This window comes from Carassius carassius, chromosome 1 (genome assembly GCF_963082965.1).
Source record: "Carassius carassius chromosome 1, fCarCar2.1, whole genome shotgun sequence".
NCBI classification, from domain to species: domain Eukaryota; kingdom Metazoa; phylum Chordata; class Actinopteri; order Cypriniformes; family Cyprinidae; genus Carassius; species Carassius carassius.
Genome location: NC_081755.1, coordinates 3,959,350 through 4,103,528, shown reverse-complemented (window position 1 = coordinate 4,103,528; position 144,179 = coordinate 3,959,350). Strand labels below are relative to the sequence as shown.

Below are 144,179 nucleotides of genomic sequence, written 5' to 3'. Positions count from 1 at the left end.
ATAAATGTTGATATATTCTACTTATATTTATGAGTTTTAACGCATATTTCTCACCGTTCACCTCTTTACTAAAGCCACTCGCTGCCGGTGAGCCCGGGTGCGAGGGCCCGTTCATCGCTGCTTGCAGCTTTAATTATTATTATTATTATTATTATTATTCTCTAAGATGAATCGCATTTTTGAGAGCCTAAACATGCTCGAAAAGGCATGAAACTTTGCACACACCTCAGAACTGGCGAAAATTTACGTCTGATATGGGTTTCAGAAGTGGGTGTGGTAAAATGGCTCGACAGCGCCACCTATACACGTTCAACGGTGTGTGCCTCGAGCTACGTTTCACGTACATGTATGAAAATCGGTACACACATGTAACTCTCCAATACCTACAAAAAAGTCTCTTAGAGCAAAATTCTAAACCCAACAGGAAGTCAGTTAATTTTAATATTATGAGCAAATTTTGTGTCATTTTTGCCATTTCCATGAGTTGTATTTTAACGAACTCCTCCTAGAAACTTATTCAGATCAACACCAAATTTGGTATGCCTAATCTAAAGGCCTTTGCGATGTTAAATTGCGAAGATTTTGAGTTTTCGTTAAAGGGCGTGTCCGTGGCGGCCTGGCGAATTTCGATGATTCGCCATGAAAAATGAAGTTGCTATAACTCAGACATACAATGTCCAATGTGCCCAAAACTTCACATGTTTAATAAGACTCCTGACTTGAACATATTTACATGCCCATATTCAGTTATAGTCATAGCGCCACCTATAGGCAACAGGAAGTGACATATTTTACACTTCGACAGACTACTCCTAGAAATTTTATGACATCAATGTCTTTTTTGTGGTCAGTCTAATCTAAAGGCCTGTGCGATGTTAAATTGTGAAGATCTTGAGTTTTCGTTAAAAGGCGTGTCCATGGCGCCATGACTAAGTTCGATGTCTCGCCAAGGGAATAAAATATGTTATAACTCAGGCATAAAATGTCCGATCTTCCCCAAACTTCACATGTGTGATAAGAGTCCTGGCCTGAGCACATCTGTAGGCCAATATTCCATCGGGTGTGGCAAAATGGCTCGATAGCGCCACCTATACACTTTCAACATAGCGTGCCTCGAGCTCCGTTTCAAGTACATGTACAAAAATCGGTACACACATGTAACACACCAATACCTACAAAAAAGTCTCTTGGTACGAAATCCGAAAACAAACAATGTTATTTTTGTGGTCAGTCTAATCTAAAGACCTGTGTGATGTTTAGTTGTGAAGATCTTGAGTTTTCGTTAAAAGGCGTGTCCATGGCGCCGTGACGAAGTTCAATGTGTCGCCATGGGAATAAAAGATGTTATAACTCAGGCATAAAATGTCCGATCTTGCCCAAACGTCACATGTGTGATAAGGGTCCTGGCCTGAACAGATCTGAAGGCCAATATTCCATTGAGTGTGGCAAAATGGCTCGATAGCGCCACCTATACACTTTCAACTGAGTGCATATACACTTTCAACGGAGTGCGCCTCAAGCTATGTTTCACGTACATGTACAAAAATCGGTACACACATGTAACACACCAATATCTACGAAAAAGTCTCTTGGTACGAAATCCGAATCCAAACAGGAAGTCAGTTATTTAGAATGTTCTCTGCAAAATTGGTGTTGTTTTTGGCATTTTCAGGGGTTGTACTTTAACAAACTCCTCCTAGAGATTTATTCAGATCAACATCAAACTTGGTCAGTTAAATCTAAAGGCCTTTGCGAAGTTAAATTGGGAAGATCTTGAGGTTTCGTTAAAGGGAGTATCCATGGCGGCCTGACAAATTTCGATGTTTCGCCATGAAAAAGGAAGTTGCTGTAACTCAGACATACAATGTCCAATCTGCCCCAAACTTCACATATTAGATAAGACTTCTGCCCTTAACAGATCTACATGCCCATATTCAGTTATAGTCATAGCGCCACCTGCTGGCAACAGGAAGTGACATGTTTTACGCTGCAACAAACTACTCCTATAAATCTTTTGACATTAATGTATTTTTTTGTGGTCAGTCTAATCTAAAGGCCTGTGCAATGTTAAATTGTGGAGATCTGGAGTTTTTGTTAAAGGGCGTGTCCATAGCGCCATGTCAAAATTTGATGTCTCGCCACAGCATGAGAAGTTGTTGTAATTCATGCATAAAATGTTCGATCTTCCCCAAACTTCACATGTTCGATAAGAGTCCGGCCCTGAACACATCTGAAGGCCAATATTCCATTATAATGATAGCGCCACCTGCTGGCAACAGGAAGATTGGCACATATATGGAATAAACTTTGATAAATTCCACTTATATTCATGAGTTTAAACGCATATTTCTCACCGTTCACCTATTTACTAATGCCACTCACTGGCGGTGAGCCCGGGTGCGAGGGCCCGTTCATCGCTGCTTGCAGCTTTAATTTGTTTTTGTTTTTTGTTATGGCCTCTGCATAGTTTCTGTATTATTTTATAATTACAAATGATACAACCAAACTGTCAAATCTATGAAAAAAACAACAACAACAACTCGTATTTAAGTATTGGAATGCATTGCACAAAGCAGGCTACTGGAAATAAACTTACAATGGAAAAATATACATTAAGGAGCATAAGACACGTTTTAATCTCAATATAGGAACTCAATATTTCTTGTACCAATAAATTCCATGATGTAATAAGTCGTATGTTTGACACCAACATACTGTTAGTTAATTAAATATCATTCAGCCTTTAAGTGCGTGTCACTACATTATGCATCGACACCCACTACAGAAGGCGTGACACACACCGCAGCAACTGACACAGGACGCAGTCCATTGGCATGTGTCACAGGTTTTAGTGACACATGCCACTGTCCTCTGGCACATGCCACAGAAAACCAGACATGCCACTGAGCATAGTGACACATGCCACCGCACACTGACACATGCCACTGAAAACGGAAGTGTCACTGAGCATAGTGGCATGTGCCAATGGCATCTGTGCGTCAGAAGTCATATCACATAATGTTAAAACTGCTGCTGGATATTCGTTCACTTTAAGTATAATTGTAGTATTGTATATAAACATAGTGATAAACTATTTGAGTACTCAAAGTTTGCTACTGTTATAGCACTTTATATTGTTATACTTAAAAGTATACTTTTATATACTAGAAACTGGGCCAATTTAGTCCCAGGAGTATTGAAACAGTACACTTACAAGTATACTACTAGAACACTGATATTTGAATATTTGCTATATAAAGTTTACTTAAGTATACTTAATAAAATAAACTTAAAGTATACTACTTTTTGGTAAGGGTTGACCAGCAACTTGACCGACTTGGAGTAACCAGGAACACAAAACGAACCAGCACTGTACAGGTCACAGAGAGAGAATAAACAGGGAACCAAACCAGGCAGGAAATGAGGAAGGACAGTTAGGGCTAATTAACTGATAATCAGTTAACAAGAGGGGAGGGGTTAGACAATCGATGCAAGAGTGCATGGCACATGAGAAAAAAACAAAGCCATGTGCTCACACAAAACAAAAGCACAAGCACATGGCAAGCAAAACATACCACCAGCCAACTGATGAGTGAAGTGACATTCAGCCAAGTATGGTGACCCACTCAGAATTCGTGCTCTGCATTTAACCTATCCGAAGTGCACACACACAGAGCAGTGAACACACACACACACTGTGAACACACACCCGGAGCAGTGGGCAGCCATTAATGCTGCGGCGCCCGGGGAGCAGTTGGGGGTTCGATGCCTTGCTCAAGGACACCTAAGTCATGATATTGAAGGTGGAGAGAGAACTGTACATGCACTCCCCCCACTTACAATTCCTGCCGGCCCGAGACTCGAACCCACAACCTTTCGATTGCGAGTCCAAGTCGCTAACTGTTAGGCCATGACTTCCCATGAGATCTCATAAGCTACATATTCACACAAAACATAACATGAAAGCACACAGCCTGTGAAAACACAAGCTGTGTGCTACATAGCCCAAGACAAAACATAACATGAAAGCAAAAAATTAAAACACAGGGACAAAGAGGGGAGGGAGGGGAGCCAAGCCAGGGCAACAGCCGAACACTCTGCAGGGTCTGGAGTGGACGACCATGGAGGGATGGGAGGGATGAGCCAGGGAGGCTCAGGTGGATTAGAAACCAGGATGGAGCTGGAGGAACAGACCAGAGGGGCTCTGGGGTTACTGACTGTGACGACCCATGTGTTGTGTGCATCATCCCTGGGTTGAATTGTGGTGCTGCTCCACCTTCCAGCTTATTACGCTCTGATGGGTTCATCGAGGACACCTGCTGTTGGTTCCCTGTCTTGCCTTTTAAAAAGCAGTATGACAACTGGCCAGGGGCTGGCTGCATTTTGGACTTTGTTTCATTTGGTTTTTGTTTTATATGATGCATCCAACATTACTATATACCATTACTCTCTCATGAATTTACTTAACTTTATACCACTGATTCCTGACTGCTTCATGCTAGACAGTTTCTTTATTTTTAATTTTATTTTGTTAATATTTGTTATTCAAACTTTCTTGTGTGCGCGCATTTTTGTTATGTCCTTTTCGAGCCATGGGGCATAACAATGGCCAAGGCAAAAGACAGACTGGAACAGGCTCATGAGGATCCCAACTTGCAGCAAAGACTTGTGGCTTATGGACCAGTGAGTTCTGGAACAGACTCTTTCAGGACTGAAGGGGGCTCTGGAGATTCATGGACAATATTCAACTTTGAGGTAGGCCCTGGAGATGCAGAAAACTGACTCATGGGCAGAAATGGTCTTGAAAGTGACCCAGGTAGACAGGATAAACATGAAGCAGAATACAAAGATGTCTTTCGTGGTAGTGACAGTGGGAGTTGAAAAAAAAGGGTTTCTGGGTTCACAGGGATTAGGATCTTTCCCATCCTGTCCGGTGACATTTGGAATGACGAGACAGGGCAATGAGCCTGGGCGGAGACGGAAGAGCAAGGAGCCAGGGCAGATCCACACAGGTATACAGACTGGTGTGGACTCAGGAGTGGGCTCTGGGGCTGGTGCGGACTCTAGACAGGGTTCTAGAGCCAGAGTGGTAGTAGCGGAGTGAACACTCCTCTTCCCCTGCTTCTGAGAATGAGGTAGTGGGGAGCTGTCCACCTTGATAGATGCTGCAAAGCACTCCACCACCTCATGGAGTGCTGCAGTTTCAACATTAGCGGGCATGTCTGAAAAAAACACTGCTTCTAGAAAAGTTTTCGGACTGACTACAGCAGATTTCTTAAACCTAGGAATGGCTGGAATTGTCTCCACCAACTCAGCATCGAGTACAGTGGTCCGGGCGGCCCTCTTCCTTCTCATCCTCTGATTTACAATTGGCTTCAGAAGATCTAGACTCGGGCTTGAAGAGGGAGGGTGGGCAGAGCGGTCGCTGCAGATAGGCTGAAGAGACAAAGACAGAAAAGTGTGCATGCTATGGAGAAGGCCCTGCTCATCTTGTAGAAATTCCATCTCCTTGAGGTGGCATGCATAAATCAACAATTTTCCCTAAGTCCAGGAATCTAGATCACCCAGCTCCTCCCAATTGATAGGATCATCCAGTCCAGCTGGGAAAAAAGATATAAGGGATGACTCATGAAATCCACATTTCTGAAATGCCTCAAGAAGACTTTGACCATAAATTCCAAAAGGACGACCATTCTGGTGGCACTGCTGCAGTCTCTGAACCAGGAGTAGGGTCTGAGAAAAACAAAACCTGCTGGTTTTGGAAAACAAAAGACCTGTGATAGGGCATAAACGTCTCAGGTTAACTCTTTGGAGTCTAAGGGTATTTTTGGGGTCTGGAGAAGTTTTGTCATGCCCTGACACGTGCTTTTTTCAGTTTCTTATAAATATCTAAATGGGTAAAGTCTAATCTCACTGTAATTAGCACAAGCTGGGCTGTCATAATATGTGGAATGCATGTATGTACATGATTGTGTTTTTGAGAAAAAAAATATTATGCATGGTTAGTGAAAAACTAAAAATGTTAAAACACTTGAATAAGGCAAAGAATACACATAAAGAACAATGGTTCCCGGGAATTTTGAGAACTGGAGCTTGTAGCCTAGAATTTTCCTTTCTAAATTATGTGAAAATCATCTTGTTTACTCACTCACAGAAAACAATATATTGATTTAAATTTTCTAAGACACTTTTTGTTGGTAAAAGTCATATGCGAGTAGGCGTCAACTACCATGAATATCATTGTGATTTACACCTGAGAAGACAAAGGCCTGCATAATGAGCTGCATAATGAGCCTCTCGGTCATCTGTGCCACTGTGAGTGAGGATTTACAAGAAAGAATGTGAGGACAAAATAAAAGTATATAATTTTATGTTTGTAGTTTATTAAGAATATATTTAATTATCCAACAACATAATTTAATATCCACTTGGGGGAGCAGTTAAACAGTTTATTAGAAACAATCAAAGCTGACTTTCAAACAAATTCTTTGGCATCCTTACTCCAGTCACACAATCCTTCAGAAATCCTTTTAACAATCTTATTTTCTACAAAAAAAAAAACATTTATTGTTATTATTATTATCATTATTATTAATGTTGAAAAGAGCTGAGAATATTTTTCTTGGTTTTTAGGGGGAATAAATTGAAAGAAAAGCAAAAAATGTTTTTACATTTTTTACAGTTATCTATTTTTTACATTTATATCATTTACATCAAGCTTTTCAATGGTATAGTATTGTATATTGTTATTGAAACTTCATAATGTTTCACTTGATTATACATTTAGTCAGGAATTATAGTTTGGAAAAAGTATTTGGAAAAAGCCTAACTAGTAAAGTTTTTACAAGTTATGTGAAAACTAGTACAAGTATATAAATAAATAAAAAGAGACTTACTCATGTTTATGATCTCTGCTGAATAAAGTGCTTCATTCTTTTTTTTCTGAGGAAATCCATTTCTCAAATCCTCAACCACATCAAATCTTTTTGGGGTGATTTATGTCTTATTCCTCTCATCGCGAAGCAAACAGTAAAATAAAAGAACTTGAACAATCTGGCTGCTTTTTCTTCTTTTATGGGCGTATTCAAGCCGCGCGCTTCAGTTTGAATTTGAACAGTGTGTTCAGCCCGGGGGCGTGGTCACATTAGATATAATGAAGGGAGACAAGAAAAACAGACATCGCGTTGTTTTCATATGGATTACTTTATCACAGAATATCTTTTCGGCGGCACTTGTTTAGTTTAAAAATAGACATGTCAAGCTTTCTATAGATATCTCTCTCATGTATTTTCGTTGAGTATTCACGGAGTTACAGTTCATTTAAATGACGTGTTTGTAAATGAAGATAAGCGCAGACAAAGGCTGCAGACAGCACACCTTGTTTGTTATCTTTATTTTATAAGTGCACAAAGTTTTGTTGTTAGTATGTCTGTATCCAAAAAAAAGTAGACCCTTTACAGATTCGATTGATGTTTTGCTCTTATTTGTACGATTAAAACTAAAAGTGTAATTTAAGTTCTTTTCGGGGTTATCAGGAGATAATGACTCAAAACGCGTATCCGCATTAATCGACTCGAAAGGGTTAAAAATGTAACCATGGTTCCCTGAGTAGGGAATGAGACCTATGGGGAACACCTCGTCTTGACCCGTGTCTGAAGCATACATTGAAAAAACACCAACTTGTTAGCGGGCTACAGCCTCTGACGTCACAACCAGCATGACTATAAACAGGCACTGGGAGAACACGTCATTCACTTCTTCGTCAGAAGCTTTGTGTCTGAAGCATGGCAGGAAGCTAGAGGACGCAGTGTCTAGTTCCCTACTCAGGGAACCATGGTTACATTCGTAACCTGAGACGTTCCCTTAAAAGTTGAACATCGAACTATGGGGAAAAGTATACCCACACCACCATGCTGAGGGGAGTGCTGGCCAGAATCATGGTGAAGAACCAACTCTACCATTTCCACGGGAGTTGCCCCTGGGATGTTTAGACGGCTGTCTGTGACGTTAACCTTTATGGCCAAAGGCCTAAGCTACATACCCAACTTAATTGTTAGGGCCTCGGCCCGGGGTAGAGCTGAATGCTTGGAATCAGGAAAGATTCTTTTAAAGGGATACGGCTAAGAACCTAGCATTTCTACCAAGTCTTGCCTGTCACACAGGGGCTACCGCTAGCTTACGCATAAGCTTGCTGAAAAAGCTGTCTCGACAGTTCTCTAGTAGCAACACCCTGTTTAGATAGGTATCCGAGGATACATAGGTGGAGTGGCGCCCAAGATGAACGGGGCTTTTACCAAAGGGCACGAAGCAACCGCGCATCTCAAAACAGTATGTTTGTGAGTCATCAACTCGATCTATGGAAACAATACTGGAGCGCTCTGTGGAAAAAATAGAGAACTCAGTCTCATATGAGAGGAGAACACCGAGCTCAGAGTAGTGCGCTCATAGGCGACCCTTCTTGGAAAAAGGGGAGCGCTGCTAAACTACCACGTGAATCACCCAAATAGCCCCTCATGTTGAGGTAAGCGATGCTTTAAGTGTATAAACAAATACACACTGGCTGAGTGGAGCCCAAGGAACCAAGGTCTAATCATCTCAAGAAAAGGGAATGAGGCGGAGCGCGTAACTCTTACCGTACAGGATTTCAGAAAGAGTCTTGCGTGCACACTTACCACTTACATGGATTTTAGAAAGTGTGCAAAGTGTTCACGTGCACACGGACCATCATGTGGTTTTGTGAAAGTAAACAAAGCTTAGCGTGTGTCCCTTAAGGTTCCTAAGCATCGCAGAGGCGCTGAATCGCAAGGGAGAGGCAAGCTCAAATTTTACAAACCTCGGGGCGAGGGGAGCATCACCTGAGGCAGCATATACAAAAAGACTTCTGTAACTGCCACCTCCACTTCCCGCTAGATGTGACAGCACCACTAAGCAGCCTGGAGACCCTTAAGGGTGACCTGGCCAGACATTCATGAAATTCCCTGCAGTGCTGTGCCAGGGCTGATGATCAAGGAAGGCTCCCGAAGACACCTGTGATCTCAGCCGCCTAATACCGGTACATGAAGCCGGATGGCTGGTGCTGACGAGTGTATACTGAACACTGTAATTGAGCACTGCAAAGGAAACTCACAGTTTATTAGTAGACACATAACCACCAGCAATTTAATACACAAGTATGTACAAAGAGGGTTACATACGTCTTCCTGAACCTCTCGATCACCATCTCAACAGAAATACCAAAATGTTCAGAAGGTGAAACCTGATTATCGAGAAGAAAGCCTTTTCCTTCTTCCCGATGTCTGCCAGGTTCATCCACAGATGTCTCGCCGATGCCACCATGGCCAACATAGTCCTGCCCATGGCAAAGGCAGCCTGCTTGGTAGCGTGGTGCGGCACAGCTCAGCTACCTGATCAGAAAAAAGATGGATTTACATTTATTCATTTAGCTGACGCTTTTATCCAAAGCAACTTACAATTGCTATATATGTCAGAGGTCGCACACCTCTGGAGCAACTAGGGGTTAAGTGTCTTGCTCAGGGACACACTGGCGGTTCACAGTAGATTCGAACCCAGGTCTCCCACACCACAGGCATGCGTCTTATCCACTGCGCTAACACCACCCCTGCGAGAAGAAAATTGCCTCTTTCATTTCTTTTTGATATCTGTATGGAGGTCATGCAGTAATGGAAGGCTCACCTGAGCTGGAGGGCTATGTTCAGAAAGATAATGCTCATCTAGTTTTTTTTTTTTTTTGCCTCAGCGTCACCTTGTTAGCGCACTTTCATGGCAAGTCCAACTTTGCTGTGGCGCCATCCATAACCTCCAACAGCTCTACATACGCAGGGCAGGAGAATTGAGAAGGCTCAGCCTCAGCTTCTTCACCATCCTCAAATATCTCCTGCTTTTTCTGGGTAAAAACCCAGCAGAGCACTAACTTCAGTATCAGTGTTAAAGATAAAACAACATCCTCCCGATGCTCTCTCTCGTCCGCCGCCATTACTTGCGCGAAAGGGAAAATCCCTCTTCTAACCATTCAGACAGATCCACCTGTATTCTCACAAGCTCATTCTACTCCGTGCCTCAGCAGCGGAGGGTCCTGAACTGCGGGAAGCACATGGCTGCCTTTTTTCCTTTTTTTTTTCCAGAAGAGAGACGAATGAGAGCGAAGCTTTTATCATTGAAAAAACGTTCACAATGCACTCAGATTGCCTCCTCAAAGACATCGCGTGCGTGCTTTTCACCCAAACAAATGACGCAAAGATTGCGTGTGTCATCGGGTGTCAAATAACACCCACATAGATGCACACATTGTCTAAGCGCTTGTTAGTAGTCACCATGATAAACAGAGAAAGATCGCTCTTACCAGTTCTTTCAGATGCACGCTTCTAACAGAAAGGTCAGTGAAGAAGAAGAAGAGAATGACGTGTTCTCCCGGTGCCTGTTTATAATTGCGCCGGCAGTGACCTCAGAGGCTGTAGCCATTTTTTCAAATGTATGCTTCAGACACGGGTCACGATGAGGTGTTCCCCATAGCGCCCCCTAGAAGACGCAGTTGGGTGAACTCCTCCACGGTGCCTGGTGGTGGCACTGGACGGCCCTTGGTGGATGGCGACGGCTCCTCCGGTTTTAGGCAGCCGGCAAGTCCCCCGTTCCCTGCTCCTCCCCATCATGGTGGATGGCAGCAGGCTCAGGCTCACTGGTGAACGGCGCCCACTCCTCCGCTCCCTCACGGACGGCAACCGCCCCTCCACATCGTAACATAAATATTTTTAATGACAAAGCTTTTTCATTGTACAGAGAGCAAATAACATTTAAGTTAAAAACTTCCATTACTACTGTATCACTGAAGCTGTTTACACTGTGAGATAAATATCTCAGTAAAATCATAGGCATATCTGTACTTTGTTGTATCTGATGATAAAATTTGACAAAGAGCAGAATTTAGTCAGTGAAAACAATAGAAAGGATCCTTAAAATCTGCTCTCTTACCAGAACCAATACATCTATGTACAGCTTAATGCTTCATGTATGATGCTCAATGCTGCAACAAGAATGTATGATATTTAATAAATGTCTAAGCAAACATTATTTTGGTTAAATTAAAATAAAGCTAGAAATGCTCAACAGCTTTATTTTCATGAAGAAATACTGAGCAAAATCATGTCCAAGAAAATAACTAAATAAATAAATACATTTAATTATAATAATTAAATGTATATAAAATAATTTAAATATACTAAATAAAAAATGAAAGTAAAAGCACAAGAAAGTAAAAACAGGAGACGCATTGTTTTTTTTTTATCCATAGTCAGTTGGATGGATATTTGAATATCTTTAGGTTATCAGTGAGTTTCTATGTCTGTTTTGCATGTTACCTTTTAATGGTGTGTTTGCCCTTAGGCTGAGATTGTATGCATGAACTGTGTGTCACTGTTGTTTAAAAACAGAGAAAATATTTCCAGAATGTAAGTTTCAAATGCTGTGATGAGTTTTACCTGATGAATATAAATGTTAAAACCTCTTGTTTTAAATCTATTGTTAATATATATATTCTGTTGTTAACCATAGTAAAGTTGACAAAATTTGTCTGGAAGTCAATATTTGTCCACTTCAAGCACTAGCATACATACCAAGAAGTGCTAGGTTCAAAGAAACCCAATGGCTGGAGTTATTTTGCAACCAATGGCTGGGTCGAATGGTCAGTTTCAACCTTGGCTTATTTTGAAATAATGGATTGATTTATGCTAGTTCGTTTTTATAGAAATAGATGATTTTTTATTTTTATACATCATACATGGGTTAGTATTTCTATATGTTCTCAAATATTTTGTAAAATACACTACACAGCCACTGTGTTTACACAATACTTATTTTATTTTGGATGAATACATTTCCAGATACAACATATTTTATTCCGTTTTTATTCCTGTATACAACATTTAAACCTGTTTAACTATTACTTTACAATAGGATTCCATTTATTTACAATTGTTTCTTTATTAGGTATCATTAACTAACATTGTAAACAACTAGCTTTTTTATTAATTGCTAATTCATATTTTCAATTAGAAATCAAAGAAGTTTAGCTCATTGTAACAAAGGCATGTATTTAAGTGAAAAGATCATTGAAACTAATATTGTTTTTTCAATAACACTCCATCCCCACCAAAGAAACACTCTTAAAAATAAAGGTGCTTTACGATGCCAAGAATCTTTTTGGTCTATGTTGTTTCACAAAAGGTTCTTTGCGGCGAAAGAAGGTTTTTCAGATTATCAAAAGGTAAGAAAAAGATGTTTCTTTAAAGAACCTTTGACTTAATGGTTAAAAAATGGATCTTCTACGGGATAGCTCTGAAGAGCCTTTTAAGCACCTTTATTTTTAAGAGTGTAGGGAATACCTGGATCACTCAGCAAAGTATTTATGACTTCTGCAGAACATAAAAAGATTCTTTAAAGAATAATGAGGCCCAGACAACACTGAACCCATGGCTTTCATTTTATGGACAAACTCACTTTAAGATTTGGTAGCATGGTTGGTTATAATTCCTTAAACCTCCCTTTATAATTAATGGGCATGTAAATGATGTAAGCTAAAGTTTCATTTTCTAGTAATGTCTACATTAACCTTTCATTTTCTCATAAAGACCCTCCCCTTTCTATAGCTATAAAGTAAGCACTGAAACAGGTGTCACTTAATTCGCCTCCTGATTGAAGATGGATCTGCAAATCTCAGTTTTTCTTCTGTTCATTCTGTTCGCTGCAGGTACAAAGACCAATAGTGTTTGTAATGTTATTGAGTATGAATACAGATCACTAACATCTCTCTCTCTCTGTGTTTTAATACTAAAGGACAATCTTTCAGCTGCTATGAGTGCTCAGGTCTGACGGGTTCTTGTGCAAATCAAAATGTAAAAACATGTCCCAGTGGATCTTCTAAATGTATGAGTTTAACAACAGCAGCAAATGCCGGTAAGTCTAATATGATGGATTGAAAATCACTGATAACTGATGAAGATGTTGGTGTTTTTTACTGGTGCTGCTTCACTGGAAATGTAACTTCTCATAGAACTGCTGATTTCCGCACAGAATTATTTATCATTGTGACTACCGAATATTCTATTTACATTTCTGCTACTTAATTTGTTTCTCTCAGTTTTCTATGCACAATATAATTTGTGTTAAAATTGAATCAATTGAGAGATTCAAATTAGAAAATGCTACATTTTGAGGTTTATGAATATATTTTCTGTCAAAATATGTTGAACTTGTCTTTCCTTAATCATTCACGTTTAAGGTGACGTAGGTGCTAAAGTGAAGCTTAAAGGCTGTGCTGCTGACTGTGCAAATGGATCTATGAACATGGGCATTGCAAAGACATCTTTGGTGTGCTGTAACACAGACCAGTGTAACATCCAAGACGCTCCAGGTACCATGCTTTACTGACCATAAAATAAATAAATCTTTAAGGTCAACACTCATTTTACTTCAAAAGGAGATCAGGAAATACAAATTAAACAATACAGAGTGCAGCTTTTCAGGTGTGAATGAATTGATTGGAGTTGCTAACAGAGTGTTATTTCATTACATGTTATTTTTGTACATAAGATGGAGTCGATGCATGTTTTTGTCCTGTAGATCCCTCTAGTGTCCCCAATGGAAAGACTTGTTACTCTTGTGATGAGAAGAGCTGCTCAAACATATTGAACTGTTCAGGAAGTGAAGACCGCTGCTTTAAAGCAACAAGTGAGAAAGGCATTATCTTTATCTCTCTGATGTTTGAGATCACATACAGATCACATTTACCAGTTTCCAACTTAGACTGACCTCTCTTTTCTTTCTTTTCATCAGCGAGTGTCGGTGGCCAGTCAATCGTTGTAAAAGGCTGTGTCTCTAAATCTATCTGTGATGCCGAAACATCAGTTAGAGATGTTCAAGGCTTCTCATGTTGTGAGGGGAACCTGTGTAACGGTGCTCAGAGCGTCTCTCAGAGCTTCATGTTCTTCTGCTGTTCTCTGCTCTCCTTCATCCTGCTGCACTGAATCCAGCAGATCTTCACATCCTACAATCAGACACTGCACCGAATATAGAGCTTGTGTTTTCTCTGCACTATGCATCTTTGGTGTTTTCCATGATCCTATGTATTCTATATATATATATTTTTTTTTTTTTTTGCTGTGAAATTCTGATGTGACATTTTAATTAATTAAAACACTATAATTAATACAGCTTGTAATGCTGTAAATCATTACTACAAATTTTTATTTTTTGTTTTGATTCTGAAAATAAAATAAATGATCATTACGTTCAGAATAAGCATGTTTGATAATTATTTTAAGGCCTCAAAATAATACTGCACGTTTATTCAAAGCATTAGAATACATGACTGTGAAAAAACAGCATAATATTTAAAATATTTTTATGAACCAATTATTATTAATTAAGTTGCTTAAAGAACTATAAACAAAACAGTGTCATGTTTGCATGCATTGTTAAATAAAAAGGAGGGAAAACCAGTCACACAGGATAATTTTTTTCATTTAAAAACATGAGATGCAGTGAGATGGGGAACAAAAACCCAACATAAAGTCTTGGGATATTTTTAGAAAATTAAAATAAATGCATTAATTTTACATGTCTTTCTAAACATGCGGCTCTCTTGTGCGAGACGCGAGTCCAACGGTGTCCCTCTAGAAAATGCGAAATATGTGTTCTGTGTGAACGGCTTGGTTTCAGTTTTGATGTAAACAAGATCTTCTCCACATTGATGTTTCTTTTTTTTTTGAAGTGGCTTCAACTGGATAGGCTAACATAACCTTATAATGCAATGCCACATACATCGCCATCGCATCTCGTGCGCCACTGATAAAGATCAAGTATACTTGGCCGTCCGCACACTGTCTGCATTATGTCCTTTTCGCCATCCGCGTGCGGGCATTTTTTGAGACTGCACGGACGGTGCATGTACACGAGGTGTAAGATGAGACAGCAGATACTGCGTGTCAAGCTCGTCTGCCTTTGAAAGTTGTGTAGACACGGCTGTGCGCGAGCGAGATGGAATGGAACACGGACTGTGAAGTACCGGGGCTCATAAGGCAGCTTCCTTAATGCACACCTAAAATTCGAATGCAACGTTTTTGCATTCAAATGTGGATTTTTATTTTAAATTCGCTGAATATTCGAAATTCGTTTTTTTTTTTTGTTGACAGCCCTAGAATCGCCTATGCGATTTTTTTGTTGTTGTTGACATTTCTAATCGTAAACACAGCCATGTTGAAGCCTGCAGTAAATGTTTTGCATTATGGCAGTCCACTCTGCTTATTGTTTTTCGAAAATGTTGCACTCCTGTTTGTCATTGTGCACGTAACTTCACGCCAATAAATCATCAGAAATATTGGTCTTTACATTCCTCCTGCCTGTTGTCCGTGGATTTATCTATATTTGGTGTTATTTGCCGTATTAAACTTATTTAGACATGCAAAATCGATTTTACAATCGATTCAATGAACACTCGTCACTCAAATCAAAAGGGATTTTTTTCACAAAAGTGACAACCCAAGAAAGCGAAGTGAACGGTCTCTCATTTGTAGGTTGCATTGATACGTAGCGGTGGATGCAAGTAAAAAAGTATAACAGTACCTCATTTTTTTTCTTCTCACCTGAAATTCATGCAATAAACATGTTTTTGACAAAGATTTAAATTTGTTTGTGGTCTATATAGCCTGCATCAAAATGAGGTTTGCAATGATGCGCCCGAAGGCACGGGTTGAAGACACAGTCAGTGACGTCACGATATGCTAATTTGTTTAAATTCATACCTACATCACCATCACCAAAATGTTCCTTTTTTTTTACATTGAAACTTAAAAAAAAAAAAAAATAGACATACCGACCCTTTTTTTTTTTTTATTACTGTTACTGCAAACCAAAATATTTTTAAGGCTGGCCTGGATTATTGTCTTTCATACTTATTACACACTTCCATGTATCTTCTGACACAATGACTACCATTTATATTGACATTCTATGTTGTTCTCTTTTACACGGACAAATAAATTGACTCCCTTATTTAGTTGTGATCCAGAAAGAGATTGTAACAATTGGTCAGTCAATTATCAACAAAAGACGTGTTTTGAGGGGGGAAAAAGCGCTTTCTGCCATCTCTGTGAACTGGAGGGGGTCACAAAAGAAAAAACTGAAACGGTTTGATACAAGTTCAATTCGTATCACTGGTGTAGCTAAATCTGTTTTATTGCTCATAAAGACTGCATCTTCATAGTGGCCATCAAACTACTTCAGTCTGTGTGCATTGAATTTATTTAATACACAAGATTCACAATTTGAGTTGAATTATTCTGAATTGTGGGTAATGAGGTGTTTATATTGAATATGTGTTTTCTATTGTCTTCTCACTAGCGGATGAGTGTAGGAACAGGTGGACGTCTCTTAGAGACACCTATAGAAGAGACAGAAGGAAGGAGTCAGAGAGGAAGAGGAGTGGAGCAGGGGCGAGCAGTGTCCGGCCATGGCGCTACAGTGGGTTCATGGGCTTCCTCAACTCCTTCCTAGAAGACAAAATAACTGCCAGTAATATGGTAGGTGGGGTTTGGGAAGCCCTGACCCCAAAGAAGAGAGAAGATGCCGAGGGCGGACACAGTCAGTCAGCCAGTGCCGGCCCGAAGGGTTGTGGGGCCCTAGGCGAGATAAAAAAAATTGTGCCCACTGGTGTAAAAACAGTGAGAAAGAGAGCACAAAAAATACAATTTCAATATTTAAGTGTATACATTTTTATTAACTGTAACAAACTCAACATGTAATACATGTGTAAAAATATTAAATCAGATTTAAATTTAAAATTTAAAACGTTTGCAAGTACTGCAAAGTATTGTAAAATATTGTAAATGAGAGTGCAAGTGTGTTTGAGAAACACAAATAATGTAAATTATAAAAATAAAGGATACATAAACAAAATAAAATAAAATGCAAATAAATTCTATATTTAAAAAAAATATATATAAGGGATTAGATTTAACATGAAACAGAATCTCACGTTATATGAACTATTTTTTAACATGTTAATTGTGCTTCCATTTCCGGTAAATAAAACTTTTAGCACTTTATAACTGAGAAATGTTGCTTTGGCTGTTCAAAGGTTCAAGGGTACAGATTGCTTAGATCTTTACTTTGCGTGACTTCTTGGCTGCAAAATCATCAATCACCTCATCATATGACACAGTCTCGCATATTTCATGGTTGATACTCAGAACAGCAAGTCCTGATAAGCGCTCCTGGGCCATTGTGGATCTCAGAAATGTTTTGATTAATTTGAGCTTTGAAAAGCTTCTTTCTGCACTGGCTATAGTAACAGGCAAGGTCAAAGCAATTCGAAGAGCCGTCCGGAGATTGGGGTAGATTTCTGTCAAATCCTGAGAGTGAATAAATGAGAGGAGGCTTAGAAGGGTCATACTTGTTGACTGCAGTTGTGGCAAGTTTGTCAACTCAAGAGCAAGTTCCCTGCCGCTGATGTCAGCATCTTTGTTTGTTGCTAGAGCTTTACTAAGTGTCTCACACTGAGCTCCCAATTCACAGAGTGTCAGATTCTTGAAGTTGAGGAGCACACTGAACTTGTCTCTCACTTCACTGAGACTGACAAACCTTTCTTCAACAGAAGACTTGACAGCATCTACAACTGCGTAGAAGAATGTCACTTCTAGCTTCTTTAATGCATCCATGAAAGGTTCATCATGAGCCTCATAAATGAACTGTTTTTTTGTGCTCCTGGCCTTTTCTGCTTTAGTGTGGCTTCCACATTCATGGTATCACAGATGTCTTTGGCTGTTGCTTGAGCTGTTGCAAAACCATTGACTCTGTAGTCAGTGAGGGACCTCTGTATCTTATTTAGCAGATCAACAGCTACGTCTAGCTGCATATCAGGTGACTGCATAAGCTTGCTTGATGGACATGATGGACAGAGGAAAGAATGTCGTACCACACGACAGAGCAAATGGAAAAGCGAAATGAGACCACTTCCTCTGCCAATGACTGAGCTTTTGTTCTAACGTTTCCATCAGTGGCCTTGTCCCTCACTCCCAAGAGAGCTTCCCTTACCTCTGAGGCTTGATAGCGTAAAGCTTCCACACTTTTAATTCTGCTTTGCCATCTTGTTTCTGTCCAGCCCTTTACACTGATCTCAACATGCTTTTTAAGTACTGTCCACCTTTGAGGAGCTGCTGAGAAAAGGCAGTAGATTTTTTGGAGGTATCCAAAATAATTCACTGCATCTGAAGATGCTTTGGCTGCATCCGCCAGAACTAAATTTAGTGCATGTGCACCACATGGTACAAAAAAAGCCCGTGGATTCTTATTCAGCAGCCTTGCCTGGACACCCTTATGCTTGCCTTTCATATTGGCGCCATTGTCATAAGCTTGACCTCTGCAGTCATCGAACTGAAGCTTGTGTTCTTCCAGCTTTTCAAGAATCAGCTTTGACAAGCTTTCACCAGTGGTTGCTTCGGCTACAAGAAACCCAATGAAATGTTCCTTGAACTCCGGAATGTCACTGAGACTGATTGTTCGTATGATGACAGACAATTGCTCTTGATGGCTAACATCAGGAGTGCAATCCGGTATGATTGAGAAGTATTTGGCAGCTTTAATGTCTGTCTCTATTTTTTCTATTACTTTGCCACTCATTGCTGCAATTAGTTCATTCTGAATGGTCTTCCCCAAGTAATGTGGTTGTTTGCCAGCAGCACATTGTGCCCTTGCAATATGTTGCTGCATCACAGGATCAAACTTTGCTAAGAGTTCTACCTCTTTTAAAAAGTGACCATTGTTTGGCTGATACAGTGTGTCACTTGTTCCTCTAAAGGCCAGGTTTCTGCGTGAAAGGGACTGGATTATGGCCACTAAGCGTGTAAGGACCTCCCTCCAGCGCCTCTTCTCAAACTCCAGAAGAGACATTTCCTCCATGTCTATTGTTTCCCCCTTCTTGAGGCGCATCTCTAGCTCCTTCCATGCTGCCAGATGTTTAATGTGTTCAGGAGAATTCTCGTGGATATTCAAGTAAGATGGTGCATTTTTCCAGTCATTTAATCCTCTTCTGATTAAATTGTACTCTTTAACAGAAAACAATTTACAACAAAAGCAGAAGAGATTATTGCTTTTAGATGTTATATTGTAGATGTTATATATATATACGATATTATCGGCCGATATAAGCTAATTGCATTTAAATCGGCATCGGCATTTATAACGGCCGACGAAACATGAGAAACAGAGTCTCATGCTTCACTCATGTTATGAGTGTTGCATAGTGTGCTCACCAGAGGGAGCTCTGCAGCTCCAGAGTTAACAACAGCGCCAGAAGTCCACTACAGAAGAAAGCGATCAACTGTTTTGACGGTGAGTCTGTCGTTCGTCATGTGAAATGATTGTAGATTTAGTTCATACCCTGTATATAAAAACTGTGTGGTAGTTCTAGCTAACGGTCCTATCATTATCACTTCTAAATATTCTGTAACATCACTTACAGCCGCTAATGCATTGCTATATTAGATTAGCCACAAAGCTAATACCATGTTTATCAGTGGAAGAGCGTGAACGTTAATAGGAGGTCAAACTATAACGTTAACGTTTAACTTATTCTTATTCTATTGCGGTGTGTTTCCCACATAATGACCGCGTAATTGGGCCTTTCACACAGGACGCGGTATGCACGGCGCTTGCCGCTGGGCTCAGCGTTGCCCTTCAGATACAACGCGATTTGCGCTGCGCTATGGCATAGGCGGAGTTTTAAAAACGTTTAGCGGGAGCTATTTCATAGTCTGTTCCTCCTCCTTTCGGTCAGCAGCAAACATGTATCTGTCCCGTTGTAAGAAGCGAGCGATAGCGCTAGTTCTGCTGATGAGAATTAAGAGAGAAGCAAGGAAGAAGAGGCTACCCTCAGGTCCAGAGAACAGTTTGGTGAATTCAGGCTGGTTACGTTACTCTAACGCTAATATAGCTTCCTTTTTAGCAGGCCCCTTAAATGCTTGCTATTAACTTGTTTGAAGGAGGTTCTTCTCAAAATTGACAGCGGTGTGTTCATGACACTAACGTTAACCATTCAACTTCGAATTGATTCCGTAATCTTCCGGTAATAGTAGGCAAGACGATGTTTTGATTCAGACTGCACAAAGAGAAGAGGAGAAGATATACGGGTCTGTTGTGAATGTGTCTGTGAGAGCAAATATAGTGTAGTTACAGTAGCTGCGTCAGAAATGATTAAACCAGAGGGGACATGTAAATAAATGTGAGCTGAACAAGCGCTTTTTTTTTTTTTTTTTACATATTGTTTCAAAGCAGCTTTACAGACATAACAGGAAAATGTTGAAATAATATTGTTAAATATAAGTAGGTAATACCTATTGCTTGACAAATAAAAAAAAATATAAATATTTCTCATTTTTGCCTATGTAGGAGATCCCAGTTTATTATTATTATAATTCTAATGATGACATGAGTAATGATACATGGTGATATTATTAATACACATGCTTATTCTTTCTCTGTCTCTCTTTCTGCCTACAGATGGCTGAAAAAGGTGAATGCTGTAGCAGCAAAGTGTGGGACTACTTCTGCAAATACTTTAACTTTAGTATTATAATTTATTTACAGTAAACACACAGACTGTTAAAACCAGCTTCAACTGGAAGAAAGTAAAAGTGTTAAATGTTTAAAACCAGACTGTTTTTTGATCATTAAAAAAATATATACTTTTGATGTGCAATTGTTTAGTCATTGAGACTGTAATCTAAGGCTTTTTTTTTAACATAGTCCATTCTGGAAAATGGTTTATACAGCCCACATACATAGAACAGGCAGATATTTTGCTATTGAATGTTGTGTAAATGCAGTTTATAGGAAATGGGTCTAATATCCAGATTATTTTTAAAATCAAAATATCGGCTTATAAATCGGCTCTTTTCGAGTTAATATCGGCATCGGCCCCCAAAAATCCATATCGGTCGGGCTCTAATTTCAATGCAGTAATGTATCTACAATGTTGTATAATATAAAATGAATACAACCAGTGTGTTATTATCAGAGTGCAAAAAAATATATATTCTTTACCAGGAGTGCTGTGAATAATTCCAGATGTAGCAGCATCAAATGTCTCTGTAGCTGTAGGTACACTGAGAAATTTCAGCATAGACCCTGGCACATAAATAAAGCCAGAAAACACTAATTTAAAAAATAAAGTATAGAAATATGACATATACAAAAAAAGCATGAATCAAAAGCATTTATTGTAAATGCAAAACATACAAATATGCATACATAACTAGAAATACATAAAGTTTTTTTAAAGACTTTTTTAATCAACAAAACTTTGCATTAGATATTGGACAGTGGGTTAAATTTGAATTTGGAAAGAGGAGGAGACCTTTTTTTAGCATGAATTAGTTGGATGGATAATTAATTGATTATTTAATGAAACATGCTGAATGTGGCCTAATTTTCTCTCACATATCACACAAGTATGTCTGTGATCATGGGCATCATCACATTTATTAAATCAAGTATTAATACTACACTAATAAATAATGTATTATGTTTAGCGAAACATACCTTTACTTTGAGCCTGCTTTTCTCCATCTGCTTTTCTCTTCTTTCTTTTTTCGGCTCCGGAAAGATAGCGTTTGGATGCAATTTAATTTCAAATTAAAATAGCATCAATGTGCATTGCATAAATTAGAAATAAGTCGATCAAAAATAGCAACCAGACTTATGACGTTATGTAACACTTTCTCGATTATATATTCTTGAAGGAATTTACAGAGATATGTGGCTAAGTGGAATATGTGGAATCTGTACTAGGAATACGTTACGACATTCTAGTTCACCCAATAGCCTATTGTGGGAGGTGTTTGTCATGTATGAATTATTCAAAGATATTCTTTTAATAAAATGTGTTTCGTATTTTTCTCACCGTTACTGTGAATTGTATCGTGTTTAATGGGGTCTGTGCATTACTTAAGAGTGTTAGTTGACACATGACCACTCATACGACGTGTTGACGTTAGAAAAAATACAACAACTAAAAATGCGTTACATCATTCGCGGGGCCCCCAAATCAAGGAGGGGCCCCAGGCGACCGCATGTATGGCCTGTTGGACGGGCCGGCAGTGCAGTCAGCTAGTGATGGCAAAATCGAGGCCTCGTGAACCAATGAAACAGTTGAACCAAATGTGCCATATTGTTTCGAGGCTTCGAATCAATCCGACACCCGTCTCAACGGTGACACCTAGTGGTCACTTGCAGGTGTTGATCTGAAACAACCTTGACGAGCCATTAAAAAAATGTGTTGTTTTTTTATTATTATAATGTTCTAATATGTGAAGTTTGTAACCTATAGGCTCCTCACTGTGCATAATGTTATTTTGGTCATGAAAAATGAATATTAATAAAAGAAATCAAGCCACAATGTCTCACTTTTTTAGAGATTTTTATTCAAAAATATTAATTTATCTGCTGTGGAAGGACTTAGCCTACTTCTTTTTTTACAGATAATTTCTCCAGCCTTTGAAAAAATCCTCTCACAAGGGACACTTGTTGCTGGCATACAAAGATATTTTTTTGCAAGGACATACAAATGAGGAAAGATTACTGCTCTCTCTTTCCAGTAAGTTAGTGGATCATGAGTTCTGGGCAAATACGCATCGTTGATGTACTTTTTCACTTCCACTGTGGCATCAGCTGTAGCATTGTGTATCATCTTGGTTTGATGGATGCGAGTATCAAAAAGTTCCCATAAACTGTCCTGTGTTTCTACTGGTGTTGATGTTGATGGTGATGGTGATGATGATGATGGGTGTGATGTTGACATTTCTGGGTCTGAATAAAAATGAAAACAGCAATTAGTAACAAATCCTAAACTGACGGCATATATGAAGGATATATTATATTACATGATTCAGATTACATAACATAACACAGACTGAAACTGCTCACCAGGATTTGTGTTTGAACGCATCAGTGAAGCACACTCCAGTGTGATATGCTTTTCAGCTTCCTGGGCTTTGGCAGCATTTCCAAATGCCACATTTTTGAACCTTGGGTCCAGCAGTTTAGCCAGTGCCAAGGCTCTAAAACTCTCATAACCTCCACATCTGGAGTGCAGACCTTCTTGCAGATGTGAGCCTATGAGCCAAAACAGGAGAAACACATATTTATAATAATGACAATAATATGACAGTTATGGCCAATCACATGGGTAGTATGGTCATTGTGGCCTACCTAATTGAACAGTTGATTCCTGCGTTGCATTTCCTTTTTTCTGTGCAAGCTTGTGCTGCAACATCCTGTACAGTGGTATAAGCTTTGAAGCAGACACTCTCTTTTCCTCTGACATCTCTGTTGTTGCGAGTTTGAATGGTTGCAGTATTGACAATGATTGTTCAATAATGTCATAATCAATACTTGTCAGGGGAGCAGTATCATTATTTAAGTTGGAAAGTGCAGCAGCCACTGGTTCACGTTGGTCATACAAGCGCTGTAGCATGTCAAATGTGCTGTTCCATCTCGTGTCAACCTCCTGTATCAGTTTCAGAGTTGGTCTTCCCATCAAGCTCTGCATCTCCACAAGCTTGTCCTTTGCTTTGCAGCTGGATCTGAACAACCCCACTATCTTTCTGGCCTTCTGGCGTATTTCATTGATGACTGGGGTTTGATCTAGTGCCTTTTTCACAATCAAATTTAAAGTATGAGCAAAACATGGGACATGGCGAAGGTGGAGTAGCTGGGCACTTAGGATCATGTTAGATGCATTGTCAGTCACCATGCACTGAACTTTGGAGGTTATTCCCCACTCAGCCATTAGCAAGGCTTTAGCCTCCATGAGATGCTGGGCTGTGTGGGTTTGGTAAAACCTCCTTACACCCAGTACAACAGTTGCCATTTTTGCCTCTGGTGTTATGTAATGGCAAGTCACACCAAGATATCCATCCATATTAATGGAGGACCACATGTCAGCTGTAAGGCTAACAAATTCGGCCTTTTGTAGGTCCTCCATTGTCTTCTCCTTGGCTTTGTTGTACTTTTCGCTGACCATTATTTTAAGCACCTTCCGGGATGGGAGGACATAGCTTGGATCAAGCTTGTTCACAAATGCCCTGAATCCCTCATCGTCCACGATGGTGAAGGGCTGCAGATCCTTCACCACCAAGTTTATAAGAGCCTCATCCAATTCCCTCTGTCTGACTTTTAAAAGAGAAGACAAAACATACTTTCAGACAAATACATTGGAAAAATACAGCTTCAATTAGTGCACATCTATTAAAAGTATAGCCTACTGGTTCATTATTTGGAAACCTTCCAGTGTTTATAATCAGTGCTTTATATAACTTTATAAACAGTGTCCCAAAAGGTTGTAATTATATTTCAATTATAATTATATCCCAAACAATGCATACCTTGCTTAGATGGCCCAGCAGTGTCAGTAGCAGGCCTAGGTACAGGGGGAATGCCATCCTCTGCACCCTGCAAAATGGCAGGATGAGTGCTCCTCAAATGGCGCATCATGGATGATGTATTGTTGCAGTAGGCTAGCTGCCGATCACAATACACACATCTCACTTTATTTGGGGTTTCTAAATGGAAATGCTCCCACACCACAGATGTACGGCATCTCTTCTGGGGAGCTTCCATTTTATCTATCTATCCAAATCTATCTATCTATATATGAATCGATCTATGTATCTATCTATAATATATGTATTTATATATGTATCTGTAATCTATCTATATATGTATCTATCTATTAATCTAGCTGTCTATATATATTTATATCTATGTATCTATTAATGTGTCACTATATGTATACTCTGTCTGTCTCTAGCCTCTCAGTCAATGTGTTGTGTAAATTTAAATGTAAGTCTAAATTGCCTATAACTAATCAAATCACACTATGTCACTATATCACCAAAAATCCGCTATCTCAAAGTCAAACTCCTCTCACAAAAACCCACGAGGTCAAAATGCGTTTATTTCACTTTTATACAGATGTGCGATTGTGTGGTCTGTTCCCGACCGTTCCAATCAAACGCTGATTCGGCGGACCACACCTGATGAAACAATTAGTGAAACACTTCGAGGCTTCGTTTGGTCATAGTCACGTGACATGGGTGTTTCGAATCACGCTTCGGATCAGTGTTTCGACACATCTGCGCTTCGGGATCTCGCAAAGCTTCGGAACGACTGTTTCGCTTCAGCCATCCTTACCTGTTCCTCCAGTTGGCATTCTCTGGACCTTATTTCTCGCCCGCCTGAGATTCCTGCGCTGGGTTTGAGTTACTGCAGTTTGAGCGATCTGGACCTTATTCCTCGCCCGGATAGGATTCCTGCGCTGGGTTTGAGTTACTGCAGCTTGAGCGATCTGGACCTTATTCCTCGCCCGGATAGGATTCCTGCGCTGGGTTTGAGATTACTGTTGCTTGAGTGGTCTGGACTTGGTTCATCTGGAGTTATGCCATCGTCTTCCTACGTTCTCATTGCTGACTATCTGAGCTACAAATAAACCATTTTTTCCTCGCACTTGGATCTCGTGACTCGATCATTGTGATCATACACAATCAGCAGTGTGAGGCATACCAGCTGAGTGAGAGCCCGAGCCAGTTCAGCATTGGGGTTCAGGCAGGACCTTCAAGCCAGAGCCAGTCCAGCGTTCAGGGACAGACAGGGAACTCACACAGGACAAAGAGAGCACACAGTTTGAGGAGAGGCTGTGAGTAAGAGAGTTAGCACTCCTCAGGAGGACAGTGACAGTTTATTTTTTTAAAAGCCTCCTGGAGGACTTCAGGACCCTGTCATTGAGGACCAGGCATGATTTAAAGTTTCAAATACATAAGCTGGTGTATGATGCAAAATGTCTGGACGCTGGACTCACTGAACACTGGGGAGAGAGTAGCGGGGGGCAGCTGACAAGTCTGTGAGGGGTGTTAGGAAGCTTATTTCCCTCAGTCTTGTCAGCTGCACCTTGTGCTTTCTCCCTCATACAAAGTAAGCCTTCTACACTGAAAAAAATAATAAGTACATTTACTTAATTTTTATTTGGCAAGTTTTTGCACAAGCATTTTTCAAGTAAATTTAACACACTTGGAAATTAAGTAAATCTACTTAACGAAGTTAAGTAAAAATAAAAAAAACGAATAAGTACATGTAACTTGACCTGTTAAATTTTACTGAGTAAGTTTAAATTAAATAATATTACATTAATGCATTTAGCAGACACTTTTATCCAAAGCGACTTACAGTGCATTCAGGTTAACAATTTTCCCCTATCATGTGTTCCCGGGGAATCAAACCCACAACCTTGCGTTTGCTAATGCAATGTTCTGCCACCGAGCAACAAGAACACTTCAAGATCTTGTGAAAAATAAGTGAAAGTTTCACTTACTTTTTTATTTTGAAAAAAGGTATTTGGAAAAGTTTTTACACTAATAAAAAACCCGAGATTCTAGAAATTCTAAATGTAAAATATTTTTTTTCAAAACAGTTTCATCAAATGAGGGTAAATAAGTCTCTCACTTCTGTCCCTTTTAACCAGTTTACAGCAAAGACAGCACGAAGGACCGGATGCACATGAGAAATATTCTGTGTTAATAATTAATAATTATTGTGGGGTTGTTTAATCAGATCTTGAGAGATTTCATGTATTTTATTTCAGTTGATTTCATCTAAGGCTGTGTCTGAAGTCAGTTGTAGTAGTTCTTGTGTTTCTCTTTTCTTCACTGATTCTGTTTGGTAACAGCAGCTGTTCATCACTAATTAACAATCAGCACTTAGTTAATCACTTAATTACTTGAATGCAAAGTTTTAAAACTTACATGGTTTAAATCAAGGCAATCTGTTTACTCAAACGGTTTGAGTTAAGTTACTTGTTGGGTTTTACAGAGCAATTTCTTTTGTCTGTTTTCTTAATTGCAGAATATTTCTCATGTGCATCCGGTCCTTCGTGCTGTCTTTGCTGTAAACTGGTTAAAAGGGACAGAAGTGAGAGACTTATTTACCCTCATTTGATGAAACTGTTTTGACATTTTTTTTTTTAGAAATTTCTAGAATCTCTGTTTCAGGTTTTTTATTAGTGTAAAAACTTTTCCAAAATATTTAAAAGAACAACTGATTTTACTTAATTATATCAGATTTGTAAGTGAAACTTTCACTTATTTTTCACAAGATCTTGAAGTGTTCCTGTTGCTCGGTGGCAGGACATTGCATTAGCAAACGCAAGGTTGTGGGTTTGATTCCCCGGGAACACATGATAGGGGAAAATTGTTAACCTGAATGCACTGTAAGTCGCTTTGGATAAAAGTGTCTGCTAAATGCTTTAATTTAAACTTACTCAGTAAAATGTAACAGGTCAAGTTACATGTACTTATTTGTTTTTTTATTTTTACTTAACTTCGTTAAGTAGATTTACTTAATTTCCAAATGTGTTAAATTTACTTGAAAAATGCTTGTGCAAAAACTTGCCAAATAAAAATTAAGTAAATGTACTTATTATTTTTTTCAGTCTATGAAATATTTTGTTCCATCAGTGTTAGAAAATTTTTAGTATAAAAATATTTGCTCCAACAGTGTTCAAAAATGTTAGGTACGGTATAAAAGTATTTGCTATAACAATGTTCTAAACTGTTCTGCATATAAGTATTTGCTCCAAAAATAAAAATGCAAAAACTTGAATATTGCTGAAGTTTTTTTTTAAAGAATATTTTATTATTTTTAAGTTAATGTCCCAGCAATGAAATATTGTCAACATTCTGGTCACTTAATATACTACAAAATCTTCTTTAGTAGTTCTTAAGAACATCTAAGTGTACTCAACTGTGCTATTATGAGATACCTGGAATGTGAACTAAAATGTGCTTTTTATGGACTCTCTCTTTATTAAAAAATATATTTAGTTAGCACTATGAAAGTTTGTATGAAAGAGTTCCTCTTCAAGTGGCACCTAAACACATTTTCTAAATAAATTTTCAGCACATTTTAGTTCATATTCATGGTGTCTCACAAATAGCATAGTTAAGTACACTTGGATGTTCTTTAAGAGCAACTAAAGATGAATTTGTAGTATATTAAGTACAAAATTAGTGCGTGAAAGTAGAGCACTTTAAGCACATTATGGAAGTGTAATTTATTTTCACCAGGGGAGAATGGGTGTTGCCATAATATACTTATGGAAATCATGCTTTTTTTTTTTTTTTTTACTAATTTGTGGCTCTTAAAAGAGCCGTTAAAAGCAATGGCTTATGCCACAGGTTGCCAGGGGAAAGCTCCCTCTGTGGAGAAATAGGTCATCCATTTCTCCGGGACATGGATAGCCTCCCGTGTGGGGTTGTTGCTGCCCACTCGGGTGACCTCCTGTAGACCAGCAGCTTCTCCGTCTCCAGCTGATGGTATGGATGTCCTGGTGCTGTTTGTGGACCTTCTCAGTGACAACCTGTAATTGAAGATTCTCTGCCTGCTGGAGAGATTGTGTCCTGGGAAAGGCCGCATGAGGTCTCGGCGGAGTGGAAAGGCTTCATCAGCCACAAACACGTGTGGCTGGGGTCCCAAAGGCTCTGCACTTGGCAGCAGAGCATCCTGTGGCAGGCCAAGGGTCCCATCTCGTAGTGCCTTGCCGAAGGTGGAGTTAGCCAGCGCACCGCCATCACTTGTCCTCCCATAGCTCCCACATCAACTACCCGGAAGCAGTACTGGACATCTACTACTGCCAGGAGCACAACCGAGTAAGTCCCCTTGTAGTTGAAGAACAGGGAACCTGAGTTGTCAGGGGCCTTGATCACAACATGTTTTCCATCGATGGACCCAGGACAGTTGGGGAAGTTCCACCGATGGAGGAAGTCAGTTGCGATGCTTCGCCAGTCCTCAGTGGTGTGGACAGGCATGACCTCCTGCACCAAGGCATCCCATATTGGCCTGGCAACCTCTCCAACAATCCCTGCCACGGTGCTCACTCCCACGTGATAGCTGAAAGCTATGGTCCGGAAGGAGTCTCCAGTGACCAAGAATCTGCAAAAACATCAACTAATTACTTAGGCAAAATGAACAAACAAAAAATCTTGGGTGAACAGAAGAACAGTTACTGAAGTACTGTAGCCTACTTGTGTACAAATTTGAGGTACTTGTACTTTGCTTGAGCAATTTTTTCATGCCCTTTCTCTTTTCTACTTCTACTTAACTGCATTTTCAGAGGGAAATATTGTACTTTTTACTTAACTTACTTTTTTTCACCATTAAAAAGCTTCAGCAGTAAAATCATGCTTTTACAATAATTAATTAGTAATAATAATACAATGATATTATGTATAATAGTATCATAGTCCCAGTTCACTTTTAAACCTTTAAATTAATTTTCCTGATTATACTTACATTAATGTTTATACCTGATTATACTTAAATAAAATTTTCAGGGCAGGACTTGTATTGTATATACTCATATCAGAGTATTTTTTACAGTGCGGTATTAGTGCTTTATATACATTAAGTAAAGGATCTTAATACCTCGTCCACAACTGCAAAAAAAATACAGCATTTGCCGATATTACAAACTAATAAATAGCCATGTAACAACCTATATAAATTGCAAAAAAAAAGTAAACTCATAAAGAAAGAAAGAAAGAACTCACCGTAGACAATTTGCGAGGCGCTCAGCTGCGCGCCGATAACTGGTGTCCTGCCTTGCAATTCGCGGCCCCACTTTTGACAGCAGGTTGTCAAACTGGTCCCTATCCAGTCTGAAATATCGCTGGAACCTGCCGTCATCCAGCCGCAGCTCTTGCACCAGCCGGTGATATTCCCCAAGCTGCTGATGGGCTTGGAGAATGTCATGCACCCACACCGATCTCCGACGGCAATGCCACGCCAAACGCAACAACTTGATCCTCCATCGTGATGTGAATTTAATAAGGCGCACAACACTATTTATAGGCAACATTTTCCCGCTAGAACGTTTGACTTTCAGCGGGAATGCAATTCATTTGCTCAAAATAACACCGATTTGACCAACTGCATTAAAGCTACACTTCAACCAGGAGTTTGAAATGTAGGTTGCACTCATATTAATGGTAAAGTTAAATAAACACCAAGGCTAGTAAATGTCTCCTATAATGTTGAAATTAGACTACCATGAACACAAAAGACACAACACAAATGGCTTTTAACTGGTTTATTTCGTTAGCAAACATGTAACTACAATAAAGTTATTTCCGCCAATCAATTTCTTACTGTTACATCTAAGTTTATTTAATAATGTTAACTTTTAAGGTTACCCACCTTGTGGTCAGTCTGCACAAAATCAACAAGCTTGTTTGCTCTGCGGCCCCTTTAAATACAAGATAATCATTCGATCTACGTCTGAGCGTCTGAGCGCTCACGAATCTTTCTGCAGCGTCATGAGCAGAGCGGCAAGAGCGATTTTTGACGCTCTCGACGCCGGCGGTGTGAACGCACAGTTATGCCAACACATTCATTTATGATGTCATTTATGAACAAGATTGCGTGGGTGATTGAATCTGTTGGCGATCTGGAGAAGGCATGCTCAGGCCCTCTGAAGCGCAAAGGGAAAATGTTATTGCAAGCTCATGCTTGACTGAAACGCAAAATATTTTTTTTTGCAAAACTTTCTTATTTTGCATATATATATATATATATATATATATATATATATATATATATATATATATATATATATATATATACAGTACAGACCAAAGATTTGGAAACATTACTATTTTTAATGTTTTTGAAAGAAGTTTCTTCTGCTCATCAAGCCTGCATTTATTTGATCAAAAATACAGAAAAAACAGTAATATTGTGATATATTATTACAACTTAAAATAATAGTTTTCTATTTGAATATAGAAAAAAAATGTATTCCTGTGATGCAAAGCTGAATTTTCAGCATCATTCCTCCAGCCTTCAGTGTCACATGTAACATCAGTCGATCACATGATCATTTAGAAATCATTCTAATATTCTGATTTATTATGAGTGTTGGAAACCGTTCTGCTGTCTCATATATTTGATCAATAAAAGGTTAAAAAGAACTGCATTTATTCAAAATAAAAATTCTAATAATATATATTCTAATAATATATTTTCTTTACTATCACTTTTTTATCAATTTAACACATCCTTGCTGAATAAAAGTATTGATTTTATTTAAAAAAAGAAAGAAAAAAAATTACTGACCAGTAGTGTATATTGGTATTAAAAAATATATATTTTAAAAACATAGCTTCTTTTCTTTTTTACTTTTTCTTCATCAAAGTATCCTAAAAAAGTATCACATGTTCTGAAAAAATATTAAGCAGCAGAACTGTTTCCAACTTTGATAATGAATCATCATATTAGAACGATTTCTAAAGGATCATGTGATAATGATCCTAAAAATTCAGCTTTGCATCACAGAAATAAATGATCATTTAAAATATAATAAATTTAAAAACAATTATTTTAAATTGTAATAATATATCACAATATTACATTTTTTTCTGTATTTTTGATCAAATAAATGCAGGCTTGATGAGCAGAAGAAACTTCTTTCAAAAACATTAAAAATAGTAATGTGTCCAAACTTTTGGTCTGTACTGTATGTGGCATTATATTGACTCCATAGTGAGAATCTGCAGTCACCTTTCTGCTCTTGTTTGTAAATGTACATGGAGGCATTATTGAAAATTGGGAAAAAATTGTTTTATTGAGACTGATCATCCTGTCCTGGTCTTAAACATCAACAATAGTAACACTAACAATACCAACTATACTAAAAATGTAACTGATGCTCATATTCCGCTGAATGATATAGAAATGAAAATGACCTCCGTCTTAGATCGTCCCGCTGTTTTACTGATTGAAAAGACTGTCTCGATTCCCGAAGTCTCCCGTTTATTCACATGTGCGTGTTTTTCTTGTGTTGCGAGGTGATTTAAATAGGCCTACCGATGGAGAACCGACAGGTGTGCTGCAGGTAAACGCGCGCGCCAGTCACGTGACTGAACTACACACTGTCAGTCAGGCAGATTTGTCAAGAATTGCGCTTGGGGGCGTTTTCTTCTTTGCGATTTGTGTTAAGAAACCTCTTAATTTTTTTTTTTTTTATGTAAACTTTTATTAATTAACAAGATCAAAATTACATGTATAAGACAAACATTATACATGACATAGACAAACATTACACATGAAATAAACAATTTCACACTAGGGGGCTGTATCCACATACTAATTTATATAAAAATATTAAAGCGTTTACAAACTTTAAATGTTTTAATTGCTTTTTGTTTCAATGAAAATCGTATAGTATCAAAAACAAGGAGAAGATTTTCGTGTATCCGGTCGAAATGTTGTTACTTCCTCAGTTACCGTCACTATGGTTACTGAAAACAAGCCTGACACACACACACACACACACACACATACACACAGCAGCTTTCTGTCGCGTTGTTTTGATCGTGAAGACATATCGTTCACTGCAGCGCTGTTCAGGTGAGAAAACACGTCAAACATGCCAAACACATTCTTCTTCTTCTTATTTCTCTCGACGTATGTATCGGCTAACTCCTTCAGAGTGAACGCTGTGTTAGCATCAGTGAAGATAAAGTCATTAAAAGCTCGCTCGTGTTGCTGTCCTGTCTTTCAGAGGAAGACATGGACGAGTCGTCAGGTGTGACAGACTACCAGCTCTTCATCAGATGCTCTTCTCAAACACCGTAATCTGACTCAGTATCTGAGATCATCTCTCTTCATGTGCGTGTTCTCGATCTCTCCAGTGTCGTCTGACCGTCTTTAACCCCTCCCTCACCAGATGCTCGGTGTCCCCGGGCCTGTGTCCAGGGCTCAGTCAGTGTTATTTGGAGGAGAGAGTGTTTCCAGTGCTGCTGCCTGGACTCGAGGCTCTGCTCGCGCAAGCACTGGAGCACCGCTGCGTCGAGGTCCGCTTCATTCACTGTTATATCATGTGTAAAGATTTAAATAGTAGTATGGCGTAGTTTCTAAAATAAACGAATACTGTCATGTATTTCATATCATTTCCTTTTATATAATGTATACTTATACTACCATTCAAATGTTGAAATGGTATTCGGTCATAGTGAATGCATAAAGGTTAAGCAGCACAACTTTAAACATTGATAATAATATTAATAAACGTTTCTTGAGCATATTTTCATGATTTCTGAAGATCATGTGACACTGAAGACTGGAGAATTGATGCTGAAAATACAGCTTGTGCATCACAGGAATAAATGACATTTCAACATATATTGCAGATATTTAAACTTGTAATACTATTTCACAATGTTATTGTATTTTTTCTTTATCATTGTGTTTATTTCACATGATCTAGAGGAAAAAGACGGCGTTTAATGGCTGTGACTTCCTCACTGAATGGCTGTACAAGTGAGTCAGAGAAAAGTGACCCTGTGTGTATGCCAGCACTTTATTTCCTTGTGACTTTAATACGGTGAAATGAATAAATGTGTTTAAATACATTCTTTATTCTTCGCTCTTGTCCATCAGTAAAAACCCTCGGGCAGAGCGAACACCTACACATTTCCATTCAATTCCTTTCGTGCAGAGCTGGCTTCTTGAACAGTAAGTAGATTGCCTAATAAACACACTCTGGCTGTTTCTCTCAGTCTTAATTTCAGCTCTGAATGTGGCATGACGAACACTACTGTCTAAATGCTCTCTCTCTCTGTCTCTGTCAGTCCCAGGCCGCCCATCCCAGCGTCTCTGCTTCTAACAGACGAGCAAGCTGCAGTGTTGATCCAGGCTTTCTGGAGGGGATACAAGGTAAGGACAGGACAAGAAATGCAGCGTCAGTTTTGTCTCATTTTTTGTCAAACTAATCACTAACCTATTTGAATTTTGGTGAAAAGACACACTTTTGATCTTGTCTACATCTTCTACATCTTTGGGGGTTAGGATGTTTACACACGTTTGAGCCACATCTGGGCATAACCAGCGTAAACTAGTGTTTTACCTTGATACCTTGCCACAGCCAGTCACCAATTTGGTACCAAACGACAAGACATTTTTTTGATACTCTATGGCATTGAGGCAATTCGGTGGGTCCCCAAATGGTTTCAAACCCAGCCCAAGCTTAGGGGCATCACATCCTATCCTATAAAGTAAGATGCTGCTCTTGTTATATCCTTACTTCTTTTGGATCGTGTTTCATAAAGAGTAATGGCTATGAAGGGTGACACAATCAATTCCTGCTTTGGTACAGCCCTGCTATGAGTGCTACTTGTAGACGGAGAAATATCAGCCCACATTTTCAACCTTTCAGTGTGGTCGCTGGGATGGTAATTTGTTGTGTTGTCAGTCTTGGATGTCACCAATATCTGTCACATTTTTTGGACTATTTTCTCATCTTTGGAGGATAGCACAAGGTTAGTTTCACTTTCACTTTCCTCACCGGTTCCACTCAGTTTTGTTCTGTTGACTAACAGTGTGGAGTAGGAATGGGTGTGAACTTTAGGCCAACAGCTGCAGTGTATCATTAGCTGCGTTTACATGGACACTTTTTGCTTCCATCGGATTGAATTCATTCTGATTGACGAATCTGAACGTAGTTTTTACATGAACGGTGAATAAAGTGATCGGGTTGATGTGCGTGTTTACATGTCACAGGCTTCTGATTGGATTTACTGTTTTGACAGGCGCACACTGCATGAAAATACAGATTTTCCCGCTGCTGTTTTAAAAAGCACACGTGGTATTTATCTACTTCAGGTCCTAATTAGGCAACGACCAGCACATGAACTGTTGTGCTGCTTAACGTTACTTAACAAAAAAAAACAAAGGTGTAAAAGTGCCCCTTCTCGCACCCAAAACTAGTCGTCTGTTGATGAGAGTCTTAAACAAGGACTGGTGGCCACTTCAATCCGATTGACATCTTTCACTCTTATGAGAATTGAAGCATTTAATCCAGAACAAGGCAATAAAACATGCTTCAAAGACAGTGCTTCCTAAGGCTACGTTTACACGACAATAATATAATCAAAAACTGAAAAGTTTTTCCCTTACATTTTCAAACAGCTCCACATATACACGACAACATTTTCAAAATGTTTTGCGTATACACGTATCCACAAAAATGGCCAAAACCGCTGTATTGCCTATGTCAGGTCAGTAGTTGGCGCTGTCACCTTGTTAGAAAACAGAACCTGTTGCTGTGTGAATGTGATGCGCTTCCACTGTTGGTTGTGTTATTGGTGAAGTAAATCCACACTCTGCAGAAGAAGCGTTAGCAAACACTAGAGCAGCAACCGAGCGCCAACCTCCCGCTCTCTCTCGTGAGGCCAATAAGGAAGTGACTAAAACTGTAATTCATCGACTGGCCGCTTGAGGCTGGCTGCAAAAGGGAGTCAGTCCCATAGACTCCCCATGTTGAAATGCCCAACTTTACAGCAGGAAAAAACATGTTTTCAGCCTGGTTCAAAAAATGATTTTGGTCTAAATAGCTAATGTTGCCCTTCAAGACAACTGTGAGTGTGGCGAATTTCGGTGAACTCATCCGTTTAAATTATATTAAGACTTAAAGTTCTGCATAATTAAGGGCGTAGCCACTTGAGTGACAGGTGGATTGCCGCTGCTGACACTGCCGTTGTGCTATGTGGGTGTGGCTTCAGCAACTAGCTCCCGCCTTTTTGCCCAGTTTGATTGTCCGGGAGAGTCGCGCGGTGACGCGCTGCCAAGATGGCGACGGCCCGCTCTACACACTTCAGGCTTCAAAAACACACTTCAGGAGACTACGGGTGACGTCACGGACACTACGTCCATGTTTTTATACAGTCTATGGCAGCAACAACAGTACCATGTACTCACTCCACCATTGTTGTGTGTGTTTGTTTGTGCTCACCTTTAAAATAGACAAGTACTGAGCATTTCTACATATCTTACACATACTACACATGCATGACATGCACTTTGAAACCCGTTTGCAAAAATCTGCTCTACCGTATTGGGGTGAAAATGTTGTTGTGTAAACTGTTAACTTTTTTTATTAGAGTTTATAAATAATTTCCATGACAGAGTTCAAGATTTAATCTTACTACTGGAGCTGCCAGTTTCAAATGATTATTAAAAAGCAAGCATAAACCATGCAAAAGCGCCAGTGCACTCAGTGTCTCAATTCACTCACTCATTTTGATTTTAAAACATAGCATGCCGAGGACATCTACTGGTCGTGTAAATGCAACAAGAGCAACAAAAACGGATACTGACTCATATACGGAGGAATGAATAAGACTCCTCTCATGTTTGAAGGATCTTGTGTACCCTAAAGCATCTGTTTTCCTTTGACCTGTAGAGTAGTAATAAAGTAGTAGAGTAGTGAATGCTAAATTATGTCAACACATTGTTTTTCAGGTGCGTGTGCGTCCAGATGTCCAAGAGTTAAGACAGTGGCAGAGAGAACTGCGGGAAGAAAATTGTGACATCAACAAAACAGTTCAAGACTTCTGGGCACGTCAGGAGAACAGAGGTCAAAAACAAGATAAATGCTCTCTCTAAAAAACCTTCCACAACAAAATAACTGAAAATAATATGATACATTTAAGTTGTATTTGCTTAGAATATTAAATATTTGAACCTGACTAATTTTGTTATTAGAATGTTATTGGCCGACACCAGTCCGTGATGTCAATTCTGATTTGTGTCCATGGTGCTCTTTCATTTTTCTCAGTATCTACATTTAAATGTAATCATTTAGCAGATGCTTATATCCAAAGCGACTTACAAAGGAGGACAATGGAAGCAATCAAAATCAACAGAGCAGTGATATGCAAGTGTTATAACAAGTCTTAGTTAGTTTAAAGGTACAGGTTGTAGGAAATGTACAAATGTACAATAACAATTGCGTGGTTTGATGACGCTAAGAAGGAGCATGGAATTATGGGTTTTGTTGTCTTTTACCCAACTGCTGACGGCCATCAATCAGACGGAAAGATAAATCATGGATTTAATGGACGAGGTATAGTTTTATAAATGTTGTGTCTGATGTTATAATTTTCAAACGCGAGTTCAACGATTTGCGCGAGTAGATTACAAACAAAGTCAATGCAAAGACGCAATCAGACTATGGATCAGACAGTAAACCGTAATTATGTTCCATAAATAAGCGTTTAGAATGGTAATTTTCTCATAATTTACAGGTAGTTGAAAACATTAGAGATATTGTTAGTAATCAGCTGGACAAAATATAGAACACTAGCCTAGTGGTTTTTGGATATTTAACTGCAAATATCGCATAAAATGTACCTTTAACGCAGTACATGTAACAAAGTATTTTTTAAATTATATAATAAAAAGAAAACAGATAGAATACAAAAAGATTAAACAGAGTCTTTCTTACGTTGGCTGGAGAGAGACAGATGTGTGCAGTTTTTGCACAGGTCTGTCATTTGGATTTCAAATCATGAGTAGAAGTGGTAGAGTGCATCTGGGAGGGATGTGTCATCATCATTGGCCTGTGACAGTGGCTTGTATCCAGTGATGGTCTGAACGGCTTGCCACAGGGTCGGGGTGTCTTTACTGTCACTGAACTTGTTGTTTTTGCTGTTTTGAGTGCTGCATTGTCTCCTAATCTGAATGCCTTATCTCTGAACCTCAGTTGTCATCCATGGCTTCTGGCTGGCTCGTGTGGTGATGGTCTTGGTGACTGTCACACATCTATGCACTGCTTGATATAAGCAGTCACTGTTTCGGTGTACTCTTGTATGTCTGTGTGATTGTTGTAGGTGGCTGCCACACAAGACGTTCCACTCTGTGTCCTGGAAGCATTGGATTGGCAAGTCTGAGACATGGTCTGTATGCAGGAATTAGCATAACAGACATGTAGTCTGAGTATCCGAGATGGGGCCAGGGTGCAGGCAGATATGTGTTTTTTTTTTTTGTTGTATTAACAAAGTCCAGTGTGTTGTTTCCCCTTGTTGCAAATTTTACATGTTGGTAGAACTTTGGCAAAACTGTCTTTAGGTTTGCGTGGTTGAAATCACCAGCTATATGCATCTTGTGTTTTTAGAGACGCAACAATGTGTTTTTAGATTTGCACCAGAAGAATTGTCATTGACAATATTCCCAATGACCATCACCCAAGCTTCCACATGAGAATGATACAGGCACCAAAGACAGTGGGCGTGGCCATCAGAAGGAGACAGAAATTAAACCAACGGATGAAAGGCATCTTTAAAAAGACTTTATCTGCCATGCTTTTCTCTTAGAGGAATTTGCTTTTAGAAAGGAAATGAGCCACTGTTGATGCACCCAGGAGAACTCCTTGCACTTATCTGTGCACAAACGAGAGGAGAACACTATAGCATGCTATAACATTTCAGCAAGGTTTGTGGAAAAAGTTCTTCAGAGCCAAAACACACATCTTATGCACTACAGAGTAGCAACTAAGTTGAATGAGTGGTGTGTCAGCCCTTCTTTTATGTCCAGGAGAGTGGTTGGACATGCAAATTTCACTTGTCACTTCATTGGCCTTTTCTGAATACATAAGAGGAGTGTGGGCTCCCATGATTAACCACTAGTTTCAGTATTTCCACACAACAATGAAAGTGATCGACAAAAAGGAAATGTATTATTATTGTTATTAAAGATACAAAAGGTATTCAGTCAGGAGTAGGAAGGTATTTTATCTTATCGTTAATAACACAGACATTAGTGTATATATTAGGAAGCTGTCACTTTAAGCCTGTCTGTCTGTCTGTTTGACAAAGATCTGAGTGGATACATGCATTGATTTAAGCGTTAAAATACAGATGCTTTAAGAACATTATAGTGTTTATCCTGGAACTTGTTATACTTGAGTTAGGAAGGGAGTTATGAAAGTTCAGTGCAAGGGACCAATAACTTTAATTAATCAGAAAGGTCTATGGTTTTATTTTAAAATATCAAATTATTATGCTAAAATCTGTGATAGTAATTTCTGTTTTGTCAGAAAATACTGATGACATTCCAGAAAATTCCATGGACAAAGGCATCCAGCTATTGGTAAAGCAGAATAAACACTTGACTGATGTTGTGAACTGAATTTGGAGTAATACCATGTCATTAAAAGTTCTCTTTATTCAACAACTTAGACATAGCTCCAGATTGTAGAGAGAGCTCAATGTTCAGTGACAAAATCCTATTCAGCTTAATATCTGCTTTCCGCTGTACTTGTTTTTTGCTCTACGTGTGATTGCAAATGGGTTGCAGTCTTTATTGTTCTTATTGTGAGTAATTCTTATCTTTGGAAGATTCATACCTGTTATCACAAATGATAAGATATAGCCCATCCCTAGTTGAGGCTGATTGTGTCTCTTGGACCTTTGTGTTCTGCTTTCTTCTTCCTCTGTGGGCTGATTGAGAGAGTGGTCTTGAAGGGGTCATCAGATGCAAAATTCACTTTTACATGTTTGAACATAAATGTGTGTTGGCAGTGTTTGTACACATGCACACTATAATGATAAAAATCCACTCCACTATTTTTAAAATCCCTATTTTAAATCCTTTTCTCAAATCAAGTCTGAGGAGTGGGATGTTTAGTCCTCTAGGTGGCAGTAATGGATTGTATAAAGTCAAGTGCATTTGCTAAGGAGAGATGTGGTAATTTGTATGTGATGAATAGTCCATGTGGAATAAAGACGCCAGCAACAGTAACACCTCTTTATATTGGTTTCTTGTCTGGTTATTGAATAATACTAAGCCTTTCTCAGTGACGTCACACAGACCCAGGCCCCTCCTACTGTTGTTGATTGACACTGTTGTTTTAAATTAGACCCGCCCTAAGTGAGCTGGAAACAGTCTAGCAGGAGTAGACAAAAATGGTCTTCTAAGAGATTGAGATGCTTTGTTGTTGGTTGTAATAATGAACATAGTAGTTGTTATTTACTCCAAACATCTGAGCCAGTGAAGATGTAGTGGTTTACATTTGTTTTGGAAGGGAATGCACCCCCCCCCCCCCCCCGATCTACCTAAAAGCATTTGTTCACGCCAATCATTTGTGAACCAGCTTCACCTACAGAAGAAGCAAGTATAAGGTTCTTTTATGAATATTAGCAAATTGCTTTTGCTATTAACATGCTAGTTAGCAAGTACTTAGGCACTATGTACTCAACCAATATAATAGCCTTATATTAATTACCGTATTTTTCGGATTATAAGTCGCACCTGAGTATAAGTCGCATCAGTTCAAAAATACGTCATGACGAGGAAACTAACATATATCAGTCGCACCGGACTATAAGTCGCATTAATTTAGAACCAAGAACCAAGAGAAAACATAACCGTGTACACCCGCGAGAGGGCGCTCTATACTGCTCAGTGGTAGGCTACAGGAGCACAGAGCAGCATAGAGCGCCCTCTGGCGGCTGTAGACGGTAATGTTTTCTCTTGGTTCATTTCTCTTGGTTCATTTCTCTCGGTTCATGTCAAATTAATTTTGATAAATAAGTCGCACCTGACTATAAGTCGCAGGACCAGCCAAACTATGAAAAAAAGTGTGACTTATAGTCCGGAAAATACGGTATATAAAGTTATTTTGTCTTGCATAATCAGAGTCTTATAGCCCCTCCCCTGTTACGATGTAATTAAAGTAGCAACAGTTTAATGCATGAAGTTTTATGAGTTAATCAGGTGCATTATCCGGGTATTTAAAGTGCACTTTTAATTTTTTGCATTTTTAGTGTGAATGCTCTACTCGCATTATTCATAAAAAAACGTCATAACAGTGCATAAGTACGTGATTTGGGATGCACCTAGTCTCATGAGAATTGCTCATCATCTCATGGAAGAGAGGGCAGGGTCAGCAGAGTTCATTAGCATTTAAAGAAACATGCACAAAAACGGTTTTGCTGTGTGCAGAGCTGTTTTTTGCAAGGTAAAAAGTGTGTTGTTTTACACTACCATTGAAAATTTGTAACCAAAGTACGTCATAGACGGTTCATTAATCCTAACAACTTGTGCAAAATAGGCATCCGATGACCCCTTTAAAAGACTTGTACACTCCAAACAATAAATTGTTGGCACAACTTAATTATTTAACTCATTTCAACGCATTTTGAATCATGTTATCTCAACTTAATCTAGGTAAATACAACTAAAGAGCAAAATTCATCTTCAACCAATGAGATCAAATCATGTTCATTTGAATTATCTTGTGGATTTAACTTACTCTTGACACCCAGAAATGTTTTAACTGAACAACTTTATTTACTTTAACCAGCTTATAATTACTGATATTTCCACCTAAATGTATTTTAATGTACAAATAAATAAAAAACTCAATGTTAATATCTTAAGTGTTATTTTATTCCAATTTCAAAAGAAAAAGACAGCAACTGTTCAGTGTTGATCTTTGCTAAGTTTCAAAACTACTTCAGAACTACTTAAAACACGATAAGAAATGCAGTATTTCCAGAATTAGTTTAAATTAACCCAATTAGTATTTTAAAAGTTTCAGCTAGGTTGACATTTAAGTAATACAAAGAAACAAACTACAATGCAAAATAAAGAGGACTAACAATATTGATATTACAATAAAAAATACTGTGTTAAATAGAAAAAAATCTGCTCAGTGTTGAGCTTAGAACAAGATGGAACTGGATCAACTTACTCCACCATCTTGTTCTTCAGGGCATGCACATGAAAGTCTACGTCCATCCAGGCTGAAAAACCCTTTCTGGATGACCTCAAATATAGATTTGAGTCCTCATGGGTAGCTAAGGTTAAAGGCATAAATGAGTCTGAATAACATGGCCACTGCCACAAGCTGCATTCCTCAAAAAAGGAGAATGTCTTTGGCAATCAACCAATCACAATCCTGTGCATGATGAAAGAGATTTGTACTCCTTGAAAAGCTGTATATGGTCCATGATTTGTGGATGCATTCTCTTTGTACGTCTATGAAGTTAATCTGTAAAAAGAAAAAAGAGAATTAAACAACTTGTAATGAATGGACATATCTAACATTACAATATCGATAAACAAATTGCAGTATACAACATGTATATACAAAAATAAATAAATTAATTAATACATAAAAGATCAATGTGATTTTGTTATTTTTATTCATGTACCAACCTGTGAAATGGGCTGCATGTTTTTTAATTGGACACACTGTAAAACAACAGGTTTCAATCATTAGTAATACAGTCATTATGAATCATTTCAGATTATCAATCTATTATATGTTTTTATACTAGCAACCAAAAAATTAAGTATGTCCAAACACCAATCAATGAAACACCATAATAAATGGTTTTGGAAAAAACAAATCATTAGTTTAAGAACATTATACAACAAGATTTTATATAACTTACCCAAGGAAAGTAGACTAAAGCCAAACAAAGGACGCAGTTTATAATGCTCTATTTAAAACCTGTGAAATGAAAATGAAAAATGAATTAATACAGCATCCGTAACAATACTGTATCATAACAGTAATGTACAGAAGTATCATATGGACAACACAGCCTTAAGCTTAAAACATAAATGTTACATAATATCTATTCATTAGTTTTTACTTGAATATTGAATATTTTCTAAACACTAAACACATAACGTATCGGACTATTCCAAACATGTTAATACTCTCTATGAGCAAAATATCGACAAGGTTTATATAATAGTATCATAGTAATATAATATTGGACTATTTCACCGCATTTCACCACGTCAGTGGCAACTGATGAGGTCATGGGGAAATCCTGTCTTCTGAAGAACATGCGGAGCAGTAGAAGTTAACTAATTTCTTATTCGTTATTTCAGTATAAATAAATTGAGCTCTTTTAACTTTCCCTGGATTTAGTTTAGACCGACTTGAAATAACTTTGTACATCTCTTTTAACATACTGTTCATTTTAATCAAACAACACCCAGATATTTTTTTGAGTGTATGACTTGTACCACAATTTTTACAAAAGATAGCGGTATAAGGACTATTTTTGATAACGATGACAATTTAACACATCGTCACTGCCATTGTGAGTTCTCTTCCAGTCATTCATATTCTGTTACATCAACATACTATTGAATAGGGTCTCACTTGGGACCCCCAGTCATTAAAAAAACAGACCAATGAACATTGGCGAGTGGAATTTGGAAGCCTAGCCACTCCTCCATACACACAGGTTTATAAGGAGGTAGCATGCATCCACTCGTTCAGATTTTTGCTTCAGAGCCTAGTGGTTGTCATAGTAAACGCTCATTCAATCACCTTGAGTAAATGAAAAACCCTCTCACTGGAGTTTTTGTTTAAACTGCACATTCAGTGGTGTTTTGCCAGTGACTTTGTCGCCAAGCAGACTGCTTGAACAAAGAAGTGGCTTGACACTCACACATTGGCCTGTTTTTTACTACTCAGAGGTGTTTGGGGCTCCAAAGTGACACCTCATAGGTCGGTATGTAAGTGTATAATCTCGGTTGCTTCCTTCATGGAATGAAGGTTACATAACTAAGTTCTATGATGTTCTTAACATTTTCAACAGTGTCCCATCAAATCAGCCACAGTTTATGCTGGGTAACTTTAATGCTAGAGTGGGCACAGATCACAATTCGTGAGCAACTTGCTCGGGAAAGTGGCAGGATGAACAAAAGTGGGAAACGCCTACTTGAGTTCAGCTGCCACCAAGGTCAGGTCATCACTAACACTTTATTAAACATAAAAGCACAGACTAAAGTTTCCTGGAGATACCCAAGATCCAGGCACCAGCACCAGCTTAAACTGATTATGGGTTAAGTCTATATTTTTGTACTATAATGTTGATCCAGGAACATGTCTTACTTAGCCGGCAGCCATATCACCCTGGAGCCCAAGACCGGTTTCCCACTGAAGCTAAGCAGGACTGAGCCTGGTCAGTACCTGGATGGGAGACCTCCTGAGAAAACTAGGTTGCTGCTGGAAGAGGTGCTAGTGAGGCAGGCAGGGGGTGCTCACCCTATGGTCTGAGTGGGTCCTAGCGGCCCAGTGTAGTGATGGGGACACTATACTGTCACCAAGCACCGTCCTTCAGATGAGACGTTAAACCGAGGTCCTGACTCTCTGTGGTCATTAAAAATCCCAGGATGTCTTTCGAAAAGAGTAGAGGTGTGACCTCGGCATCCTGGCTAAATTCGCCCTTTGGCCTCTGACCATCATGGCCTCCTAACAATCCCCATATCTGCTGATTGGCTTCATCACTCTGTCTCCTCTCCACCAATAAGCCGGGGTGTGGTGGGCGTTCTGGCGCACTATGGCTGCCGTTGCATCATCCAGGTGGATGCTGCACACTGGTGGTGGATGAGGAGATACCCCCTGCCAAATGTAAGCGCTTTGAGTGCCTAGAAAAGCGCTATATAAATGTAATGAATTATTATTATTACTTGGCAAAATCAAGGCGACCATGCGTCTATAGAGAGAACTGCATTTTTACAGATTTTATAATAAAAGTTTTTGTTTTTTATTTGAATTATTTCATTCTAAATTAGTAATTCAAAGCTTTTTGTTGATATATTTTAGGGATGGTGACATTTTTAGATTTTGATTGATTTAATTGATTAAATGAACGATTATCGATTAGGCTGTACGATTATTTTCTAAGGATGTGAACCGTGCCAGAGCGCGTCTTACACCCAAAGCCCGGTTTGGTTGACTGTGATCGCTCCGTGCAGCGCTCTGACGAGGTTGATTGAAAGACGTGGTCCAGAGGCGGTTCAGTTTAATTAGGGTGTGGTACGCTTGCGGAGCAGAGAACTACTGATATGTGCAGCATGATTACGTGAACATTTCTGAGCGGCAAATGCAATAGATTTATAAAGCAATATGCTGAGACAGGGTCTTCTGTGTCACCGCTTCCCAAACGACTCAAAATAATAAAACCACAATAATGCACTCCTCTGTGCTGATCGAAAAACTTCCTGTTTCCCACGTATTAAGTCGTCATTACAAGCTAGCTGCATTACAATTATTCGTTTTTGTTAAAGGAATAAAATGTAATATTCCACTGGTTTGATAACCATAAACATTTTTAAACCATTTAAAAATTCCACTCTGTTATGTTGATTTTTCTGAAGTAAATAACGTTATGTGACTATTCACAAGCTTTTAGTTATGGTATAAATGCTTGAAAATAATATGTAATGTTTTAATCGCAATAAGCTTTGTGCTTTGTTATTTTTTATTATAACACAAAGCCTCAGGCTTCTGTCAATTTTAAGATAAAATACAAACAATAAATGTTTTTTATGCTCTTTAATCTGTAGTGAGATAATAGCCTCCTTGCAGCACGAAAATAATAACGAATAAATATTTGAGTGCATTTTGGAAAAAAAACTGAACAATTTAATACAAACGAGTTTCTCGTGAAATAAATCAGTTTGAGTTTAATAAATCGTCAGTAAGCCTATTGCTGTTTTTCATTTTAAACGTGAAGAATGATAGGTGCCACATACTTTTTTTAATAAAAACTTTGCCGGAGTATACAGGTGTAATATATTACATTTTACTTCATGCAATATAACATGATTTCACGGTCGAAATTTTGACTTAATTGCTAAAATATTATGACGCTAATCTTTTTTTTTGTTCATTTGTTTTTGAGATAGATAAACTTATCAAAAATGCTAAACTCACGGTCTTGCGCTGGCCGCTTTGTAGGCTATTTAAAAAACAAACAAACTTGAATTTAACAAATATAAAATGTTCCAATCATATTTCTGAATTAAATGAATAAAGAATCGAAATGAAATATGACCACTTTACGCGTCAGACTCGGGCAGAGAAATCTGATTAGCCTCGGGCCGGGCCGTGTAAAGCTCTAGAGTAGTTCCCTAGTTTCAATTACAAGCTCCCCCTCGGTTTGGCAGGCCCATATAAGTTCTACCTATGTTTTCATGTGAGGTAGCAAAATCTGACAGGGTATCAGAGATGGACAGAACACCGGCCCGAAGTGTGAAGTGCAGTCTGAGTACAGGCCAGCGAGGGAAGGAGACAGTGCCAGAGGGTACCGCCAATAACTAGAACTGTGGACATGATCTTTGTTTTGAAATAGGTTATTGTTATAAATACAGACATTAAAATTAATGTTCAAATTAATGCCGTCATTCAGGCTGTTCACAATATGTTTTAGCGCGTACTGTGTTTTATGATATTCTTTTTTAGCACGTAATGTGTTTTAAGACTAATATTCATGTCTGAATTAATCTGTTCTAATCTTAATTAATCTGTAAACTTTTTTAAAAATGCTATTAATATTCATGCTCATTTTAAAAATAGAAATGTCCTAAGCTCCTACAGCCTTGTGAGCAGTTGATAATAGACGGACTGATATGTTAATAATTGCCATCATTCAGTTATGTTATATTAATGTGTTTCAGCAATCATTGAACCATCAATTGGCTTGGGTTAGGATAGACCTTTCTCTAATGAATTAAACAGTTTGTTATCATACAGATTGAATGCCTGAATAGTCTCTCCCCCTCTCTGTTTTTATGGGTGTGTGTTTATGTGTGTGTGAGTGTATGCGCGGGAGGGGGGCGATTATCTACTACTAATCGAATAATTATCGATTATTACTTTTGCTTGAAATGCACTTCCCTAATATATTTATCAAATCTGTGAGGCAAGTAGGCTATTCACTGAGTTTGTCATTTTTGTGAAGCCTTCCCGTTGTGAAGACCGAGACAGCAGAAAGCGCATCCTGGGCTGGGTTTCCGGATAATGATTGATCTTGGCGCTTAAGAGGGGTTTCTATGAGTAATTTTACAAAAGTTTTTATTGTTTCACGAGCGTTTCCCAAAAATGCACTTAACACAGCCAGCCACACGTAGTCATGCTTTAGGTGCTACTTAGGAGTCGCTGTCCGTTTGTCAAGTGCTGAAATGTCACCTTTTAGAATGGCTCGTAAATGTAGTACAAGCTCATTTATTTAAATGTTAACCTACTGCTGCGTTCCAGAAAGCTTATAATATAATATAATATAATATAATATAATAGTTACAAGTACATTTGTAGAGACTTTATTTCCAGGCCTAAGACAAGTCATTGACAGTGTTTTTTTTAAGTTTATCCCTATTTTTCCAAGTCTTTGAAGCTTGTTTCCTACATTAATTCTTTTATTCATTTTTTTGTTCAGTCATTTAATTTAGATGTGTATTTCTGCTTTTGTTTTCTGCCTTTTTTAATTATTCCATTTATAAATTCAAATTGAAGTCACATGAATAAAGCACTTGAATAAAGTTAATCTGGTGTAATCTACTGATTGTCCTGCAGGTGACTGCATAAATCTGTCTTCTTTTGATGCATTTTGGGCTTTACGATTACTCCAGAGCACTCGTAGATCTACAATGATTTTCAAGTGCTACTTAAGTTACGATGATTTTGGAAAACAGACCATAATGTTAAGATCAGTCGTACGATCGTTTTTAGGAACTACTTAGGATTTTGAAGCTTTTGAGAAACGCATCCCTGTTTTTTTATTTATTTTTTTATTTTACACAAGCACAATGTTTTATTGATATTGTGAGTGCACACAAATAAAAGTAGACTCTTTATGCTGTGTTCACACCAAACGCGAATAGAGCGTGAAATTCGCGTCTACCACATCTAATTTGCCGCTTGAACATTTTTAGATCATTCGCTTAACTCGCGCATGAAATTCGCTTCACAACCGACGCGAATTCGCGTCATGGGGGGGCTTCTGCCAGCTGAGTTCACGCAGCATTTTCAACCACCATTTTTATTCGGATTCGCGTCAAACGCTTAAATGCACAAAAAGCACCATTCGCGTGTCAATTTGCGTCATACGCGCGAATGAGGCGAATTCGCGTCTTCCGCACCGGTCTTAACGCCTCATTTGCATCGCGAGACCTCCAGACTCACGTAAACCCGCCTTTGCATTCACTTAACATTGAAATCATTAGCGCCAGACACTCTATTCACATTTGGTGTGAACACAGCATTACTCTTACCTTTATGAGCAAAAATGACAGTTTATTTTAAGTTGTTTACGATGCAAGTGATCATGCTGGTGCCTCCATTCTCCGCACAAGTGATTGGATATGCTCTGACAGCCCACTTTAAAAAACAAAAACATAACATTTAACGAACAAAAAAAAAAGTTCCAAACATATTTTAACAGTAAGAAAACAAAACAAAATATAATCACTTTACCATTACATACGAAACGGAACTATTTTAATAGCTGAAAAAGTAGTATAAGCTGTTTTGGGAAAAAGGGAAAAAAGACGAACTCAGGTTGGACTCAGCCGGGAATTCTGATAAGGGATAGGGCCTATAATTAAATTTCACATTTATATTAGATCATTTTTCATCATCGGGTGAAGCTGATATATTGATAGGTTATTTGCTCAAATCTCATTTTTGATTGTACAGCTGTAGTCCCTGTACTGAATTATGACCTATTGTTGTTTTGTTTTTCCAGTTTGGTCGGAGCTGGCTGAACTCGATGGCAGTGCTGACCAGCATGTGGAGGCTGGTGTGTCCATTGAGGTGGTTCCTCCTACACCTCAGAGCAGAGTCCTGTGTACACCAGCACCCCAGAGCGCCTCAGAGAGAAAAGAGCTGCTCAAGCCAAGCCTCTCTTCCCAGCGCACCACCACCTTACATCATGCCAACAACATAACAGAATGAAGAATTCACTGCTGTGGCTCTACTTCAGTTTCTCAAACCTGTCCTAGGGACCCCCAAAACAGCACATTTTGTATGTCTCCCTTACACCCATTTCAGGTCTTTAGTCTTTGCTAATGAGCTGAAGAGTTCAATTGGGTGTGTTTGATGGGGGAGACATACAAAATGTGCAGTGCTGGGGGGTCTGTAGGACAGGTCTGTGTATTAAAGAAATAGTTCACCCAACCAATAGTTATTTGCTCGCCGGCTATTCAAAATGTAGATAAGGCTGTTTTTTCATTGGAACAGATTTTGAGATATTTATCACTACATAAACCCTGTAAAGTGAAGTGATTTAGATAGTTAGAAAAAAACCTTGAATCCTTTTATTAGTTTGAATAGAAAAAAGGCAAACACTGTCACTGGTTGTTGAATTGTTTTATTCCATATATACTGATTTTTGGGGGGAAATCTCTCTAAACATAGACATGCTGCATCACTGCACAGCTCCAGATAGTCAAGTCTGAGGGCAAAACAACCAAGAGGTGAACAATGTGAAGAACACAGTAACAAGGGGAATTCAATTGTATGGAAGATTTCAGGAAACAGACGTTATGTGCATATCTCACTAATGTTTTTCTAACTTTATGAACATAGGTAACCAACCAAACCTCATCCCATTATATCACACTGACATTGCCCTTTTCATTATTTTCAGTCTTGTGAACATACAGTACACAGGTTATTTTCTGACTGTCATGTTAACCCTGACAAACGTGTCATATGTGCATATTATATACACACACACATATACAGGAGCTGACCAAACAACAAACAATATATTAATACAAAGTCTCTAATACACAACAGGACCCTTTCCCTTCACACAGTACCTTCAGTAATTCTTTTAATGCCTGTGTAGTGGGACCCTGCACCTCAGGATTGAGGCCCGAAGCAAGCCTTATGCAAACCTAGGTACAAATGTGTCATCAATACATTACAAGTGAGCTTCTCATTGTACTCTAGGTTAATAGTTACCTTCAAATACAGTATGTGCCATAAAACCATACATGGTAGTGTTCAGGTAGGTAACTTTTAACAGTGTAACTAAGTTATCTTCTCTATTCTGCTCCACCAGGACAGTAGTTGACATAAAAAAGTGACCATAGCAGAAGGAAGTTCATGCTAATGCGTGCTATAGCACCAGTTCTGAGAATGCAACATGTAAAGTACTTGGATTTGATGTATCAAAGTGCAGTTCGTAACACAAAGCGTGCACTCACTTAGTTTTGTAGAGTATCTTAGCTTTAGATTTCTGCCTTGCTCTATGACCTTAAGAACCTGGGGACGAGAGGACATAACCGTTATTTGATTGGATCCTGCTGTTTATGATAAAGAAAACCTGTCAAACTAAACTGTAGCAATTTCCATCAAAATGCCTGTAAATCATTTTGATAATTTAGAAACAAAAAGCATTCTCAAATGTATCAACTCCAACCCCAATTTAACACACCTGAAGCAGCTAATTGAGGTCTTCAGGGTCAATAGAAATGTCCATGTAAGCGTGTTGGGCCAGGCTGGAGCTGACCTCTGCAGGACAGGTGCTCTCCAGGAGCAGGATTGGACACTGCTGATATACCACTATATTCAAATGATTGCCATTATTCTGCATACATAATTTCCAATTCTGTATGCATCGTGGCGAGAGCATCCAAAGATGTTAGCCAAAGATATGGCCATCCATAATGAAGCAGCATCCAAATGAGCAATGGACAGAGACAAATATACTGAAGTTGTCATGACCTCTTTAACAATCAATATCCACAGTTCTACTCCTAACCTCTTATTGTTTTGAAACTCTCATTTAAGTGCTAACTGACTTTTGTGACTAGCCAAGTTTCCATTACCATTTTTACGCTCGCTTGAGGTGGATTTTGACTTTTTTGACGAAAAAGCGTTAATGTGAATAAAAGGAGATGGAAACGCATTTGCTAAGTAGATTCCTCCATGCGCATCAAACAAGTCATGTGCTATGGGACGCCAAAACCTAACCAGTGGACCAATCAAGTTCCTCAGCATCTGAAATGTAATTCTCATTTTGAAATGTCCGAGCAAAGTCAGTCATCAACGTATTTCTGTATAATGTGTTTCTTTTGTTTTGTCTGCTCGCTCTGAGGCGCAAGTAATTTATTATATAAGCCAATGAATTATATGAATTATTATATTCAGGCATTTTCACAGTGATATATAGCCTTAGTGCTAGTTCTACCAGACTCGTTTGATGGAAACGGTGCTTATTTGCAAATGTTTTATACGATATTTCAATTTTGTAGATACGTTAAATTTGCAACTTTGGATGGAAACCCGGCTAATGTCTGTTTGCTTTACTGTATTTTCCTTCAAGCTTTTTTTTATATTTTAGGCCTTTGTTCTTTGGGTTAAATGCACACATGTATATTCGCTTACTCACTCAGTCCTAGTCACCCTGTGGTTAGTTATTGAGGGTTTAGACTTGATACCATGTTAAGATAAACTGCTTTCTACAATGAACCTAAAACTGTTAGCAAAAAGACCTTTAAAGAACCCCAACTCCAAATCTGTACTTGGTTCAGATAGACTCCAGCAATCCATCACAATTTTATGGACGTAAACTGCTATTGATGAGGTGTAATTTACATCTTTGCATTCTCAGAGTATAACTGTTATTAATGGCAGCATATTATTTGTCTTTTATACCTTGTATAACCAGGAAAGGAGGGTGGAATCAAACTCGGAATTGGACTGAGAAATCAACCAAATGTTAACCCTTGGTTTTGTGAAAACAGCCTAATACTGAACTGTAATATATATATAAATCTGTTTGTGTGATGTGGTTTAGGACTCTGTATGCATAACTATATAAAGGAAATCATAGTTATTCTCAACAACTCCCTTCCTTCACATCACAGTATAAGGAGCAAACATCAATGACAGAAACAGTTTCAGAAAACAGCTTGTTAAGCACATTATCACTCTCAGAGAGGAAAAAAACAGAGACCCGTCTGAAACAAATAACAGCTCTCTGATCTCTTAAACTGTGGACATGTATATACTGCAGTCGTCACTCTATTCAGTGCCAGTTCACCCAAAAAACAAAATTCTGTCATCATTTACTCATCTTCACAGCAAAATATAGTTCACCTCTTTTTGTACATAAAATAAAACTCTATGTGAATTTAAACGTTTCACAGTAATCCATACAATTCCAATTATTTAAATCAAATTTCTGGATTACTTTATTTTGATTTCCTTTTTAAGCTTAAAATCTCTGGACCCCATTGACTAAACCATAAAATTCCTACTTGTTAGTCAGGTGAAAAATTGTTAACACACAAACACACACACAAATGTATTAAAGTTAGCAAAACAAAATAAACCTATTAACAGTGATATAGTTATCAAGCACTGTAACTTATGTGGGTAACATATTTATTCCCACATTACTCCCAAATCTTACAGTGTGTATGTGCCACTTAGAGCAGATTTAAATCACAATTCAGACTAGCAAACCTAACCCTTGTCCTCACCTCCCTCATTTGCTCTGCATCAGTTATTTCCACTGGGATCTAGGTATCTGAAGGTTAATTGTTTAACTGTTAAACAGAGCAGAGCTCAAAACTGATTAAATATTTCGTGGCTCAGGTGGCAAAATACAAGAGCAATTTGATGTATAAAAATACAGCCCAGAGTGAGATTTGAGCTAAAAAAGTCCATAGAAGAACGCTAAAGATTTGTCGCAGCATGTTGCATGGGGATTGGCGCTACAGTTGCACGCACGCCAGTCATTCATACACAGACAACTCACAAAATTGAAAATACTTTGACCAGAGAAATCCAAGTACTGTATCTAGTTCTCACAGAATGATAAAATGTTCAAGTTTTACTGCACAATCACAACTGCAGTACAGACAGATCTGCAAATTCTTGTAAATGTAACATACAGAGCCCAATTTGACTTCAAGGTGAAATCTGAAATTCACGTGTATCTGAGATGGTGATGAAATGAAAATACTGCTGGAATGAAAAGCTGAATTAATGGAGAAATGTGTGAAACTGCATAAATACTTTTACCAGTACACTAACTCCAAATCACTACAGCTATTGATGGTGAAGAATTTTAACATCCTTCTATCATGCTCGTCAAATTGCTCTCTCTCACACACACACACACACCATCAACAAGTCCTTTATTTTAGTCTCACTGGAGGCTTTTACTGTTGTTCCTAACTGTAAGTCCGCATTCACTCCAGAGATTTTTTTTCTTTTACAGTGCAGGAGCTTACACCTCTTTTCCATTCACCCTTCTCCCAGACTCCTTTACCAAAGCTGTCTTCCTGTGTATGTGGGAGGTGCGGATGGAACCTGTGACAATGAGAAACAAAATGATCCAATTAGAAGAAGGCAGGTTTAAAGACAAGACATTTACAAAAGATAAGTCTCAAGTGCATTAAACAACACAATTTATTTAAGCTTGGTTTTATTTTTTGCTGTTTCCAAATTCCTCCTGGTAACATAATTTAGAACCCTTTCTTATCTTTTTGTTCTGTTTCAGTTAGCTTCTCTTTTCAGAACCTTACCTTTGTCTAAGAGAGAATCTTTCAATCCTTTCAAAATTCAGATAATCCTTTAAAGTAATTTCCTACAGAGGAAGAGTTGATCAATGTACTTAAAATGCCACAATAGATGCTAGCTGTCTCAAAACTCATAAAATTAGACAGTAATGGATACCTTCCCAAATAAAGACCTGGTTAAACATTTGATACTTCCACCTCTCCATGGATGACTATCCCTGCTGTCGCTGTACACAAACACACTGCTCAGAAGACAACAGTGACAATAGCTCAATTCAGTTCACCTTTTGTTCTCATCCGATGGTGTCAGTGCAGTCAAATAGAAAATATTACTGAATGTGAAGTGTCTTAAACCCCAACCAAGCATGTCAAATGAGACAGCGGCAAACTCCATGAAGTGACAGAAATGGAGAAAAAAAAACCCTTGGTTTAGTAACAGGACAGTTTCTTCTCTGGCCTCAATGATTGAACGTGGTGTGATTTACTGTATGATTTCAAGCTGCATCACAAGTCAGATTTGTGGATTGATATTTTTCAAAAAATTGAATCTAGCTAGGTTTAAAGATCGTGACCGGCGTTAAGATTAGAATGTAGAGTTGTAGACTGGTCCAGTAGTGGACAAATGGCTTATCAATGCCTATAAGCATAATGATCTCGCTTCTTGTTTAAAAAATGCATTGCAGTTCTATCAGGTTTAGGCATAATGTGTGCCTAGCTGGTCATAGGAATCGGTGTCTAGGACTTCAGGTGTTTAGGTCTTCGATGTTGTCTCGAGGTTTTTCCATAACAAATCTTTAACTAAAAATATATGCATCAAACAATCACTATTAAGTGGAGTTTGTTAAATCTGTTCGTTTAGTCTCAAATTTTTTAACCACTTCAGCTGTTATTTTGATTTTTTGAGAATTAGGCATATGCAATTTTGGACCCACCGGTGGGTCCCCAGAGTTGATGTGGTTAAGTCACACTACGTGCCATTTATACTTGTACAAAAGAAATATTTTATTACAGTCACATCTGTGGTAGCTGGTGATGTCTGGTTTCGCTCTTGAACTGGTTCTACATTCACATTTGCACATTGCTTCGTTCTCTTTGAGCAGAAATATTGCTCGTTTGGATAAATGTTCGTTCTGTTTTTGACAAGGCTTTGGCTGCAGCGTTGCATTGTTGGCAGGTTTTGTTCTATTTATAGTTGTGTCAAGGCAGAGAAAATAATTTCCTCCCCCGCTAAAGAGACATTTACTCTCTTCCATATTACATCAACTCATCACCCAAGAACCAAATGTTTAAGGAAAACAACATTCGTGCACTGGCAAATCTGGCCAATAGTTTGTAAAATCAGTCTTATGAACAAAAACATTTTACTCTAAAGGAGTAAATGCACTTTTTATGCAAAGTTCCAACCTGTGCAGATAAAAAATACCATACAAGGATGCATCATTTATAATTTAACATTCTGTGCCAAACATAGTTGACACAGTCAGAGAGTAGGTTCATAGCAACTGTTGCAGTATCTAAGAATTGCTTTTATCTGACTGGTAATATAGTTGACAGTTTCATGCCTTTGACACATTATTTCAATAGCAACCCTCTGGCCAACTACAGGACATTTCGTTTTATCAGGTTAACCTCAAATTTATATATATTTGATGTGAAATCATAATTTTGCAACCCATAACAAGTTCCCAGCATATTTCATGGTAACGTTAAACCTTTTATACTTAAAAAAAATAAATAATAATAACTTTAATAATATTATTTTCACATATACTGAGCCATGAACCATACTTGTTTACGTATTAAACCATGATTCCCCTTTCGGTCAGTCTCTTCGGAAATTGTCAACACTGAAATTATTGGTCTCACTTAGGAGCGCCAATCACTTCTGAGCACTGGCGAGTGGAATCTGCATGCTAAGCCACTCCCAGTACAAGAGCGTGCCATTTTTGCTCCAGAGCTAAATGCTTCATGGGGTCTTTTCTTCCATAAATGAACCACAAGAAAAAACAAAGAACACTAGTCTGCAGGAACTTCTCAGCTGTGTCTCCAGATGGCATGATCAGCGGTGTGTTCACCCCTGTGATAAAACAGACGAGTGCTGTGTTACACCCCTTTCTACTATACAGTAGCTTGCACAGTTGTGTCTTTCGAGGTATCTTTCTGACCGTGTTCTTTTGGGTGCAGTAGATTCCTTAGATTAAATTAGATTAGATTCAACTTTATTGTCATTGCACATGTAAGGTACAGGGCAACGAAATGCAGTTAGCATCTAACCAGAAGTGCAATAAGCAGTAAGTACAGAATATACAAGGTCTACAATATGTTACAAATGTACAATAAAAATACAAATAAGGGACTATATGGACATACTATACAGATGGATTATGTAAAAGTGTATGTACACTATAGGCAGAAACTATGAACATATGAACATCATTTACACTAGTGCAATGCACAGTAAAGTGCATAGAAAATATTTCAGTGTGCAAATGGATTATAATAAATCAGATGTGATGAGGAGGGGTGAGGAGTCTGTGTGTGTGGTGTGGGGGGTGTCAGGGGGCATAGTTCAGTAAGGAGACAGCTGAAGGGAAAAAGCTGTTCCTAAATCTGCTGGTCCTTGTCCGGAGGCTCCTGAAGCACCTCACGGAGGACGGGAGGTTAAACTGTCTGTGGTCAGGCTGAGAGGAGTCCTTAAAAAAGCTGCGAGCTCGACAAAGACAGCATTTCTTCTGAATGTCCTCAATAGCAGGAAGTGGTGTCCATGTGATGCGTTGGGCGGTTTTCACCACCGCACCATGTGGCCAGGTGCTGTACCTCTTCCTTGTAGGCAGTCTCATCATTGCCTCTGATGAGGCCAATCACTGTGGTGTCATCTGCAAACTTAATAATGGAGTTTGATCCATGAACAGGCTTGCAGTTGTGCTAGCACACAGCCCTGTGGTACGCCGGTGTTGAGTGTGATGGTGATGGAGCAGGTGTGGCCTGACCTAACATGCTGAGGTCTGTTAGTCAGAAAGCCCATAATCCAGTTGCAGAGGGAGGTGTTAATGTCCAGGTCTCCAAGTTTTGTGGTCAGCTTGGAGGCAATGACCGTGTTAAATGCTGAGGAGTCTTTCGGTACTGGCACAATGGATGTGGACTTAAAACATGTTGGCACAGTTGAATGGGTGAGGGACAGGTTGAATATGTCTGTGAAGACCCCTGCTCTGCACATGCCCTAAGCACACGTCCAGGAATGCTGTCCGGGCCACCAGCCTTGCGTGCATTGATCCGGCTCAATGCAGTTTGGACATCTGTGGAGGTGAGTTTGAGGGGTTGGTGGTCTGCTGAGTGTGTGATCTTGGTGCCAGTCTCCTTGCTGTCGCTGTTGAAGCAAGCATAAAAGTCATTTAGCTTGTTAAGGAAGGAGACGTCTGTGACCGTTGGAGTGGAGTTGCTTGACTTGTAGTCACTGATGATCTGTATGCCCTGCCACATGCTTCGGGGGTCAGAGTTGGAAAAGTATTGCTACAAGTGTGACTGCATCATATAATAATTGCTGTTAATAATGTTCATCGTCTGGCTGACTACGTCTTGTATTAATTTTTTCTGAAAAATCCTGTCATACACGCACAAACTGACAGTCACCACTTATAAGCTACTACTAAATATTGTAGAAACGTAATTTTATGCAAAGTCGCTTTGTAATTATTTGTTTTGTAAAAAGCGCTATACAAATAAACTTGAATTGAAAAGTGTTCCTCTGCCTTTAGCTTGTTGCAGTACTTGGCCTTTTTGATGCCCCTTGTCAGGTTAGCCCTGGATTTGCTGTAGGCCTGAGCATCATCTGACCTGAAGGCAGTGTTGCGGGCTTTCAGCAAAAGTCGCAGCTCCTTGTTCATCCAGGACTTCTGATTAGGGTATGTTGTGATCTGTTTTTCTGTTGTAACAGTCAATGGTAGTGTTGATTTAATTCAGTACAGAGGAGGTATAAATATCAATGTACGCCACAGGCAGCCTGTGAAGCAAACATACTCCAGTCTGTGTATTGAAATCTGTCCTGAAGTAAAGAGTCTGCTCCAGTTGGCCACACTTTGATGGTCCTCACTGATGGCGTCACACAGTTGATGAAGGGTGAATATGTAGAGGTAAGAAACAAAGAAAGGTGATCAGACTGTCCGAGGTGGGGGAGGGGGGTCACGATGTAAACTCCATCAATGTTTGTGTAAACATTATCCAAAGTTTTGTCTCCTCTGGTTTGGCAGGAAACATGCTGATGAAATTTGGGGAGCACTGTTATATAATTATATTAATGGTATAATTTGCAGTGATTAAAATCACCTGCGACAATAAAAGCAGCCTCCGGGTGAGCAGTCTGTTGTTTACTAATGACTGCGTGAAGTTCGTTCAAAGCAACTGTGGGGGATGCAAAGTCGTAAGTCATCCATTTTGTTCACCAGTGACCGCACATTAGCGAGGAAAATGCTGGGTAAAGACAGCCGGAGTGTTAGCTTTAGCTTAGCTCTTAGACCTCTGAGCTTACCCGCCATTGTTTACGATCTTGACGCTGCCTGCGAGCACTTCTGTGTGGCCGGGTAGAGTGTGTGTAGGATGTTAAAGCAAAGAGGTTCAGTACAAACAGACCCAAGATGAGCAGGAAAAATACTGCGAAACTGCACAAACTGGGGAGACGCAAAACCTTGCGATGTGTACGCGCTGCCATCTTGGTCTTTGTCTGGCACGATGACTTGCACGATTGCGGTCTTAAATGTCTGGGCCATATGCATGCTGAGACGCCATTTTTGGATTGGTCATGTCAGCATTGTGAGCACATGTTCATGGTTATGATGAGTTTGCAGCTCTTATTCATTATGAGGCTCCCCCTGAATTCTACCCACTCCAGTTCTGCTTTGCCAGCCCTCACAGAAGCCCTGCTTAGTACCATTGAGCTCCTTAGATAAAGATGCCAGTCCGTGCCATGAAGGACCCAGTGGTTCATTCGTGGGCTCCTGAAGAGGATAAGGTGTCTATCGCAACAAGCAGAGATCGCAGTACTCTTGGCGAAGGATGCATGAGCTTGTTACTACAGCTGGGATTAAGTCAGGTATTGCAGCCCTTATTTTATTGTACCCAAGAAGAGTGTTGGGTTACAGCCAATCCTGGATCTGAGTGTTGAATTGGCCATTCACATGCTTCCATTCAAGATGTTGATGCAAAATAAACAAGTTAAAACCTATATTGGCATATGTCAGACAGTCCAAACGAAAATCACTTTGTCTCTCGCTCAAAAAAAGTGCAAATACCCACTTAGATTCAAAATTGCACCAATTCTGTAAAAAACACAATTGCAAGTACTAAATACACAAATCCCTTACTTCAGATTTGTCTTGAGGCATTTAAAGCATATACAGATATTGGATAAAAATTATGTTTGAATCTATTTGTCCTTGTTTTAATTGATCGGTACCATCTGCCTGATGGTAACAGAGTGAACAAAGAACCCTCAGAGTCTCTGCTGTGCTTTCTTCACCAGTTCAGTGGTGTTCCTGCCCCAAGCCAAGTCCATTTCAATGCAGACTCCCAGAAAACTTAACATTCTTTCATGCATTCAGCACCAGGATTGGTTTGCAGCAATCAACCTGAAGGATGCATACTTTCATGGTTGTTGTTTCTTCAGTTTGTTTTTCAAGGGTTGAGCGTATCGATACAAAGTCCTTCCTTTCGGGCTGTACCTGCTTCCTTGTGTTTTCACATAAGTTGTCTCCACCATGAAGGAAGGGCATCTGAGTCCATCTTGACGGCTTATGTTAGGTCACTCGTATGATCTGTTGTGCGAGCACATGAATATGGTGCTTTAACATCTCAGCCAGTTGGGGCTTCAGGTCAACTGGGAAAAGAGCAAGCTCTACCCAATACAGAGTATCTCTTTTCTCAGTAAAGAGCTAGACTCGTTCATCATTACAGCATGTCTCACAAACGAGCGTGCCTAGTCAGTGTTGAACTGCCTGAATTTGTTCAGGGGAAAATTCCTACTTCCTGACCAAGGCCCCCGTCAGCATGGATGCACTGGCTCACAGCTGGCCCCGGGGTTTGTGCAAGTATGCCTTTTCCCCAGTGAGCCTCCTTGCACAGACTTTGTGCAATATCAGAGAAGACAATGTTACCCTGAAACCCAGTCTGGTTATGTGCCCAAACTTCCCACTACTCCCTTTTGGGAGCAGGTGGTGAACCTGCAAGTGCTGCCTCTGGAGGAGACATATCCAGGCCTTGTGTTGCTGTGTCCTGTTCGTGTTTTGCGCATTTATGTGGAACACAACCAGAGCTTTAGATGCTCTGACTAGCTTTATGTCTGCTTTAAAAGGTCAGCAGAAGGGAAAGGCTGTCTCCAAGAAGAGCTTGTCCCTGGACGCTATTGCCTTGGCATACCAGACACAATACGAGCCTGCCCCCTGGGATGAGAGGTCACTCCACTTGTGCTGTTCCACAGGCATTGGTGCACGGCACCTCTCTAGCAGACATCTTCAAAGATGTGGGCTAGGTGACACCTAATACTTTTGAGATTCTTTCATCTCTAGGTGGAACTGGTTACCTCACGGATCGAGTATGAACAGGTAATTTGCAGGGGGACTGACTCAGTGTCTTGCTTGCAGTGCCATTCGTCTAGCTAGATGGATGCTACTTATCTTCTTCCGGTAAGTTCCTCATCTGGTGACATCTGGCAGAGTTCCTCCAGCGCCAGGTGGCATTCAGAGGAGTCTCTTGCCAGGCTCAGTACTCCTAACCTAATGATTGCTGAAACAAATATTGTGAGTAGATTGGAATACCATTTTTTTGACTTCCTTAGTAAGCCCTTTGTATTTGGTTGATTAGCTGGCTTAGGTGGCATTAGGCAGGTTACGGATTGTGGGTCATCTGTCCTGGCATACTTTCCATAGGAACCTTTAAAAACAGTGTCAATGTAACATTAAATGTGACTGACTAAAAGGGAACAGCACGGATATGTTATATAATTTTAATTCTCTGAAGGAGGGAACAGAGATTTTGCCAAAACCTGAACTTTCTTGTCTCCTCAGCACAAACCTGAATGAGTGGATGCATGCAAACATCTTGTGTACCTGTATGTAAAGGGGGTGGCTTTGGCATGCAAATTCCACTTGCCAATAGTCACCAGCCATTTCTTGTAGTGCACATAGGGGTTTGGGGCTCCTAAGTGAGACACCTAACGTAAGCCTACCTAAGCCTTGGAAAACAGCCCGTCCAGGAGTGCTACCAGGTTCGAAAATCAAATGTAGGACAGTCAAAATGGTGATACTAAGAGATTGTTTTCTGGTTGTTTTCCTGAGATGTGCACCACCTACTGAAATACACTTGCTCTGCACCCAAAGCAGAATGATCATCATGGAGGCAGACCCGGGTATAACCACCAAATTATAGTCATTTGAACCATAAAAAATGCTAAATTTAACTCACTTTTTTTCACATAGCCCAAATGTTTGGAAGCCCAAAACAACAAATCAGTTTCATGTGACAGGAACAGAAACATACAATTACTGTGCATGTCCAAGGACTTCTGTGCTGAGGACACAGAATGACACACTGACAAACAGCCATTGTGTTCCAGCTTGAGTGAAGACAAACTCTTCTTAATGAGTGAGTCATTAAAACAGTATCCAAATAATCAAATGATAAACCAAAGGCTTTTCAAAAAGCATGGATAGAAAACCCATCTTTCTGAAGAAGAGACTGGAAGATCTGATGAGTGTTGGTACAGGCACATTCTTTTGAGGCATGAATGATGACCATGTACCTCTTCAAATCTATTTATAACTAAATTAATTATGAGCAATCGGCAGATTTCATTACTCAGCTGTGTTGGAAAAGTGTATGAAGAAATCCTCAGAGACGCAATTCTGGAGGATACAGTTGCTAAAATTCAACCATCACAACACGGCTTCATGGCGAACAGATCAACTGACACTGCTCCGATTCAAATTTTGCAATCCTGGCATGACGCACTTAACACCAATCCTAAATTTGACATCCATGATGTTTTTGTTGATTTTACTCGAGTTTTGACACAATTGATCATTGTCAACTGCTCTATGCTTTAGCTGACATGAATGTCAGACAACCGCTCTGGCTCAGTGTAAGGAGCTATCTGAGTAACAGAGAGCAAAAGGTGAAGTTGGGCTCCTGTGTGTCTAACTCCTATCCAATTGCAGCTGGTGTCCCTCAGCGGGGTCTTCTATCCCCTCTGCTTTTTGTCATCGCCATAAACAGCTTGGATTCCTTTCTGCCTCCCTCAGTAATTCCGGTCAAATATGCTGATGATTTAACAATTACTGAATTTTTAATGGGATCCCTACCAGGAGTAACTCAGAAGGCCTTGGACTCAGTGGGGATTGGGGACAGGAATTTTCATTGGCAATGAACAAAGGTAAGACAGTGGACATGATCATTAGCGCCAGGAAAGATGAAAACATTCCCTGCCCTTCCTCTCCCGTAATATCAGGATATGCAATTGGCAGAGTTTCCATCTTTAAACTGCTTGGAGTCCAAATTTCTTCTGATCTGTCATGGGATGCCCACGTTAAGTACATGATTTCGAAGGTGCGTCCTAGAATACACTATCTCTGTGTTGCTAAAAACGCTAGTTTTAGTCTCCCTAGTGATGTTTTAATGAAAGTATATCTGACATTTATACGGCCAGTCCTTGAGTACGCTAGCCCGGTATGGGGTGGACTACCTAAAGGTCTCTCTGATGAGCTAGAGAGGGTCCACAAAAACGTTGCTGCCGGATAATAGGTGTTCCAACTTCTACTGTCCCATTACTGAGTGAGAGGCGTGACGAGACCACTATATGTACTTTTACAAAACTACTCAAGGACAGTTCATCACCACTGCATTGTTTCCTGTCTGTGGCTCCAAAACCTGCATAGGGAGTTTGTTGTGCCCAGGAGTAAATAAAAAAGACACGAACTTTCTTTTATTCCACGTGCTCTTAAACTGTTTTATAAATAATTTACAGTTTGTTTTGTTTTTTGTATGAAGCCTGATGTATTCCATGTTTTTTTTTTTGTGTATCTGTTTTACTCTACCTGCTTGGTCTATTATTATTATTATTATTATTATTATGGTTTATAATTATTATTCATTTATTTCAATTCGGTATATAAGGATGTTTTGAGTATGTGTTCTGTTTGATACATTTCAGGGTTTTGTTCTTCAATATCCTGCCTTGTCAAACTCTAAATAAAACTAAACTAAAACATATCAAAACAAAATATGTGGAGTCCATGACAGTTTTTTTTTCCTTCCAGAGGAAAACCCAAAGCTTGTTTCAAGCTTTAGTTAGTCAACCACTTTACTAAAACTTGTCAGTTGCAGTAAGCTAGGAATAAAGTTTTCTACAAGTTTGTTAATTTGGCCTATATATAATAATATAAAGTTATGTACTCACTGCTCCTCCATTTAGTATCATGGTCATCTCAGTAGGTTGGTAGACGTTACTTCTGAAGGGTGCACTGGGTCTGGCTCCTGTGTTGCCGTTATGATGGCTACCACTTCTTAATCCTACAACAATAGAGGATGGATGTTAGGATCTGTTTGATGTATATTCAGTTATATATTAGTCTTTGTGCCTTGTACCTGCAGCATTTTCATCAAATGCATATCCCTGATTCTCTACAAACTGCCTGTGCGAAAGTGGGATATCCTCATCAAGGCTGGCCTCTCTCATGCGTGATGAATTCTGAGATGTATCAAAATAGTCTGGAGCTGAAGGCTGAGGTGGTGATCGAAGACAGGCATGGGCTTCAGGAGCAGCATGGCACAGCAATAACAACCAACCCTGTGCTACCAGGGCCACAGCCAATGCTGGATCATCCCAGTCTGGAGACTTCTCAAGTACTTTGTTCCCATAGACGTAGAAGCCAACCCAAGCCACCCACAGGAGAATGGACAGCAAGCAGGAGACTAGAAGCCACACAACATTACAGTGCCATTGTCGTGCCTTCCCACACAGTGCTAATGTTGCAGTTACTAGGGCAGACAGCAGGAGTGCAACCACATAGGCACAAGCGAGTGCAAAGTCCAGTTGCTTATAGTCGCAAGCCGGATTACCCTCCCGCAGCACTGTAAGAAGAAGCCACTCTGCAGCAATAATACCTTGTACTGCTGTTAACCCTAGCACTAGTCCAACGAGGGCACACCCGCCTGGGCTACGAGACTCACGTGCAAGCCTGCGCAGCCTCAAGCCCTGTGCTAACATGCAGGCAAAGCAGAGGGAAAAAAACAAACCCCAGAGGGCACGTCGCACCACACAAATGCTCTCGTTATGCTCAATAAGGTATGCAAAGCTAAGCCCAAACAGCCCGATAATGCCCGTTAACAGTAAGAGAATTGGACCAATGCCACTTCGCTTTGGTGCCTCAGTCACTGAGTGCAGGCGACAAAGTAACACTATCAACAGTAAAATGGCAGCGAACACACCAGCCACTGCTACGACCTCCACCACCACCCCCCACATAGCATCCAGGTCACATAAGAGAGTGTATGGTCTTGGAATTCCAAAACTGCAGCCAAATGGGACTGTTGGCTGCTCAGCTTGAGACAAACTCACACCCGGCCCGGTGAGCAGCAGGAACACGACATGAAATAATGACATCTGAGAAAGAGAGAAAAAAGGAGAATGAGTCAATATTAGTCTTTGGACAATTTGCTTTTAAAAGGTGTGTTCACACTTGTCATGTTTGGTTCAATTATTACAAACTCTGGTAAGAGATCCATCTTTTTTGCGGCATCGGCCCACTTTTTCTGGTGCAGTTTGAATGAAATACGAACACAACATGGACCAAATACTTCTAAACGAATTAAAAACAGAAAGTAATGACGAACTACAACCGAATACAAGTGTGAACACACCCTAAAATTTGGTCTGACAAATACAGTGGCCCAAAAAAATTTCTGGTCATTTACGTCCCTTTCAAGTGTGGATGTCAATGAAAAGTATTAATTGTTGTCAATTATTTGTATTATTTGTATTAGATTTAGGCCCTTTAAAAACCTCCTTTCAGCAAGCCTACACTGCTCTTTTTGGTCAGATAGCTCAGTCTGTTGTTACTGGTCTATTGCTGTGGTATCCTAAACATTTATTTTAACCACTGACCCTTCACATCCTTGTCCTGTGGAATTGTAAACATGCAAATCTGCTTTCGCACTGCAGAGAATTGCATCACATCACAAACCATAAACTCAAGTTTTTGAAGGCAGATAAAAGTAGACATTGTATGCGGGAAGCCAATGAAGACCATCAAGCAGATGTGTTATGGATCTTTGTAGATAAGTTTCATAAGTGGAACTGGAATTGCTGACGGCTTCTCTCAGCAGTTCAGAATAAACTCTTTCTTTCAGGAGAAAATAACTGTATTTGTTGTGCGTTGTGATTTTTAAATCTTTGCAGAACTTTTACATTTACAAACAGCTATATTATACACTGCATGAAATGTAATATTCAAGAATGAATAACAGGGCCCTTTAAGCTACTTTCAAGGTACTTTTTATTGGATGTATGAAGCCAGTCAGGTCTTAGTCCACAAGTACACCTGAGAGGCTCATATCTGAAGAGAACTATATATTATTTATTACATGGGAAAAATACTACAGAAGCCATCTTTCATTTTTTCATTTCTCAGTTATTCATGCATGGTATCTTACAAAATATTTATTTTCCTTAAAGCAACAATGTGAGTGTTTAACAGTCATCAAGTCCAAGACTAAGAACAAACCATTATTAAAATGTAAAATGTGTATATATATATATATATATATATATATATATATATATATATATATAAACATGAAATGTGGTCTTTAACATTAAAATTTTTGGATTCTGAGATTTTCAAAATCAAAATCAATTCTGAGCTTAGATTTTAACAGCACATGGCACTCTAATCTAGTGTTTTTATCCACACTCTCAAATGCTCATGAAGAAGAGTGCTGAAGAGTGCTTGTGTTCGGCTGAGTCATTAATTTTGCCTCAGCTCAGAATACTTTTATGATGCAAGATTAATGTAAATACAGCGTAATGTGAACTCCCTTGTAATTCGCTTCAACCTTTTCAAATTTTATGAATGATTATTTTAGGTTCAAGTATGTATAAGGATTTGGAAACGAGCAGAGGACGGCTGTTTCTAAAGCATGCAGTGCCACCTGCTGTTCAAAACTAAGCTCAGGATCGATTCAAGAAAGAATTGCGATGCATTCGTAAAAAGCTCAGAAACGTTTCTCGATTAGCGATCCATCGATTTATTTTCCCAGCCCTAATTAAATTCAAACTTAAAAAGCCAAAAATAAAGGCTTAATTTTATTTCTGAATTTAAAAAAAAAAAAGAGTTCATTAGTATGATCACAAATTACGGTAACCATGGCAAAGGATTTCATGTACTAATATAACATAGGTTTAAAAAAAAAAAAAGCAGGCATTACAGTCCATAGCGTGTGTTGTGTGTCTGGTTCTTGGTTTCAGTTCAGTGTTGGAATCTGGATACTCACGTTTTGTCTTTTGTCAAGAGCGCACGGTGGGGGTTCTTTATCACAGTTTCATATGCTTTTGTGTTGCGTTTATTGTTTGTGCAAGGGGCCTTTGACCTCGTTTCATTGACCGTGTGCTATTGTCATTTGCTCATTGTGCTGCCTAGTCTTGAGCATTTTGTTGAACACATGGCTTGTGATATTTTTAGGTGTAACTATTGAAAATTAAAAAAAATAAAATAAAGCATAGAGGGAAAGAAAGTAGTAAAAGCATATGCCTACAGATAAACAAAGTTGTGCATTTCAACTTGATTTCAGCTTTATTTGGCCCTTACTGGAGCTTAAAACGACGATTTTAGGCTTATTTCAGTTAGTCTGACTTATTTAGAACCAAATCAGCTGACAATAAGTCAGAATAACATAATTAAGCCTGGCTTATTTGGTTATGAAACAGACCCCAGATTGAAAAAGATGACTCTTGCTGTTTTTGTTTCAGCTATACTTGCACACTTTAAAGGTTTTCATTCCTTATTGGACTGTAAATTGCTGATGTACTCTGGGTAACAAACAGCACCAAAATATTTCTAAATGTTTTTAATAGTTGAAATTAAATGATTAAAAGACTGGGAAATTACCCCATTAAATTATAGTCCATTTGCACTCACATCCTTTATGTGCAATTCACCTGTTTGCTTAAGCTGTTTAGTATATAGTTTATAATCTATTCCTCTTGAAACATGTCAGTAATTAATAGCATCGATGCTATCAGCATATTAAGAAATGAAACAGCTCACAGCAAAAAAGGCTAGTCTTGCATTAAACTCCCAGGCTGGATGGGACTCACTAATGTGCCAGTGGTTAGGACAAAGAGGTGATGATGAAGAATTAAGTAAGTGTGGATCTGTTTATGTGCAGGCAGTCTTGCATTGACTGATTTATCGGTTACATCATGAAGACAAGTAAAAAAGAGTCACTTTGGCAGCTTGGTTTAAATAAAGCTGTTACAGTACCATGACTTCGTATGTCAAAAGATCATGGAAAATTTGATTTCTCAATCTCAATTTCTCATGACCCCCTTTAGATATGATTTTATGGTCACCTAAAGAAAACATACACGTATATTTAAATTACAATTAGTCATTTAACAGAAACTTATCCAAAGCGACTTTACGAATGAGGACAATGGAAGCAATTTTACAATCAACAAAAGAGCAATGATATGAAAGTTCTATAACAAGTTTCAGTTAGCTTAACGCAGTACACGTAGTAAGTTTTTGTATTATAAAATAAATGAAAAGAAAACAGATATAATAAAAAAATGAATAGCGCAAGCTAGTGATAAGAGACATTTTTTTGCTTTTGTTAATTGCGTAATAAAAACAGAATACTTAGTAAATAATAGTTAGTGTAAACAAAGTAATTTCCTGTTGCCAGCAGGTGGCGCTATGATTATTATTTAATATTGGGCTTAAGATGTGTTAAGGCCAGAACTCTAATCAAGCGTTAAGTTTGGGCAGATTGGGCATTGCAACAACTTCCTGTTTTATGGTATTAATAGCATGCTTTAGCACTTAGCTAAGTGTTGCGAGCATGTTTATAACATGTTTAGCACACAATGGCATATATTACTGTGTTGCTAATAGTGCATCACAGTGTTAAACATGTCACTTCCTATTGACAGTAGGTGACGCTATGATTAAAACTGAATCAATTTCAGACGGTCCATTCGCGATATCGTCCTCCTGGGTAGCCAATCCATGATTTATAGTGTTTCCTTTGGTCCCCCTCGCAGTGGCGTATTGCAAAATCTTGGGGTGGCTTGTCACCGTTACATTGCAATATTGGAAATCTTTGTGATTAACTTTCATGAGGACGCAGCATAACCTGATTGGAGCTGTGACAGATCTGTCCCAAGCGTCTTTCACACTGGCCTCTAGCCATCAGACATTCATTAACTGACCTGGTCATGGTCAAATATGTTAGTTTCCTTGGCAGCATAAAGGAAATTTATGCTTTTAATTTAACTGTTTGAAAACTAAACTACAGTTTACAGAGTCCAGTTAAAAGATTTCTTATCCTGTGGCTCCCTCTAATGGACTAAAGTTGTTCTTTAGAGGGTCATTTATGCAGAGCCAATTCAAGTATATGGGAATTATTTCAGAATTATTTATACCAAAACAGTAAATCCAATCTGTTATAAAAGATATAACAATAAACTATGAAGTTCAGAGGTCTCTGCCGAGTTTGGTGCATGTAGCATTAAAGCCATAATATAGGGTTGAAAGTTCTGGGTTTCAGAAGAATAAGAAGTTTAATAAACAATATAACTGTATGCTGGCTTTCTCAAGTAACTAATAATGTCTCTAAAGTTAGTGTGGTGGATCAATTAATGCGGGTGAAGGGGAGAGATAAAACAGATACTGTGTGTGTCTGTGTACAGCATTAAACAGAATACAATGTTTATATCTCCTTTTACAGATGATGAGAGAGATGGGAACTCTTGGCCAGCCTTGTGGACTGAAAGTCAGGCTAGGGAATTTAAAAACAGACACTCTTACATGTGCACTGAAATTTGCCAGCTTATAAAACTGGATCTAATTCATGTAACATATAAGGATAAATGTACCTCTTAACTGTTTGAGTTCAACAGTAGAAAATCAATCCAGTCTCCCCAGCTGTAAATGTCATTGGCTATTAAAGTCTTGTGTTGCTTATAATAAATTGACATGTAACTGATAGCATTCTGAAAGACTGCTTATTTGATATCAACATGTAGATGCAAACTGTATGCATTAGTGAGTGTGTTGGTGCTTATGGGGTGTCGCTCTGGGACAGGCGAGTATGAGGCTGGGTGGAAGAAATCACAATATCACAGTATACTCACTACAAAAACTATATGGGCATGGGTATGTGTTTAGGACTAAACACCTATCAAACGTGTGAAGTTTGGGGCAGATCGGACATTGCTTGCCTGAGTTACAGCTACTTCCTGTTTCATGGCAAAACATCAAAATTTGTCAGGCCTCCAGGGACATGCCCTTTTACAAAAACTCAAGATCTTCACAAGTTAACAACAACAAAGGTATTTTCTTGAAGATGACACGATTAAAACTGTAGGAGAAGTTTGTCAAAGTACGAGGCCGGAAAATGGCAAAAACTGCACAATAATTGTACAAGAAATTCAAAATAACTGACTTCCTGTTGGGTTTTGGATTTTGTACCAGGATACTTTTTTGTAGGTAATGGTGTGTTACACGTGTGTACCGATTTTCATGCATGTACGTGAAACGTAGCTCGAGGGATACTCCGTTGAAATTGTAGAGGTGGCGCTATCGAGCCATTTTGCAACCCCCAATTCTGGAACCTAAATCAGATGTAAATTTTTGCCAGTATCCTGACAATCATTGTGTTATTTGTTTTAACTGACTGAGACTGATGATATCTTGAATCTTGTTTTCTGGAATGAAAATGACTTCTGCCCCGTGTCCAGTCTAAATCTTATTTTGGAGACTGTTAAGCATGTCTCAATTTCCACAAAAGCTTGTTTATTTACCACGTTGCTGTGATCTTTTGGTATTGCATCAGTGACGAGCTCTTGGGGGTTTCCAAGGTCGTTGTCGTTTTGTTATCGACAGCATGCATGTTTTTCTGTTTCTATGCTTGTTGTAATTCACAAGCCTTTGCAAAGTGGTTGGGTTTGCTACATTTCCAATACTGCTTGCCCATGGCTGAGCATTTATCCTTGTTGCTCTGCACCACTGTGGGTCTTGTAAAACTGCCTTGTCCAAAATAAAGTTGTAAGTTTGCAGAGGAAAGCCCCCCCCCCCAACCAACACTACAGCTTATTTGCAAATTCAGAGTTTCTGGCATATTTGAGTGCCTTTAAACTCTGATTAGTGTAACATGTCCCACTGAAGATATGATGATGTGGTAAAGCCCAATATTAATGAAATCACAAGAGGATCATTACATGCAGATTGGGTTACATTAATTAATGATTCAGTCATTAAACATGCATTGCACATGTGGGTTATAACACCAGATGGCATGGTTCAAAGCGTGGTTGTGCCAAGCACTACAGCTTATTTCACATAGCTGTGCAGCAGCTATAGTCATTGGATAGCATACATAATTTCAAGAAAAGTATTCATTTTACTGATCATTTACTATGAATTAATGCATGTTTTTGAGGCATTTGTACTTGCGTCAAGTAGTTAAACACCCAAAGGTGACCAACTAGTGAATGTTTACATAAACCAACAATAAAAAAATTCACACATACAGACAATGTTGTATGATTCACCAATTCAACATGTGCTTAAAATTATATTTGCATAAAAAATTGTGCAAATGGAATATATTCCTGTATATACATCCATTCATCTGACATTTTGGCATATAATGCAATCACATTTAAGGCACGTTTTAAATTATTGTCAAAATAGTTTTGGAGGCCACTGTATGTATAAGTAGTTTTTAGATTCATTCTTTCTAAAGTGATCTTATGTGCTTATACCTAAAATAACTTACAGCATAAAGTATTTATGGGTTAATATTAACTAAGAAAGGCATTCATTTTAACATCTTACCTTAGTATAAGATATAAGCTGTGGTACTTGCCTTGAAAATGATGGTCTAAGAGATGGACCCTGCACAGGCAAAAAAAAAAAAGTTTTACTATTCACATATTTCATGTTACAATCTCATGAAAAAGACCATCTCCGAATGAAATGTCTATAAACACTTTGGGAGGATTCAAAGCTTGTATTTGTTAGTACTGGTAGTCCATTTGTGTAAGCAATGGAATGGAGAGTATTCATGTGTTGATGCTATGGTTGTGCGAGACAGCTCAAACTCTGATTATTTATAGTGCTCACATGCTCAGTGCTTTATAAATAACATGTAACATTATACAGCAGTGGCCAAGGCAAAACGTCTCATTACAATAACTGACTTTTTAAATAGTCCTCCACAACTTCATTCTACACTGTAAAAATCCTTATCACAAAGGTTGAAAATAAGACAAGTATTAATATTAATTAACATATTAATCTCTCAACTAACACTATGTTGTGATTTCTGTTAAAAGTAAATTTCTTATAAAAAAAAACAGGGAAATAAGTTGGCTCTTAAGGTACAAGTGTTAAAACCAAAAAACGGGAACAAATACAAAGTTGGCTCGTAAGGTACAAGTGTTAAAACCATTTATTTGGCATAAAAACCCATTATGAGTGTTTTAATGTATAAGCATTCAATTTCTTAGACATTTCAGAGCACGACAATAAGCCAAAGTCAAAGATGCTCGGGACAATCGGGCCACTTCTGCGTCATCACAATGTCATCATTTATGTGTTTTACGCCTTGCCAATTTAAAGCAATTTTAAAGAATTCAAGCAAGACGTAGTGTTAATTTCGTCAGGCGGGACGAGCCGAAATATGTTCGTCAACTTACCTTTTTTTTTCATGACTAAGACGAGACGATGACAAGACTGTACCACTGTCCAAAAACACTGACTAAGACTTAATAATCATGCATTATTGTTGTATACATTTTTTTTTGTATAAAATAAAAACTAAGATAAAATCTCTACAATCTGCTTTTTCATCAGCTGTTATGCCTTTAAAATATTCAGAAGGAGTTCGCGACTTTGCGCTGTTGCTCAAGTTACAAGTCTCATATTCCTGTTGCTGCCAGCCGATAGCCTTATGGTTATTTCTCTACTGTGCGAGAGTCACAGGTTATGACGCAATCGTTAGCCTATTTTTACAAAAACTGTTTCTACGGGGCCACAACGTAAGATACAAGGTAATGGGGCCTTTTAAACATTTTCGTGTTTCTTTAAAAATGATGGATGGACAAATGGAGTCTTTAAACACCTCAGATGTAAAGTTATTCGCTGTCAAAGTGACGGCAAAATGAATGGGAGTCAATGGCATGCTAAAAGCAGGTGGGGATCTGCTAGTCAATGGCGGCGCCCAGAGGTGCTTCAATAAAATATGAAACCCTGCCCCCCTGCTTCCTACACGCAGAGTACGCAGGTTGCGTAGGGCACCAGCTCCCGGGGGGCACCATCCTAGTTGCTCAAAAAAAAAAAAAAATTGATATTATTATTATGTATATTAACATATATGTATACGTAAATAAGCATGTAAACATGAACATATACACACATATATATATATATATATATATAATGATAAAAAATTTGTTTTGCGGTGAAAGCAGACAGACACCTGGCGCGCCATTCCCGCAGCCACGCGCGCTTGCTCTCACCTCGTGTTTGCGGCTGACTGCAAATGATCATAACTGATGGGGACAACTATAGCCTACCAGGGAAAAGACAACAGTTGTCCGGCGCTGAGATGAGAAAAAGAAAAAAGCCCAAGACAAGGCCCTTGCGTCAATTTTAGGTACGTTTATAATCCTGTTAAACTTTTTTGGATTTGATAACATTAAGTTAATAACGTGTTTTAATGTCAATGATAGTAATATCACCACTGCATCTGCCTTAATATTATCTTCCCTTCTGAAAATTAACCATTATTTTACTATGAAAAAAACAAAACAAAACATGGTTCTTGTAGCAACAGTAACTACAATTTAACCATGGCTTTAATACTTCAAATCGCTTCAAATAATAATTTATGAAGCATTCAGATAATATTTTTGTGATAATAGAACAGACCTAAGTGAACAAAAACCTTTTAAAATGTTATAAAATGCATTATAAAAAACAACGAGGCAATAATGATTGGTTAATTAATAATATTTGAATAACACTATTAAAATTCATAATGTAATACAGAATAAACTATTTAGGTACATCAAATAGGCTATTATTACAAATGCCTACAAAGGGTGCTAAAAGGCCTGATAAATGCAGTTTTAACACTTATAGGATGATCAAATCCTTGTTTAATATTGACCAAACATTTAATTAAAATATCCACTTTATCTTTAATTTGTGGCCACCTTTTTGTGATAGAAAAGCTAGCCTCTATAATTTCTTCAACAAAAACATGGACATCACAACCTTTACAAAGACTAATTCTTGGTTTTATTCAAGTTAAATTGTCTTTTGTGTCATTTCTGAATGCTTGACACTATAAAATCCATCAGACAACTGTATTAGTAAAATCATAGCCATAGTCTACTGTATATCTGCAATTGTAATTATTAAAAAATAAAACTTAATCACAATTTAGTTATTTACTTTTATGTTTTATTAAAGTTATATTCTTGAGATATGTGAAACACTTTTTTTCACTGAAATGTTTATCAGTAATAATCTCAGTAACGTGTTATTTAAAAAAAATTTTTTGACTAAAACTAGACTAAAATGACGAGACTTTTAGTCGACTAAAACTTGACTAACAAAAAAAATGAGATGTGAATGACTAAATATGACTAAAACTAACAAGGTCATTTGGCACAAGACTAAGACTAAATTAAAAATAGGTGACGAAATTAACACTAGCAAGACATTAAACAAAACTTAATTCAGTGCTCGCATGCTGTGTTCTGTGTGTACAGTGCGAATTCTTGCACTTAGTAGCTTTAACAAATATGAATTGGTAATTATTAATTGCTAATTATTATTAGCTTTAATGTTTTGTTTACAATGGTAACCAAGGTAACGTTGTAGTACTTTTGTGTCATAAGCGCCACCTGCTGGCAGACAGTGAATTTGCGTCTGATTTGCCAGAGTTTAGCATCTGCATTTAGTAGGTAGTAGTTTTTGCTGTTTTAATTGGTATCTAAAATTTGCTCTGGTAAACCGCAGGCTGTTGGTCAGGATTTTTTTTTTTTGCTATGTATTTGTGGGCTGTTTTAAATGTGCTGTCAATTAATGACACCAAAAAGCACCCAACCATTAAGTGACTCTTCACAAGTGGGTGGGACCTATAGTGTGATGTATGTGTGATGAATGCCATCATATGGATATATATTTTTTTAAATCATGTGAAAAAGCAAGGGGGCGTAATGACCTCATATGTTTCAAAGATCAAGTGAAAAGATTCCTCAATGCATGACTCCTTTTAACAAAAAATTTGATGAATCAACTATGTAAAAATAAACAAAAAGGAAAGCAGATGCATCTTGCTCCTTGATTTTAAAGAAAAGTTCACCTGAAATTTGCCCACAACGCCTCTTACTTGGCAAAACGTAGACAAAGGTTCCTTTAAAGTTGAACTCTGCAGAGTTTATTTTTTTCCATGTCATTCTACTGTGTGAGAGAAAAAGGGAAAAGCTGATGTCATGAGTAATTGTGCAGTGATTGCCATGGTAACAGCAAGAGGCATAAAGAGATGTGGGGGGTGTCCGCTGATCCTCAGTTCATCAACAACAGGCCTCTAACACACACTCGTGAAGCGCTGCAGAACCAATACTTTGTGTTTCATGACTTCTGTCACACTGGGATGATTGAATGTAATGTACAAGAGGAACAGTGTTTCTCATACTGTGTCTGTTACTGAAAATGAGACAAAGCAACCATGAAGTGATGCTTGTTGCAGCCAGTTGCATTAAAAAAACATTTTATAATATAATAAAAAGCAATAAAAACATCCCTTACATTTTCAGAGGTTTTTATCATAACTACAGGAAAGGACATTTCATTTTATTAATTGCTTGTGACTATTTTTGCAATGCTGCACCATTTATTCAACCCAAGTGAAGCACCAAGATAGTCATGAATATATAAGGTTCGTGTCGCTCTCTTCGGCTGCACCGCACTGCAAATGTGCGAGAGTGTGCAAACACAGTAAGCGCTGTGATTGGCTGTTTTGGGATTGATTGTGTTGAGCTACACTCAATGTGGACAGAATAGCGGCTCGTCACGCACTAGTTTAAGACACGTTACAGCATCTAAACATGAAATATCACACGTCTCTTAGGTTTTTCTGATTTAGACTGGTGTAGGGAATGGCGTGATTTGGGGAATGTGGATGTGTGCGATGAAAGGCGTGCTTGGCCCTCTCCTGCGACAGGCTTGTGAAAGCACCCCCCTCCAGTCTTCTCCCACTCTTTTGTGCTGCTTTCGACGACTCCTCTTACATAACAAGGATCCAGCTCTCACCAGTTCTGCTGCATGGCTAGCACTGAGGCTACGTCATGACAGCCTGTGCTTTTAGAACTAAACACCAAAATTGGCCTGACTTATCAATTCAAAAATAAATTTGTGCATGGTTTGAACGGCTTATTTGTAATGTGAAGAATCATACAGGCAACCTTGTGTAGTGTGAACATGCTCACTTTAACTGTCTTTGATCAAGAACGACTCTTGTTTAAAGTCACTGCATATTCATGATACAACAATGCAGCGTGAGCAGTTTTATTATTTAAATTAGATTGTATAATTGTAAAATTTAAAGCAAAACAAGAGTGACTTGATTTCAGCCTTGTCGAATAATTCTAGTTTTTAATTCAATTATAGCATTCAATAATGCAATAATGCTAAAAATGCTAATTCACTCTCTGACAGTAGGTGGCGCCTATGGAATAGCAGCAATATCGCGTTCCCTTGGTTATCATAATGCAGGTCTACACAGAGATAAGATTAAATAAAAATGCCGTCAAAGCTTTTCTGAAGACAGCCTAAACCCCCCACCTACAATTCAGTATTTAGACTTTCCTCTAACATTTTGAGCATCGCAAACTTTAATGTTGCTCTGCTAGGTACATTATTTTCTCTGCTAGCGCATCTCTTTGCATTTGTCTTGTCTCATCTCGGACCCCCATTAACATCCTGTTTACATATATACAAATATTTCCACGCAAATGACGTTTTGAGAAATGATTGTTTAAAATAAAATAAAAAACTTAGTTGCTTACTACCCATATTAAAAGACTACTATTCCCGTTAATCTTTGATCTATCAAAACATTAGTCACACTTTATTTTAAGGCCTTGCTATTAACAAACCATTAAAACTTCTAATTAGCTGCTTATTAATAGTTATTAATAGTAAGGTAGTTTGTTAAGTTTAGTTATTGTAAATATGGTCATGCAGAATATGTACTTTATACGCTCAAATAGACAGCCAATATGTTATTAATAGGCATGCTAATAAACAATTATTTAATAGTGAGAATTGGTCCTTATACTAATGAGTTACCAAATTACTAAACTGTCCATTTGCTAAAATAGCTTTCTTACATATTTAAGTCACTCAGTTTGCACTTAACTTTCCAAATATTGCAAAAGTGGGCCCTGTCAAAGCTTCATCTAGACCAGTGGTCTGATTCAGATAATCAGCTCATTAGCAGAGGCTCAAAGACCTGAAAAGGGGGTTTCAGACAAAGGATGCATGCTAAATGTCTAGTGCTGGAACATCCAGGAACGTGGTTGGGAACCAATGATCTAGACTGATGGCAGATTTAGGAATGGGCGTCAAAAAAACTGGAATGCCGATTTTCAGTTAGTTTTCTATTGCTCATTTGCAGATCACATCAATTATTGTCAGTCTGTGGATCTGTTAACCTTGTGTATTAATCCCAGTTTACACCAACAGCAGCAATCCACCGTGATCTCATTGACTTTCACAGAAGAGCTGGCCAATTCAGTGATCAGATGTTGGGGTGTCCAGCAATGCAAAGTTGAGAAAAGTGACTTTTGGGAGCAGCTACCAGGTCATGAACAACTACACAAGTGTTTAACACATTAGTGTTAAGATATGTTGATTTTCCATAAAAAAGTCTAATATTAAAGCGATATTCCTTAATCCCTTTATTGATACAAAGTTTGTCCAGATTAACCAAGACTATCATGGTAATAGTATGTCTATGATAGTTGTGTGGGTTAGAAATTGCAATATAAGGTTATAGTCATTGGTAAAAAATGTCATGTGAATATCATACCGTATTGCTAATGAATAAATACAACTTATTTTGAGAAATCATTACGAATAATAAAAAACAGTATACATGACTTCTTTTTGATACTTTTGAGTCATATTGTGTACAAAATTTCATTTTTATATATTTTGAAATGTTAAAATGATGTGTTTTTCCAAATATGTGGATATAAACTCGAGCAGAATGGTGCTTTTGATTGTTTTGGGTGGGGGGCGCTGAAAGGGGGTTCGCCCTAAATGTTAAAGCTAGAACCCCCACTGATCCAGACTACAGAGGATATATATATATATATATATAATGTGATCTTTCCATCCGTTCATCCAGTTCTTGGAGAGTCAAGTTAGCTCGACCCTACAGCATGCACAATCTTCAAGACTTAAGACACTAGAAACATGGCTGATCGAATTAAATCCACGATGCAAAAAATAAATAAATAAAAACCTGTTAGAAATCCAACAAGCCTTCAGTGGTTGGCTATGCATGTTTTCCGCTCCTGTTAATTAAACATGTCACTGTTTTCAATGCACTGATGCGAATTAATTTGACTTATAATTATATTTCAAATCTTCCCTTTCTGCATTTACTCGGATCCGATTTGTCTCCCTTTAAAGCATGTCAAATAACATTACGTTGCGTATTATAAAACAGCTTTTTGCATACATTATTAATCAATGCAGAGAGCTAAAATCATTATTATATTAATGGCAAAATGACTTCCAGTGTGTTGACTTCAAATGAATTTGCTCACATTTACATAACCCTGTCCCACCTAATAAAAGACCAATGAATCCAGCATGTTCATGGGCATGAGTAATGTGTGCATGCATTTATTTATTTATTTTACCGTATAAATATACAACATCTAATGACAGCTGCCCGAGAACAGCAGATCCCTCCTGTAAATATGAGTTTATATCTGCTCTGTGCACGTACCTTTATCGATTAAAGAACCCGATATGGTCGACGGTCGTGTTGAAAATGTCACATTTCTGCTCCTGCAGTTGATTTTCACGACAAAGGCTTCCACTCCGCGCTATTTAAATTTGGTTATTTGATTTCCTCCCTGAATCTTTCGTTTAGTCGGGAGTTGATAAACGAGGCCAAACATCAACAATAAAAACCGTGACAAAACGCGGATTCCCTCTTCAGTGACAGAGAAATCAAATACCAGGCGTCCTCATCGAAGCATCATCGCCTGTACAGCACACACCGAACACGTTAGGCATCTATCGGCTTTCATCTGTTTGCCGCAGAAGCGTGTGTTCATGGATAGATAGATGTTGTAACGCGCTGCTGTGTCGCTCTCTCAGTGCATCTGCTGCGTTTCTTCCCTCTGGCGTTCCACGCGCGTTCTCAGCTGTTTGATTCGATCCTTCGGCGCATCACAAGCCCCGCCTCCCGCTGTCACTCACCACAAACAAGCCCGGCTCTTCACCATGTACGGAATCCCCTCCAACCCCCACCCCATTGTCTGCGTTTACCAACGTTTCTATTCGTTTAAAAAAGACACCAACTTGGAAGAAGAGAATGTAGAAAATAAAGACAAGAGAAAACTAAATATTGCATGCAATTATACACAGCAAAAATTTAAAGGCATTTTAGATATATAGTAGAGCAGATTCCGGGTCATAGCAATAGATTATGATGAATTGTACTCCAAATTTTGCTTTATTTCTGATAAACACAGGTTGATGTACTTTTGGCAGAGGTAGTGTCCTTGCCTAATTCAGCCAGAGAGTGGCACAGTGATATTTATACTATATTAAATTAACTATATTCTGAAGTGTTTGTGTTGTAATACAGAACAATAATTGTTAAAATGTTTACGTATTCTGATATTTTTTCCTAAGAGATATGAGCCCAACTCCTTCAAACACTAAATAGAAATGTAATAGTTATAAATGTAATAAATACAAATGTAATATACCTTAATCTGGTTAGCGACATATTTAAATGTTGATGGAATAAAAACAAGTCTACATAATAAAGATGTGAGTTGTAACAGTGTTATATTGCCAGATATGAAGTAAAAGTTACATGAATGTAATAGAACTTAGTCCGGGTAGCGACATATTTAAATATTAATGGAATAAAAAACGTTCAATATATACGTAAACTCCAGAAAACGGTTTTAAAAGTAGTAATTTTGAAAATAGCACAATCTAGGACCTTTATACAGTGTGTGTTATCATAAAGACTGCAACTCTATCCTTCGCAGACTTCATCTGCCTTAATCTATTCATATAACCTGATTAAAGGGATAGTTCACGCAAAAAAAATTTATTCTGTCATTAATTACTCACCCTTATGTCGTTCCAAACCTGTAAGACATTAGTTCATCTTCTTAATACAAGTTAAGATATTTCTGATGAAATCCGAGAGCTCTCTGACACAAATATCTTGGGCACACACAACATTTTTGTCCTGATTTTCAGTCACTAAAAGTTTTGTGAAAATTGCAACAAATGCTCAGAATTGGAGGCAGATCGGTGCTTGTTCATACAAGAGACAATAACAACATGTCACTGATATGCATGTGATAATAGACAAGCTAAATATCTGGACCTGTCGTCGACTAAATATTGTCGACTGTCATGACAGTCCTGCAGTATGAAATGTGTTTTGACTGGACATTACATCAGTGATGATCTACAGCCAATGAAAGAGCAGATACAGGGCAAGGAAATGTTTTGGGAGGAGTCATAGACCTACAGCCAGTGAGAGAGTAGATACAGGGCAAGGGAATCTTCGAGCCAATGAGAGCGCAGAAACAGGGCAAGGAAATGTTTTGGGGAGGAGTCATAGACATACAGCCAATGAGAGAGTAGAAACTGGGCAAGGAAATGTTTTGGGGAGGAGTCATAGACCTACAGCCAATGAGAGGGCAGATACAGGGCAAGGGAATCTTCGGAGGAGGAGTCACAGACGTACAGCCAATGAGAGAGCAGATAAAGGGCAACGGACCGGTCCAGGGGAGGAGTCACATACCTACAGCCAATGAGAGAGCAGATAAAGGGCAAGGGACCGGTCCAGGGGAGGAGTCACATACCTACAGCCAATGAGAGAGCAGATAAAGGGCAAGGGACCGGTCCAGGGGAGGCGTCACAGACGTACAGCCAATGAGAGAGCAGATAAAGGGCAAGGGACCGGTCCAGGGGAGGCGTCACAGACGTACAGCCAATGAGAGAGCAGATAAAGGGCAAGGGGCCGGTTCAGGGGAGGAGTCCCATACCTACAGCCAATGAGAGAGCAGATAAAGGGCAAGGGACCGGTCCAGGGGAGGCGTCACAGACGTACAGCCAGTGAGAGAGCAGATAAAGGGCAAGGGGCCGGTCAGGGGAGGAGTCATAATAGATCTGCAACAGAACATCAAGTATGGCTTCTGCAAGCAACCATCTCTCCTTATCCTTTAATTTTTGCTGTACCAGCACACAGACAGCTTGGATCACTAGCTTCTTGCAGGCTTCAATTTTTAACAGGCAGAAATCTAGTCTCACACAAGAACTCCTGTATCACGGGTGATCTTACGTTATTTCCTGCAGCACTTCTTGCATGTGTTTGGCTGTGAAATGTAGTTTGTAGACAAGGCAGAGTTTTTGGTGATTCGTACCAGAGCCGGAGGAATCAACAGACCATGATGGATCCATAAGGATAAGAGGAGTCAGGGGTCTGTGGCAGTCATGTATATCACAATTAACCAGGAGCTCCAGGACAGGAACAGAGTCTGGGATGAAGTCTGTGGCTGAATCGGTAATGTTTAGATCTTTCTAAACAAACAAGGGGATGCAGTTAGCTGTAATGCCCGCTTCACACACTCACACTCACAGAAAGTCCCTGGAGGACGATCGATGGTCTGAATTGATTCAATTCAGTTCTATACAATGAAATGAGGCTACTGTCTGGTTAATGTGTTTGATATACTAGATCTAAAAACTCCTACGTGTGGTCACTGAGAGGTCGATCCCTCTCGCAGGGAAGGAGGACACAAACAACCACTAGATCCATCAGTTACTGGTCAGCTATTCTGTAACACTGCCAGAGATGAAGAAGTTGAGTCGAACTGCAGGTTCATTCCAGGAACATGAAGAAAACATTCCAAAGAGAGACAAAAACACTGAACACATGTGACATTAGATGTGTTCCTACATATATGTACGGTTTTAAATGTAGGAAAAGACCAAACCAGGTTCTAGGTAACAATAAATAATGATATACACATCACTGAATTTGTAAGCATCCTCATTAAACTTATATAAATGTATTTAATATGTTAATTTATTTTCCTGTTTCTCCAATGAAAGCTAAGTCAGAGGTGGACACTGTAAAGGTCAAAAGGAGGAAGTGTCTCCGTGCAGTCATGAGAGATGTGGTTCATCACCCATTCAGATGAACTGATGTACTGACTGACATTGCACATTGCTTGGACATTAAAGGCCTTGTAAGACAATATTAGTTGGTTAATGAATAAGATTAAAGAGACTTTTTGGGGGTTGGAGTTGAAGCATTCTTTGTATCCTATGTTTTGGAATAAACTTTAGAAATTGAAGAGAGACACTTTTCCACCAAAATTACTTGGAACAAGTTGTCCCAGGAAGTTTTGTCTGGTGACTTAGGTCTGCACGCGTTTCCCAAAACCAAAAATGCAAATGTAAGACTCCCGCGGACGAGTTGATGCAAGTTCGGGAAATTCATGAAATTCATGGAAGCTTTCAACTGGCTGAGGTCCTGCCATGAGGCCGTTCTACTGACATGTCAAACAACCAATCACAGTTCGTTTCGTTCAGCGTTAGGTTTCAGGGCGTGAGGCGGGACATATTTTCAAGATTCTATGCAGCGAAATGTAAATATTTCGCATACTTTTGAAAATCCAGCGTTTAGTTGATCCTGATTATTGTGTCACAGCTGTAAACACTACGGCTTCTTTCGCGAGGGGGTTTGGCGCTAAAGTATCTTTGTTTTCAGACATAATGTTAAAGAATGCGACACACACGTCTCCTTAAAATCCTGTAGAATTCAACCAATCAGTGACGACTGAAGTGTTTCCACTTTTGTGTCCCATATGCATCAGACGTTTAGCCAACGGTCTGTGGGCATGACGTCTGAGACTGATCAGCTAAGTTCTTATAAACATGTTCAACTACGTTCATGTAGGAATTAATTCACTAGTATCAGCTTCTTAAGACAGACTTCAGTTTCGCTCTTATTTAATACTGTTTTTATTTATGGTCCAGGAGTCACTTGTCCAATAATACAACATTATTTATGATAAAATACACAGTCAAGGTAAACTCAAGCAGATGTTCAGTTTTTATTGGTGCAATCATTTCCAACATCAAGCTTAAAATTGTCTATAGAAAGCTAGCTGTAATTGGTTTTAGTGTCTTATTTATGCCATCTGCACTACTCATGCTCAGTTAGTAATACAATGGTCATATATATCTAATTTAGTAGTGATTTGGTACACACACAAAAAACCCAGACTAAAAATTTATGTCAGGAACTTAAATAATTAAAAAAAATATGTATCAAGACCCTTTTGTTACACATACATTGTGTAACTCTGAAATATTAATCAGTGCGTGTTTCTTCAAATAAAACTAAATGTGTTTGTAATCAATGTGAAAAGGTTCACTACCACAAGAAAACTTCAGGACCTACAGCACAAATCGGATCACTTCTGAGGGGGTTTTCCAGAAAAACTCAGCTTTCCATTCCAAAAACTGATGTAACTTTCAGGGGATTTAAGTAGATGTAATATCCTATTTTCCCAACACATACTGCTTCGGAACAGGATATGTGACAGGGATGGCTTCACCGTATGTGTACACCACCACCCTACCGCTTAAAAAAAAGAGCATCACCGAATTTGTAATGGTTTTATCAGTTATTATGGATATTATACTGATTTTAATGGAAACTGTAATGGTGCCTATTGGTCTCTACTAGTATTTGGTCACGTTCTGTTGGTGGCTTGTTCAATCCACCAATACCTAATGGAACATGTACCAAATCACACTACCGGAAACCATTTTTAATGGTTTAAAGTTGATAGTTTGTAATGGTATTTGTAGTGGAAACCATTAGAATTTCTGTGATGGTATTTATTGTTTTTTTTTTAGCAGAGCACCTTTTCATGAGGCTCCAGTGGCCATGACAGCACGGATTATGCATAACATCAAAATTGCATTATAACAATCGAATGCTCGTTTTATTTTACCTTCCAAATCTTAAAACCAACTTTTTCTCATCTTACATGTTGATGGCTCCGCATTTAAAAGGATGTTTTTATTTGCTACAGGACTCATAATGGGACTCACAGATAGACACTAAATTATAAAGCCGTATTAACAGATACACCCTGAGTAAACAAGTTTTGGGTTTATCAACCGAGAGTTGAGGGTACATGCAAGTTAACCATGTTTTCTGGAACAACCCCCCCCCCCCCCCCCCCTTGTGTATAAGTGGGAACAAAGGCAATGTCAACTAAAACAAAAACAAGGTAGAAATGTATCGTACATGAATTCTTTTCTCTTTCATTATGGGCGCATGAATGTGTTTAACCATGGCAAGAAGCGGGACACTTTCTGTAAGACATAACCGTTCTTGCAGTCGGTTCCTGGAGTCTGGCTGACTATGCCGGTGAGGAAGAACACCTCTCTGTAGAGCGTGAGCACAGGGCTGCCCTGTCCCAAGATGCAGTCTGCTTTAGCTCGAGGCAGAGTACACGCCATTTTGTTGGTGACCTAAAGACAAAATAAAAGCACTCAGTTATATGTCTCTACTTTAAATACCTTTGATTCTCCCTGCAGTTACACCCATGCTGTATATATCAGAAAACAAGACAAAAATACTGAGGAAGATAGCAGTTTTTTGCAGTGTTGCAAGATTTTTAAAGACTTTTTGAGGCCTTCATTTGTGGAAGCGCACTTTCAGACTTTGTGAGAAGTTTAATACCTGCAAATATTGACCCTGTCTGTGACAGTTGTTGCCCAAAGCTAGCTAATTCATATGTTTTGATTCTTTGTTAGTCATCATCTCACCATCATCCACTGTTGGCCCCTTTAGAGTTTTATCCCACCGACCCATTTTTTTAAGCAACGTTGGCAAGAATTTTACTAAACTGGAAAAACCCTGGCTACTGAAAAAACATCCACCTGCATATTTACTAAGTTTTACTATTATTCTGAGAGTCCTCTACACCAAGACCATGGATCATTTTATGTTTTGATTCTTGGATAATAATACAGTTGCATGAGTGGATGATAATATGTTTGATTACGAGGAAAACCATTTGTGAAGTGGTTTCTTCGTGACCATGGGAACACAATAAAATACTGAAATGTCCACCAACCTGACCAGAGTGGCGCTGTGAGCAAACAAGCAGTTTGTCGTAGGAAAGGTGGTTTAACATGAGGTTCCCTTCAAGATCCGTTGCACCGGAAACTTCCTTCCAGCCGGTGACGACACCCATGTAGTCGCCCGCCATGAGCACACTGTCAGCAAAGTCTCTCTCGGGCAGACAGGCTGGAAGCACGCTCTTCTTGAAGACCATCTTCTGCGTCAGCTCTACTACAGCCATGTCATTGTCAGGTTTGCCCTCAACATAGAGCGGGTGGATGTGCACCTGCTTTACCCGAAGCGTCTGCTCTCCTGCTTCGAATGAGGTCACCCTTTTACCTGTAGAGTGCGAGGAATTATCTTTTTAGCATGTTGGGAAACCACTGTTCATGCACTTTTTCCCAAAACATGATGGTACTCACCCACAGCCACCTGAAAGTTGTCGTGCTTCCTAACACACTGGGCTGTGGTGAGAACCATGTTCTCTTTGAAGATCACCCCACTGCAGAAACCAACCGATCCACGTTGCAGCATCGCCTTTGAAACAATGAGTACATGTACACAATGTAAAGTACCTGCACATGTGAGAGTGAGTGTCTTTAATTATTGTTTTGTGTATGTACAGAATACTGGTGTGTTTCAAAAACTGCTCAAAATTTGGATGTGGAACATTAGACCCTGACTTTGTTGGATTTAACGTACCCATATAAGCGGCAGAACTCAAACTCTAACAGCACTTTATTCAAGTAAATATGAATGACTTAAGGATGGAATACAAATCTGGTTTTCTATGAAATCTGTGAACTCAAATCTGCAGATTGGCTCTGACTTTACGTAAACAGCAAACATGATGTCCTGAGGATCAAGTGTGGGTTGTTCACCTGCCAGGGACACTCTTCTTGGGCACAGGTGAGTCCTTGATAGTCTGACAGTGTGTTGGTTGACTGACGTCTGTCCCACTGACTCAAACTTGCCACTTTTCCACATGGAAACGTTACTAAAGAGAAAAGTAAATGTGTACTTACATAATGCTTATAAAACATTGCTTTATTGAAACGATCAAAAAAATCATATTTTTTAGTTTACTTTATTTTTAATATTATTTTAGTACTTATAATAATAGGAAACAGTTTCATAATCAGTACAATTTCTCAACTCGTCTGCCATCATCAGCTGTTGCATTAACATGTTTGTGCATTGTTCAGAAACTGATTGTGAGATAGAGACATAAGGCACTCACCAGCTGGCACGCACTTCTCTCTCTGCTGCAGTTTCCAGCCGTACGCACACGAGCACTCGTACGACTGATAGCCCGGCTTACAAAACTGACTGCACCCTTTGCTCTTATCGATTACACATACCGTTTGATCTAGATGTGGGAAAAATAAAAATCGGTGAGAATCAACAACAAACTTCATTCAGCATTACATAAAGACAATTGAGAAATACTAATTTATCCAGTGTTGAATTTATTTTCTTGTGACTGACATGACAGGTAAGAGTTGTTGACAGACCTCAGCATCTTTATTCATTAGGTTTATTAATGCACCTTTCACGACTCTCAGTACACCTTAAAAGTCATCCTAAGAATATTAATATAACAACAATAGAGCATACTGTAACATACATTAAGACACCGAGGAATAAAACATTGCTTAGTACACGTGAAATGATAAATAATTTAAATAAATAAATTAAGTTTTAATAAATGAGTTTTACAAATAGATTTAAAGGTATGAAGATTATTGCTGTTACAGATGTCCAAGGTGAAAAAAATAGACAGGTCAATGGTCACTGAGAAGCTATCAGATTTCAGTTATACCACTATTGAGTTAGTGGTTAATTAGATGACAGCCAGTTTTTAATTACAGCTAACATTTGAACAGTGAAGGTGGAGGATAGACATAGACAAAGATAGCTAAGGCTGAGCATTGTCAGCATATCAGTGGAAATGAATGCCGTACTTCCTAAAAATGTATAGGATTCCTGAAAATGGTGATAAATAAATAATAAATAAAAGAGGGCCCAAAACTGAGCCTTGGGGAACACCAGTTAAACTAAGACAGACCTGTGCCCATTGCTCCAAGAGAGTCCAGTTTGTTTAGGAGGATGTTAAACGAGATTGTATCAAAGGCCATACTTAAAATGAGCACCGGTTAGTTCTCACCACAGTTTTTTTTTTAAATGCCACAAAAGTGGGGGTGGTGGTGGAGAGGAGGGGGAAGAGGGGAGACAGACAACTTCGGATTCAGACCGAAAAAAAACAGAAGAGAGTGATGAATGAATCTCCGTGATTAAAGACAAAGAAGATGAGCAAACTTCAAAAATGTGTTGGAAGAGAATCGAGTTGACAAGTAGAGGATTTAGATTTTGATTCAGGTTATCTTGTCAAGTGTTGGAAGTTTAAAGGTAGAACTCCTTGAGTAACACATGTTAAGGGATGCGTAGAGAATGAAATCACAACTGGGGCGATTTCAAATTCTGGCGTTTCAGAAGGGTAGAAAGCCTAATTCTGGATATTAAAATTTTCTGTTTCTTGATCCCTTTTGTGTGTACTTTTGAAAAAGAGCTCAATCAAGATGAGGGTTCAGTTACATACCTGTCTCACAGTTGATTCCTGAAAAGCCTGATTTACAAATACAGTCAAAGCCCCCCACACTATCTGAACACATGGCTCCATTTTTGCATGGCTTCTCAGCACACTGGTCACCATCTAGCAAGTAAAACAACATCAGAGATGATGAATGTTACACACTTAAAACTTTATATGTCTATAAATGTATAAAATCAGAATACACCATATCTTGAGCATTAGTACACGATTATCTGAAAGGCTTGATATGTCTGGTCAATCGTAGCAATCCCATGTGCAATACTGTTTTATGCTGACCGCTATATAACTACATAATCAACTGCTTTCCCATGAAATACAACATACTTCTTACCTGTTGTCGGTTTCATCTAATAACCAGCTGACCTGGACATGGAATAGGTCCAATTTATTATATATATTTCTGTAGTTTTCTTTAATCATTTTGATTTCATCAGGGCAACAAGTGGAACAACTGATCCCACTTGTCTATATTCATTTCATTGAGGTACCTGAAATCCAGTCCATTCAACACACTAAACAGCTGTTGGGTTGAACCAGGTGCTTTAATTAGTCTAACACATTTTGGTAGGTGGGTCTCTAGAACTGGAGACGTCTGGAAAAAAAACAGCTGACACATGACCATCATGCATAATGCAACATTCACAACTTACCAATGTAGACAGACCAGAAGATATCCTTTAAAGAAACAAAAACACAATCCATTTAAGTCTGTACAATTAACGAGTGCAACTGTGAATATTAGTAGTAATATTCGACTAGAAGTGTGTGATATTCATACAAATGACATCTACGTTTTTTTGATAATGATAATTATTAAACATTTTGAGCATGTGTTTTGTACTGGTATCTTAGATGGCTAAGGCTTAGTATTTGGAATGAAGATGCATTAAATATGCATGAAGGGGCCAGGTCCAGAAAAGTATGCAAGGCATCGTCTGGAGAATACTCCATCTGCCATCAGTGTCAGTCGCACTGCAAACTTACATTTGCACTATCAAGGTGTTTTTGCTTGCTTTGTGCAAAGTAAATCACATGCTCAGCTTGTCATTTCATCCCAAAGAATAAATGTCACACACCCCAAGTTTAGACAGGTGAATTAAGGTTAAGATTCAGACTCACTGTGCGATAATTATCCTGGAAGACTTCTCTTGCTTCTTCGTAATCACACACTTCCTCCAAACACTCCCTCTCGAGGCTGGCAGGGAGTTTAGTCTCTTCATCACCCGTGTTGGCTCTCTTCTGGCGGGAAATTAAACTAAGAGCATCCCACTTCTCCAGGAACACAGGAGCTGGGGTGTGTGGGCACAGAAATATTATTAAGTTAGTCAGTAGTGCATCCATTAAAAATGAGCTCAGTGTGTTCAACACACCTGTGAATCCTTTCGTAATGAGTAACAGCCAGTGAACACAACGTAAAGTGTAGACATCTTCATAATTCCTGACACATCACTGCATCGATTACAAAAAGTGCAGAGCTCAGGCAGTATTTAAAAAAAAAAATAATCAGGTCTTGTATTTCATTGTAAACCAATTGATGACATTGAGTCACTGTTTGCAAGTAGAGAAATTAAACAGTACTGTCAACCGAATACCATCTGTGTCTAAATAAACCCCTTTTTTCCCTAATTCTGAATCTATAAGAGGGCTCTGCCTGAAGTTGGCAACATAACAGATACAATGGCGCAGTTCTTAATGACGCCGCAAATCTCCGGCCCTGCTGTCAAAACAGCACACGGTCTCACTGTGATAATGTATCAGTTAGGAAGAATTATATGAGACAATATTTCAGAGCAATTTGTACAACATATTCTTTAAAACAACAAAAACACTCCTTGGCACAGTTGCCAAATCCCGCGAGACAAAGGCGGATCTGGCAACCCGAGCATGGGTTTGATCACGTGGTGCCTGTTACTTTTCTCACCGCTTGTCTTGATGGACTGATCATCTGTGATGATAACGCATTTAATTTAAGCATTTTATAAGAGCTCTAGGGGATTTTCATCGATATGTCAGGCTCTCGCTTGATTCATTTTAACGGTTATACGCTGAACTTGCCAAAAGTCCGACAAAAAACTGACGCTGGAGAAACGAAGACGAAGGTTTATTAACCACAAGAAAAAAAGATCTTGTGTTTAACAGACACCAAAAGATTTAAAAGCATTAACTTACCTGTTCTTTTGTGCAACTCAGCGGTCACAAAGCCAAACAAAACTGCGAGAGAAAACACTCTTCCGAGGAAAGCCATGATGACGGTCGACGCCTCTTCTGCTGTGAAATACAGGATCATTTCGCTGTAATTTAACTGTTAAACCCACGCTTGTCCTGAATGTTCAGCTTCCAGTTAGAAGTAACTTCACAATAATAAACAGCGGTGGGTTTTAACCGTAAAATGCAGTGTAGGTTCTCTATTGTTTATTTATTATACGCTGTTATTATATAACGGAGACTCACCGCTGTGCGCTTCTGCCGCAGATCTGAGCTCTTCACTGAGGAAACTATAATATTTGATATTAACTTGTACTGACAATCTGCTGTCACATCTGTTGAGGTGAAATGGTCTGGCAGACTGACATCATAACATCTATTGTTGTTGTTTTGTACAAGCACGAGCCGTCCTGCGTTTGTGTGTATAACCACACGAGGACGCAATTGTAGCTTTCACTCAGGTCGGATTAAACAATGAATTAATTATTGGCCATAGTTCATATTAAGCTATAGTTCGATGTTTTCATCAGTTCGATCGTTTTGTGAGTATTTTTATGAGGTAAGTAAAGTTTTATTTATTTTTTTAAACTGTTAAGGTGCTTTACAGAAGAGAAATATATCACCGGCAACTTTAAAAACTTGAAAGCATGCATCATGTATTTTTAAATGTACACAGTGTATGTAGATTTTCTGTCATTTAAAATCGTATGCACCATGTTTTATAAAAGGTAAGGCCACTTGAAAATGTCAATTGGTTAACCGCCAAAGAATGAGAAATATTACATATTTTATCCACCTAGATAGCATGCAAGCTTACTTAAGAAATAAATACTTAATAAAAAAAAAAATCACACTAAATATATTTTATTAGTTATCTCTAAATGTAAATTTTAATGCGTTTTTGCAATATTTGGCAGGACATATCGTCCCCTTGGAATTATAAGGTTCTATCTGCCATTTTTGCCAAAATTGAGTTATTCACATATTCGTATTCAGTGACAACTTATTTATATTATGTGATAGATTTTTTAATGTTCTGTACATTTTTAGACTTTTTATTTAAATAAATGACAAAGTTGTATCTATACAGTCGAATGGAATGCAAAAACTTTGAAGCTCAAAACTACTCGGAATGCAGATAGAACCATATAATTCCAAGGGGACGATATGCTGAAAACATCTTTTTTAGAAATAATATTTAACAAATTGTGTAAAAAAACTTTTTTTTTTTTGATCGTAAAACAATGTTATTATACTAAACTAGATTACATTTGATTTCACATAAATTTTACAGTATAAAATTATATTTTTATGAAAAATACTGGTTTACACAATTGACAAAAACCAATTAAACCATCTGACCATGTTGCTTCCACAGCCAAATGTCATTGTTTGATATATATATATATATATATTTATATATTTGAATAAGTCAAAAATAAGGATCCTTTACAAAAATATTTTAAATATATTTCTTTAATTCTTTATTCAACTACAGCTGTATTATCAATACTTTTTGCTTTTTAAAAAAGTATTCCCCCTTATTTGTTAGAAACAAATGTCTCCATTTCAGTCGGTCACTCTCGACGCCACGTCAGATGACCGACGAATTGAGATCCCTACCAAAGGGCCACAGCGACTGCCCCTTCCAGTGTCCTGTGAAAGCAGTGTTGCCAGACGTACGATAATTATCGTATTTGTACGATAATTTTTACCTCTGTACGATGTACGATCAATAATGAAAAAATCCCGTAATGTACGATAATTTAAGAATTTTATAAAAAAAATGTATATGATGGTAGTTGCAGTCATAGGGCTTCTTCACTCATATACAAAATCGGCTCATTACAGACACTCTAAATGCGTTCGTGTGCACCTCAGAGTGTGTTAAGAATGCAGGAGAGTGCCCTGCTTTAAAGCCAACGAGCACTGTTGCGGTCCATGACAGCAAGAACCCCTTCAACATCTGGCAACACGCAGGATTCCGACTACAGCAGCTCAGATGTGGAGTTAACTGCACCATGCAGCAACAGCTAAATTCCTTCTACACTGGACGCGACAAAGCAAGTGTTAAAAATAATTTTAATGTTTTAATATGCGCCGCGACGCAGACAGTCACTGAAAATAATGGGATAGTATTTTGTCGCACTGCTTCCTTCCAACAATATGCCTAGTTATCTATTGTGGTAATTTGCAGGTCGTGTCAAAATGTTGTTGGTTTAGAATAGATAAATAACTCTTTTGACTTGTGTATGATAATTTTCTTCCAAATACGATAATTTTGAACTTCTGGTACGATACTTGGACATTTCCAATCTGGCAACACTGTGTGAAAGCCACCTGTGCCCCTATTTTCTGGCACAGGCCAGGGCTCAGCACAAGAAGACCAGCTACCACTACTATGGCACTACCTACTCAGTAAGACTGGATAACACTGGGAAAATGTACCCACTCCACTTGGAACAGGGACGCTTCGGAAGCCCCAGCCTTACCGAAGGAGGTTTCGGAAACTACACATACACATATGACCGACCGTTAGGTGTATATGGAAGATTGGAGTTGATTGTAACCATTTTAGAATTGACCGAAGTCTGCCAGGGAAACACAGGCTCTGAGGCTATACTGTGGACTTTACACATATGGGATCTACTTAGGTCTCTACATTTAGAACCCAGCCCTCTACCAGTTCTCTAGCGGATTCATAGAGTGAGAGCCAGGCGCCGGATGCTCTGCCACGTCTCGCTGCCTAGTGGACGGAGGAGCTCAACAGGGTCTTCTCTATGGACCTCTGGAGCAGTTAAAGCAAGCTGACCCAAAGCTGGATACTGGCTCCGTATGAAGGCTATAGAATCTAGTGAATGTGTTAGGGCCCGCAGCTCTACAAATATCTGTCAGCAAGGTGCCACAGCCCAGCGCCCAAGAGGACCTAACACTTCTAGTTGAATGAGCTCACAACCTGAACGGACAGGGCACACCCTGTGTCTGAAAGTCAAGGTGATGGCATCCACTATCCAGTGGGCCATCCTCTGCTTGGAGACGGCATTCCACTTCTCCCAGCCTCCATGAAAGACAAAGAACTGGTCTGAGGTCCTGAAGCGTTGTGTCTATGTAACATCTCGGACGGGACAAAGCAAAGCTAGGGCTGGGTCTGCCTTCTCCAGGGGCTGCGCTTGCAGGCTTACTACCTGATCTCTGAAGGGAGTAGTGGGAACGTTGGGTAAATCTCAAAATTATCCAGGTTTGACTGTCTCAAGGATTTCAACTTTTATAAATTAAAAAGAAAAGTATACAATTGTTAATAAATACCTCAGGCATAAGTTTACAAGTGTCTATTTTAGTAATGGGCAACAATTTTTCATCCACATATTTCTAAAAGCATATGAACTTGACATATTATGTCACTGATAACTTTGTCCTCTGGTGTGACACCATATCTTGTTTTTAAACTCCATGGACAACTTTAATTAGTTAAAGGGCCAGAATAGTGTTTTTACTGCATATTTGTCAACTACCAAAATATATGTCCTATCTATATCTTGGAAGATAAATATATTGAGTAAAACAAAATGGTAAAACTTAACAGTTAGGTCTCAGTGTATGATGTGTACACAGGGATGGGATGCTGGGTGGTTAGGTGAAACTGTAGGTATGGGGGCCCCTTTTGAAAATCTGCTTTGGGCCCCCTAAATGCTAGGTCCGGCCCTGATGTTCCTGCATGAGGTGTGCTGTCTGTTTGATCGTGTCAGACTCCATAATGAGAAACGAGATCCTCTGCATTGGGGAGAGTATGCTCTTTTTCCCATTTGTCCGCCCAACAGGCTGAGGTGTGAGAACACCAAGTCCCCGTGATCCCACAACTGATCCTGAGACTGAGGAAGGTAGTTGAGCATGCAAATGCACTGTTCTCTTAGAGTGTGATTAGGGGTGCTCCGATCACGATCGGCCGATCGTTAATGCGCATCTCTTCAGTAAAGCCGATCGTGATCGGAGCACCCCTAAGTGTGACTAGTGACTAGTGACATGACATTCAGCCAAGTATGGTGACCCATACTCAGAATTCGTGCTCTGCATTTAACCCATCCAAAGTGCACACACACAGCAGTGAACACACACACACACACACACACACACACTGTGAACACACACACGAAGCAATAGGCAACCATTTATGCTGCGGTGCCCGGGCAGTGGTTGGGGGTTCAGTGCCTTGCTCAAGGGCACCTAAGTCATGGTATTGCCAGCCCGAGATTCAAACCCACAACCCCAGTCAAACTCTCTAACCACTAGGCCACAACTTCCCCACAAGGAACCAGGGTAACTTTCTCTGCAACTTTCCTGAAGACAAGGGGTGACAGGAACAGCACGAAGTGCATGACGTTGAACTGATACACCGTCCTTCGAACACAAACCACAGGAATGGCCTGTGGCATGGAAGGATAAAAACACGTGGAAGTACATGTCATGTAGGTCAATCGCTGCAATCCAATCTTGTGCAAGTGCCTTAGCCTGGTGCACTTGCAACAACACTATAGCATGTAAGGCGGAGGCAGCTTCTCCACAGACCGTATAAGCACTGTCGATCAGAGTAAACAAATGCCTACAGGCCCGGGAGGGAAGCAACGGTTTGCTCCGCCAAGTGGTAGTGGCATTTGGACACAATTACAGCAGAAATGACTGCTTAGCCTGGGGAACTCACATTAACCCCCTAGCTGCACCACCAACGATAGTGGTGAGGAAGGATGGGCCACTGGGGCGGTTTATGGCATTAGGTGCCATCCACAACCCAGGGAGCAAAAATCATCATCCACCTACAGTAAGAAAGGCGCTAGGATGGGGCCATGAGAACCAGCGTGAGCCACCCCGAGATACCAGTCATCTAACCTCGATGGTTCAGGACGTGGTGGAATTTTCCAATCAAGCCTGCACTCTTGGCGGCCCGGGAGAGCATTTCCAGATCCCCAGAGGGCAGCAGCACAGAAATTAACACTTCCATTCAGCATATTTTCATTTTAATATTTTTAGTAATATAAAGTTACAATAAATACCATTCTCTGTAAATACTATTTTACGCAGTGTTTTTTTTAAAAAAGGATTTAATACTTTTTTATAGTAAGGGTACATTAGATCATTAGACTGATCAAATGTGACATAACGATTTTCAACTTTGGTAATAAGAAATGCTTGTATAGCAGCAAATCATTATATTAAAATTATTTCTGAAGATCATGTGACACTGAAGACTGGAGTAGTGATGCTGAAAATACAGCTTTGATCACAGAAATTAATTTAATTTGAAAATATATTAAAATATAAAAATATAAATTTAAATAGTAATAATATTTCACAATATTACGGTTTTGACTATTTTTGATCAAATAAATCTAGCCTTGGTCAGCATAAGAGACTTGAAAAACAAACAAACAAAAAAACATTAAAAACCATTAAAAAATGACAGTGGTGTACATGTGAGTAAATAGAAGATGAGAAAATGTTCATTTTTGGGGTGAAAAAATTAACCTTACGAGGTGATTTTTGATTTCACAAGTACATCAATCCAATACTTATACAGCTATCTTAGCTATATACTGTAAATGAGGAACCATAGTTAATGAGTTCTCTAAGCATACTATTTGCTAAAACGAATATAAACAAATATAGTGATTTAAAAAAAAAAAAAGTAAATAGTGTTGAGTGTATGACTGGACTTTGTGACATAGGACAAGGAAATGCAAATACAGACAATTTCTGTATTCAGAAAGATCTAGATTTTTTTAACTTCCCACTGGCTGTGAGGCATGTGTTTTGTTTTTTTTTTTTTTGTAAAATTGTTTTGAAATAATTCTAAAACGCAAATATATACCAGACAAAACAGGAGAAATGCAGGAGCCGGAAAGGAAGTGATCAAATCTAAGTTTATTAACATTTGTCTTAACAGAAATATATAAAAAAAAGTGTGATAATCACAAGCAAGGGAATGGAAAATTACTACTTCTTAACAGTGACTTGTGGCCTTGAAGACCATAAATGAAGAAATATGTTACACAGAAATAACAATAATTATCAAGTGACAAATGTACAATATAAGGGGGAAAAAATCTGTAGAAAACTTTAAAGGTATTTCCTTCAACACTAAACACAGCACAATGCAAACCAAAATTAAAAATACAAGTAAACCCCTTTGTAAAGTGACGTGACATTCAGCCAAGTATGGTGATCCATACTCAGAATTTGTGCTCTGCATTTAACCCATCCGAAATGTACACACACAGAGCAGTGAACACACACACACACACACACTGTGAACACACACCTGGAGCAGTGGGCAGCCATTTATGCTGCGGCGCCCGGGGAGCAGTTGGGGGTTCGATGCCTTGCTCAGAGAGAACTGTACATGCACTCCCCCCACCCACAATTCCTGCCGGCCCGGGACTCGAACTCACAACCTTTCAATTGGGAGTCCGACTCTCTAACCATTAGGCCCACGACTTCCTGGTTTCCAAATCAATATGGAAACTTCCTTCTTAACAATAAAAGTAATTCAAATATAAAGAATATATAAAAAAATGTGCAAATTTCCATGAATATATCAATGTATATAGAATGCATTAAGATGTATGTGAAATGTATATTAAGAAAAATATGTTTATAATTTCTGAAAATTGCACTGAAAACAAGTCCTTATTCTTGTCCAGTATATTGCTGAAAGTAACTGGGAGCCTTGCACTTTGTCAGGTTGTTTTGATTGTCTTTGTCAGCAGAAAAAAAAATAAGTTGACTGCTTCATTTCGTTTTTTAGTTGAAGAAGAATGCGCTCATGTATTTGCAATACATCACAATATTGCTTGAGTTCAGGGTTCTCTCTTGAGAAATCCTTAATGGTAATTTGACCCCATAAGAATGCCCTCATGTATCTGCATTATTTTTATAATTGCTATTAGTAAACATGCCTTAAATGGTATTTTTGGCAGTATTTTTATAACTGTAGCTGCAGTTTTAAGCAGTGTTAATTTCGTTGACGAAGACGACGACGAAAAATATTCGTTAACGAACATTTTTTATGTGACTAAGACGAGACGTTGACGAGCTAAAAATAATATCTGATGACGAAATTATGACAAAATTTATGCCGCGTTTTCGTTAACTAGACGAAACTGGACTATAATGTTATTTGAGGACTATTGAACATTCAAAATGCATCCTATAGGCTATTGTCTTTCAAAATGTGCGTCCCTGTGATTGGATTGCGATCGGATAAGGGTCGTTTGCATATCTATTCTCAGTATGGCAGCCGCGGAGGATAGATAGACTAATAAAATGCGAACTAGCGATCTGAAACAATGGCTTTAGCACCCAAAGTGGTAGGGGTAAGGTAACCAGACGTCCCGTTTTTACCGGGAGTCACAATTCGTTTTCGATTAACTTAAAGTTAGTGAAGGCGGGATAGGCGAAATCACGCTGATAGAAGTGCTCTCTCTCTTGCGTGCGCGTGCTCCACTTCCTCAGTTCTCATATACAGCGCGCAATCTGTTCTCAGCGCTCAAACACACACACAACAGTCCAAATGTTTATCGTGTAGAGTATCTCACGTAAATACAGTAGGTTATGGATTAAGTGAACATGAACAGGTGTGTGAAAACTGAACGTGTGTCAGTATTTAATGCATGCCTTCTGTCTTAATAGGACAGCATTCCAAATTAAATACCTATCTGTCATTAATGTTAACCAACAAAAGATGCTAAATAAATGTATACATGTTAAATAAAACCTATATTATCTCAAAAAAGTTTAATTTGTATCTCTATTGTATTTGTTTAATTGTGCTTCTTTATATATATATATATATATATAGTTCACCCAAACATTTTCCAAATTCAGTCCTTGATTCAAATTTCTCATAAGCTTGATTGATTTGGTTTAAAGAGAAAATAATTAATGATTATTTTAATTTGAAAATTACTTATAAAACAGTTTGGCTAAAACTATTAACAAAGTTATAAGTAAAAGTTGACAAAAATGCAATGACTTTTCGTCGACTAAAACTAGACTAAAACTATAAAAGATTCGAATGACTAAAATGTGACTAAGACTAAGACTAAATCAAAAATGCCTGCCAAAATTAACACTGGTTTTAAGTTCACCAAGATGGCCAGCCAATGTAAGACTATCTGGCTTGATGGGATCATTGTTGTCTTTTTCCTGTTTTTTGATGCAATAGCACCTGGCAAGGAGCTGTAATATCACTTCTTCTTCTCTGTAGTAGAGGTCTTCGAGCCAGCCTCAGGCAATATTTATTTTATTTTATTTTTTTACATATCAGGCTCGGGTCAGACTCAGGCTGATTTAGCTTCACTCCTTTTATTGGTCCCATATACGTGCAAAGCACACTACTGTATGAAATATTGTTATATTGAATATATTACAAATATTATACCTCAACTACACAATGCATATACGCATGAATTAGCATACAGGTGACAGTTAAACATTCAGAGCATCAGGGAGAAGTTGGAGTGTAGGGAGTTAATAAAAGTTCCCAATGCTTTGTGAAAAGTGAGTCAATTGGTCATGTGCAGTGCAGTGCAAAAAACACACGCAATAGGCTAAAGCATGCCGCAAAGCCCCAGCAAAAGTAATTACCATTATCATTTAAATAGATATTTGAATTAAAGTAGCAATTTAAAGCTTTCTATAGATATATTTAGCAAATATGTGAGGCAAGTATTGGCTGAGTTTCGGTTCATCGTTGTGAAGCGCTCCTGGCCAAAATTGCAGAAAGCCATCCTGTATCCTTTATTTCATAAAAGCACAATGTTTTGTTGATATTTTGAGTGCACAAAAATAAAAGTAGACCCTTTACAGTTGCAAGTGATATATTTCTATTACCTACAAAAATTATGGCATATTTTAAGTTGTTTCCAATGCCAGTGACCGTGTCGACGCATCCTGAAAGCGATTTAGCTCTCCACACAAACAATTAGATATGCGTCTAATAGCGTACATTTATATAGGTTAAACATTTAAACCAACATTACGATATGCTTGTACTGTTTTATATCTATAGATTTTATTTTAGGTAAGACATGATTATTTGAGAAGGCTAAATTGATTAAACATAGGATATGATTAGCTCACTGTCTGCCGCCGGCGTTTGGCCGTTACTTTAAAAAACAACTTACATTTAACAAACCAAAAAAAAGCTCTAAATGTTTTCTAAATTAACTTAATAAAAAAACGAAACCAAATATAATCACTTTGACATTACATACAAAGCTGAACTATTTTAATAGCTGAAACAGTAGTAAGCTATTTTGGGAGAAGGGGGTAAAAACGACAGGCTCAGGTGGGTAATTATGATAAGCTGAAGGGCTAGGGCCTGAACATCTTGGGCCAATGCCGGACTAGGGTCTATATTTGAGGCCTGTGCATGGCTTTACTCTTGAGGCACTCTGCTGCATTGAGTAGAACAGTCTCTTCCATCCCTGGAGTCTCCTTCTTTATATCTTGGATAAGACGTGAAAATTCATTCTTGGGTGAACTCTTCAGCAACATGTCTTGAACATCCTGCATGAATTTTTGTTTTTCCAGAGTGTTCTCATAAAATAAGGCAGTTGTGAGCAGAAGGTTAGCAATTTGTGCTTTTGTCAATCCATGACAAGCAGAAAGCTCTTCCAAACAACGTTGAGCTATTATTGAGTGTATCACCCGCATGCCTTCAAAGGTCACTTTGGAAAAAACTGTGCATCTTTTCAAAAGAGAAGAAAACTTCTCAAATGCATCTTCAACCCTACGCAATTCAGCTTCTGTTTGCAGACCAAGAAACTCTTCACATGTAGAGACTGACAGCAAAGCGTTCTTGGAGTAGATATGCAAGAGGACAAGAATAGCAAAAAGTTGAGCATTCTTACATTGAAAGTTGAAGTCCTTCAGGATATTTTTCACAACACGCTGAATATAGTAAGATGAAAAGTTGTTCACAATCATGGACACGTAAAATGTTTCAGTGTTTCTGTTGGTCTTCTTAAACTCCTCCATCTTTTCCCCAAATAGCTTTAGTTCATTGTCAGATAAATAGTGTGGAATGTAAACTGCATCACCAGTTCCTTCAGTTGGTTCACATGAATCAACTCTCATGCAGTTGACAATGATGACTTGTGGAGATTTTGAAAAAATGTGCTGGTCCAAACATTCCTCCTCAATTTGTTTTTGGAGTGTTAGTACATTGAGAATGTCTTGGAAGTGATCAGTCATGACCAAAACAGGAAGTCGTGTAGGTTGCTCTTTTGTCTTGTATGTTAATAGCTGCACTACCTGTTTGGCTGCAGCAGTATAATCATCTGTTGTGTCTTTCAGCACTGCACAGCGGAATTTCTCCTTGAGTGTCCATAGAACATGCATGGCTAATGTAGTGCCACCCCAGCCTTGAGCATGGAAGATGTTGAAAAACACACAAGCTCTCTTCTGATTCAACATATTTTGAATTATAGTGTTTACAATGTAGTCTAACTTGTCACGTTTGATGACTGACGCTGACCCAGGCTGTTCTGAGTAGTAGAAGTTCCACCAGGATGCCTTCCCTCCTTTATCAAAGTTCTCCTCGTGAAGCTGTTTGTCATGATGTCCTCCATCACATTGGTTCACACAAAGAATACTGAGCATATGTAAGAATTCCTCGGTTTTCTTGAATAGCGCAACCTTACTGCCACCACAACTAGGCAGAAACCGTATTAGTTTGCGCATATCTGACCACAGACTGAGGATGGTTCCATTGATTTCAGCCAAACTTAGCTCATAAATGCGTTTTGAAATGTCACATTTATGTTGCTGCTTGATGAGATCATTCCAGTAGGTGTACGATGTTTCATTGTCACTCATGCATAAGATTTGGTTTTGTCCCATAAGCTCCTTATGAAACATTTCGAAGGTCTGAAACAAGGGATCGCTGGCTTCGCTCACCTGACTAAATAACAAGAATATGACAAGAAGTTTCTTGCGAGGCAGGACGTTTCGGCACAGGAAAGAAACTACATCACGCACAGAGGAACTTTTCTCTTTTCCCCATTTATCCGCGTCTGAGGGAGTTTCCCCATTAATGCCTCCGTTACAGAAAACCCAGCTTGTGATTTTAGTCAGCTCTAAGCTGCTTGCGATGTCTACAACTGCACCCGTATCTTTATACTGAACAGGTAAATGCTCATTGAACATTCTCTTCTCTTTGAGAAGCTTGTTCAAGCCATTCTCAGCAGATTGTGGATCAAAATCCAAAACGGCCATTAGATTCATACCAAGAAGGAAACCAAGGTTTTCATGCTGAACAGGATGAGACTTGTTAGCCACCACAATGTACGACATAAAACGTGGGCTGTCCATAGAATGTGTCCCTCCTGTTATCATCTCACTCAATGCAGAGCCATGTGCATGGATTTTGACAACAGAGCGATGCTTTTCTTCAGCATCCTTCCTCTCCTTGAACAACTGTGCATTGCTCTTAACGTATTTGTCATACTCCGCCAGCTTGTTGCCGCTGCTGCTGCCATCTCTTACATAAAAAGTCTCGCCACCTTTCTTATTTTTAGCGTTGTCATTTATGACCACATCATCGGACTTGCTTGTATTCTGTTTGACATCAAAAGTCTTAAAATAGACGTTTTGACAGACAATGGAGGATGGCTCAATGTCTACCTCAATAACATATTTTCCTGAGAATGTCATGTCAACTTTGAGAACTTCAACAAATCGAGGGGGTTTGATGCACCTTTTTGCCATTTGAACATTTTGTTCACTCTCTGCAATGTGAACATCTCTTTCTCTTTCTGCTATTTGAACATTCTTTGCTCTTTTTTCTTTCAGAGCTTTCTTTTCTTTGAAATGTCTTTCAATTGCAAGTTTCTGCTGTACATCGAAATGATCTGTTTTCTGGACGCTAACACCCAGAATTCGTCCATGTGGGTCATCTGCCACTCCGAAATGAATGGTGCCATTTGAGCGACTATTCATACATGCTGCTGCGAATCGAATGACTTCAAAGGTGTATTTCTCCATTCTGTACTCCCCTGGTGTGTCTGTGAAGCCTTTGAATTCATGGCACGGTTGTATGAGGTCTTTAGGACCAGTTTCAGTTACATCTAGAATGCTGTTTTCTGTGTACCTGTAAGAAGCATCATATCTATTGAAAGGGTAAGGCTTTAAGCTACACGACTGAGCCACCATGTCATTCAACTTTTCAGTCTTGTCTTTCAAAAGGTCTATGTTTTGAAAAATCAGTTCTTTTGCTTTTGATGGTAGGTTTTGCATTAAACGATTAGCCTCCTTCAAGTGGAGAAGACCAGCTCCATTCAGTCCCTGATTGTACAAAATGTCTGCATATCCTTTATCCATTTGTATCGCGAGCATCCATTGTCTCACATGGTCTCTGTTCCAGTCACTGATGTCCACTGGACGTTCAGAAGCTGTCTTGCCTTCATTTTTCTAGAAGAAAATCAGCACCTGAAGTTATGTTGTACTGATGATGCCTGGATCTTAATTGTTTAAAAGAGTAGTAAGACGATGCAAAGTTTTGACCTCGCTGGTGCTACGTACCTCAGAAAGTCTTGAGGTGCTCATAATGGAACCAGAGACTCTTCTGATTACAAGCTTATGATAAGAAATTCAAACATTGCATTAAAACACAGTGTGTTGCGTAACACAAACCAGGAACATATTTTTATTAAAAACAAGCTAACAATAAAAATTAAATACTTACAGAATCAAGGAACAGAATTTATATGTCTTGGGTTTATGGGTTTTGTAACATTTCAGTTCCACCTGAAATGTAATAAATAAAGGAAATGTAAAAATCACAGAACTATTCCATAAGACTGAAAGAAAAATTGAAAAAGATGTCAGGTAATATACACGCATAATAAGCACATACTGTAAATGTGAATTGAAAATCTGTCTTAAGATTTCAACTTGTATGTTATTCCCAGCTTGATATAGATTTTGTTTTAACTCTTTAAGTGTGGTCTCATTACAAGAAAAATAAGAATTAGCAATTCAATCCATTATGGTCAATTATTAAAATCAGTTTTGTAAAATCACCCTTCCTGGTATTGTGATACTGTAGATCGATCAAACTAATAGTTAAGCCAAAACAAGCAAGCTTAACATAGTTTAGTCAATAAATATTATATAAAATATGTGTAGTGTGGGACATTCAAATGTGGCTTTGCGATGTAGTAGATGTTGTGCAACAAATGATAAATTTACAGTACTCCAGAAACCTTTTAAAATCAGCCCTATTTCTTACCATTTCCTGTGCTGTAAAATGCATGTAATTCAGTGTGTACACCAGTGCTTCCCAAACTGTAGGCCGCGGCCCCTCGGTGGAAGAGTATGTGAGAAGAGCGGAGTGATTATTAAATGTAAATAAGGGACACCTATAATAAGTGTATATATACGTGCTATTTAGACTGGTACTGGTGGAACCACTACAGAGTAGCCCAGTATCTGCGTGATTCGCCATAAACAGAGAGAAGTAGCTCTTGCTACAATGTTCTTCCGCTAGATGCACGCAGTTCTGTTTTTAGAGAGCAGGATGCGTGTATGTCTGTGTTGTGCACATTTTAAAACTATTTTCAGACTGTACTATTTGGCTATAGAACTGCAAAATTCTAACACGGCTGTATTTATTGTTAAAAAAGTCAAAGTATATTACAAGCTTGTACACTTCCTGAATTCAGAGAAATTATCAGCTGTTTTCTGCTATTACCCTGAGGCAGAAATAAATGATCAGATACAAGTTTGAGTCTGTCTGAATTCTTGAAGCTATCCAAAAGCAGGCGGTGCTAACACTAAAATATTTAAAAAAATAATAATGTTTAGTAAAACAGCAAAGTTCACTGAAAAGATCTTTGTGGCTGATCTATTTTCATTGGTTAATCAAATATAAAACAAATACTTATGTTAATAATTATGCTGTTTGACATTTTCTTATGTTTCATATTGTGATTCACAAAGGCAGAAGTTTAATTTCAGATTTCTGAGTATTATCTGCCCAAACATGACAATAGAGCTGGACGTGGGTTGTAAAAATAAAGCATCTTGAGAAAAACTTTCTGACACATGCAAACCCCTATTTCCTCAGAAAATGGCCATAAGTAGCAGAAATGGCAACGAGACTGCCTCCACATCTCTTTGACACAGCATTGTCTTTACATTTTACAACATTGGTATCAAATTTTTCACAACTTAAGACTAGATTCACTAACTTTAAATTTAATTTACAGTACTTCAGAAACATTTTTTAAATCAGCCCCATTTCTTACCCTTTCCTATGCTGTTAAATGCATGTAATTCAGTGTGTAGACTTTGATCAATAAAGTTAAATATTAAAATAAATAAAAGTTAAAAGTGTGAAAGCTGTTATATTTACCCCTATGTCAAGTATCCTTGTTGTAAGTGTGAAGTAGGATATAAAAAGTTTTTTTCTTCTTATGGGTGGAGTAGGAATGCGGAAATGAAAGAACAAGGTTGCCAGATGTTTTCTTCAATATGTCACACATTTGTCAGTACTCAAGGGTTTAGGAGAGTTAACGAAGAGTTAACTTTTTCTGCAATAAGGTAATGAAATTAAAGCTGCAGTGCGTAACTTTTTTTGTGTTCAAAATTCACAAGTTTTATATTATAAGCGAGTACACCATGAATCAATTTTGGTTAATCAAATATAAAACAAATACTTATGTTGATAATTATGTTGTTTGACATTTTCTTATATGTGTTTCATATTGTGTTTCACAAAGGCAGAAGTTTCTTCATATCAGATTTCTGAGTATTATCTGCCCAAACATGACAATAGAGCTGGACGTGGGTTGTGCATTTCCTCAGGAAATGGCAACGAGAGCATTTTCTCTACATTTTATAACATTGGTATCAGATTTTTCACAACTTTAGACTAGACTCACTAACTTCAGTTACCATTTACTTTAATCCACAAAGATGGCACTCAATGGGACAGTCTATAAACCGACATCACCCTGTTAGGTTTATTATATTTGTTATTTACACTGCTTTTATTTTTCATCTTGTAGAAAGGTTAACGAGTGGTTCACATAATCTGTGTTACTGCACACTGTATATATATATATATATATATATATATATATATATATATATATATATATATATGTATATATATATATATATATATATATATATATATATATATATATATGTATATATATATATATATATATATATATGTATATATATATATATATACACAGAGCCATCCATCCATAACTGTATTATTCAATTCTTTACCTATATAAAATCTATCTAATCTAGCTCCACTAACCCTGTTATTAGATACTTTAAAGCCAGATGTACCGTTTTATTGCTGTATTTCTTCTTCTCCAAATATCTTTTAATTCAAACTCTTTTAAAATATAACAAATTATTATAATAATAATTCTATTAAACTACTCTCACCCACAGCAGAAGTACTAGGCCTAACTTCCACTAACTGGGCCTTAAATAGACATGGATGCCTTTTATGCCTGACTTCCCCACACTCAAAACATTTCATGCTGCTAGTGTTTATGTAGATAACATATGCTTCCCCTTAATGCAAAACTCTGAAAGAAATATCCAACCTGTCATCTAAAAGACATAATATGTTTTAGAGCAGTGTTTTTACACCCCAATGGGATCGTCTTAATCTCAGTAGCCAATTTACTATATCTCGTCAAAGCTTTCTCGATTTCATCATTCCGAATAAAAGGAGACACATTGGTTATCATAACTCATAGTCATCAGTGTAACGAATGGTGAAATTATAAGAAAATCACCAATTACCACAATTCGTCCCTTATCAACTAACTAAGCAGGGAATGGCAAGTTTTGCTTGACCCACTAAGTTAATTAGTCCCCACATTATTTTTTTGCTTCTTTTTGCGGTAAATACAAAATCCAAACTAATATCAAGGCAAACTGCAGTAAGTTAAGTTACTGCGTTCTAGCTTTGTTTTTGTTTTTTTTTGACTGATGGCTCTGCAGCTTTTTTTGACACCGCAAGTACTGCATATGCTTTCCCAGTTAACACAGAAATGTCCCCAGAACATCCTCGAAATGGCCTCTGAGAACGTCCTTTGGGTGTCAGCGTTTAGGGTCCCCCCTTGACATTGAAAGAGAAGAATTACATCCAATGATCAATGCTACAAAAATATATAAAGGTTTAATTTCCAATTACATTCAACTCTTCAGCAAATAAAAAATGTGTTTGTTTAGCTCTTCCTGTTGACTTGTAACCTAAAACAAGAAATGAACACATTCATTTGTCATAAAACGTAGGTCTCAAATGTTTTGTTGCAACAAAACCACAGGTTACTGAAAAGCATCCACTCCCGAGTTTTCTAACATAATAACCTAAACATTTAATTTGTAACTGTATGTCATTAAAAATTTTTTTTATTAAACTCAGATAAATTAAAGCAAAAGTCACCTAAACGTCCCAAAAGAGTGTAAGGACATGCAAAAGTAGAGCGCAACGTGTCATTAAAAGATTATATGCACATGTGCACTCATCTGTTTTCAATGCAGCTAATAGTGTCACTTCATGTAATCTTCCCACTCATTAACCTAAGGGAACATGTGCTTTTTAAAACCATTTTCATAGGTTTCACGTTATATTGTGGGCTCAGAAATGTGCATGCCCAGTAGCCACAGCTGTATCCCTTCTAGCTTTAACCACAAATCAGACAGAAGAGTAGATTCACTTTGGTGGGCTTAAGCTTGAAAAATGGTGTGTTCAGCGGTAGAAATAAATAGGCAATATTACTGAAAAAACAACAATAAAACCATCACTTCCACTACAAATACCATTACAAACTATCAACTTCTGACCATTAAAACCATTAAAAATGGGTTTCTTGTAGTGTGTTTTGGGACAAATTTCATTAGGAGTTTTTGTTTTTAACAAGCCACCAATAGAAGGAGACCAATTACCAGTAGAGACCCACGGGGTCCAGTACAGTTACTATTAAAACCAATACAAGTCCCATTATAACCAGTAAACCACTACAAATTTTGTGATGGTGTCTATCGTTTTTATTACAACATAATGTGTGCTGTGAGAGCGGCATTGTTTGTTGGAGATAGCAACAGTAATTAAGGCTGGGCGGGTTTTTGTGAACGATCAATTGGGAAGAGGAAACTATATGGGACAATTTTTCAAAGCAAATACAATTTGTACAATATATTCTATAAAACAACCAAAACACTCCTTGGCACAGCAGCCAAATCCCGCGAGACAAAGGCGGATCTGGCAACCCGAGCATGGGTTTGATCACGTGGTGCCTGTTACTTTTCTCACCGCTTGTCTTGATGGACTGATCATCTGTGATGATAACGCATTTAATTTAAGCATTTTATAAGAGCTCTAGGGGATTTTCATCGATATGTCAGGCTCTCGCTTGATTCATTTTAATGGTTATACGCTGAACTTGCCAAAAGTCTGACAAAAACGGTCGACACCTCTGCCTGTTAAATACAGGATCATTTAACTGTAATTTAACGCAATACAGCTTTTAAACCCACGCTTGTCCTGAATGTTCAGCTTCCAGTTAGAAGTAACATCAAAATAATAAGCAGCGGTGGGTTTTAACCGTAAAATGCAGTGTAGGTTCTCTATTGTTTATTTATTACGTTACATTCTGGCGCAGATCTGAGCTCTTCACTGAGGAAACTATAATATTTGATATTAACTTGTACTGACAATCTGCTGTCACATCTGTTGAGGTGAAATGGTCTGTCAGACTGACATCATAACATCTATTGTTGTTGTTTTGTACAAGCACGAGCCGTCCTGCGTTTGTGTGTATAACCACACGAGGGAGCAAACGACTAGAACAATGAATTATTGAGCTGTAATTTGATGCTTTCATCAGTTTGATATTTATATTCATGTTATTGTAAAGTAAAGTTTTATTTATATATATATATATATATATATATATAAATGCATGTAAAATATGAAAATAAAGAAATAAATAAACAGCTTATTATAACTGTTAACACGTATTTATTAATATGCAACATTTACAGTTGCCAAATGTACTCGTATTTTTGTATGTATGACAGATTATAAAACATACAATGTGGACATATTGACAACATTTAAAGGGAGGGTTTACCCGAAAATGAAAATTTGCTGTTGATTTACTTTCAGACCAGCCAAAAATGTTCTTCAATTGAACAGTAAAGAAGATTTTTATCTGAAACCACAGAGTTAATGGGTACAGTTACTTTGAAAGTCAAAAAACCTATACAAGCAAAACATAATAGAAAAGAGATCAGTCTGTGCAAGAAACTGAACGTTATTTAAAGCATTATTACCTGTAAACCGCAGTCTGGGCAAACTGTCCTGAACATTTTCAAGACAGTCTTTGTTTTATGTATCATTTAACTTGTTTATGAAAGTGTTCTTCAGGTATTTCTTCCCGTTAGCCTGTAATACATTTTTTTTTACTTTGTATAGAATCAGAAAGAGCTTTATTGCCAGGTATTTTTTTTTCACATACAAGGAATTTGTTTTCGTGACAGAAGCTTCCACAGTGAAACAGAATGACTGTGACAGATCAAAAACACAGAAAAAAAATAGAACAAGTAAATAAGGAATAACAATATATAAATTGATTATTGTATGTCCAGGTGTATGAAAATAGACTGTTCCCTTTCGAGGGAACTTCGAACTGCGTCCTCTAGGGGTCGCTATGGGGGAACACCTCGTCGTGACCCGTGTCTGAAGCATACATTGAAAAAACACCAACTTGTTGGCCAGCGACAGCCTCCGACTATTACCAGCGCGACTATAAATCAGCACCGGAAGAGAACGTTATTATCTTCTTCATCTTCACTGACTGTTTTGTTTGAAGCGTGCATCTGAAAGAACCAGTAAGAGCGATCTTTCTGTTTATCATGGCGACTACTAGCAAGTGTTTAGACGATGTGTGCATCCGTGTCGGCGTTATTTGACACCCGATGACACACGCAATCTTTGCGTCATTTGTTTGGGTGAAGAGCACGCACGCGATGTCTTTGAGGAGGCAATCTGCGTGCATTGTGAGCGTTTTTTCAATGAAAAAAGCTCCGCTCTTGTTCGTCTCTCTTCTGAAAGAAAAAGGGAAAAAAAGGCAGCCATCTGCTTCCCGCGGTTCAGGACCTGTCCGTGCTGAGGCACGGAGGAGAATGAGCTCGTGAGAATACAGGTGGATCTGTCTGAATGGTTTAAAGAGGGATTTTCCCTTTCGCGCTCATAATGGCGGCAGACGAGAGAGAGCCTTGGGAGGATGATGTTATATCTTTAACACTTTCTCATACTGAGGTTAGTGCTCTGCTGGGTTTTTACCCAGGAAGAGCAGGAGATATTTGAGGATGGTGAAGAAGCTGAGGCTGAGCCTTCTCAATTCTCCTGCCCTTCATATGTAGAGTTGTTAGAGGTTATGGATCGCCAAGAAAAAAAAAAAAAGGACTTTCCATGGAGTGCGCTAACAAGGTGATGCTGTGAGGCCAAAATAAAAAATAAAAAAACCCTGATGAGCGTTATCTTTTTGACCATAGCCCTACAGCTCAGGTGAGCCTTCCATTTCTGCCTGATCTCCATACAGCAATGGTGTCAAAAGTATTGAGATTCATTACTCAAGTAGAAGTATAGATATTAGGGTTTTATAGGGTAGGCTTTTGTAGAAGTTGAAGTATCAACTCAAGCTTTTTACTCAAGTAAAAGTGTAAAAGTACTGGTTTAAAAAACTACTTAAAGTATAAAAGTAAAAGTAATGTAAGGGAAAAAAATGCCATTAAGAACAAAAGCTTAGGCCGCGCCACAGGGGCCTATTGTGCACTACCCCACCTCCTCAAAAAAACATTTTTCTAAAGGCCATAGGCCATAATGACTATAATGTTATATTTAAATGTTCATGTTGAAAAATTTGGGATGCACTAGGCTACCTGTTTCAGCCGCATATATGCCCATTGAAAATGAATGCATTTTAGTACAATGCAAATACATTAAAGAACTAGAGATATGATGACTAGTTGCCTACAAGTATTGTAATGGTGCAAAAAGTCAAACTTCAGAGGCATGTCATCAATAACCTTTAATGGAATGTAAATGTACCTCCAAGCTTAGCTGCAGGAATCTGCGAGGGCAATGGACAAGAAAATCGGTGCAGGCTTATTAACAATTACTCTTGTATGGTTGTCTATTTAAAATAAACATTATAGTGCTGTCAAAATGAATGATTAATCCAAGTGATTAATCAAAAACTAAAACTGAAAAATAACTCATAATCCTAATACCTTCTTGATTGATAGCTTCCTGTATTCGGTACATATGTCTGCCATGTCCAGTGTCGGGGGGTAACGATTTACAAAGTTGGTATAGCCTAGATATCACAACATTGTCAATCGCGTCGTCAACCGCAAATGATAATTTATTAAAATGTCTCGTTACCGAACTACCTACAGTAGCTTAATTTGTGGAGGACGAAGAGAAAGCACTCATTTTGGTAAATGAGCCAGTGAGAAATAATAACTTTTAAGTAGGGTCCAGTGCCATTTTGATACTTTTAAAATGGTACCGGTGCCTAAACGGTGCCTGAACCAATACTAAAAAAAAGAACCACAAAAAAACTATGGATAACATTTAAGAACATTATAAATATTTAAATTAAATCCATAGCTTTCACCTTGGATGCCCTCATTTCCCAAGTTGTGCTTCCCTTAATCTAAGGCTAATAAATGTATTTCACAATCTGGGTCATTATTTAATAAAAAAAAACATGTTTCTACTGTATCTCTGTCACTCACTCTGATATTTAGTTAAAATGAATGCTGTCTGTCACTGTCTTTAATCAGTTCTGTGAATTACTGTATGCTCATTCTTTATAAAGTAGCAACAATGACGTTTTTAAAATACAGTACTGTGCAAAAGTCTTAAGCACATTAATATTTTCACCCCAAAAAAGGGTTTTAAGCCAGTTATTTATATCTTTTGCTGTAGTGTGTCAGTAGGAATTAGTTTGCCATTAATTTTAATAATAATCTAGTGCGATTTTGAATGCACAAGTAGTCTGACAATGGCCTAATGAATGTTTGGAAATATAAACTGATATTTTATACTGACACTATAGCAAAAATATATAAATAACTGGCCGAACACCATTCTTTAGTGAAAATACTAACGTGCCTAAGACTTTTGCTCAGTAGCTAGTGTATGTATAAAGTACGTATGATTAAATTAAGTATATTTAAATAAGTGTAATTAAAGTATGTGTTCGTTCATATGTGTTAAGGGCTAGATTTTCGCTGGAGGAAACAACTGTGGTGTGATGAGCGGTGACAAGCGAAAATGAGAAACCGATGCTCCCTCGTGACCCTTTGTAAACTGTATTTATGACAAAGAACTGCACAGATACAGATATTCTAACAATCTGTCGATAAACACATACCTTGTGTCCTTTGTTTGTGTTTGAGTCTGCTCGTGGTCTGCGGAGTGAAGAGCGCGCTGAAAGAAGGAGAGGAGACCGGTCTGACGCCGGTTTCATTTGAAATTTAAGGGGACTGACTCTGAGGCAATCGCGAATTTGTGTACAGTTTATGGAGCTAAATGCTACAGCCCCACTAAAAAAGCCTAGCGACGCCCGTGCTTCTTGTGTACATTTCGGAGAACCAGGACAAATTTCAATCGATCGCTCAGGCATTTAAAAGGCACCGAAATCTGCTTCCTCTTATTCAGTTAGGTGCATACCGGTTCCTGTTTGCTCTGTAGGCAAACTGAAGAGGATCCAGCAAGGGTCCAGTGATGTCCTTCAGGTGGGCAAGCACCAGTTTTTCAAATGACTTCATGATCAAAGACGTTAGAGCCACAGGCCTGTAGTCATTTAGTCCTGTAATTTTTGTATTTCTTTGGGATGGGGATGATGGTGGAGCGTCTGAAGCATGAAGGGACTTTGCACAGCTCCAGTGATCTGTTGAAGATCTGTGTGAAGATGAGGGCAGCTGGTCAGACTAAATCATGTGGAATTGATTCAATTTTGTAAATCCAATACATGTTTGTTCATGAATGCAGCTCAGTCATGTTACTTGTTATTTTGCTTCTTATACAGATAGTAAACATTGTTTTCTCTTCCAGATTATCTAATGGTATGATATACAATCTTAAACATTTGATTTATGATCACCACACTTAAAGACTTAAAACCATGTTTCCTGATAAAAATCTATTGCCCAAAATTGTAAATGATGAGAATGTTTTTCTTTTAACAAGCAGTGTTCAAACTGTGCTAATGGATGAGCACTTTCATGCATTTGTAATAGATGACATTTTTCAGTGTTTTTACTGCAGGACTAAGAAGTATTATCAGCCATTTTGATAAGAAGTATTATTACAATTCTGATAATAGAAATGGATATATTATCACCTATTTTGAAATCAAAGCATTTCAGGTTGTCTTTTGTTAAGGGTTTTATTTTTGTATTTTATTTTATTTTTTTATAAGGAACTGATTTAAAACCTGAATTGTGACATTTTATTTCTTCTGGGAGAATTAATTAATTAATAATCTGTCAGTTATTTTAACCAGGAGTAGAGTATTGTATTGTTCACCGGTTACATTAGTTAAAAATATCCAGTGAAAATCACATTAATAGTGTCAAATTTTCACTCTTTGCACTAGTGTCAAGGAACAATCGACTCCTAGTGGTGTGGACCCGAGTTGTTTTTAACTCTATACAGTGTAAATATAACTCATTCATAGTGTTGTACAAGTAACGCTGGAAATTTTGGGAAAAAACGTTCACTCATTTGGAGTTGATTTTAACTCTAATAGACACTGATCATTTTGTAATGTATGTACAGTATGTGTGTGTGCTTATTTTATAGTTTATATGTTTGGTCAATTTAGACTTCAGTTAGATTTTTCATGTGTCTACAGCATTTGCATATTTATCTTTTACTGCATAATTAATTTAAATAAAAGTAAAATGATGTTGTATTTGGTTTTAAATTCTGTGACTTTTACTTGAACAAAAGACTATTTTTCAATTAACATATTTCATCATTGATGATTTCTTAATAATAGTCTACACACAAGACACACCACAAGGCTTTGCTTGGAACTATTTGCGTTAGTGTAAAAACTAAACAGAAACAATATTGTTTCTACAGTTTAAATCGTTTAAAATTAACTTCTTGTTAATTTAATTAATGCCCTGACATGAAAAATTTCCACCTAACCAAACTTCTGTTCTTGTGCTAGCTCTGTATATTTCTGTGGCATATCTGGTGAAGAGTAATTAGCTGGTGAAGTGTATTTTCTGATTGTCACTTCCTGTTTTGTCATCCGCATGAAGAGATGGAATCATCGCAAAATTAAAAGGTTTTCCCTATAATCATAAGCCATCCAATCAAGAAACTTCAAGATATAATCCCCTCTCTTAGCTCACAAGCAGGCAAAAGTGGTATTTGGATGTATTTATTTACGAGCTTAATGTGATGTGCGTGTTTTCCATGTAACTGAATGTGTGATTGGCGTTTGTTGTATTATTATATTTACTGAGTTCTACGTTGTTGGTGTTGCTTTCTATATCGATGAATGCGTTAAACCTCTGTGGATTTATTACACAGCAATCAGTGTTAGGGTGACTCAGACAACAATGATTAGATTTAATAAATCAAAGTAATTCATTGAGAACATGACTGAGCAGATAATTGATAGACTTCAAACAAAACAGATGAACAAAACTGTGAGTATAAACCAACAGTGAGGCAGGAAAATGGTGTGGATGCAACTAACTGGAGGTTATAAAAGTTGCAAGATGAGATGGTTGCAAATAAGTGTATGAAACCGTGAGACTGCTGAAGAAATGTGACAGGGACAACTATGGAGATGAAGGAGATGAGGTAAGTAATCCAAGTGAGCTAGCTTATGTGGTAGGATTTTTTCAGAGAGTGCTGTGTGTACTGGGCCAGCAGTGAAACCAGAGAGAATAATGATTGTGAATTGTGTACTTAAGAAGCAAACAAAATCTTGAGTTTTACCAGACATGTTTTTGAGGAACTCCTATTGTATTCATCTGAAAGAGGAAAGTCATATACACCTAGGATGGCTTGAGAGTGAGTAATCATGGGGTAATTTCCCTTTAAACTTCAAACTTAATTTTCCTTTAAAAGTTTGGCTGTCAGTCCGAGGATGAACCCTGATGACAAGCTGATGCTCACACCCAGGAGTTTGAAGAATGTTTTCTGGACATACAAGATGAATAGGTGGCACCAATCTTTTCAAATATTCTCAGGAATGTCGTCGTTGTGAAGACTTGGCTGTTCAGTTGTGTCCATGACAATAGACAAACAATTGAGGTGTTCAGTAAAGTTGTCAAGATATTCACAGATTCAACTTGTCCGGATCAACAACTCATGAGCAAAACATTTTTCCTACACAATTGACGCCTCTTTTCTTTTGTAGTGATGTAGAAAACAAGCTACAAGTGAGTTTTCCTTAAAACAAGCTTTCCTCCACTCTGTACAAAATACATCGATCTCAAAGCATTGCCGTCTTAGAGACCAGTCTGAAGGGACCGTCTGCAAAGTGTGAAACGGGAAAAATGTTACTAATAAAATACTCAATAACTTCACAGTAACACACTTTAGTGTCACCAGATTAAGTTCACACATCACTGCTCTCCTGCAGGTAATATTACAACTGTTATTTTTTGTTTTAAATAATTTCTTAATAATTATTAATTTTCTAATAAATGTAATTATTATTGTGAAAATTTTTATTTACTTCTAAATATATAATGCACTGCTTACTCATTGTAAAATAAACCTTCCAGCATTTTGTAACAATTATAGCAGCATTTACCTGATTCTTTCATAAGGGTCACTGACATCATTTTCCTTATGAGGTTTATTTCCTTTTCTGTATTACAGAAGGTGATCGGCTGGTCCTTAGGTATTTTTTCTGCAAACTACAAAGAAGAATTTCAAACGAACTTAACTAAAAATAATTATTGTGGAAAAAGCCTTAGATTGTAATATGTTGTCGACAAAAACACATTTTTATTTCTCCGTTTTGGCCTCCCCTTTGACAACGAAATGAATTTTGTCTGAAAATGAGCCTCCAGCCACTTTGTGAAGTAATCAGTGAACACACAAATGTACTGATTACCAGAAGAGGTCATGGACAACTTGCCAAGTCTATGCTTACCAACTCCCATGATTCCTGCACCTACACAAACAAATTAGTCAATTAATTATTTGAACAAAAATTGTAGAGTAATAATAATAATAATTATTATTATTATTATAATATTATAAAACACACAATTATTGGAGTGTATTGTATCTGGACTTTGACAGATCTGTTCGCCTGGCACGCAAAACACTGTTTAATATGCTAACTGGTACAAAAATAAAAATGTATTGATTTTTGCATTTTATGAATTTTCTGATTTATATTTACAAACTGGAACTGTGTACATAAAGTAGCAATAAAGGTTAAACTATCCCAGTTTTCAATATAAATTGTAATTCCAGGCCAATAAAACATCACTCCATCTATATAAAAAAGAACATATATTGCTCTAATCTGAAATGGATAATTTATATTAGCAATATATTATTAAATTGATTATGTGGAAAAAAAAAAACTGGTACACCTTCAATAAAATTAATATTGTGTCATGTTGTCTTGAATCCATTCTAGCAAAAAAAAAAAATCCTATTTAAAGTGTTTAAGCATTTAACCCTTATTCGGTCATCGTTTGGGGTGTACACTCATGGTCTTTGGGGGTATCTATACAGACCCCAGGCAAAAAAAGGATCTGTAACAAAATAATAGTTTTAAAAAACAAATGTAATTTTACTCCGTTTATTAATGTTTATTAATTTTGGCAGTTTTTGGATGATTTAGATATTTTAAAAAATTATATATAAAATATATATATTATAAAATTTATAAAATTATAAAATTGCATTATTGGCACACTGTTTTCCTAATTAATGTTGTTCAGTTGCTTTGACACAATCTTTTTTGTTTAAAGCGCTATATAAATAAAGGTGACTTGACTTTATAAAAAACACATTTTTTGTACAAAGAATGCTAAACTTTGACAAAAAGTAATTTTTATTGGTAAAATTGTGATTTCATAATATGTAAAACTGAAAAAAAAAAAAAAAAAAAAAAACGGGAAAATATCTTTCAGTTAGTCAAATAGCAAATAGTGGAGCTCTGCAGCCATCTAGTGGTAAAAGTGATAATTTTTTTACTTTTAAACTGCATTTTCTAAAAGATGGGCAAAAATCATACACCAAAACATGTCAAATTATCTATGTTATTCCCATGAATGAAAATGTGTCGTTTATAAAGTGAATTTTACATAAAAAGCTGTTTTATTATAAAAACTTTTTATTTATATTAATTGTAAAAATATAAATCCTCTAAAAACTGCACAAATTTGGAGTAAAATCATTAATAAACAGAGTAAAATTACACTTGTTTAAAAAAAAAAAAAAAAAATTAATGTTCCGAAATTAAATTTACACCCCAAAGACCATGAGTGTGATTTGTTTTTCACACTAACATAAAAACAAGATGTCATTCCAATTTTTTAATTTTTTTTAATTTTTTTCTTGGAATTGTTGACCACCATACAAAGTGTCATGCCATGTGGACAAAGATAATTTTTAATTTTAGCAAACTTTATTTGCGGGTCGAAAAGACCCGCAATAATAATAATAATAATAATAATAATTATTATTATTTATTATTACCCGTAATAATAATAACAACACAGTATTGTACAATGCAATATGGTTTATTTATGGAAAATATAAGGTTGTGTCGACCCCGACACACACCAACAACAACATAATATAATAATGTAAACAACCGTCGAAATTCATTTATTAAACTTGATGCACAAGCTGACCACGTCTGAGTCCCGCCTCCTCAATATACTGCCATCCAAAGGCAAGCCGCAGTAACTACACATCTGGTCAAAATTGAGTTAAGTCCTAAAATGGGCTTTGTGACATCTGTTTCTGTCTTGTGACAAAGTCTCCTGGTTTAATTTTGTCCCATTTATAGAGAAATCAGAGTGTCAAAATTGCAGTAACTACAAAATCGAAACTAATACCAAGGCAAACCGCAGTAAGTTAAGTTACTGCATTCTGGCTTTGTTTTCCCATTAGACACCACAGATACTGCGCAATCTGTGGACAAATGATGGTTGAACTCGCGTTTAAACGCAAATATCCAAAGACGGGTAAGGTAGATAGCAAAATATTAACTCCTAGCAAGGCAAATTACAGCTTTACAATCAGTTAACATTAACTTGCCAGCTGCTAGCAAATCTCCAGTCCAGAGGGAATCCTCGGTATGGAGAATGGACTCTCCATCCTCAGGTAGTGATCCAGTTGTGGGAGAGGTTTGGCCGAGCTGCAGTAGACCTATTCCCTTCTCATGAAAATACCCATTGTCCCCTATTCTTTTCTCTGGCGAGAGATGGTGCACCGATGGGTGTGGATGCTTTGGCTCACCCATGGCCAAACATACTGCTTTACGTGTTTCCTCCTCTGAGTCTGATCATACCAACCCTTAAAAAGAGTAAGAGAGTGCGGTCACTCTGTAATTCTGATCACGCCAAACTGGTCAGGGAAGTTGTGGCTAACGGAGATAATTTAGGTCTTGCACGATCAGCCCTGGCTTCTCCCATTGCACAGAGACCTCCTCTCACAAGCTCACGGAGAGATGTTTCATCTGGCTCCAGACAAAGTGGCTCTTTGGGCCTGGTCCGTGAGAGGTTGAATTTAAGTGTTACGGATTTGCCTCCGAGGGTGATTGCAACAATTCAAAATACAAGAGCGGCTTCAATGCGCTCTGCATATGATAGGAAATGGAATGTATTTGAGTTATGGTGCGTGTGAAGGCAAACTGTACATTTTCAATGTTAAGTGGCAGAGGTGTTGTATTTTCTGCAAGAACTTTTAGAAAAGGGGAGAGCCTTCTCTACTGTTAAGGTTTATCTTGCTTCAATTTCTGCTTGCCATGTGGGGATTGACAGGAATACTATATAGGCCAACACCCACTTGTGTGCAGGTTTATGAGGGGTGTGCGGCATCTGAACAGGATTTCAAAGCCGCTGATTCCACCATGGGATCTGACCGTGGTCCTTAACGCACTCTCTCAGCCGGCTTTTGAGCCGATGGATAATATCGATTTAAAGCTCCTTTTGCTAAAGGTTGCTTTGTTATTGGCTCTAATAACCGCGAAACGAGTTAGTGAACTTCATGCTTTGTCAGTAGGGTATTTGCTGCGGATTTCTTGCGAGTGTCTCTCAAGACTAACCTAGCATTCGTGCCTAAGGTGAGCGAGTCAACTTTCACCTATTTTCACAATGTCCTATCCGTGCATTGTGTTATTATGTGGACAGGACAAAGGGATTAAGAAAGAGTAATCAGTTATTTGTTTCATGGGCTGATTCTCATAAGGGTAAACCTATTTCTAATCAGCACCTGTCCCACTGGCTGGTGGAAGCTATTATATTTTGTTATAATAGCATGGGTCTAATTCCTCCAGATGGGCTGAGGGCTCATAGTGCCCGTGGGTTAGCCACCTCGTGGGCGTTGTTTAAGGGCGTTTCAATTCAGGACATTTGTGGGGCGGCGAGCTGAGCTTCACCACACACTTTTGTCAGGTTTTGTAGGCTGGATGTTACAGAGCTATCATTGGCTCATTCCGTCCTAAGTGTGTAAAAAAATGTTGTCTTTATTTCACATGTCTCCATCTTATTCTGTGAATATTACATCGAGGGCTTGTGTTATTGTTTCCACACATTACTGAGTTGGTTGGCATGCTTGCTTCAGACAGTATATCTGCAATACGGGAGTTGTGTATGTCCAATAGTGAGATACCAAACGAATGTTTGAAAGAGAACTTTAGTTTACTCACATAAACCCTGGTTCTCTGATAACATGAGTGAGGTATCTCACAACACTTTCCTCCTTGTTGTAGCACAGGAAAGAGATATGTTGAGAATGAGGTGGGGACCGTTTTGCAGTGGTATATATTGGGGACTCCCTCATCACTATCGTGATTGGTCTGTCAACCGACAGATGTGGTGTAATTGGTGCTTCCAGGATTGGACACGCCCGAGACGATTCCCATGGTGAGATACCTAACAAATGTTATCAGAGAACCAGGGTTACATGAGTAACCTAAAGCTTCTCAAAGGTAAAGTTAGCTGTAGCCTAATCCATGAAATACTGAGATATAAAACCTCCAAAAACAATACTACTTTTCTTTTCTTTACTTTAACAATACTACCTACAATTCTACTTATGTTTTTGACAAACAACGTGAAATATACCTTATGTGGATGTAAAGTAGGAAATAACATAATAAACTGACGCTTGAGATAATAAAGCACAATTTTCCACTTCGAAATCATGACATCTGGATTTCACACATGCGTGCCTAAGGGAAACAGGGCAACTGAATTCACCGGAAAACCGCCTCACACACCTTGACTGACATCTTCTGCAGCACTTGATCCATGGCGATCCTCAGTCCTCTCGCTCCATGGGGCAATGGCTCGTCGGTCGTGGCAGGCAAGTTTATCGGGGAGATAGTGGGCTAGGCTCTGGGTCGGAAGTGCCAATGGCGATTAATCCCTGGGAACCGGTGGGAAACAGAGATCCATTTCTCGCCAGTGTCCACTCCACAAAGGTGGTGAATTCTGCTCGAGGGCCATCTTCAGACGACATTATTCTGCACGCAATGTTGAGGCTGGAGTCATAGAATGGGCAGAGCGCATAGTCCGGATAAGTGGTGAGATTGGCAACAGCTAGAAACAGTCTGGTATGACCCGCGAGAGACTTTTCCCACTGCTCCAGGAGCAGGAGGAGAATGAATTCAGGGTGAAGGAAGGGATCCATGAGGGCACAACGAAAAGAAAAACTCTGATAGAAATAACACAGAAACAAAACGGAGGGGAGACACGCAATTTAAACTGTTTAAGGTCGGAGATTTGTTACACTTTGCCTAAATACGATGAGTAGGGATGGGTAGATTGACACCTAAAGTCGACACACGTTTCAAGTTTTTGACACACTAATGCTTCGAAACAGTGTTCCAGTGCATTGCTTGAAATGAGGCTGTCACGTGACCTGTGAAAATGAAACTTATTAAATCATAAATCTGATTTTTTTTTTTTTAGGCCATATGCTATCGCCCAGCACTAAAAGCAAGTAAAGAAGGCTCCCATTAAAATCAGGTTGTCAGTTAATGTTGTCAGTTAATGAAGCTCTTTTTTACATTGTGTGCAATTTGTTGATTGTAATGAGAGAACTTGAATTTAATTGTGAGGACGGTTTATTAATCTGTCCATTCTTTAGAGTTTCAAAGATTTAGCTAAATCGTGCTGGTTTAATTCATTCGTTTCTTGTTTTAGGCTAATTAGGCATAATTAATGTGAACGAAATTATACAGCGCTTCACGTTTAAACATGCAACAATTTCTTAATCAGTTTACAGACAAAGTTTTTTTTTCCAAGAAGTTATCTGTCAAAATAAAGGACAGGTAACTAATAATAAAAATGCATGTTGTTTTATTAAAGTAATTTTAAAATATAAATTAAAATATAGGCATAATTTATGAAAATATTGACATAAAATAGGCTACCACTTTTAATGCTCAGATGCAAAGTAAACCACAATTTCTTTTGAATAATATAACACATAATTCACATAATATAAACAATACTGCACACCTTTTAAATGTATCAAATCTAAAATATTGTTTAAAACCATGTAGCTTAGAGAAAATATAATCACAGGTTCAGACACAGGCTTGACATTTATCCTGCTTGAATTCGTTCTAATAAATGCACATAACTTCATAAGTACCAAACTTTCATCTGTGAATATTACATTTTAAATATATTAAAAAATTTAACTATAGTGTTTTTCTTTCATTTTCCGTGACTGAAGCCGTCAAATCTAACACATCAGCGAGGCAAAACTGATGTCTATTTGCGAAAATGTGCTTTGATGCGCTTGTTTGATAACTTGTGGTTAAAGTGCCACTCAGCGGTCAAAAGCTGCAAATGCACTTTACAGACGCCGCGGCGGTAAAAAGGGCCTTTAGGCTGTCTGCTTAGTGTAGGTGTCCAGGTACAGAAAACAAATAATTAAATATAAAATAGCACTGCATAGTCTTCACTGTAAAAATGTAATTAAGTCAAACCAAAATGTATTCAGACACCTTCAACGTTTCTAACATTATCACAGTTTATTTTCTCTAGTTTATAAAATGGTAAAAAATAAATAAAAAAAAAAAAAAAGTCGTTGAGTTGAACTGTCAGAACAAATTCATCTTGATAATGTCAGATAACTTTGATAGAAAGATATGTAATGGGTTACAATAACCAAAACTTTACACAACTATCAATACTTTGTTGAACAATTACCAAGCAATGCTTAATTTTGTTCAGTCTGTTATGTGAAAAGGTTGCATTAGCAATTCAGGAAAAAAACACGTAAGCAAAACATGGTGAGGTCAAAGTTTTTTTTTCTATCAATTTCACTAGTAGTCCACTGTATGAATATTTTTTGGGTATAATATGTCACAGCACGCTTTATTTAGCTATTCACTTACCTACATTTGTTATAGTGTCCTGCACCTACTATTAAAACTTTTTCTTTTTCAAAAATTATACATGGTGTCTGAATAATTTTTGGTTTGACTGTGCACTCATTCTTGTTAAAACTACGAGGTAATTCAATTAAGAGCAGTGAGTGATTTTCTTTCATTTTCTTGGATAAACATTACAGCATCTAGTAGCTAAATTTGGCGCGGTCACTTTAAAAGACTATGAATGCATCCACTATAATACACATCCGATTTGTTTTCTCAACTGTTTACTTTCACTTAAGACATAACCGACAGTTTTTTCGAACATACTTTCCAAGACGGGTATTTTGACGTCTTGTATGTTTTGTCGGTACAAAAGCAAAAAGAGGCAAGTGTTTTGAGATGTGTTTCTCTGCGTGAGTCCTGAACACCAGAACACCGCGGCTGCTGAATTGGGATTTTTCACATCCTTTTCTGTTTGTTTAAACTGCGATTTGTATTTGTTCGTTCAGGTCCAGGAGAGCTCGGTTCAGTGTCGCTGTCTGTGAGACGCGGCTCTGAGACTGTGAGATGCGTGCGCACCGAACACAGCGCGCGAAATTAAGCTTTTCCGCGTCTTGTGTTTGAATGATTTAAACTCTTTTGAATGTTTAAGTTGGAAAGCGGCCAGGCTTAAAAGCACATGAAAATGATAAGCTTTCGTGAAGACATTCAGCAGCATTCTGTCAACTGCCCTGATCGTCTTTTAGGCTAGCCTCAGCCAGACGGTTGAGATCGCCGGGGCCCCTATAATCGTCACCACCTTTCACCCCAATTGCGACGGCCCAGTGCATCAGGGACGACATGCTGGTGAGTAAATTGTTTAATTTGTATTTCTTGTGGAGTATCTCTTTAAGAATTATACTTTAATCTATTCAAAAACTGTAAATATAGACACTTACAAAATACAATCATAGTAACACTGATTCATCATCGCCAAGGAGGAGGGGAAGACCAAGAAGCACAAGTTCAAATTGCTGTAACATAAATGGATAAGAATTAACCATTTAAACTAATCAAAATAATAAAGTGTCCAATTAGATTTATATTACAGCAGAAAGTACTCTACAATAATCTGCAAACCCAAAATTCTGCATGGACAGCCTCAAATACAACAAAAATACTAAAAATCTAAATATTCTATTCGAAGATATGAAGTTTGATAGCAGCCTACCTGTGTATTACCTTTTACAGGAAATTTTTTTGTCTTTAGCCAGGCATTCCCTCTTTGAATTTGAAGATTTAAACGCAGAGTATGGATGTCCAGAGACAGAACTTTAGCAGCAACTCTTTGGAATTCTGCAAAAATCTAAACAGACAATACTAATTATGCAAGAAACAATAAAGACTCAATACCTTAATACATCATTTCTTACCTCACTTGCTTAAACACTATATGTTTATGTCTTAGCAGTCAAGAAATATATTAACTAATTAACTAATTATATGTAATCTATTATAATACGAATTTTAAACGCTACTGTGGATATGGATTTCTTACTTGTCAGTCGTTGAAAAGGGATGGCCATCATTCCTTTCATTCTTCTTACTGAAGGCTGCTCCCCCATGATTTCTATCTGTTCCAGTGAATTTTGGACCTTAAGAGCACTGAATGACTTAAATGTGCAGACACAATCTTTGTGGAGGCATGATACAGGAGATGCACCTTTTGTCTTTAATGTTTGTGTAAATGCCCTCTGTAGTCTATTTTTTATTTATTTTTCGGAGCACCACCCAGGCGCGTTTCTATGTTTTGAAATCACTGGGGGCTAATTGGGGAATGGGGTAAGCAAGGACAATATGTTTTGCTAAATGTAGTTTACTTTAATAATACCACAAAACTAACAAAAACAGTATGCAACTTTATACAATTTCATTCAGTCAATTATTATTTTACTATTATCTATACTTGTACCTCTTATTTCATTCCTCATTTATGCTGGCACTACTGTATGGCTTATTTTATTTTTTTTACAGCCTCTCCTTTCATCTCTCATTCTCTCATCTGTCTTGCTGCTTGTACCTTGTCCACTTAAAGGAACACTTCACCCATTTGCATTTAGCTTTGTATTGTTAGAAACCCAGTCATATATTATAATGATCATGGATTTTTCCTTTATTTTTCCCTGAGATGGGAGAAATAAGGATTTAAGTGTTTTACTTCCTGCTTATTATGACGTAAAAATCGTCATTTTGCGTCATAATAAGCAGGAAGTCAAAATTCATTGAAAAGTGTATAGACTACAGACACTAGCTTATTATTATTCCAGGGGGTGGGACCCACTCACCCTACAGGCCTATTACAGATCAGTGGGTGGGACTAAACTTACAGAAACGAAAATGAAAATCCGCCATCTTGTTTGGAAGCTATGTAGCTAAGCTAACAAGCGCTTATGGAGTCAGATTTACGAGAATGGCTGGAAGAACAACTCATGATATGGAAGAAGAGGATTTTCAAAGTCTGTTGCTCGGAACAGATGTTCGTGGCTATCTATACGAGCCACAATATAGCGCAGAGGAGGAACAGGAGGCGGCGGCTGCAGCCGAGGCCGGAGACCTGCCTGTCGCGTCCGAGGAGCCCGGGCGTGCTCGAGCTGGCGCGGACTGGTGGTGCCTGTGCTCTCGTTGTGCGCCTACGGACACAGAGCTAGAGTCCGTCTGCTGCCAAGAATTTCAAAGATGCCAATTTCTCCTCGAAGAAATGTCCGAGGCAGACAAGGACACGGATGTTTGCGTTGTGAACCATCCTAGTTTCGCCCCGCATATGGACAGAGGCGTCCTGGAGACATCTTTCAGAATTCCGAAGGTAAACTGGAAACGCCAGCCGAAGCCTGCAGGGACAAATGGACGTCTAACTGTAAAGTAAGTGTTTTTATTATCGCTAGCTGTGTCCTCAATGTCTTGGGAGTGGGAGTGGCTTGTGGAGCTGTGCAAATGTGTTGCATTGTGGGAGTTGTGGTTTTCCATACAAATGAGCCCTAAAGTTACTTTCTGTAATAACTCGGTCAAAAAGGCACCAAATTCGAAAATTTTAATAGATTTCGACTACATATATGACCCACTTTCAATGAAGATCAATGTTCCCACGGGTGAAATGCTCCTTTAATGCTCTTGGTGACTTTAATCCTCTCTTGTGATCTTTCTGTGTTCTCTATTTGTTTGAGGTTGGAATCTTCAGAGACTTGACTTGAGCAAAACAGTCAATTAGCATAATTTATATATTGTTGCCATACAGTAGATGGACAATCAGAATGGGTAATACTGCCACAGGGCTGTGGCGTTAACTGCAAGTCAGTCGCATGTTAAAATCATCGAAACCGCCACCAGGTGGCCCAAAGTGATGGATTGCAAACTGACTGTAGCCTAATTGTAAAATGTTGGTTTGTAAACGTAATGTAATTAATGTAATAAAATGCGACTTATACATGAAATATTTTTTTTCCTCTGAAGAACTTTAATTTGTTTTTAAAAAACATGCAGCAGACGAAAATAGGCAATTAATTGGTTAAAATGTGTTGCTATGGGTTAACAAATTTACATTATAGTATACTTAGCAACAGAGTCTGGGACTAATCTAGGCAATGCTGTTAACTATTTACACGTTTTGTGTATGTTTTTTATCCAGTTTTTTTTTTCATTGCATCTGAAAACTACTTTAAAGAAAAGTAATTTTCTTAAAAAAGAAAAATTTTGCATGCACATTCACTTCATGCGCTCTGGCCAGAACCTTCCTCCCACGTTGCTCAGCTGTGGACAATTTAAAAATGTTTGATATAAAGGTTGTTGTCCCATTTTATACAGGAATTGTTAATTAAAAAAAAATAAACCTATATTATTAGTTTCATGGTAACACGCCATCAAGGGCTTCGGTTATTAGTTAATTTAGGCCAGGGGTAACCAACCCTGCTCCTGGCGATCGACTGTCCTGCAAAGTTTAACTTCAACCCTAATCAAACACACCTGCCTTGAATTTTTAAGTAAGCCTGAAGACCTTAATTAGTTGCTTCAGGTGTGTTTGATTAGGGTTGGAGCTGAACTTTACAGGACAGTCGATCGCCAGGAGCAGGGTTGGCCACCCCTGATTTAGGCTATTTAACATGCACTGTGACATTTTCAACTCCTTAAGATTTTAAACTCTGTTTAATAGCATTGAGATTCAAGTTCAATCTAGTACAATTTTTTTTTTTAATTGCTTAAATTTTCCCTTTTTTTGAGAAGCAGTTAAATCAGCGGAAGTTAAAAGCAGATCGTAAGTGTAATTTTATCTTGTCTCATTAGTGTTTAACGCAGTTGTCATTGCTAGGAAACACTTGTTTGTTTACTGTGTTGAGACGTGCTGTGTTTGGTCTCGTACTCTATCGCATACATTGTTGTGATAAACAGTAAAGTGCGTTCAGCTGAATTCAATTTCTGTTTTGTCGGGTTTAAAAAAGATTAGTATACCACGGCAGTGGTCATGGCAGCCCTCCAGTTAAGCCCCCCTCATGTGAAGACCAAAGAGTGTAAAGACCATCGACTCTACCGTACGACTCCACAAGTGCAGGGACACACCGGCAGGGAATATAAGTATTGTTTTGATTAATCTCTTTTTCTTTCTCCTCGTTTCATTTTTGTTTCAGTTGTTTTTTGTTTATAAACAAATCTTACTATGTGTTTCCAGATCCCTACTATCACTACCACTCGCAAACCACACATCACACAATGTAGGCAGCGCAATCTTAACAACCTGCGCACTTTGCCTATATCTGCTAATACACTACTTTCTTTTTCTATTGGTCTCTGGAATTGCCAGACTGCTGTAAACAAAGCCGATTCATTACTTCTATTATTAGTAATTCAAAGCTTAATCTCATGGCCCTAGCAGAGACCTGGATCAAATAGAGGACACTGCTACACCTGCAGCACTCTCCAATAATTTCTCATTTTCCCACTCCCACCGTTTGACTGGAAGAGGTGGAGATAGAGCTGCTGAAATGGTGTGGCGTAAATCCAAAAATACTACTGACCTTAATGTGTATCAGTCACTCCTATCTTCCTTCTCTGTTAATGTCTCCACTGCTAAAATGACATACTACCTGTGACGAGTGGGGTGGGGCCGAGGGACGTGGGAGCGAGGCCGGTGGAGTGATTGGAGATGAACTACACCTGTTCGACCCGCCGGTCTTGAGGCCCACGGAGGAGATGGAAGGATATAAAACTGGAGCGACGACAGTGAAGGATAATAGAGGACCAGGCCTGGGCTTTTAGTTGTGTTCTGGTTTTTTATTTGAGCGCACCAGTCGTCCGTGAGGGGCTGGTGTGCTGTTTTGGGTTTATTTTGTATTATTAAAATGTTATTTGATTGTCCGCCGGTTCCCGCCTCCTTCTTGCCGATGACTAGGAAGTTTTAATTCATTACAGTGGTGCCTAAACCCGGTAGAAGGAGGTACGCGCTGCTGAAGATCCCTCGCCGCTGTGGTGAATCCGCGGTGCCATCGAGCTGGCGAGGAGTGTGCCGCCATGGACGCTCGAGCCGGTGGGCTGGAGTGAGTTGCCGGGGACGGGCGGCTTCCGTCCGTGAGGGAGCGGAGGAGTTGGCGCCGTTCGCCAGGTGGCCGGAGCCTGCTGCCATCCGCCGGAACGGGGAGGAGCAGGGGAGGAGCAGGGAACGGGGGACTCCCGCCGGCTGCCCAAAACCGGAGGAGCTGCCGCCGTCCACCAGGCGGCGGAGGAGTGTCGTGCCGTCCGACGAGGGCCGTCCAGTGCCACCGCCAGGCACTGCGGAGGAGATCACCCAGCTGGTGGAGGGCCGAGCAGCAGTGCGTCTGGGAACCGGAATTTTTTTTTTCCCTCTCTCCCCTCTCTCGTCTCTGTCGCTCCTCCTTCCATCTCCTTTTCTCTCGCCTCGTGTCTGTCCTACCCCCAGGTTCCCGCAGGTCCCCGTGAGCGGTCCCCCCCTCGGGAGTACCCCCCGGCCTGCGAGGGGCGATGGGGGTATGTGACGAGTGGGGCGGGGCCGAGGGATGTGGGAGCGAGGCCGGTGGAGTGATTGGAGATTAACTACACCTGTTCAACCCGCCGGTCTCGAGTCCCACAAAGGAGATGGAAGGATTTAAAACTGGAGCGACGACAGTGAAGGACGAGAGAGGACAAGGCCTGGGCTTTTAGTTGTGTTTTGGTTTTTATTTGAGCGCACCAGACGTCCGTGGGGGGTGGTGCGCTGTTTTGGGTTTATTTCATATTATTAAAATGTTATTTGATTGTCCGCCGGTTCCCGCCTCCTTCTTGCCGATGACTTGGAAGTTTTAATTCATTACACTACCATAACAAAATTAACAATTCGTCTAACTCTCGCATACTTTTTAAAACATTTTCCATACTTCTTTGTCCTCCTCCTCCCCCTCCTGCTTCATCTCTAATAGCTGACGACTTTGCCACGCTTTTCATTAATAAAATTAAACACATTAGCGCACAATTTTCCACACCACAATCAGTCAAGCTCATATCACCAGCAAACATACACTCATTTACATCCTTCTCTTCACTCTCTGAGGCAGAAGTCTCAAAACTCATCCTTTCTAATCACCCTACAACTTGCCCGCTTGATCCTATTCCATCTCATCTCCTTCAAGCCATATCTCCTGCAGTTGTACCTGCACTCACTCACATCATCAACACATCCCTCCACACTGGTGTTTTTCCCTCATCATTAAGACGGCTAGTATAACTCCACTACTTTAGAAACCCACCCTCAACCCATCTCTTTTAGAGAACTACAAACCAGTTTCCTTTCATTGCAAAACACTTGAACGAGCTGTGTTCAACCAAGTCTCTACATTTCTCACACACAACAACCTCCTTGACAGCAACCAATCTGGTTTCAGAAGTGGACATTCAACTGAGACTGCCTTGCTCTCAGTTGTTGAAGATCTAAGACTGGCAAGAGCAGAATCCAAATCTTCAGTACTTATCCTGCTTGATCTGTCCGCTGCTTTTGACACGGTTAACCACCAGATCCTCCTATCAACCCTACTGGCAAAAGGCATATCAGGAACCACACTTCAATGGTTTGAGTCTAACCTATCAGATAGGTCCTTCAAAGTATCTTGGAGAGGTGAGGTGTCCAAGTCACAACATCTAACTACTGGGGTGCCTCAGGGCTCAGTTCTTGGACCACTTCTCTTATCTTTCTACATGGCATCATTAGGTTCTGTCATTCAGAAACATGGCTTTTCATACCACTGCTATGATGATGACACTCAACTCTACCTCTCATTCCAATCTGATGATCCGACGGTAGCTATTCGCATCTCAGCTTATCTAACAGACATTTCTTCCTGGATGATGGACAATCACCTTCAACTCAACCTTGCCAAGACAGAACTGCTTGTGATTCCAGCAAACCCATCGTTTCATCACAATTTCACCATCAAGTTAGGCACATTAACCATAACTCCTTCAAAAACAGCTAGAAGCCTTGGAGTTATGATTGATGATCAGCTGACTTTCTCAGACCACATTGCTAAAACTGTTAGATCCTGCAGATTTGCTTTATTCAAAATCAAGAAGATCAAGCCCTTTCTTTCGGAACATGCTGCACAACTCCTTGTTCAAGCTCTTGTTCTGTCCAGGCTGGACAATGCAATGCTCTCTTGGCAGGTCTTCCAGCCAGTTCTATCAAACCTTTACAATTAATCCAGAACACGGCAGCAAGATTAATTTTTAATGAGCCAAAAAGAATACACGTCACACCTCTGTTTATCAATTTGCACTGGCTTCCAATAGCTGCTCGCATAAAATTCAAGGCATTGATGTTTGCCTACAAAACTACCACTGGCCCTGCACCCATTTACCTAAATTTGTTACTGCAGACTTATGTGCACTCTAGAAGCTTGCGTTCTGCAAGTGAACGTCGCTTGATTGTGCCATCCCAAAGAAGCACAAAGTCACTTTTACGGACTTTTAAGTTAAATGTTCCCTCCTGGTGGAATGACCTCCCCAACACAATCCGAGTCCTTAGCCATCTTCAAGAATTGGCTTAAAACCCATCTCTTCCATCTTTATTTGACCCTCTAACTTTAACACTGACTATTTTAATTGTATTCTTAAAAAAAAACTAACTACCTTTCTAATCTTTTTGTATTCTATTTTCTTATCATTTATTATGCAATTGTGTGTGTGTGTGTGTGTGTGTGTGTGTGTGTGTGTATGTGTAAAGACCTCTAACACTTGCTTGCTAGTGCTTGCTATTCTTTTTTATTCTATCTGTCTTCTTTATATTATATTATTTTAAAGCCAATGCTACGTGTAGTGTGTTAACCTAACTGAGACTTGTTATAGCACTTATATATCATTGCTTTTTGTTGTTTTTGATTGCTTCCACTGTCCTCATTTGTAAGTCGCTTTGGATAAAAGTGTCTGCTAAATGAATAAATGTAAATCTAAATTCTATGAATTAAAGTAGCCTAACTTAAAAATAAGTTATGACTTTCCATCATACCATTTTTTACAGTGTGATAACAAGCTGTAATCGTTTTCCATTTCAGAAACCAAGCACCCACTTTTTTCTTTTTTAAATCAAGTCAAATCTAGTCACCTTTATTTATACAGCGCTTTAAACAAAAAAGATTGTGTCAAAGCAACTGAACAACATTAATTAGGGAAACAGTGTGTGAATAATACAAAATGACAGTTAAAGGCAGTTCATCATTGAATTCAGTGATGTCATCATCTCAGTTCAGTATAAATAGTATCTGTGCAATAATTTGCAATCAAGTCAACAATATCGCTGTAGGTGAAGTGACCCCAACTAAGCAAGCCAAAGGCTTATAATATTAATCTATTACTCGCTCTCATGTCTCCTACAACTGAGGTTTTTTTTGTTTTTAATTTTTTTTGAGGAAGTCAAAAGATAATTACATCATCATTAGGGTTTGCCAATTAACTTCAGAAATGTAAAATAAGGGCTAATTGTGATTCTTTATCTTTTATTCTTTAAGAAAAGTGTTTATTCTTGTAGAAAATAAGGGACAGAATAAGGGACCAAATATTTGCCATGTACAATAATGTAGGCCTATATCTGCCTGCAGTTAAAAAGTTATCAGAAATAACCATATTTGTTTTGCTTCACCCATTTATGTAGGCTACAATTATTCTAAATATATAAATAAATTATGTCATACAAAAAATGCCATCGGTCTGACTAAATTTGACCATTATAGAATTGTGACTTTATAAGGGTAGTAATTTAGTAGGTGAAAATACTGTGAAATTACAAATGGCATGGAATTAAAATGTTAAGGTCTATGAAACGTTAGTCAATAAAGCATTTTTTTTTAAACAATGGCACTTAAAGTTTTTAACTAAAATATTATTTCAACCATATAGCCTGTGAATAAATAAAATGCATACTTTTCAATGAAAGAACACAGAGAGTGGAAGTTGCTTCTGCTGTTTGGATTTTTTTAAATTTATTTATTTTTATTTGTACTTTAATGTCCAAGTTTAAGCTTACGGACCAACTCCAGGATGAGCTTTGAAGAACCAAATAATCCAAGATCATGCCAAATTGTCAACAATGAAATACAGCTGAGTTAGCAACGTATGAAGAACGGGCTCCTGGGAGGCAAATGTATTGAACATGTGCGTGGTAACAGCGTCTACGGTACTTCACTTTGGCCAAAACACGCAAAGAAACGTTGTGGAAAAAAATATTACCGGCAATCACAGACATTCGCATTTGGAAGGGACTAGTTTTCTTAGAGGATCACAGTTTGCTGAAAAACCTTGGGTAATTTGCTCTGGAATTATTACAGAGGTTGTGTGAGGAACAACACAGTGGTGGAAGATTCGGATGGGATTAAAATCACCAAGTAGGTCTGTGAAAAACAAATTTCTCTAATGACCCCCTGTTAAACTAGTCCATCCGAATAGGGCTTTGGTCTCCTGATTATGTCATGTTTATTTACTTATTAGTCCTTCGATTGGCAAAAACGTTAACGGTCACACACAACCTTGCTACCAGAAGTCTGTTTAGCCTGAGTAATAACTGATTTCCAAAGTTCTTGGAATACACAAATGCTCTTTTTAGAGTCAAAATCAGTTCTGAAAAGTCTACCGACTTCAGTACCTCCATTGTGTCAAACCTGTGTTATACTTTCCGCATGAGCAATCCGGACGTGCACATGGACAGTGTGGACATGGATTACTTGCATTTATACTACCGAAAGTGTACACTGATGGTCCGCTCCGCAACAAACGTGAAAAAACAATTGCCCAGAATTATTGCACATGATGTCTTTATATTGTTTTATCAACGGATTGTACAGGTTCGAGTAGCAACGGGTTTCTTCTCACAGTCTGCGCATGTGAAATTGGTGCTTTTGAAGCCTACACAAAAAATGGGAGGCATGCAGATGCCTCCGCGCACACTCTCCAATGATGCATATAAATCATGCATACCACAGTGGACGCAGAAAGTATAACAAAGGCTTCAGTGGGGCTGTAGCGCCCCCAAGAACATCATATTTAAGCACTGGAATGCAAATTTAGTGAAGTGAAGTAACATGACATAAAGCCAAGTATGGTGACATACTCAGAATTCGTTATCTGCATTTAACCCATCCAAAGTGCACACACAGCAGTAAACACACACACACACACACACACTGTGAACACACACCCGGAGCAGTGGGCAGTAATTTATGCAGTAATTTATATTAAGACTTGAACCCACAACCCTAGGGTTAGGAGTCATACTCTCTAACCACTAGGCCATGACTTCCCGTCTGAATTTTTTTTATGTTAAAACAAAAATACAACAAATAAAAAAATTAAAGGAAAGGCCCTGAACAAATCTGTTTTGAGACTGCTTTTTAAAAGTGCATAATGATAACCTTTGACAATGTTTAATTCAGGTGTGAAAATAATTAATATCTGCGGTGCATGAGCACAGAGAGATTTGAGCTTGCACAGGACACAGTTTGAGTGAGAGGAGAGACACGTTTTAAGTGCGCGCACTCTCTCTGGCTGAGAGCAGTATATATCTGAGGGCGGTTTGTGCGAGAGCAAAGAATATAAAAAAGAAATTTGAGCTTGAGCATTGTATTAATGTGGTTTCGCGCTTCAATAATGCGCTTGACATTTGTCAGTGAAATGATGCCATAATTTCTATGCACACCGCGCCTGCATGCGAGTGAAATTAAACAAAAGGTTGAAAACCCCTACTTTACATAACAATAATATAGTGCTCCAATAGTTTATTAAAATAATGACAGAAACATTTTGTTTAACACTTTTATGCAAGCGAATCATGCCCACAGCTAAAGATTTGTTGCTAAACTGTAAGCACTAAACAAAACCATAATGGTGTATATGGTAGCTGATTGACTAACAGATGAAACAATTATTTAAAACCAAAATATGTCTACTGTAATGTCTGGAGAACAACAGATAAAATACTCTGCATGTCTTAACTTTTAGTTATAAGAACAGCTGTATCATATGTACACCAGCCTAACTATCTCGTCTCTCTCTTCAGAGTCTTTTACTCCCTGCATTAACCCTATAACCACATAAAATTATAAAGTCTGTGTGCTACACTGCTGTATTTTCCGCACTATAAGGCGCACTTAAAAGCATTTAATTTTCTCAAAAAACGACAGTGCGCCTTATAATCCGGAGCGCCTTATATATTGATCAAGGCGCTTTGTCAAAATGTTGACATTCCCTTTAGCACAGCTCCATCTAGTGGATGCATAACGCAAACCCCGTCAAACGTTTGACTGCAGTTTCTTCTATTCTATGCGCCTTATAATCCGGTGCGCCCTATAAATGACAACAGATCTAAAATAGGCCATTCATTGAAGGTGCGCCTTATAATCCGGTGCGCCTTATAGTGCGGAAAATACGGTACATTCTTTATTATTAAATGAAGTAATTAGAACAACAACAGTCTACATTAATCCACACATTCTTAGAAAATAGTGGGTTCACAGCAAATTTTCTGTGAAAAAGACAGTAATATTGTGATTTACCTGGAAACCTAAAGCTGCACTAAGTATACATCACATAATAGCACCAAAAAAAAACTAGATATTTTGAGCACTCATGTACACATGTACACATAATGTATCAATCGTTCTTACAGGTTGTGGTTCGGAGAGCTTGTTAGTCCACATAAAGAAGATTGGAAGCCAACAAAGATAAAATGCAAGATTAGATAAGCAGTTCTTGGTTAAATGATGAGCACTACAAAAGGTTCGAATTGTATTTCTGTGGTATCCTTGAACACAGCGTCTTCTTGACACGGAGAGTGTTTCTATTTCGTGGGCAGGCGGGGATTACGCTAATGTGTTACCCAGTGACATATACCGGTAACAGGCAAAAGATTCAAAAATATAATGACTTGTTAAGGCGATTCTGAGTCAGGAGTTCATATGAACAGTACTCCAGACCACCCTTTTTAAGTGAACTCGGGTACGGTTCATGGGTGCACACCAACCGTTTAAATACTTTTTGACCAGGTTTAACACCAAATACTAACCGTTGTACTTGCATGCATGTATAAAACATTGAATCCATGAGTTATTACTGAGGTGCCATGTAAATAAACCTTTACATATGTTCACATGAAAAAAAATTACCGTCTGAATAGGACTTCTCTCACAGAGTCGACTTGGTGATACATAAACATGTCCCAGTCAATCTACACTATAATACTGAAGTGACATACAGCTAAGTATGGTGATCCATACTCAAAATTCGTGCTCTGCATGTAACCCATCCAAAGTGCACACACACAGCAGTAAACATACACACATCGTGAACACACACCCGGAGCAGTGGGCAGCAATTTATGCTGCAGTGCCTGGGGAGCAGTTGGGGGTTCGGTGCCTTGCTCAAGGGCACCTCAGTGTCTTTGTGCAATCACTTAATGTTCTCATAGGACATTACAGAGAAATTAAAAGACTTATAATTAAAAAAATTGCTGAAATGGTTAGTGTTTTTTGTGTGTGCTGTAAATGTTTTATTTGATGTCTGTTGTACAGATTGCTTGTATAAAAAAAATGAAAGAAATGTTGATTGACAGGTCCAATATTACAGTAAAATAATCAAGTATAATTATGACTTCTTTCCTTTTTTATACAATTACAATTACAAACAAATCCAGTAAATTAAATGCATGTTTAATACACAGGAAGATTTCACAACAAATAGGTATAGCACAGAGATGTGAACAGGTAAGGGGGAAAAAGTTGAGAACCGGTGCATGCTTCACTTGAAAGTTTTTTAAGATATTTGATTTACTTGCTGAATTTTAGTTACTTTAAGGTATTTTTTAAAATATTTTTTATTACCTTATATGTCCAGTACTGTAATTGTTAACAACAAATAACATCTTAACATTTTACAAATATCAAGATTTAATATATTTGGTCAAAATAAATGTTATAAAATATGAAGTGCTATGCAGGCTATTTAAGACAATATTGGCTGATTAGATCTAACATGCAAAATGTTTGCCCTCTCTCTCTTCCCTGTTCCTACGTCTCAGACCTCAAATACATAAAATATTACCCTTTTAGATAGTTTAGTAAAGAGTAAAGAAAATGCTATACAAAACTTACTAGCAGTTGCCAAGTGGTTATCAGTCTTACTTTTCCAATACAAATAAGACCAGTCTACCTTTTCTTAACTGAATATTAAAATTTATAACCAGTCTGCAACCAGCCCCAGTTCTTTATTTACCCTTGTATGATCACCCTTGAAACCCTGAATTAGAAATGCATAAAGAATCTGGTCTCAATTTATACTGATATTCATGGAAAAAAATAAAATAAACAAAAACCTATTTTACCTGAAGGCTTTAGTTTTGGATACTTAATTATGAACATCATAATTTTCATAAATTTCATGGACCACTTTCTTGCACACCAGGAGCATTACATCACTAACCAGCTCACTGCATGGCATCTGAAATGTAGCAATGTAAACAAACATAATTACTAGGCAAGGCAAGTTTATTTGTATAGCACATTTCGTACACAATGGTAATTCAAAGTGCATAACATAGAAAGTAAAATAGTCATGAAGAAATAATAAAAAATATATTAAAACAAGCAATTTTAAAACTTAGGAAATTATTTAAAAATGGACTAATTTAAGATGAATTTAAAACAGTTAAAAATAGAAAATTATTTTACATAAACTACAGTGAATACGTAAAATACAGTGCAATCAGTTCGGACATCGCACAGTGCTCATTCAATAAATGCACAGCTAAACAGATTAGTTTTAAGTCTAGATTTTAATGTGACTAGTGTTTTAGCACATCTGATCTCTTCTGGAAGCTGATTCCAACTGCGGGCGGCATAGTAAAATATTCACGGTTTGACTTTGTTTGCTCTGCGCAGACCAATTGTTGTGTGACAAAGTACCGTGATACCGTGTACTTTGATGTCATACACCAAATCAGTCTGCTCAGTGCTGCTTCCAGTTCAACACTAAAATGTACACGTATTTGTATCGCTTTGACCGTTTTCTGTAGATCCCACCTTCTCACGCACCTGTGATGAAATGATGAGATGGATTCAATAGCAAGTAAGAGAGTTTTATTATTAAATGTGAAACAGGGATGATGATGATGATGATAACAAAGTCCGAGGAAGCCAACACTCAGTGACACACAGTGTTGCCAACTCCTCAGTAAGGAAAGTAGCTATTGGCTGTCCTAAAAGTAGCTAGAAGTAGCTAAATGACGTCATTGCCTAATTTGCATAACGGACCACGTGCATGTAATCGTGATGGACGCTGTAGGAGAGAGGAATAACGTCGCTGAGACAAAAGGTGGGTAAAAACACCCTGAATATGTTTAGAACCACAAATGAGCTTTCTTCTATCGATTCTTCATTTTTTTTAACGTCACAATTCCAACCCTCCTCCTTTATCCGGGCTTGGAACTGGCAAAAGTGACCCAAAAGAGACACTCTGGCGGAGTTACTTAGTTTTTTTATTATTATTATTATTATTTTTTTTTTTTAAATTGTGTGTGTGTGTGTGTGGTTTTTTTGTGTTTTTTTTTTAGTTGGTGGTTTTAGTTGATGGTTCACTTAGGAGCCTACAAGTCGCAGTAAAACATTAACATTTTTAACCATACATTTTATATATATATATATATATATATATACAATCTTTTTTATTTTATTTTATTATTTTTATTTTTTCTTAAGTTTGGTTTTTAACCCTATGGTTCACTTAGGAGCCTACATCAAGTCACATTAAACATTAACATTTTTAACCATAACATAAAAAAAAAAATCTAAAAAAATGTAGATTAACAATCTAGATGGACCAAAAAGAGATAATAGAAAGAAAATAGGAGATAATAGAGATAATCTGAAAAAATGGTAACTAGTCTGCCCCTAATTCAGGTTGATTGTGTTTTTTTTTTGTTTTTTTTCAGACCACCCTCCACATACAGACAGGCTGTGCTGGCTCACAGAAAAAATGGGTCATCGTCATTTTGGTCAAGGCTTTCTATGGCAGGTTCAGCAACTGAGGGAGCTGACTTAAATGAGTAAGCAGCTGATGTGCCGAAAAGCGGCAAAACATTATCAGGCAGCTGGTGCTCATAGCAAGCCTCACCAGACAGCTTCAGTCCATATCTAATGTACAGGATGGAGTTAAGGGTCTGCAAGGACATCCGATTTCTTAGCTTGCTTTTTACCACACTCATCTGGCTGAACACTCTCTCGACTTCAGCATTCGAGTATGGTAAGGACAACACGGACAAAGCAGCCATGGCAAGTTCTTGAAACGGGTTGATATCAGCTGCATCTCTGAACTTCCAAATCTCACTCCAGAAACCCAGCGTGTTTTTTGTCTCATTCCATTTACTAAGATGGATGGCACGCCATTGCTGGATAATCTTGTCTATCTCTGCAGGGGAGTAGCCGAGGAGCTTGGCTATTTCTTCTATTTCTCCAGGGCTCTTACTGTGCTTTAAAGTTTCCTCCACATTAAAAACTGACATGTACTGCAATGCTTCGATGTTGTCCGGCAGTCTCAGCCTCAACTCATTAGTGAGAGAGGTGGTGAAGGCTACACACCGCTTTAGGACATTTTTTTCATCCTCCGGCAAAAGGTGGAGCTCAGCTGCCTTTGACTCAAAAAGGTAACCATGGTACGGTTTGGGACTGATGTATCCATCTATTGGCCCTTTGAGTACATCAATATTTGCAAGTGGATTCAGCACCCTGCTGCTCACAGACTTGATCAGGCTAACCAAGCTGTCAAGTAGCTTAAGAGGATCTACTTGCTCTCCCTCAAATGCCTTAATGGCCAGCTGTACCTCACCCAGCACTGACTTCAAAAAAGTCAGATACAAAATGTTTTGAGGATCACTATACATGGAATATAAAACCTCAGCCATGTAGCAGTGTTCACTGGATTTGGTAACCGAGAAATGCAGCCTAAGCACCTCCCACTGGTCCAAAATGCGTGAAACTGCAGGCTCAATGGAGAGCCAACGTGTGGCACAGACCTTGGTAATCTCTAAAGGTTTTTCCCCACAGTTGATAGTCTCATATATGGCTTTGTAGGCCTCCCTGCGCTTTGGAGACACTGAAAACCAGTTATAAGTCTCTCGTACCAAGTATTACACACTACGGGGGATGGTGTCATTGGAAGCATGACTTACAGCAAGCTGCAGAGAGTGGCACACACAGCGAATAAGAATCAGATCTTTGAGGCCATACTCTTCCTTCAGGACTTTGTGGACCCTATTGTTAATCTCTGTTATAACAGAGGCATTGTCAGTCCCTATCCCCAGGAGTTTCTCTTTTTTAAGACCACAATTCTCGAGGAAAGCTACAACAGCACGGGCTATAGATCTGGCATCTCCTCCCTCCAATTCAACAAGCCCCAGAAATGTTGAGACAATTGTCTGCTTGGTGTCACTAAAGTACCTTATCACAACCCCCAGGTATTTAGAAACACTTATATCAAACGCTGGTCACCCACATCTGCAACCAACTTTTTCATAAAGTATGGTGCTAGAACACCATTAATAATTTCTGTGCACTTTGTCCTGTGCATCTTTAAATGGGTAGCAGCAGTGGAGTCTGAGAAAGCAGCTCTACATGCTTCTCCAATGTGATCACATGCTAGCATGGAACAGTGTTCAGCGATAGCTAATGCCATGGTGGCCTCAGCCTTTTTAGCAGAGTCAATTGTTTTAAGCATAAGTGGCAGTTTTTTTTGGGTGGAACTATCATAAGGCTTTGCCTTTTGAGTGTGTTTTTGAGTTGTTTTGGGTTTCTTTTACATCGCTAAGTTTGGCGTAGAAATCAGCCTTACAATACAGGCAGTATGCCCATGTATTATCTCCAATAAACAGCTTTAACCAGCCTTTGAATTCAGGGTTTGATTCCCACTCCTTTCTGTATTTTTGAGTGTACAGTTTCGACATGATGAGCTAGCCAGCTAGTTTAGCTTATGTCACAGAGAGGTACAAACACAGAGTGGATGAGAGTAAGTGACTGAGGCTGTGTGAGTCAAAAAAAAATGCAGCAATTTATTTTTGTTTAGTGATTTAATTATTTTAGACAAAGAACATTTTACATTTTACATCCCATGCTGAATGTAGGCCAGGGCGGTATCAGGCGGCAGTTTGCGCACATGATGCGCTGCCGTGCGATTCATTTGCAATCTGGACGCTGAGGGGTGAACATCTACTGCTCTAACTGCAGCTGGGAGGGGCTGCTGCGCGAGGACTCGGTCACCTGTGAGTGCTTTGGGACGGGGATGGGGCCCTCGGAAGCACCAGCTGCTCGTGGAGAAGAGTAAGAACGATATGTGATTTCACGTCAGAGAGTCTCCAAAGTCTCCAATGACAACAGAAAAAGTCATTAGATTTGTCGCTAGTCGCTTTTTTGAAAATGTGTCACTAGAGAGGTCTGAATACTCGCTAAATATAGAGACAAAGGCGCTAAGTTGGCAACACCGGTGACACAGGGACCCTGTGGTACAGCCCAGTCCGGCGTGAAGATCCTGGGAGGTGAGTGAAGACCAACGACAATCAGGAAGAAGATGGCGGTGATAATCCGGGAGATGAAGATGATGAGAGGGCAGACATGCAGGACAAACAGACAGGCAGCGAGGAAACTGGACAGGCAGGAACAGAAAGGACATCCAAACAACGATCTGACAAGAGACAAGGAGAAAACAGAGAGAGACAGCGAATTCATGAACCGTGATAGCACCACGATTGGTTGATTACATACAATGTCTGCATGTTATTGGTCAAATGATCATTACCTTCATTAAGTATGAAAACAGGAAACCAAAGCCAAAACCTGGATATTTAAGGCAATAGAGAAATCCGGCCAAGACATGCCTTGGGAAAATGGCATGTTTGGTCACCTTATAGTACATCCTTAAACCCTGCCATTTCTAGAGCCTTTCTTGGCCTCAACTATAAATTCAATGATTGAGGGCAGATTAGAGTAGACGTTTGAGGGACAGCTGGTAGTACAAAGGCTGACATTATGCATATATGACATATATGAATATTGAGTACTGCTTTTTTATTTTTGGCACCAGTGAGAAAACTGCCAGAAATAATCCACTTTTAACAGAAAATCTTTTTTATTTCTTTCTTTCTTACTTTCTTACTTCCTTACAAAGATTATGTGCCTTCAAGATGGCACTGCAAATGGCTGCCTTGATTTGTCACTCCTTGGTACTTTGACTATTTTTGTTTGTTTGTCCTGTCTTAAGCAACGTTTTTCCAATCAACTTTACTAGAAACAAACTCCTGGACATCAGAAGTAGCACACCAATGAACTTTTTTGCCGATATTTGAACATTCATTCACACCTCACCTGCACAGACAAAGACTTTTTAAACACTGCTGTGCTTTGCTTGATGGAATCCTGGTTGAACGGAGCCATCCCGGACAGCACGCTACATCTAACGGGTGAGGGATAAAAACATTACCCGACCACCCAACCCTAAGGGCTGAAAAAACATTGAAATTCCCTCTTCTCCCACCCATTAAAAACACTGGGGGAGCGGTTCGGAGAAGTCCATGACGTTTTCTTGGTTCTAGGATTCTCCTCTGACACTTGGTCTGCCCTGAAGCCTTTGTCCGAATCTCTGCTCTCACGACCCTTGGGGCCCCTCGCTCTTCTGGCAAGGACGCCAACCCCCAAGAATCAGGCCAAATCCCAGACAAGCGCACTCAATGAAAGGACAGGACTGCAGAGAGAGTTTGGTCATCTCTGTAAAAAAATAAAAATAAATAAACTAATAATAAATAAAACCAAAGGCTGAACGCATCACCCAACCTTAACCCTAACCAAAATGGTCTCTTAGTGCCTATCTTCTATGTTGTAAATGCTTGTGAACTAATAATATTCAGTGACCAACTGATAATATTCAGCTAATTGATGCAAAAATATTAAAAACCAAACAGTTCGCCACACTAAATTAATTTATGAACTCAACGATTGCCTCCATCAGTGCTGGGAATGATGTAGAAGGCCTCAGATAGTCTCTAGAAGGTTCTAGAAATTTAAGTTCCAAAATGATTCTGAGAATCAGAAAGTCATTTTAATATTTTATTTTTAATAATAAGTTTTCTCTATCCACAATAATATTGAGATTAAAAAAATGTTCACAATTCGATTTGTCTTCACATTGCTTTTCACAATACAAATCGTTTTAAAGCAGCTTAAGAGAAATTGCATGTCTAAATTAGAATTTACAGTGATCTGTAATCAGATTCAGAGGTGACTGTCTAAATTATGCATTTCTGAAATGTACATATATAAATCATGCAGTTAGCTAAGAATTTATTAATTTAAACAATGTATTAATTAAAGACAGACACAAAAAGCTCATTGAAGTAATTTTGTTTACTAACAAGTGTAGCTAGATATACATATATATATATATATATATATATATATATATATATATATACAGTGGTTAAATTGGCTTTTGTAGGGAGGGGGAGCCCTTATTTACAGTGGTCATCATTAAAAATCGTGCAAAAAAAATTACTTAGTGTTTTATACCAAAGGGGCTATTTTTCCAGTATTAATGTGTACGGTAAGGTTGAGTAGTTATTCAAACAAAGATAAATACTTTACCATTTTTTATAATTTTTTACCTTTAATGTTAACAAGCAGGCAATGGATTTCACCCTCGGAAAACATATGAAATTGAACATGTTTGAAAAAATTGGTTGGCAAATATGTGAACATCTTTTTAAACAAGAAAATTACGATTTAAGAGAATCGGGGCCAATTTCTTTGGCAGTTTATGTAATATTTGATTAAATCACACCGACACTGGAGGTAATTACTCAACTCAATGCATTATTCAAAAACCCGAACAGCACTTGTGCAGACGTGTGACGTGTGCAGACATAACAGTTTACACTTTAAATACATCACATATACTTATTCACATACTACAATTCATGCATTCATCAGCTTCCAAATAGTTGTAAATGCAGGCTTCTCTGGTTTATGCTGTCTTTTTTCTACAGACAGCATGGTCTGCTGACCTCCTTGTCATCACCCACTTCCTAACAAACTGAGTTGGGTTACACATCTCTAGTGGTGGACCCACTAACTTTACAAACATCAAAGAGGACACATTAACAATCTTCAGCTGATTTCTCAGTGGAGAAACAATAACATTCATTGCTGAAAATCCCCTTTCACATTCAGCTGTGCTCACAGCCAGTGTATTTACTGTGTGTCTTAATTTCAGAAGACCCCCTTTAATTGCCATGTTTGGGTCTTCCTTGTAGTCCCTTAAACCTTGTTTGACACTACAGTAGTTCATTGCCAGACTATCACACAGCTGCCTCAATTCTTGTTCTCCATACAGCAGTGGCACTGGAGTGGGCCAGGTTGTCAGGTGACAACACATTTATTTGATCAAAAAGCTCCAGCTCATGCTCTGGGACCATCCTGGACTGCATGCTACAACTGAGTGCATGAAAAAACTTTTTGTGATTGATTTTTACTTGTCTCCCACCAGTTTTCAATGGAACCCCCTTAAAAACACCATCTTGAACAGCCTGCCTGACAGGGATCTGGTAATCAGGGCCTGGTGTCTCCATCATTGCTAAGAAAACATCAGCCTGCCGTTTAACTTTTTTTTAAACCTTCTGAGAGACAAATTTCTCTGTTTTGTAATTCTTCAGACAAGTCTTCAAGAGCATCCAACATTAGTCCCAAATTGACAACAAAATCCTCTGAGGATAATTTAGCTGCAAGCCCGTCATACATGCACCTTTCAGCCGAAGTCCTGGGTGTATCTTTACCACCACTAATAAAGTGCAGGTGCAAAGCACCATACATATTCCAGACAGCCTCAACTGTCCGGTAGGAAGAGGCAACCCATCTCACATTTAACACACAACCTATTTTTCTCAACTGTGTGCCCACTACTGATGCAGCCTCATCCAGTTCCCTCAAATTCTTTGGAGACTGACTATAAAGACAGTACAGCTTATCCAGGAAACTGGTAAAGTGGTTGGTTTCTACACAGCTCCTTACGGCATCTCCAACTGACAACTCTAGCCTGTGATTAAGGCAGTGCCAGCCAACCACTGCTGGATATCTGGCCTTTAGCTTTGCATACACCCCTGCTTTCTACCCAGCATCACCGATGCCCCATCTGAGCAGAAGCCAAGAAAGCACTGCTTCAGAAACTCATCCTCTAACCCATTGTCCATGAGACACTTGAGCAATGCATCAGTGACGCCATCTGCAGTAGTCTGTTCTAGCTCAATAACCTCTAAGAAAAAAGTAAGTGGGTCTGAATTTTGAATCGATGCGTGAATGTATACAACTAAACAAGATTTTTGGCTTAGTGTCGTGCTCTCATCTATCAGGATGGACACTTTGGGCCTTGTATTCCTGATGCTGGTCATCAGGGCATGTTTCATTCTATTGAGATGAAATGAACAATCTCTGTGCATGTGACATTAGTTTGCTAAACTCTCCTCATATTAAGACCATTCATGCGCTGTAGGTCGATGAGCAAAGGGTGAGCTGTGTATGGGCGATATCTTTTGACAATGTGATATGCCGTGCTAAACACCTTCTCAGGGGTGCACATTTGTTCTTGTGCTTTTAGGAAGCTTGCATCTAATGTATTTTCTTCTTGTTTTTCACACATTCACACATTTGTGGCTATGCGATGATACATGCTCGCATATTTTATTTTATATTTTTTCGTAACGATCTCATCTGCTTGTCTTTAGTATCTCCATAAGGTTTAAATATGAAAGAGTATTTGGTTTTGAAGTGTTCATATTGGGCCAGGGTCCAACAAATTGGCAAACTGAGGGCTGACGCTGGGCTGCTGCTGCTGCCACTGCTCAGGGTGATGCTGGGCTGCTGCTGCTGCTACCACTGCTCAGGAGTGGACTGATGCTGGGCTGCTGCTGCTGCTGCCACTACTCAGGGATGATGCTGGGCTGCTGCTGCCACTGCTCAGGAGTGGACTGATGCTGGGCTGCTGCTGCTGCTGCCACTGCTCAGGAGTGGACTGATGCTGGACTGCTGCTGCTGCTGCCACTGCTCAGGAGTGGACTGATGCTGGGCTGCTGCTGCCACTGCTCAGGGATGATGCTGGGCTGCTGCTGCCACTGCTCAGGACTGGACTGATGCTGGGCTGCTGCTGCTGCCACTGCTCAGGGCAGATGCTGGGCTGCTGCTGCTGCCACTGCTCAGGAGTGGACTGATGCTGGGCTGCTGCCACTGCTCAGGAGTGGACTGATGATGGGCTGCTGCTGCTGCTGCTGCCACTGCTCAGGAGTGGACTGATGCTGGGCTGCTGCTGCTGCCACTGCTCAGGGCTGATGCTGGGCTGCTGCTGCTGCTGCCACTGATCAGGAGTGGACTGATGCTGGGCTGCTGCTGCTGCCACTGCTCAGGAGTGGACTGATGCTGGGCTACTGATGCTGGGCTGCTGCTGCTGCTGCCACTGCTCAGGGCTGATGCTGGGCTGCTGCTACTAACACAGCCATTGCTGAGAGCTGGGTTGCTGGTTGTGCTTTTCTTTAGTGCTTTTCTACTAAATGCATAGTTCCAAACATTGAAATTAATGACACTGCTCAAGCTTACTTCATCTTCAATCTCTATCATTCTTTTGATATGACAAACAATTGCAGCATTACCTTACCCCCCCTAAAAATCTTCCAGGGTCCCCTTCATGTTATAGATCAATGTTTATTCTTGTTTAATCTTTTTTTTTAAGTGGGACATTCTAAAACGAATAATGTGAAAAGCTTAGTTTGGTTTAATGTACCTAAACAATGATCTATAATCACCAAACTTCTCTCTCAAGAGCAATATGAGAGAGAAATTTGGTGCTCACTGATCGTTGTTTAGGTACATTAAACCACGTTAAGCTTTTTCCTCACAATAGGCTCTAATGAAGCAGACACGTGTAATTTCAGATAACATTGTAACAACGTAGAATTGTAAAACGAGTCAGGCTGTTCAGTCACTGCGAGACGACCTTCTGACAATTTTTTTTGTAATGCTAGATAGGCCTATATATAACCACCATTTAGCATTTAATGTTTTGATGTTAATTTTTGAATTAGTCAGATGTTAGATAATTATATACTTTTTAAATATTTTATTTTTTAATATCAAATAGGTGTAAAAAAAAAAAAATCTGAACAT

General features: G+C 38.5%; 5 protein-coding genes across 9 annotated transcripts; 2 read left to right on the top strand and 3 right to left on the bottom strand.

The window, feature by feature from the left end:
* Positions 1 to 13,280: 13,280 nt before the first annotated feature.
* LOC132102685 (urokinase plasminogen activator surface receptor-like) lies at positions 13,281 to 14,064 on the top strand. The gene is made up of 3 exons (XM_059507323.1): positions 13,281 to 13,423; positions 13,633 to 13,740; positions 13,846 to 14,064. Exons 1-3 carry the CDS (start codon positions 13,351 to 13,353, stop codon positions 14,034 to 14,036), a joined length of 372 nt encoding a protein of 123 aa, XP_059363306.1. The 5' UTR covers positions 13,281 to 13,350; the 3' UTR covers positions 14,037 to 14,064.
* Positions 14,065 to 32,468: 18,404 nt separating this feature from the next.
* iqck (IQ motif containing K) lies at positions 32,469 to 48,733 on the top strand. The gene is made up of 8 exons (XM_059507266.1): positions 32,469 to 32,520; positions 32,675 to 32,744; positions 32,840 to 32,966; positions 33,380 to 33,432; positions 33,553 to 33,627; positions 33,744 to 33,828; positions 36,412 to 36,526; positions 48,450 to 48,733. Exons 2-8 carry the CDS (start codon positions 32,683 to 32,685, stop codon positions 48,656 to 48,658), a joined length of 726 nt encoding a protein of 241 aa, XP_059363249.1. The 5' UTR covers positions 32,469 to 32,520; positions 32,675 to 32,682; the 3' UTR covers positions 48,659 to 48,733.
* A 2,316-nt stretch (positions 48,734 to 51,049) lies between these two features.
* Positions 51,050 to 77,979, bottom strand: gprc5ba (G protein-coupled receptor, class C, group 5, member Ba). Of its 2 annotated transcripts, XM_059548508.1 has the most exons (5): positions 77,551 to 77,978; positions 70,350 to 70,409; positions 62,875 to 63,892; positions 62,687 to 62,799; positions 51,050 to 53,035 (listed from the first exon to the last, which is right to left on the bottom strand). In XM_059548508.1, the coding sequence occupies exons 3-5, from the start codon at positions 63,890 to 63,892 to the stop codon at positions 52,991 to 52,993; spliced, it is 1,176 nt and encodes a 391-aa protein (XP_059404491.1). In that variant the 5' UTR covers positions 70,350 to 70,409; positions 77,551 to 77,978; the 3' UTR covers positions 51,050 to 52,990. The 2 variants fall into 2 exon arrangements, with proteins under 2 accessions (XP_059404491.1, XP_059404500.1); XM_059548517.1 differs by lacking the exon at positions 70,350 to 70,409 and having other exon boundaries at positions 77,551 to 77,979.
* Positions 77,980 to 83,073: 5,094 nt separating this feature from the next.
* On the bottom strand, positions 83,074 to 106,632 carry proza (protein Z, vitamin K-dependent plasma glycoprotein a). Of its 3 annotated transcripts, none has more exons than XM_059548482.1 (10): positions 106,454 to 106,632; positions 88,739 to 88,837; positions 87,689 to 87,858; positions 87,220 to 87,244; positions 86,555 to 86,668; positions 85,196 to 85,324; positions 84,837 to 84,952; positions 84,378 to 84,492; positions 83,969 to 84,294; positions 83,074 to 83,360 (listed from the first exon to the last, which is right to left on the bottom strand). In XM_059548482.1, the coding sequence occupies exons 2-10, from the start codon at positions 88,812 to 88,814 to the stop codon at positions 83,154 to 83,156; spliced, it is 1,278 nt and encodes a 425-aa protein (XP_059404465.1). In that variant the 5' UTR covers positions 88,815 to 88,837; positions 106,454 to 106,632; the 3' UTR covers positions 83,074 to 83,153. The 3 variants fall into 3 exon arrangements, with proteins under 3 accessions (XP_059404465.1, XP_059404482.1, XP_059404474.1); XM_059548499.1 differs by lacking the exon at positions 106,454 to 106,632 and adding an exon at positions 89,021 to 89,206 and having other exon boundaries at positions 88,739 to 88,829; XM_059548491.1 differs by lacking the exon at positions 106,454 to 106,632 and adding an exon at positions 88,953 to 89,014 and having other exon boundaries at positions 88,739 to 88,831.
* Positions 98,008 to 103,256, bottom strand: LOC132139829 (sterile alpha motif domain-containing protein 9-like). Of its 2 annotated transcripts, none has more exons than XM_059548459.1 (4): positions 103,185 to 103,256; positions 101,514 to 101,575; positions 101,351 to 101,404; positions 98,008 to 101,239 (listed from the first exon to the last, which is right to left on the bottom strand). In XM_059548459.1, exons 3-4 carry the CDS (start codon positions 101,372 to 101,374, stop codon positions 98,180 to 98,182), a joined length of 3,084 nt encoding a protein of 1,027 aa, XP_059404442.1. In that variant the 5' UTR covers positions 101,375 to 101,404; positions 101,514 to 101,575; positions 103,185 to 103,256; the 3' UTR covers positions 98,008 to 98,179. The 2 variants fall into 2 exon arrangements, with proteins under 2 accessions (XP_059404442.1, XP_059404451.1); XM_059548468.1 differs by lacking the exon at positions 103,185 to 103,256 and adding an exon at positions 102,060 to 102,207.
* Positions 106,633 to 144,179: the final 37,547 nt, after the last annotated feature.

Bases quoted from the DNA above. Each gene is read 5' to 3' on its own strand.
- proza (XM_059548482.1), bottom strand. From the start codon at position 88,814: ATGGCTTTCCTCGGAAGAGTGTTTTCTCTCGCAGTTTTGTTTGGCTTT. The intron at 87,859-88,738 runs GTAAGTTAATGC...CACACACCCCAG, and splicing joins TGAGTTGCACAAAAGAACAG to CTCCTGTGTTCCTGGAGAAG. The intron at 86,669-87,219 runs GTAAGTTGTGAA...TTTACTTGCTAG, and splicing joins CTTCTGGTCTGTCTACATTG to ATGGTGACCAGTGTGCTGAG.
- gprc5ba (XM_059548517.1), bottom strand. From the start codon at position 63,892: ATGTCATTATTTCATGTCGTGTTCCTGCTGCTCACCGGGCCGGGTGTG. The intron at 62,800-62,874 runs GTACAAGGCACA...CTATTGTTGTAG, and splicing joins ATTTGATGAAAATGCTGCAG to GATTAAGAAGTGGTAGCCAT. The intron at 53,036-62,686 runs GTGAGTACATAA...TCATTGTCACAG, and splicing joins TGATACTAAATGGAGGAGCA to GTTCCATCCGCACCTCCCAC.
- LOC132139829 (XM_059548459.1), bottom strand. From the start codon at position 101,374: ATGAGCACCTCAAGACTTTCTGAG. The intron at 101,240-101,350 runs GTACGTAGCACC...ATTTTCTTCTAG, and splicing joins GCACCTCAAGACTTTCTGAG to AAAAATGAAGGCAAGACAGC.
- LOC132102685 (XM_059507323.1), top strand. From the start codon at position 13,351: ATGAACATGGGCATTGCAAAGACATCTTTGGTGTGCTGTAACACAGAC. The intron at 13,424-13,632 runs GTACCATGCTTT...TTTGTCCTGTAG, and splicing joins TAACATCCAAGACGCTCCAG to ATCCCTCTAGTGTCCCCAAT. The intron at 13,741-13,845 runs GTGAGAAAGGCA...TCTTTTCATCAG, and splicing joins CCGCTGCTTTAAAGCAACAA to CGAGTGTCGGTGGCCAGTCA.
- iqck (XM_059507266.1), top strand. From the start codon at position 32,683: ATGGACGAGTCGTCAGGTGTGACAGACTACCAGCTCTTCATCAGATGC. The intron at 32,967-33,379 runs GTCCGCTTCATT...CACATGATCTAG, and splicing joins TGGAGCACCGCTGCGTCGAG to AGGAAAAAGACGGCGTTTAA. The intron at 33,433-33,552 runs GTGAGTCAGAGA...CTTGTCCATCAG, and splicing joins CTCACTGAATGGCTGTACAA to TAAAAACCCTCGGGCAGAGC.